The sequence below is a fragment of the Eutrigla gurnardus genome (assembly GCF_963514095.1).
Source record: "Eutrigla gurnardus genome assembly, chromosome: 9".
Classification (NCBI taxonomy): Eukaryota; Metazoa; Chordata; class Actinopteri; order Perciformes; family Triglidae; genus Eutrigla; species Eutrigla gurnardus.
The window spans coordinates 12,936,048-13,066,538 of record NC_139923.1 but is presented as its reverse complement, the minus strand read 5'-3'; the positions used below and the strand labels follow the sequence as shown (position 1 = coordinate 13,066,538).

General features: G+C 42.5%; 2 protein-coding genes across 9 annotated transcripts in view; both read right to left on the bottom strand.

Moving 5' to 3' along the window:
• Positions 1 to 46,348, bottom strand: part of cntn1a (contactin 1a) — a 55,048-nt gene extending 8,700 nt beyond the window's left edge. Inside the window, exons 1-15 of the mRNA XM_084017909.1 lie at positions 46,287 to 46,348; positions 17,555 to 17,683; positions 16,011 to 16,049; positions 9,329 to 9,455; positions 8,571 to 8,749; positions 8,111 to 8,206; positions 6,892 to 7,098; positions 4,999 to 5,098; positions 4,330 to 4,511; positions 3,921 to 4,045; positions 3,437 to 3,554; positions 2,973 to 3,120; positions 2,047 to 2,174; positions 972 to 1,144; positions 6 to 56 (exon numbers count right to left, since the gene is read on the bottom strand). Coding sequence (XP_083874035.1) covers positions 6 to 56; positions 972 to 1,144; positions 2,047 to 2,174; positions 2,973 to 3,120; positions 3,437 to 3,554; positions 3,921 to 4,045; positions 4,330 to 4,511; positions 4,999 to 5,098; positions 6,892 to 7,098; positions 8,111 to 8,206; positions 8,571 to 8,749; positions 9,329 to 9,455; positions 16,011 to 16,049; positions 17,555 to 17,683; positions 46,287 to 46,311 — 1,827 coding nt within the window. The 5' untranslated portion in view covers positions 46,312 to 46,348. The remainder of the gene's footprint in view (positions 1 to 5; positions 57 to 971; positions 1,145 to 2,046; positions 2,175 to 2,972; positions 3,121 to 3,436; positions 3,555 to 3,920; positions 4,046 to 4,329; positions 4,512 to 4,998; positions 5,099 to 6,891; positions 7,099 to 8,110; positions 8,207 to 8,570; positions 8,750 to 9,328; positions 9,456 to 16,010; positions 16,050 to 17,554; positions 17,684 to 46,286) is intronic.
• A 12,501-nt stretch (positions 46,349 to 58,849) lies between these two features.
• Positions 58,850 to 128,997, bottom strand: LOC311019113 (neuronal cell adhesion molecule-like). Of its 8 annotated transcripts, XM_084018328.1 has the most exons (32): positions 128,853 to 128,997; positions 98,786 to 98,865; positions 82,815 to 82,991; positions 80,998 to 81,103; positions 79,649 to 79,842; positions 79,176 to 79,298; positions 78,594 to 78,764; positions 77,994 to 78,050; positions 76,812 to 76,923; positions 76,525 to 76,709; positions 76,204 to 76,338; positions 75,695 to 75,838; positions 75,489 to 75,600; positions 75,243 to 75,409; positions 74,482 to 74,629; positions 74,227 to 74,351; positions 73,918 to 73,947; positions 73,098 to 73,199; positions 72,266 to 72,463; positions 71,928 to 71,998; positions 71,313 to 71,538; positions 71,059 to 71,174; positions 70,765 to 70,969; positions 69,862 to 69,984; positions 69,244 to 69,420; positions 68,214 to 68,249; positions 67,658 to 67,717; positions 67,280 to 67,399; positions 65,104 to 65,265; positions 64,355 to 64,486; positions 63,857 to 63,935; positions 58,851 to 61,045 (listed from the first exon to the last, which is right to left on the bottom strand). In XM_084018328.1, exons 3-32 carry the CDS (start codon positions 82,897 to 82,899, stop codon positions 60,799 to 60,801), a joined length of 3,948 nt encoding a protein of 1,315 aa, XP_083874454.1. In that variant the 5' UTR covers positions 82,900 to 82,991; positions 98,786 to 98,865; positions 128,853 to 128,997; the 3' UTR covers positions 58,851 to 60,798. The 8 variants fall into 8 exon arrangements, with proteins under 8 accessions (XP_083874460.1, XP_083874454.1, XP_083874458.1 ...); XM_084018332.1 differs by lacking the exon at positions 67,658 to 67,717 and having other exon boundaries at positions 58,852 to 61,045; XM_084018330.1 differs by lacking the exon at positions 68,214 to 68,249 and having other exon boundaries at positions 58,852 to 61,045.
• Between the last annotated feature and the right edge of the window lie 1,494 nt (positions 128,998 to 130,491).

Sequence of the window (130,491 nt, the reverse complement as noted above, 5' to 3'; positions counted from 1 at the left end):
CCGGCATGCTTCAGCTGGAGGTTCTTAATCAGTAGCTCGCCGTTTGAGCTCCCGTTCTGCACACAAACACAACACAACAGTTCATTTAGGGGTGCGCAAAATCGTCATGCATCACGAGGCAAAGCGTTCCCGCTGCGTTCGTGTCAGAGTATAATCATCATGCTAGGCATCTTCTCCACTCTGACTGAAAGTCATCTTGAACGTAGGAGCACAAGCTGAGGAGGGACAGTTTGGATTATTCATCACAAACTTAGTAGAATATGCATGGGGAAAAGGAGATCATATTTCACACACTAAAGTAATCCTGCCACACCAAAGGGACTGATATATCCGACTTGAGTGTCCAATTAAGTGAAATGGACATGGGCTTTAACGAAAGGGCTTCACCTCAGTTGCCACACAGTGGTTGCTCAAATTCACTCTCTCACTGTAGAAAGGTAAACGCTTCATAAAAAAATGTTTTAAAACAAATACATGACTTCATTGACTCGCAGACGAGCTCTGCTAATACCACACAAACAGTATTAACTGGAACTGAGCCCCGTTTTTTACGAGGGGAAAATCATCCTTGTGTACAAAAATGGGGGGTATCATAATTCTCAATCATAATAGTGTTTTCCTTGCGGGCAAAGTGGCAAATGAGAAATGCAAACCACTAGCTGACGGTTACAGCCGCACTACGAGAGAGAATAGGTCATGTCAACAATAATCAGTGTGAGTGGAAATTGCTATTAAACTGATATACAATGCACTATATCACTCAGGGAAGGAATGTGAATTTTAAAGCAGGCTGTACTTTTCCATCGCAGGTATTCCAATAAAAATACTACAGACTTGCTGAAATATGGTATGACGTGGATGAACTCCAGACTAGATCTGGGTTTTTGCAGTTTGGACTATGAAGCTAAACTTGTATTAGTTATGTAAATTTCTCTTTACAATACTTTACATTAACCAACATGTTGTCTCACCGGGATGTGTTCATAATGCTGACTGTCCTTGTGTAGGTCGATGACCAGGCCGTCCAGCGACCAGATGAAGGTGATGTCCAGGAAGGGGTCATGTGACGCGCCACACTGCATCCTGGTGTTCTCCCCCACTTTAACGTCAGCATTAGACGGGGCCAAGGTGATCTTTGTGGACTCTGGAGAGAAACACAGGAGGACGAGGGAATCAGGGATGATGAGAAAGCTACAGAATAGAATAGAATAGAATAGAATATCTTTATTTGTCATTGTAACAGGTACAATGAAATTAAGTGCACTCCTTGTTCAGGGCAAAAGTAGCAATAAATAAGTAAAAAGTCACTATGGACATAAAAAAAAAAAACTCACACATAAGATTCATAAGATATAAAACATAAAAGCTTTGCTTTGGTAGCACTGTTAGGTGAGATAATGGCTGTTGGGTAGGAACTGTTTTTTAGTCTGTTTGTCCTGTTTTTTTTGGATCTGTATCTCCTGCCTGATGGCAGCAGTTCAAACAGTTTGTGAACCTATTTTCCGTTATTGGAAATGTGATTTAAGAAACAGGTACGTGACATAATTGCAGTCACCTTGTGGACAGATCTATAGTAAAGTTTATGGTGTTAAAAAAGCTAGAATTATTCAATGCATGCAAATGTCCAGAAGAGGGCAGAAAAGAGCTGTACATCCAACAGCTGAGATTGAGCAGCTGAAGAAAAAAAAAAAAACCTCATATCAGTGTTATTATTCACGATTCAATCTTCAAACTATCTCAACATGTCCATAACTCAAGTCCTCTCCGTATTTCTCAATAAACAGTGCGTCTCATCACGTCTGATCTAAAGCAATCCCCTCTCGCCTGTGTCCTTGGGAAACGACTGAATATCCACCAGTAGTCTGTATGCTCTCACTCTGCTCAGGGGAGCGTAACTCAACAGTAGACATTTGGAGGTCGGAACTATTTAGTGGGATTTCGAGTGACGGGAATGATTGCCGGCGAAGGCTGACATCAGTCAAGGCAACACCAGCTGTCCTGGCAACGTAAAGAGAGTTATGAATTCAGCATTGTTCAGTAGCTTGCCTTTAACCAACAGGGAGCCCGTGCTGTTGGCCTTGCCCCGGTCATTCTCAGCGAAGCAGGTGTAGTTGCCTTCATCTGCGCGCGTTATGTTGAGGATTTCCAGGCTCCCATCCTCCCAGATGAACAACCTGAGGAGGAACCAGAAATAATTCTTCACACACTGACAGGAAAGACCTATGTGATGTAAAATATTCAGCATTATATGAAAGTCAAAAGGCCAGCGTAGGTTATTCCATAGTTATGTGGATGATGAAAATCCCCAAATGGGATTTATGGTGTTTCCAAGAAAGACAAGTACAGTATGTGAACTTGAAACTATTCAGCACTTTAAATCGTGCTCAAAGTGAAGCAACAAGGTTTGATTCATTTTTCTCTGCATATTTCATATTCATGCATGACAAATAGCATCGTGCCAGCTGCCCTGTCACTGCTCCACACCCTCTCACGCAGGCCGTCACCATAGAGATTATTATGAAGCATATGCTGCATAGTAATTTGGCCGCTGCTCCTCCTCTATGCGAGTCCCTACTGTGGTGCATGGGGGTGTGAAGGGTGGGGGGAAGGGTTGGGGGATCTTTGAGCTCACAGATTAGGCTTGTTTTGTCAGTGAGGAGCACAAGGCAGGGGTTTACACACCCAGTCTGTCCACGCTGATGAGCTTGAGAATGAGCTTACAGTCAGCCACTGACAGACAGCAGAGCAGTGCACAGCAATCACTGACAAACAACACTAAAGACTTTTCTGGCTAAAAGTACATTCGGGAGACTTAGAGCTTATTTAGATCTCCAAAATCAGCATACTGTATGTGTCCATCACCTTTAGAGTAGTGAGACATTACATTCTCAGGTACTTGTCCTTATGTGACCGATGTGAGAACCTACAGTACAAATGACAAAGATGTGCCACCTTATTAAGAGACTGCTCACCTGGTAGAGTTGGAAAGCAGCTCGGTGTCTTTGCTCCAGGAAAAGGTGGGCTTTGGAGCCGCTTTCGGTCGACATTCCATCACCACCCGGCGGTTTTTAGCTGCCAGGACTGGCTTCACTGGGTTGTGTTCAAATGTGGGAGCACAGGCTGAGGAGGGACAGTTTGGATTATTCATCACAATCTTAGTAGAATATAAAATGTCTGCAGGAATGCAGAAATGTAAGATCCATTGTACATTCATAAAAATGTGTCTAACATGTTGTGCGTGCTACTTTTGGATGACCAAACTCCATTTTGTTTTCAGCTTTGTAACCTTATTTTGATGATGAAAATATTTTTCTTTAAACCATCTGACAATGCACTCCATAAATCCTAATGAGCTCCAATTAGTCAGCTCGAAATGTGACCTTCAAATCTCTGACGCAGCCGTTTGTGCTGCGGCGGTTGCCAAAGCGTGACTCACCATACACACGCAGTTCTGCATTGGCATATATGACTCCGTGGTGATTCTCGGCAATGCACTGGTAAATGCCTGAATCGTCAAACATCAGGCTGCTGAACCTCATCTCTTTCCTGGGAGACTGTGGGGAATATAGAAACAATAAGAGTGGATATCAGCATTCTACATTTCATTATTTCCCTGCAGATTCTATTAGTGAGAAAATGATTTAAAATCAAACTGTTTGATTGTGGACATCTACAGAGGTACAGAGGACCATTCGTTCATTTGAAGGGCAGAGGATTTAATCATTGTGTAATATTGTATCCAGCTGGATATATACAACCTCCCCCACTCCGCTGTATTTAATTGTTACCCACTCCATCCCAACATGCATTTTCTTGTACAGGTCCTAAACTATGTCACAGAGCTGCTAAGGGGGCTCTGCCTACATTACAGCTATTCTAAATTAAGATGCGTGTGACAATGTTATGAGTTTGAATATTACCAGTACTCCATTTTTCAGCCAGCGGATGCGTGGTTCAGGTTTCCCACTGGCTATGCAGGACATAGTGTAATCCCTTCCGAGGTCTTTCTCTGTGCTGCTGATTTGCTCCACCCACTCAGGAAAAGCTGCAAATGAGCAAAATCAGTGCGACAGTGTTTGAGAAAAAGCTACGAAAACATCAAAAAGCTGCTAAATAATATATATATGAAGCAAAATCGTAGTTCTAAAGAAACAAAAACCTGGTAAAATGTACTCGACACTGATAAGAACAAAGGGCTGGTGAATTCACCACAGCAGCGTCCAGCTGATCATTAATACGGATGATAAAGACGATGTTGATGAATGTGTGTATTTCCTGTCATATCCCTTATATGTCATTTAGGAGAAGAAGGCTGACATGACATTTTACCTTCAACAGACAAACGTGCAGTGTGGTAGTCCTTTCCTCTGGAGTTCACCGCCTCACACTGATAGCTGCCTGCGTCTTCAAACTGCACGTTGTACAGGTTGAGGTGAGCCCCCTCCATCCGCACCTCGTGATTCGGAGGCAGCTCTCCGTCAACCTTCTTCCAGCGGATCTCAGGGACAGGGCTGGGGAGGGCAGAGAGGGAGAAAAATAACACACCGGGCAGGCTTCGACTTGTATCACTGGACTCAAGTCATCATCTTTCTGAAATATGCTTTATGAATTTTAGCTCAGAGAATAGGCGATGAATCTACGACAGTCTAAGATACAGTAAACAAGATTTTACTGTGCACCAACATGCTATTCTGAGAGATTAATGCATCATCCCTTTTATTTTAAATTTTGTATTTTAGTTGTCACTAGTCAATATGCACATACTACTGTATGTACTAATATGCTGCATCGTTTAAATTCACTTTTTTCATGCCACAATAATAACAAAGAGGGAAATTATCTTAAACTATACCTATATTAATTTAAACTCTCCACTGACATCCATTTGATGACTCTTGTAAAATAAGGCTCACTGGCTGATACTAGATTTTCACAAAAGCTTTCCGTACAAATAGTTTTCAAACATTTCAGAGGTAACCGACGATCCCTCACACTTACTTCCCCAGAGCGAAGCATTCCAAGGTGATATTCTGCCCCAGCAGAGCAGTGGTGTCTGGGAACTTGACTTTGACGTCTGCAGGGTATTTCCTGATGGGACCTAAGAGAAATAACAACAGATCAAAATCATGACTCAGCTAAACCACTCAGGGGTTTTTTCACTGCCTCTTCTGTCATCACGGGGGTGGGTCAAATTAATCAAAAGATCCTTTTTTGTAAATGTTTTTTTACTCAGATGTCCGAGTGAAGCACAAACACAGACAGGACCGAGGATGTTAAGGTTAGCAACACAACTACATTTGCATGGACATTGCTTACAACCTGTTCTTTTTGGGTTTTTTTTACATGGAAGAGACCAAGTGATTCAACTCTCTCTATTCAGTTGGATGAGTCTGTCATTCTAGAAGGAACCCCCAGATGTTGCAGGGTTGGGATCTAGCTGTGCCTTCAATTTCTCACTCTGTGATTTCTGTACTGATTTACCTCAGTGGGTGAGTTATTTCTTAGTACCTACTTATTTATAGGATTCAGCAATGTTTTCTTATTTTTTGCTACTCTCTTAGGTCAGGGACAATTTTACGAGTGGCTTTTCTTATTTCTTATTCTTATCTTCTTTTCACAGTGCACACAGTTTTTGACACATATTCATAATTTAATAAGATGAATATATGCGAGCTAAAGAAATACTAATGGTCCATTGATCCCAATTAACACTAAAAAATCCCATTGGATTATATGGTGTGCATTTAGCTTCTGAATGTCTTACTATTACCTGATAATAAACAATTGGCCACATGCCTCCAAATTAATATCAAGTGGCATTTATCATCCAGCACACCTGGGTAAGAGCAGATTTGTATGGTTTAGTACTGGAGTTGCCTTCTCTTATTTTTTCTATTCTTAATTCTAACAGAAATGTAAGAGACCGATATGCACTTCTCCCAAACACACCACACTAACAGAGTTAAATACAGGCCACACCATGCCCAGAAGGCACCTCATAATACAACACATATGCACGAGAGAGCCCAGACAACTCCTCTGCTCTGCTTTCATCCTGAGCTCTTTGATAGCACAGAACATTGTAGTGTTCTAAGTAACTACAGGTGAAGCATCCGCAAGCTAAATGATCATAAAAGTCAATATTAAACAGTGAAAAGACTTGAGTTGTAGGAAGGCCCCCAAGGAAATGTATTGAAACAGTCTAGTTTTGTGTCGGTACCTCTACATACATTACTAATAACTACTCTTGAGTTGAGTGCTTTAGTTTGTGATCTCTATCTCTGGGGCTGTTCACGTTCTAGTTATCTTCTTCATTACATGCTGGCTCTGTCATAATGCAAGCAAGTGTGTGTCACTTTGCCACTGAGACAATTTGTTCCCATAAATTGAATGTAAAGAGTCAACAACAGTGGCGTGTCCTTATCCCATCTAAAACAAGCGACGTTGTAATTAAACACGGTCCTTCAGAATGGACGCAAGAGAAAAACAATCAATGCAGTTCTTTCACTTCCTATATTCAAATATATTTTTGAAACTCCACTTTGTCTCTTGCTCTGTTCTCACACCTCTTTCTAATGATGAGAGGACAGCATGTATACTGTTCCTAGAGCCGCATGTAGTCAAACTCTGGTGTAATACACAATTGTAATGAGCTTTAGTTTATCTTATACATTAACATATGTATTGTATTTCATCCTGAAGTGAAAGGCATGAGTTGCACATCATGTCATCGTGGCCTAAATGTCATACTGTGATCAATCTGGTACAGGATCATTAAACCAACCCAGATCTTGTCTTGGGCTTTTATGTAGTTTATTTAGGATGACTGGCTGTAAAACTGGAGAAAGCAGTCAGAAATAAGCAAGGGGTGGTAGGAAGAGAGTTACTAACGTTCAGCCAGAGGTACGAGGGGGATGTAGTTGGAGAATACGCTCTTGGAAATGGAAGGGCTGGAGGCAATACAGGAGTAGTTGCCACTGTCGGAAGAGTCCACCTTGGAGATGTAGAGGTTGCCCGTTATCTGGGAGACAAAACGCCTCTTGTCCAGTGGGATGAATGTGGGGAATTCATTGAGGATCCATCGGAAGGAGAGCTCGGCTGCACAGAAAGAGAAAAAAACAAAACGACACCCGCCAATCAAAACCCTGGACACACAGCAAAGGCTCTGGAAAGAGCCGAGGATTTGGACGTGAAGCTGGCTCATTCTGAATAATCTGAATACATGCAAAATAAAAATAGCACCATTTTTCGGTGCCTAGGGGTATTTATTATTCAAGCGTCTATTGACCTTTCAGATGAAATCTTATAATTCCTTCAGCTGAGAGGCATAATAGCGGAATACTGTGAGCACATCGGCTTGCTGAGGTAATTCTGATGCTGTGGAGAGAGAGTTAACAATGCTTCCAGACTGCTGTGTTGGAACGATTTGCATAAGCATGAATATGGAAAGTATCTGTACAGCTTTTTGAGTCGATGGCTGTGGCTGAATAAAGGCAATGCTATGAAATATCTTAATAAAATGAGGCCACAGAGAGACAAGTAGCAGAAGGGAAAACAAACAATAACCCTCATAATGACGCATTAGCCTGAACTAGATATGAGACTGATGAAATAATCCGTGAAGGAGTGACGTAAACGCAGCATGGGGAGGACTGCAAACTGAAGGAGGTATAAAAACTCCTAATGAGACAGTGACAGAGTCAATGATGCCATTATTTTTTATGTCCCTTTGAGGACATTAAAGAGGGCAATCCAATCCCAAGCCGACAGGGATTGGTTCATCATGGATGAAATCCGCCATGTGGATAAAAAAAGCTCAGTTACAGTAAAGTATGTCTGCTACAGCACTCACTTTTATGTCAAACGTATAGGACTCTTCAGTCCACCTGGCTGCAGCACCAAGGAGGGAACCCACTCAATCGATGACAGAACATTACAAAACCACACAGAAAGGACCAGACATCAAACCAGGGAGCGGCGATAAGGCTGTGCCGCTGTTCCGTCCGCCCACTTCAATCAATCGGATGCTGCCGCTACATGATGATGGAGGTTCAATACGGTGCTGTAGGAACACTTGAGCAGAAGCACACTCAGCTGTCACATGCCGTACCTGGATAGTGTGGTGGGGGAGCGCAGAGCAGCACGGCCCCCTGTCCCTCTTTGACGTACACCGACTCCCTCTCCTCCGACGAGAAAAGGTCAAGGTCTGAGTGAGGCGGAGACAGAAATCTATATGATTGATTCACGAGATAATGTGTTGTGCATTCATATTTCAGCATCTCTTGTCGCTCATTTCTATAAACCCTGCACTAAAATTTTAAGGGTTGCATAAATTAAACAACTGCTTTTGAACTGATCTGTAGTGGGAAAAAAATTGAAAATACATTAGCCATGATTGCATCATGATGTTAAGACCATTCAGAATTTGCTATTTCCACACCACTTATGCATTTTCCCAGCTGTCCTTCCAATTTGGGTATGATTAAAGATGCGTGAAAGAACTGCTCAGTTCTCTGATATCTCTATGGTACTGTACTGTCTACATGGAGGTTCACATCCTAGCTACTTACATCCGAACTGGACTGAGGCCTCTCGGCTGACGACTGTGCCGTACATGTTGGTAGCCAAACAGTAGTACTGTCCAACATGTTTGGTTTTAATGGGGTTTCTGATGACCAAGTTGCCTCCTTCTAATCTGTAGTGGTTTTCTTGTGCGATCAAGTCAATTTCCATGTTATCCAGCATCCACCTGCAAGGAAAACAAATGACAATGACATTACAAAATGTCTACAAATACTGGCAGAAATTCTCCAAGATTCAATATCTGGGAGCTAACAGTATAACACATTTCTGTTTTGGAAGGCACAACGGACTGTACTGTAGATGAACCCTGTTAAAGACTTAAACACAGCTGTGGTCAAAGCTAATTCCTTCCCCTCTGACATCTAATTTTGGGCTCTCTGACAGTGGAACTGATCTGGATCATTTACATACATTTACATCTAAATTGAAATGGATCATGCGCAGATCTTGAAATGTTGTGTTGCAAAATGAGGTGGAGACACATGGCAGTGCTGTTTGTGCTGCTGCAGCAGCAGCAGCATTCTATCCATTAGTGTTTTACTCTCATGTGTCATATACTGCACACACACACAGTGAACCTTTGAGATGCATAAAAGGTTAAGATCAACATCCGCGTGACCTTGCCATTTAGAGGCAGAATCGAAAAACAGCCTGAATTCTGCAAAAGAGATGACAAACGATGGGAGGCACACAGAATGCACAGCAGGTAGTAATGAGACCGGGGTTTATGGGGAACATATGTTACTTGTATGTGGCAGGTGGATTGGCCCGGGCATGGCAGCTCATGGTGATTTTTGCCTCGGGCGACTCCTCGGGGTAGATGGAATCCACCGGCTGCTGCTCAAACACTGGCCCGTAACCTGTGGCTTCGTCTGCCGAACAACAAACAAACAAGACGGGGATAAATGAGAAGCCGGGTCAGACTTACAAGCGGGAAATAAAAAGGTGTTAGAGTGTCTATCTGGCACTTCTGGTGCCGCTCCATGAGACGGCAGGGTTCAGATGTAAGACAAAAAAGAACAATCGACATATTGACGACACCGTGAGTTCGGCCCTGCCTTTTGATATTCCAGAATGTTTCGCGGTTCTCACGCCCCTCCGCTTAGTAGCTGGCTTCAGAGAAATCCTAGCTGGGGCTGCATCTAATCTTATCAATGATTTCTCTCAAACCACCCTCTTTCAAGCCTGATGAGGAGTAATAAGCCCCTGCTTTATTCCAAATCACAACATCACACTAATTATGACAGAGATGTGATCACTCAGGTGCCAAACCCCACATTCATCTGTTGCCAGCGAATATGATATTGTTGCAGGCTAATACAAATCCTGGAACTGGTAAACGGTATCTGGACTTGAGCATAATCCAAAACTCCTTTCATGCTGCGTGTGTCGTCCTCGGCTCTGCTGTGAAGCAGTTGCATAAGCAAATCCAGAGAGCCTTGATGAAAATGCCTTTCTTGGTTCAATTTGCCTTTTACACCGTCAACACGCACGTACAATTAGCCCCAATTACTCATTAGAAGAGACAGACATCATGAGCGGAGGCATGAATAACTCATAAACACAATGCCAGGCTATGAATAAGCAATGAGGCAAAATGTTTTTCCAAATGCTGATTATTCTCTCAGATCAAAAAGTGTATGTAGGTGACTGAGAGAATACAAATGTGAAGAGTGTGCGAATGTGTGCATGCGTATTGCGTGTTATTCCCCCGTGTCTCTGTGTTCTGAGAGAGCACAGCTGACACCTCGATGGGGAGAGGCTCGTCCTTTCAGGCGGCAATATCCTGCTTCTATTCGATCGTTCCAACCAGGTCTGCATCAGTGCTCAGGATTCACTACCAATGGAAATGTCATATTGAGTGACAGTGAGCAACCTTTAGAAACCAAACAAAAACGTCATTTTCACCGTTCACACTCCCACAAAGACAAGCAGATGCATTTGTATGGAATAATAAGAAAAAACACACACATAGCAGAAGTGCGAGTGCTGGAAGCGCAGTAATCTCCAATTCTGTGTGGCTAAACATCAGTGAACCAGATGCATATTCATTTGCCTTCTGCTGTTAGGGAGCAAAATACATAAAAAATCTCATAATCCTAACCAGTATGAAGACTGACTTGTAACCACACTGGCAAATTAGCTGTATTCTTCTCGCACCACCACAATTAAGACGTCAGGAGACAGGATCCACTCGCACACCCCAGCAGCCAACCGTGTGCGAGTGCTCGACATTGATGCAAATCCCAAGGACTCCTTCTGAACTCCGAGGAGAGAATTAAACATACTATTAATGGGGCATCTTGGAGCTGATGGAAGGCGAATTAAGTGGGAAACGATGTTCTGGGAATAAGGGAGAGAGAATAAAAGAGCAACAGAGGAAGTGAAAGAAGCAGGAAATATACTGCAGTAGTGACCCTATTCTACTGTTGCACTTAGGTTGCTCTGCATGAGTGTGTGATAAATGCTTTGGATGTAAATATGAAATATAAATGTGGGATGGGCTGGTGGAGGGGGAGCCACCGAGGCTCTGCTACAGTGCTGAAATAGCAGTTGGAGTGGAAGTTGGAAAGATGGACACTGGTGCCGTTCCCATCCTTTCCGTGTAATGTGGGCTGTGACAGATGGTGAAGGGAAGTGTTGGAGCAGGCCACATAAGGCCTACTGCCTGGAGACACACACACACAGGCCTCTTCTATTCCCTCCACCTCGTTTCACTCTCTCTGTCTATCCGTCTCTGACTCTCTCTGGCTTTCATGTGTCCCACTCCCCACTCCATCTCGCTAACTTATATCCTACTGTCACGCTCTGCTCCTCTTCCTTCACATTCCCTGGCTTGATTCCCTTTCGACAACGACTTCCGTTTTAAAAGTATCTTAGCTCCTTAGTCAGCTAGCTCCATGGCTCCAGGAGGGCAGTGTCAGACGGCCGGACTGAAATATTTAAACAATTATTGGATGGGTCGGCATGAAATGTTGGATAGACACTCACGGTCCCCCAGGCGATGGTTTATACCCTCTTCACCGATCCTCCGGTGCCAACATGCTGTTGCCGTGTTTGTTTTTGAGTGAAATGTCTCAGCAGCTACAGGATGGATTTCATTCAAATTTGCTACTGATCTCCATGATGGCCATAACATCAACCGTAATTAATTTGGTTCCACATTTGAGTGAAACAACTGTTGAATTAATTATCACAAAATCCATGCAGACATCCATGCCGTCGTCAAGGAGAACTGTATAAACTTTTTGTAAACATTCCATCAAGCACCATCACAGCAACACATTTTCATTTTGACCAACACTGGCTTCTGAACAAATATCTCAAAACTTCAGCCATAACATGTTACCATGAAAAAGGAAGAGTGAAATTGTCAACATCATTCCATGTCAGCATTGTCACTGTGAGCTCAAATCACCCCTTTGCAGCCATTAAAGAGCCACCAGCATGGCTGTAGAGTGAGTCTTGTTGCTCTCTAATCATCGCTCTTTCTCCCCCATTGTTCGTCTCTCAAACCCTCCCACCCTCAGTTGCAGAGTGTATTCCCATTCTAATCTTGGTATGTTTAAAGCTACATCCCAAATGTTATCTCTGTTTATTCTTTATTTGGGAACATGCACACGCACACACCCACAACGACAGAGCTTACTCTCAGGGAGGGCCACATCTGTACAAAGAGGGAAATAATGATAAACACAAACACACAAACTAGGCCGGGATGTGTCTCCAGGGCTCGCTGGAAGTGATCTTCCCCCGGACAGATGTGATGATAAAACACAGACACCTATTCAACGTCGAGCATGCGAGCTTAGACTCTCATTTGAATTTGAGATATCGTAAAGCCTGTTATTTTAGGAGCTGCTATCTTCCCGGGGATCAGTTTCTAATCAATTATTCATTGGGATTTCAGGTATAATTTTAGGTGCATGACAATGAGTTATTGCCCTGAAATGGTAAAATACACAACATAAAACAACCGCAATCTGTTCTATTTGTTAAACTTGTTTTCTTGTTTAATGTGTTTTGTCAAATTGTCCAGCTGTTTCATGGGTTGCACCGCACGTTTATCAAAATAAATGTTTTGGATGTGTTTTTGTTTTGCATTTAAATAGTCAAATAACTACGGCAAATCCCAGAAGAACTTAATCCTCTGGTGATTGTAACTTTACTCACAGCTGTGTGTTTCAGCTACATCTGCAGCGTGGTTTGTTTGGCTGGCCTAGAATGTCCATGTGGGACAGATAACATATTGTTTCCTGGAGGCGCCAAAGCAGTGTAGCAATAATTACCCACGAACCCTTGAGCAACATAATGATGCATGGTGGCAGACCAAATTGTTCCTTGGGTAGAAATGTACTTTTTTCATTTTATATTTTGAAAAATGGTTCTGCCTCAATGTCACACAGCACTATTTTTTTTGTCTGAATGAAATATTCTCTGAAATGACGGCTGCAACAGAGCAGAGCTATTCAAAAAGGACACGTGACAGGTGATTTTCAATCCAGATGTTGTCACAGGCCATAAAACATCTGCTTAATCTGAAACTTAGTCTGCTATAATAAAACCATGATTGAGGTCATAAAAAGTGCATCATCGGGATCACCGTGTTAAAATAGTCACAAAATTGCATTCACTTCTCAGATGTTTGGCATCATTCATATTTTTAACAGAGCTGCAGCTAATGATTATCTTATGAATGAAATTTTTTGGCTATAAAAATTCAAAATGTTCTGAAAAACGCTGGTAAAAATGTCCCACAGCCCAAGGTGCCATCTTCAAATGCCTTGTTTTGTCTGACCAAAAACAAAAACTGAACATTTACAGGGGAGGCGCTCAAGCCAAAACACCCGCTTTCTCAAAGCTCATGCCTACGGATTGAAATGGAAGCGTGTATTCGGGACATATCTTGGCGAAATACAAGTGTAAAGTACTCGCCATATGGCTGGACAGCTGAGAAGTGATTCAAAAGTCTATTGACATTTTGATACTCTTTAATGTGGTGTAAACTACAAACTTTTAACAGCCATCTGCAGGGGCAGATTGTTGCTTTAACAGCAGAATGATAGGCGTTAACATCACTATGGACTGAATTATGAGCAGTTTTACTTGAAAGAACAAAACGGGATTCGGCAGCTTCGCCCAGCTTGAAGGCCACCGACGCAATGTTCTGACCTTCGAGGAGTGTGGGATTGAATCTGCCTCCTATGGCTACGCCTTCATTTTTGTCCAAGTTTGACAAAGTATTCAAAATGTTAAAGCCTAAGCTGCATTTTCTCAAATGTATTAGTGTTGTCACATTAAAAACTGCAGTCTAGTGTATTTCTGATGTGTGGAGCATCAAAAGCATTCACCAGATTCCTAGCTGCATCATGCTGTGTTATTTCTGCAGACAAGCGAGGATAATGTCAAAATGTCAAGGAAGTGACAGAGAGGCAAACGAGACTGTAAAACTCATCTACGGGCAAGGCATCATGGGGAAGAACAGAGTGTAGATAGATGAAAAGAGGAAGTACCACCGGGAAAAAATGATTCCTCTTCTCACTGAATCTATCGTCATGCCAACGTGCATGCAACATCACGTGTTTCCAAACAACGAATCAGTAAGTCTTTACCCCTTGCTGACAGTCAGCCTCCACTTTATTTTTCTCCCAGTGAACACACATGGTACAAATCTGACAGTACAGACAATTACAAGCTGCTCTTAATTTCTATTTGTCATTAAAGATCTACAGCATTTTAATAAATGGAAAGAGTGCTACAGCTATCTGTTGGAATTTGTAGAGGTTGCATCTTTGAAAATCACACTTGTGCATGGAAATTTTAATATTAATTTTGCCAACACCCTTGACTTAAACAAATGCCAACATTCTGGGAAATGCATGAATTTACTATCTGGCAGGGTGTTAGATGAAAAGATCGATGAAGACTATTTCTGGACTACTTCTTGGCCAGGCACAGAGATATCCTGGAGTCTCTGCTGGTTGCCAGGCAACCTCACAGTGACTGTGCCCCACCAAGAAAAAGTCTGGCACATATCCCACTGTAAAGCCTTGTTGTTTGTACTCGTTGGTTTTTGTAAAGATTAAACAAAATCGACATAATGTGAATTAGAGCACACGAGGTGATGGTTTTGTTACCTTTGGACAGAGACCAGTTCTATCCCTGTTTCCAGTCTTTACACAAAGCTGCTGTAGCTTCTGGCATACATGAGATGTTAAACAGTAGACATGAAAGTGGTATCTATCTTCTCAACTAACTCTTGGCAAATATGCATAGTTTCCAAAATGTTCTTTTACGCAGTTGTCTTCTATGTTTGTCCCTTATATTTATAGATCATCTGCGACAAGAGAAGGAGATGGAATCACGGCACCGCATATCATCATTTTTCTGTATCATCCATCGTACCAATATAAACCTCCAATGATGCATGGCAGCTCTAATGACCATCCGAGAGTCATCTGCGCGTTACAGTGCTATGTCTTGGACTCTAACCATCGCCATTAGGGCTAATGTGCATCTGCAAGTAGAAGAAATCCAGAAATAGCTACAGTTGAAGGAAACATGACCTCCAGATAGATTTCCTACATTGGTCCCGCCCTATTGTGAAGCATGAGAAAGGGATCCATCTGTCACTGCCTGTCCCTTAACGCATCCAGACAGGCAGATAATATTGTAGTTTTATCACCTCGGGGGGCTGCAGTGGGCAGAAGAATCGCAACTGAAGCCTATTGGGACCTGACATACTTGTTTCTTTGGTTTTCAGTCAATGCGTAAAACCACCGTACAAAAGCTTGAATGGTGCGTTTAATTAAGGAGGAGGTGTACATTTTTTTTCAGGGGAAATTGTGCAACTTGAAAGCCGACACTTTTTTCTGAATGATCAATGCAGATTGTTTCTTTACTAAGAATAAAACTGAATTGAAAACGCCATGCCAGTGACAGCTTTTGTGTGAGTTATTTGACAGTATAATGCAAGGGCAATCAAAAGGCCTGGTGCAGCGGTGCAGCCGTGATTATGAATGATTGACACGATATGAATAACACGTACTGAATCACAGCCTGCTTCCTTATGCAAACTCCAGGGCCACAGCCTAATCAAACCCACCAATATACATGTACATCTTGTTTGTCTCTCTAAATATCTATTCAAATAGAAACAAGTGCCATTTTTTTCACATTTCAGGTATTTGCTCTGTAAGGTCTCGGACTAAATGAGCAGAAGAATCCTTACTTTGAAAGTACACACAGATGTTCATAAACACACAACCCAGTGACCTCTCTAATTATGAAATATTCTCTCTAAGCTCATGGTCTGCCTTGATCTTGAAACATTATCACCAGTGGTTTAACATATTATGAATGTTATTTTATGAATTATTGAAAACTCCATAGTAATCATTATTATTTGGTGTTATAATCATTCTTACCTTCATAGAAGTCAGGTACCCCCTCATGCATTGATGCATCTGTAACAGTAAAAGAAGAAAAAAAATTATTGAACCATGACGCTGCAAATATAGTGATCGTGTCAATTCGTATTTTAAAGACCTCCTGTGTTGCTAAACCTTGGGTGTATGTAGCTCCTTTCTCACAGACTAAAACAAAAAAGGATCAAAACACATTTGTTGTGATCCAACAGAGAGGGGCAGGTTGTAGAATCCCTTTTTGTTACTGAGAATGTGATGAATGGCTGAAACCCTGCTTTGCACTGAGACACCCTCTGGCTGAGGGCCATCTCTTTTAAATCCACTACATATACTCTTCACAATAAAAGAGGAAACTCAAAACGTTTGATACCAACCTGATAATTAAACAACTTGCTGTTTCCTTCTGTTACATCCTAATACTGTATGAGTGTTATTATGGGCCAGCTGAAGATATATATGTACACGCTATTTCAGTCCTATAGTGTGTGCTTGACTTCTATTCGGCTGCCATAGCGTTAATGTCACATTACCCATCAAACTTTTTTCTTGTTGGGGCTAAACAAAAATGCCAAACCAATGTTCTCGACCCCGGATTACGACCCAAGACTGCTGGTGGGCTGCTGTCTGTTTAGATAGAGCAGCCATTCAGTTCAACCCTGTGTGGGTGAACTCTATGAACTGAGTGCATGTGTGCCATGTAACCATGTATGTGGTGCTTCTGAGCATCTACCTGCCCCTTCCGTTTGCTGTAGATGTATGGCAGTTTGTTTTCAACAGATCATTCTAAGGTTTAGCATCAGTACTGCCAAAAACCTATGATGAACTCAGCTACAATTATCTTACCACGTATGAAAAAGATGAAATAGATAAATCTCCTCAAAGTCTGTTTGATAAAGCTGTTTTCAGGGAACTGGGACAACTCCCGGTCCAAGCACCCCCATTTTTTGGTTCATGTGAAATCAAATCTGAAACAAGTGAGAATAGCCCAAGGTGTGGGAACACAGAGGAGGTTGTACTTTTTTATTTAGACAGGTCATTTTCAGGCTTGCTGTTTTCTGACCGCTTTGCTTTGTTTCCAACACAGTTGACTGCACAGGAGGGGGAAAAAGGAATGAAAACCTGCAAACTCTAAGCCCTCCGAGGCACACGACTACCCAGCGTATCAGATATACATAAACTTTGTAGCTTTTTTCGTACAGTTGGCCTTAGCATGTGTATCATATTGTACGTGTATCTCATTTAATTTGTTTGCGTCGTGTGCTTCTATCGGCTGCCTGTCTCATGTGAATTTCATGCTTTGTAATTGGAGCCACAAATCAAGTGTAAATGTATTTATCGTTAACTGTAAATCTGAGCTAATAAATTGACTGACTCACGGGGTCATAAAAAACATTCAATAGCTATATATAAAGTAATGTGCCACATTAAAAAGAATAAAAATAATGATTTGTTGCTTTCATCCAACAGCAGTGATGCAGTATCTCAAAATACACATTCTGCCAATTAATGTAGCCATTCCCCTTTCATCTGAATGTGCTACTGACCTGCAGTGGAGAGAGAGAGGACCAGGAGATGGAGGAGCAGGGTGAGGTGCAGCATGATGTTGAACTGAGGACCACCTGGTGGGGTTATAAGCTTAGATGATGGAACATCAGCAGGATGGCCTGGTTTTCCTTCAGGAGATGAAAGAAAACAGGAAGAAAAAGAGACCGTCAGAGCATAGACAACTCTTGGTTGGTCATATCAATTTATAGAAAACCTCAATTAACTGTGTGTGCCTTTTTGAAACTCTCAATAAAGGCCCAATACAAAGGAGCATACAGATACTAACTAGAAAGCAGAATTTGCTTTTCTTACAACAAAAACAAATCAGGAATCCACATGAATAAACCAGAAATACATTCTCACTAGCAAAACCACAGACCTGCAGTCACAAAATGTGTGTGTGTGTGTGTGTGTGTGTGTGAGTGTCTGTCTGTCTGCAAGTTGGAAAATTGTATCAGAATCAACCTGCGTCATCGCACATCACAAGCTTCAGCAGCCAATCGCAGGCTTCGTGTGGATCACACGTTGCTGCATCTTTACCATGTCTCTGCTTCCTGTCAGCCTCCAAGGCAAAGCGCTCCCTGATATGGCGACACCTGATGATTGACATTTCGACAGTTGCCATAGAGAAAACCTCCAGCACTGGTTGAAGCACCTCGCTGCCTACTCATTGCCCCCCAAGACGTTAACACCACACCAGGAGCCACCAGTGGAGCACCAGCTCTCAGCCTCGCGCCCAGTAACACGCTATGAAAAGCAACAGCTGTCTGAGTCAGGGGCGCTGACAGAGACGACAGGAAGAGCGTGGTTGAGAAATGCTTTTTAATGAATGCATTGCCTTCACATAATTTAAATTCCAAATCAAATCAGATTGAAGATGTTTCATGTGTTTATAATAATCGTTTTTTATTAAATATAGCACCGGCACGCCATCACAAAGGCAAAGATGCTCAGACAGAAGATAACCATCCGTCCATTGCAGCTTATATACTTGGACATGAGACACCAACACAGAGAGGAAAAATCAGAAAAGGAAAAAACAGTTAACTTGCAGTAAATATGAGTGAATGCACTTCCAATCTAACCACATGAATCATTTTAACTGACCCAATTCAACAAAAGAAATAATTACAGCCATAGAAAGAAGGGCAATAACGTTGGAAAATCTCATTTGCACCATGATTTTTTGTGTCTTTCAGAGCTTGGCAGCAAGATGCACACTGTCAAAACGCACAGCCAAATCTAACACCTTCATTCATCTACTGGTATTGCAGTTCAGCGCATCAGTTCAATATTGTCCATTCATTCTCAGGTCTTGCTGGACCGGAGTGTGTTGATTAGAGTGTAATTGAACATGAGGCAGACACTATCGATTCTTTGTGCACGGCCCGAGGTGTCAGCTGCCGGAGACTCTGAGGTGTGACGGCAGATTGAGATCTCAGCGCTCGCCAGACAAATGGAGTCTTATTACAGTAAAATGGATTATGATGGAAGAGAGGCCGTGTAATGTGCTGGCGTTGCAGGAAACAAACAAAACGGCGCTCACACTGCACAGAAATGGATTGAACCAAACGGACAGACACACTGCACACACGCACAAGAAGTTGGACATAATGTCCGAGCTGTACAGCTGCAGGAAAGCAATACAGAGGGGAATTAATCTTCACGCTGGCCTGTATCCTAGCAACACCATTCAAAAGGAGCAGTTTTTAGTGTGCTGCAGGGGGCCGTTTGTGTGAATGAAACTATGCAAACACTGCTGTTCTCTGCTCATCTAGAACAGATAGTCGTCTCTTGAAGTTAGACAAAGTCCTGAAAGAAGAAAAGTTAATTAAAGCTCACTCACTGACGCTTTCACTGAACTTTACTCACCAGCTCTATTGCTATTGTAAGTATCGTTTCTGTAAGTCATAAATCATAAATGACCTTAATAGATGCACTTAGGAGATTAGGGGAGACGACAAGGAGCCACATAATGGCGTCGCAGTACATAGTGAAAGAACCAATCTCATCTATTCCATTAAGAACTGTCACTGAATTGATATACTATAAAAAAAGAAATGTAAAAAACACCAGACCAGCACCGCACAGTCCTAATAATCACCCTTCATGGGGCCTCCTAGCTCTCCTATCTTACCTTAGCAGTCTGAATGCACGTGATCAGAGCGCTCCAGCCATCACAGTAAATCACAAGGCCCAGACGTGACAGCCCTCAAACAAGGCCATTTCTTCTCCCTCATAAATCACACCCTGGACGCTGCCAGAGCTATTACTGCTTGTGGTTTGATTTTGGTGGGTTTTCTTCTGAAGGTTCCCCCCTCCCTTTCCCAGCTTTGCTCACTGAATTTCAATCTCTTTCCCTCTCCTTTTACTCCCCTTAGAATTCTCAGCCTCATTGCTCTGAAATCAGAAATCATATTACACCGAGCTGCTGGGGGCAGATTCTTGCTGCTGCGCTCCAATGGCCGATTGTCATTGTGCTTTTTATCTTGACCCCTTAATCCCCTAAGGGCACCGGAGGGTTAAAAGTTAGAAGTTAAAGTGAGTGAAACCCCTCCTTTTCCTCGCTTGGTCTGGCGTCTGCTGCATAATCGAGTGGGGAACTTTACGGAAACGTCTTCCTTTATCAGCTGGGGCAGATCCAGCGATGTGGGGGAGGAGAGGCGAGAGAAAAGAGGATCGGGTGGAGGAGAGGATGAGCGAGCGGTCAGAGTGGGAGACTTCATAAACAAGACGTTGCTCTAACAACCCCACCCCGTCTCCAGACATACACAATCAACACAACCAACATCATCACCATCAGTCGTTAACCACAGATTTGCAGTAATCCTGCAAGGGGAAGCCAAGATGGGGTTAACGCTGGATTGGTTTTAATCAGTTGGAGAAGAGAAGATGAGCACTGCTTAGACATGGTGTCAGCAAGTCCACAAGGAACCATAGAAAGCCCTTCTGCTTAACGTCATGGTAAACTCACCATCTTTACAATTTTTCAATATTTCATAGGTTAATCAGGAAAATAACAGGAATATTATTCAATGATGAGAAGGTTCTTTTAAGAGTAAGCAGTGGGACTGGGCAATATATTAATATTCATTATTATCAATTGGTGTCTTCTGAGTCTATGTAGAGTTTAAGACACTAACGTTATCTAACTCTCGACAACTGTTCATCTGAGCTACTTCAGTGGGTGCATTGCCGGGAACACAGGGGAGTGCCATGTTGAATTTGGGGCAATTTGGACACATGACACATTCAATATTAATACACTTTGAATAAACAAGCACACAGCTCTCTGTGCAGCAGCAAGGGGGCAGGGCTTCAGGTGTCTGTGAGTGTAGCACTTCACCTACAGTCGCTGCTGGATATATACAAACATTCCTACATTCATACTGGATAAAACGTTACAACCAGTTGGTCAAGAGTGAAAAAGAGATATTTCACCAGGATTTGTGACCATGAGTATGAGAGGCAACTAATCATGGAAATGTCATGGGAGGTGTATTGCTAAGGACCCAAGGATGTGCAGTGTGTCGAGTGTGAAGTCGTTTCTATGAGTGATTCTCGAGAAAACTGCAAACAGCATACCAAACAGCAATACCAATTAATGTTTTTTATCATATCACCTCGCCCCCCACGCAGCATTTTACTGCTTATACTGAGGCACAAGATGTGGATTCCAATATTAATAAGTTTAGATCATGTGTCATCGCCACATGCTACTGGGGAAGCAGGTAAGACAGAGAGAGGATCCAGATGAAAGGAAGATGAAACTGTGAGATATTGGGTCTGACATCATCCGCGAGAGGCAGCAGTGACTTTGTCTGGTTCCAGGAGCATTACTGTTCAACCACTGGCTTTATTTATGCTGAGTCTGCTGAGAACAGCTGCTGTGTTTCTGATAGACATTCATGAAATTATACACAAACACACCTCACAGCTGCCCAGTAAAACCACTTCTACTGGCAGTCCACCGCGGCAGCTGGGGAAGTTTGATAATTTAATTTCTCATCAAGAATTCACACATCAAGTCCATTTGCAAGCAGCTTGCCAGCCACAAGAACGGCTCTTTCTTTTAGGACGCCAAAGTCTATGTATTTTTAGTAGCAAATACCTGCCATAATGTCACACTATACTCTACTTTCCCTACATATGTCTTTGTAACATATCCTGCTTGCTGGAAAAAAAGCCAAAATGCTAACTTTAGAAAGGTAGTTTGACATGCTGCTCTCTCAAATGGAAAGCAAGAAATAGAAGAAATCGTATCCCATCTGAGGAGATCAAACACCTGATACCAATACATACTGTGTTTGAGCACAAATCCCAGAATGAAACACAAGCTGTGATCCCTTCTTTTCATGCTAAAACAGTGTTACTTTACAACTAAACAGCGATACGTTTATGCTCACTTATAAATTATTCATGGGAGAAATCATTGATTTTGATTCCAAAATGTGCCACAGACGGCCATTGTGTCTCTTAAACCGTTCCTTCTATACTGTATCTGTGTGCAAAATAAGACCGGACTGTGCTACAGACAAATAGCTTTATATCTCCCAGAAGATCAACAGAATGATTCAATCAAATAAAGGATAAAGACATCAGCTATCCAAGCCTATTACACAGCGGCTACAGCAGTAAGCCCAAGACACATACTTACTGAAAAAAAGGCTCTCTACGCTGTGTGCTGCACAGGCCCCCTGTTGCTAAGTGGCAACTGATTCAGCACTTAGTTGAATTTTTATTTTTTATTATTTTTCACAATGTGACCTCTTGATTTTTCCTGCAGTCTCAATTCACTATGCATCTTTTTTTCATGATTTTTCAGGCAGTAAATGGCAGAGCCATTTTTTACAAGCTGAAATCCAGTTAATCTTCTCTTGAATGAGATACTGTTATATGGATAATTTGGTATTATTCACTGATAAAGGATAAGAACACATTAAATATATATACATATATACACACTTTCATGTAATAGAAGACCCCTGCAACAATAATTATTGTAGCAACACTTTTTGGTGAGGTGTGAATTTCATTTCCCGGCTGTTATTTATTGCTTGTTGTGTTATTTTTGTCCGTCCCCTGCAAAAACACCAAAACACCTCCTGTCTCATTCTGAGACATGCTGTCTGAAGTACAGTATTCTTCACAATGTAATCCAGCTGAAGATGACCTAGTCATGGCTTTTTCACCAGTTCTGTCTCTTTCCCTCCTCCCTCATTCTCTCTTCTTCTCCCTCCGCCTGTCAACCAACAGACCCAGTCTTGATAATAATAATAATAATAACAATAATAATAATAATAATAATATAATAATTTAAGCTAGGTATGTCAAATAATGGCACGCATTTTTATCAAACAGGACATAGAGAAAGAGAGGTCACTGCAAGAGCTGCATGATTATGACCACAATGTGAAACTTTCTTTAACTTTTTTACTCCATGTTGTTATGCTATAACCCTGCTACACTCCTTATTCCATGTTGTGCTACATCCTGCTAATTAAGAAAAACAATTTAAAAGATTTAAAATAACGTTTTTTCTTCAGTCAGCAGATGGGCAAAACAATGAACATACACTGTGACTTTTCTTTAATATTTCTTGAATTCATTACTCATAGCAAATATCTCCTGATAGTGTGACATCAAATTTCAGACTGGACGAAGTATAAACTGAAATGTTAAATATGTTAAGATGATTAAAATGTTAGGGCAGAGCAATAACTATGAATAAGAGGTGTTACCACTATTGTTATGTTTGTTATGAGGTAATTAATTGTAACGCAGAAATGCACTGACCTTTCAGGGCAAAGGTCATAGAATAGTGTGATACATTTTATGGTATAAAACTCAAGAGAAATCCCCCAGATTTAAAATATGATATGTGCTTTCACGTATGGAAAGTAGGCTATGTCAGATCGTGTTTGATAAACTGTGTCATTAAGGCAAAGGTCAGAAGAGATGTACACTCTATAAAGAAAGAGTGCTCAGCTTAATTACTTCATGCCACATCTGTCTAATAAAGATACTGGGTTCTATAGGAGAGCAGTGACATGCTTTCACTGATGGCTGTACACTCTGCTGAAACTAACCGTAATTATTAAGTGTGCTGCTTACACTCGATGGCAAGGGCACGAGGAAGAACAGTTCATATATTGCAATTGGTGAGTCCTGGAGTATACTGACAATACAATCAATACCTTCAGATCGCACAAAGGAAAGGTCTCAGAGAGAAAGAATGAATGCAGTGCATTCATTCTGCATTGGGTATAGCTACAATAAACAGCAAACAATAGAAAGATTAATCTAAGTCGGTCCTTCCCCACGACATTTCCCATTCATCCCCTGATTGGATTACAGGGAGTGAATCCAACATTAGGCTACAGATTAACTTGACGAACTGAATGTTTAATTGCATGGTCAAGAAGAGCAGGAGGTTAGCAATTAGTGGGAAAACCCACCACACAAAGCTAGAAGAGACACATGGTAAATCAACCAGGGCATTTAGAGCATGTGGTGAGACTGCTTACCTTGCTGTGGAGGGCTATCATACCAGTGGCTATGTGACAAGATGAGCTACTTAGCAGCCCGTGTCCCCATCCCCTCCAACATCCCTACCCTGCCAAGTGTCCTACATACTCCCCTCCATTGTCTGCCTCTGAAATGAGCGAGGCTGCTGGATGGAAGCGCTCTCTCCAAGGTGCAAGGAGGAGGGAGGGACGATGGGAAGAGAAAAGGCTAATTCCCAGAGCAGGACAGGGAGCCATGCAAATGGGACACCACTGAGTGCCTCCCTGCAATCAGAGCGCTCCACAGAGGGGTCTTCTCTTGTCACTCAGGCCAGGCTGGGGTTTAATCTTTTAAGCCACCCCCCCTAAACATGCACACACAGTTTCCCCAAGTAACACCCTTATTTCACCTGCACCCCAACTTTTACTTCCCCCTCCATCACTCTTGTCATAAGTGTGGCAGCGGGCCAGATGTGTAATCAGCACTTTAATAATTACCGTTTACTATCGCAGAGAAAGCTGTACAGGATGCCCATTTCTGAAAAGAGCTGAAAAAGCCAAGAAAATGCATGCTTTGCGAAAAAAAAAAGACCAACACAGTGACAATAAGGCTTTTTGCAGCAATGGGGATTGCTAACTTGAAAGTCGATATCATTTCCCAGTCCGAAGCACATTCTGTTAATTACCTCAGTCGTTATTATTTCTCTTCTTCTATTCCATTTATCTTACTCAAGAAAGCCAACAACAATTGAGTTCTTTATTGAAGTGCATTCATCTCCTCTCAAATAGTTTTGGTACTATTTATTTTTTATTAATGAAGGGGCTTATTGAATAATGTCAAAGCTCCAATTTTTGAAAAGGTACAAAACAACAGATTAAAAAAAAAGTAAGCAGTGAAGAGCCATTAAGTAAGACACTGAACCCCAGCTACTCAAGGGCTAACAGCACAATGATGATATATTATTCAGCTGCTCCCAGTTGTTGGCCTGGCAGCCACCATTATACAAACTCTCACATAGTGCCTTTGGGTTGCATTTACTCAGGAAATGCAAAGCAAGTGTTGCTGGAATTTAGTAGAGGGGGTACTAGAGAAGATTTAGGAGATTTGGAGCCTTGTATGACCCACACAACACATTTGCAATAAGCTAGGTCTGTATTAGCACAAGCAGCAGCAGCATTCATTTTTTATTTTTTTTATTTGACAACATGATAAACTGCGTGATCAGTCTAAAAAATGCTTTTCTGCTAAGACAACAGCACTGCATTGATTTGAAGAATTGGATCCCATGGTGTTTAATCAGGTCCAAACTCCCTATTATCATCTATCTTACTAGGTCATTTATGTCCAGCCGATGCTCTAAACGAAGAAAATCCACCTTAATTGTTCTTGATTCACAGCCTTAAATTATGTATTGGGTGGATTGGGAATGACCTAGACGGGACTCAAGACTAAAAATGCACTAAAAAGAAGATTCTCTAATAACATCTTAGGCTGTGAGTCACATACATTTTGTGGGTCATTCAACTTACATAAGTGATTACAGAAAATAAAAGGGATTACGGAGAGCAAGTGGTGAGAGCAGCGTGTTCCAGTGCTGAAAGCAGATAAAAGTCATGGCATTTGTACTAAAAATGTTCCCAATGAAATCTGAAATCTACAAATGTCTGCACTTAACCTTCAAGTCTCCAACCCTAATGTATCAGGTCTAGAGAGCTGCACTAGCTTGAGACCAGGTTCAACCTAATGGCTTCCATTTAGATCAGCCAGATAGGACACTTAAACGTCAGGAGAAATGTGCAAAGATGCAAGAAATATATACTTTCTTCCTAATAGCAAACCACTCCACTCTATACATAAACCATGAGCTCCACAGCTAAACAAAACTAATGCAAATCTGTCAAAGCATGTGGAGCAGTGGCGGAGCATAAGGCTCGTGTCTGGCTGCTCCTTTGCTTTGGCTGCTTTCTTCCGATGTGATTTACACAAGAATCCTGACTCAGCATAATCCCACCACTGACGGGAATAAAAGAGGATCATTTCCTCCCTTCTGTTTTTGTTACACAGCTGCACTCATAGTGTGATGAATAGTGTTTGTGATGTTTCGCAATACTACTCTGACCACAACAAACAGAAAAAGCATTTTACTGGTTATTGTTGCCGTTTGTTTCAGTTAGATACCGTTGTTAAGTTAAAGTTAAAGTTAAAGCTTGTTTTTAACTGGGATGTGCTGCATTTTATATGTACATATTCTCTTTTGTTTTGTGCCAAAAGTACAGGAAGGAACATAACACAAAGGAGACAGAATGCAGTCACAAGGAATATACTGAATCTTTTACCAGTATATAATCAAAAACATGCGTTAATATACAATATATACATTAAAATAATTCCATATCCCTCTCCACCTTATGTCCAATACCAATACAGCATGGCTGCAGTAAAAACAATTATAAACCAGTAATCAAAACTTTCTTTTGACAACAGCACATTGTGTAAAAGTGCATAGAAAGCACAAATAGGAAAATTGCAATATCGCACTTGATGTGCATGAGGAGTTTTCCTTTGCCAAATTGGCTTTCTGTTCAATATTCTAAACTGGCTGTAACTTAAGGTCATAAGCAGAGAAATTAAAAGTCATCCACCATTCAGAAATCATGTCAGCAAATTATGATCAGTAGCTGCGAAGCTGACTTTCAGCAGTGAAATCACTAAATTGTAGCCACATTTTTCAGATGCAGTTTAATCTGCTGTAGATCTGGTGGTAACATGAACAAGATTAAACACAATTTAACACTGATGGAAGGCACGTAAGCCTCATTTGTGGTAAGTCTCTTAGCCGTCAGATATCTGTCATGCTCTGGTTTCAGCTCCTATGATCACATTTGATGTGGTGTTGCCCGTCAGCAGGAGTATAAACTAGGAGACGGGATGCATGAAAGGACAGAAACATATTCAATGACACTCTTCATGGTTCTTATGAAGAATTTTCTACACTAAACAGACAATTATATCTTCTATACGATCCCTTCCTAGAGGATCTTGATACTAATGCATCGATCAATCGGCTGCTGATCAAAACATGACGGTTTGACCAGTGAGCAGCTAATCATTTTCATATTTTCCTTTTTTTTTCCAGTCACATTCACACTTGTGTGCCGTCGCTGCATGACAGGCAGTAACATCACAGCCACACAGACACAAACACAACACGTTGTCGGTGTGGAAATTCTTCTGCGTGAGTGAAGAAGACATAAAGCTCGCTATTTGGCTAAATCCAAAATAAGCCGCGGAGAAACAACTAATTTAAGCAGACACTTACAGAGAAGGACAAATACTTGGTTACTGTGCTCAGGTAGAATTATAGCTATCTGTACTTTACTTTAGTATTAATTTCTCCTTGTACTGTACATTTTAAATCAGGCTTGTTAATTTGGTTTTAATGCATTTGAGGGGAATTATCGATTAGTTATTTTCTCATTAATATGACAGGAGATTCAGTGAGCCTTGCAAAAAATGACTTTAAAATCTTCTTCTTTTTAAAAAAAAAAAAAAACATTTTTGACAATGTCAATGCAACAATGCAGTTACAATGAAGAGCATATCCAACTGGAGTCTGGGTTCAGACGATGGAGCCTCTGTGTTATCGTTGTTTATTTTTAAAATTCCTGATTAATTAAATACAACAACAGTGTATCTCATTAATATTTCAATTGTATTCTATCACAGTTAATATAATACAAAGATTATAGGCATTATTTTTCAGACTCAGTTTTCTTTTTGTACTTAACTACTTGAGTTAAAACGTAATTGTGCTTATGACATGGATTGATTTAATCATTGGAGTAATATGCAGTTGGGATAATGGGAAATGTATTTTTGCATCAGTATGGGGCAAGGGAAATAATTGGTTTACAGTTCATTTATGATGATTTATAGTCTAAACAACAGTCTGCCACGTTAGTTAAAGCCAGTTTCTCATTACTCATGGCTGTCAAAGTAAACAACAAACGGCATATTGACAACATTAAACAGTGCATGGCGTAACGTTATACATACACCACCACCATGCAGGTTACCATTAACGGGGATGAAGATACCAATTCAACTATTTTAAGTTTCTAACAGAAACACATTCTACATGACGGTAACCCAAGAACATCTTGCAGGAGTGCTTTGGGATACTTTCACTTTGGAAGTATCCATGTACGTCAGTTATACTACTGTGATAAGTCATCACCAATGTGTCGTTTACAGAGCCCCACATCGCTGGTTCTCTGTCTAAAATACTTCCACGCTTTAGAGAAGTGTTTTTAGTTGCAGCTTGTTCTCCGGGCGAATGAATGCTTAGTGTCATATTTAAAGCATTGGCAGTAATAAAAGTAGGGTTTTGTACAGTTTTTCCTAGGAGGATATTAAGATGCTTTTCTAGTTTTGTTATACAACATTAAAACAGATACATGTAGATTTGTAGGTGTCTGAGTAAGTAGCAATGTGTGTCTCACCAACTTTGTCCTGCTCAACGTAGTGAACTGTGACCTCATATACTATAGGTTAAAAACAGGTCAGTGAATCAGGGCGTAATCACGTGCCACACATGAATGAATTAACTAGCATAATGGCTTTAATGCTGCCGTTAATGGTTGATTGATAACAGGACAGACACGACTACAGTCTCTCAAAGGCTTGAGTTTAAGCCAAAGTAAATTGCCCCTGATTGCCCAGATCCGATCCTTTCTTTGTCTAAGCCTTTTATTGCTGCTCAATGACTCGGTCGAAGAGGATAGAAACTACAGAAGCTGGCAAACTTGTGACTTAGCAGAAGCGCCCCATTTGGACCTAACCTGCCCAAAAGAGCTTTTGTGTGCACGTTAATATGAGTAGTGCTGAGAGGTTTGAGTGAATGAAGCTACCTTGAAAGGCGTCCAACTCTCACGGCAAGTGCTTTTTTTTGTATGTCAGCGGGTGAATGAAGTAGGCAGTGCAGCACAATTGGATTACTTTGATTACATGATAGTGGAGAGAAAATCAAAACATCTTCCAATGCCCCTGAGAATTTGAGTTTTAAATTGGATGTTTTTTTTCAATAACACTTAATAGTCATGACCTGGCTGGTTAAAGTGTTAACAATGAAAAGAAATTCAGCTAATCATCAGTAGTTTGTGTTTGATCAGATTTGATTGACAGAGAGCAAGATGAGCAAACTTTCTCAAAACAGTCATCACATTTGAATTCAAATCTTAAATTCTTATTGGTGCATAGTAGTAAGTCACATCATGTGTTTTACAGCTGAGCCCCAGCCACGTCCAACCAGTGAGAACACCACAGACTGTCCAGACAATTACATACTCTAAGAAAAAAAGTAAGAACATTAATAAGAAAATAGGTTTCTAAGGGCCTTGAATGGGCACACACAATTCCACCCAAGGTAATTTCACCGTGCGTTATCATTTATTGTATGTATTATTATTCATTATTATTCAATATTCAGCTTGCTCATTTGAGTACGTACGTCCAACCATTACCATAACATACTCATCATAACACATTTTTTTTCAAGCAGGGTTTGTTCTCACAACATTCTCTCAAAGCACTGCGAGAGAGCCTGAATGCTGAGGCTAACAGGGAACGTGTCATTCTGCTGTTGAATGTAGAAGCCCAATGACGTCAAATTATGCATTGAAAACCATTACCGAAAGGTCATAGAGACTCACATCATATGGCGTTACCACATGAAGTAGCTTCAGAGCTGGAAACACACTCACCACAAGCGACATTTCCAACACTGTGCAAATACTTAAGGCCCTCAAACGCAACACACATGGATGAACAATGCACATGTAGGGCACAAAACTATCACAGCATACATGATGATGAAGCCACACTACTGTTTACCCTAAGAAGCTCCACTGTGCATTTAGGACAAATACCTTCAGAGTTGAAGTAGCTGAGATGTTTTCAATCTGACTCGGAAATGCAAAATGTAGGCCTATTAATACATAAATAAAAAAAAACAACTCACAATATGTTGAAATATAACTATTTCACAAGTTTGAAGCATAGTGTGATGCTTTCCTTATATCAAACTACAAACTAACCACACACACGTAGGCCACACATGAAATACTTCAATGGGTTCATCCTTTTGGCACGCAGCAGTGTGGCGGTAGTGTGGAGGTAGGGGGTTTCATTCTGTGGGGCGGATAACGAGCTATTCCCTCTGCAGAGGACAAAATCAGAGCCAGCACAGTTGAGCTGTGTTGGAGAATAACACACACACACACACACACACACACACACACACACACACACACACACACACACACACACACACACACAGTAGTATACACACGTACACACAGTTTACAATAACCCAAGAGAAGCTAGCAAACTTCTTTGCCCAGCTCTTGCTCTTACACACACACACACACACACACACACACACACACACACACACACACACACACACACATCAACAAACAGTGAGCCCACTCCACCACCCACCTCTGTTCCCAAGCACACAGCCCTGAGGTGCAAGCAGACGCACCCCCAAAACGCCTGTAGCTGCGGCCCCCTTCGCGTTGAGTTGGCAGCAGTGGAGCCAGCTGTATCTCTCCACTACAGTACGCCTCAGGAGGAAACAGCTAGTCTGCTAGTGCTGGTTAGCAACCGCTGTCATGGCATCCTGCCCCCTTCTATGGCAGGCACCCAGTGACACAGGACCCCCCTCCATCACACACACAAATGCACACTCACATATGCATTTAGCTGTCAAATCATAGGCTCCCCAGCTGTGACATCACATCGCAGTGGAGGGGGAGGAGAGAGAGCATCAGTGTGCTGAAAAACAGAGAGAACAGAGGGGTTGCATATGTGTGTTTTACGACCGGGCCATAGTAGGGGGGAAAATGTCAACTAAGAAGAAGAAGTAGTAGTTGCAGGCGTGAGAACAAACTGTGGGAGGGAGGAAGAAAGAAAATTACATTGTTTCTCTGTTCCCTCAGCTGGAAATAAACATTACAAAAGCACTGGATGAACAGCAGGAGCCAGTCACGGTGAGGCAACAACAACAAAAACAGCTGCAAGGCTCCCTGCCCTGCTGCAATCTTCACCTTCATCCCCTCTTCCTCCTCCCTTCATTCATGGGCGGCTGTGGTTCAGTGGTAGAGCGAGTCATCCCAGTGGTTTGATTCCTGGCTCCTCCAGTCCACATGGCCAAGATACTGAACCCCAATTTACCCCCAAAAGGATCTGCTATCGGCGTGTCAATGTGCGTTTGATTAGATTTGATCCTGCTTGCATGGCAGCCTCCATCACTGTATGAATGTGTGTGTGTGAATGTAGAATGTAGATCCATTCACTCTTCTTGATAAACTCTTTCTCCCATCTTTACTTCCCCTCCTTAATGTACTTCCACCCTTGTGTCGCTCTCTTCAGACCCCGTCTTCCACTCTTTCACCTCTTCTTATTTTGCACTCCTCCTCTCATCCATAATGGATAGTTTGGAGATATCCGCTTCCTGTAGTGGGCCCTACACCCCTGTAGCCAGTCAGGCTGTATTGATTCCTACACCAGAGGAATCATCAAGGCAAAGATAATAGGGTTTAGAGCAGGGGTACTCAAATACAAAGCCTCAAGGGCCACAAAGATTTTGTTCAATGACTCAAAGGTCCATTTATTGAGGTCGGTCAGGCCACATGTGATATACTGTATTTAGTGCATTTCTTTTTGTTGTTCTTAATTTTGAGGATATGTTTCTTCAAAATTTGTATGCTTTGTCTCATAATGCCGTTTCAAATTGGAAATCTTCATCACAGATAGTCTCCTGGCATATTAAGCACATGGGTCTTGTGCTGGTTGGAGGAAGAATGAATGCAAACTTTTCAGTCCATTCTTCTTTAAATTGGCGATTTTCACTGTCCACCTTTCTTCAGGCAGAGAACTTGGAACACGCCATTTTCATGTAATCTTTTATCCCGTGCGCAATCTATGCAGGCCTACTCTGGCAAAGTGGCAATATGCGAACGGCTTCAAAAACGAAAGTGAAACTTAAAAATGCTCGCAGCGCGACCCAATAACAGGCTGTCTGTTGGCATGGAGACAAGTCCCGATACACGTGTTGACCCAACCAAAACACATACTGAAGAAATAATAGTTCCGGGGCCACAAATAGGTGGCCGGCAGGCCGGATGCGGCCCGGGGGCCGCCTATTGAGTACCGCTGGTTTAGAGTCACACAGAATATTCTGCATCCTCCCTCCATTTGGGGAATCGGTCCATCTTCTGCTGTCCTGCCCAATGTAACATGCATACAAATCCAATTAACAAATGGATTCATTGGTTAAGAATTAGAAGAGTCTCTAATCAATGTGTGTGCTGGTTTTCATCCGTGTCATGCTTATCCAGAAGGCAGTGGTCTGCATTAAATACATTAAACAAAACAGCTAGAAATAGTAAAACAGAAATGCTGTCTGTTCCTGGCGGTCCGTGTGTGTGTGTGCCACAGTCTGACCCATGTCGTGTCACTGCATTAGGGCTCATTAGACCCGATATCTGCCCTATGCCCTGGCTAGCCTGTCCCTCCTTTGACCCAGGCGACAGATATAGGTCAATTTTGGCATTCAAGTGACTGACGTGTCTCACACACAATGCTGCTCTTTTTAGGACTCTCTAACAATCACTTATGCCCTGCAGCATTAGCATATAACAATGTGCAGCACAAATGGGGATAAACCAGACATCTCTTGTTCACATAAAGCAGCACCTTCTTAGGAGCGAGGAGCCTTTAGAGGAAGGGTCAGTGAGTTGTTCTCAGTGCTTCAAGAGGCGTTGCATCTTGGGGAACATGGGAGGGCGTCATTAAATGGGGCAATTTTCATGCCCGCTGAACAAAACACATACAATGTAAAGTGGGCAGCTAGATGCAAAGAGACAGGAGGAAATATGTCAAAACAACAACTTCTCAAGCCGGTATGACGATCCTGCATGTGACATAAATACAATGAAAAAATTACATTATTGGAAAGAAATAACATATCTTTAATATTGTATGTCTCTCTAGTAGTTAGACTGTATGAGTAGAGGTCAGCTATTGATGCAATATTTACATCAAAATAGCAATAAACCACTGCTCAAAATGTAAGGAACCCTTACATCACACATCAGATCTTAATGAACAAATGATTCAAGCTGAAAATCTTTACTGATGTACATTGTGTAATTCGTTGAGAATAAAATAACGGTTAGTGGAAGCCAAAATCATCAACCCATTGAGGGCTGAATTCAAAATCACACCAAAAATCTAAGTGAAATTTCATCAAGGCAACCCTGTGTGCCTGTATGAACTCCCAATGTCTGGACTGTTCCTGATGACTCAGAGGAGGGTGTCCTGGGGGATCTCCTCCCAGACCTGAATATGCCTCCCCAGACCATCACCGACTAAACCGGTCATGCTGGATGATGTTACAGGCAGCATAACGTTCACCACAGCGTCTCCAGACTCTTTCACGCCTGTCATATGTGCTCAGTGTGAACCTGCTCTCATCTGTGAAGAGAACGGTGCACCAATGGTGCCCCTGCCAATCCTGGTGTTCTCTGGCGAATGCCAATGGAGCTGCAGGGTGCTGGGCTGTGAGACCAGGTCCCACAAAAGGACGTGGGATCCTCATGCCACCCTCATTGACTCTGTTTCTGACGGTTTGGTCAGAAACATGCACACCAGTAGCCTGCTGGAGGTCATTTAGGGCTCCGGCAGTGCTCCTCCTGTTCCTCCTCCAGAAAAGGAACAGATACCGGTCCTTCTACGGCTCTGTCCAGCTCTCCTGGTCTAACGGCTGGTCTCCTGGTATCTCCTCCATGCTCTTGAGAGACACAGCAAACCTTCTTGATGTGCCATCCTGGAGGAGCTGGACTGTGTAACCTGTGCAACCTGATTGGGCTGCAGGTAGCGCCTCATGCTACAAGCAGTGACAAGAACACTAGCAGAGAATCAGTCAGGAAGGAGAAGGAGAGAGCAACTGCCCTTGGCCACCACATGCAAAACCATTCCCTCTGTAATAGAATAGAAAATCCACTATAATGCAATTTCACTCTATTAATCATGTAGACTTGTTTTCCAAACAGTTATACAATTTCCTGGCACTTAAGGGCATCATGCCCAGACATGGAACATTCAACTATTACAGTTATATAAAATACATTCAGTAAGCATTCAATGTACTATATTAACTGTCAAGGTTCAAGTATGTCAAAAAGTCAACCTCAATATTACAAAAACCAAATCCCAGGCCACACTGAATGTTGTAACACAATATTGATTCATTGCTCAGCTCTACTTCTTTACTTGTCTTCCATGTGACAAATGCACCACTTGTGTAAGGATTCACATTGAGCCAAACTGGGCCTGTGTGAAACAGATCAGTGGAGCCAATACTTGTGACAGTAAGAGTGACATTTCTGCAGCATTAGCCTGTGTTGTTACATCTGTGTTCACAGCTTTATGAATTATTCACGAGAAAGAGCAGCCCATACAGTAGCATCTCTAATGATACCCCTGACTTTCATTCACACACACGCACGCGCACACAGACACACACACACACACACGCACACACACACACACACACACACACACACACACACACACACACACACACACACACACACACACACACACACACACACACACACACACACACAAAGCCCACACACAAAAACAGAGACCCCAAGAAACCAGCTCATAGTGGCCAAATGAGCATTACGATAGCCTTCTGGCAGTCTAAGCCCAGAGATATGAGCTTTTTTCCTCTGGAGTGGAAAAATAGGTCTGACACTTAATTAGCAAACAAGGTCACAGCACAGAGCCCAGATACGTTTGTGTATCCAACTGTCCTGGAGATTTGACACTCTTTCCCATGCACTCTCTCTCTCTCTGCAAATCACTCAAATACAAACATGCTTAACATAAACAAAATACGATCTCTCTCCCACCAACAATAGTGTGGAATCAAACACAGGCTGCGTGTTAATTATCGCCGTACATCAAAGCCTAATCGTAGAACACAGTGTCCCTGGCAGCCAAGTGTCCACTTCCACCTTTTCCTCTTCACAAGCAAAATCTCACCTCTGGGCTATTCTGTCTTCATCATTCAAGTCTGCTCGGAAGACTGTTTAAACAAACTGCAGGTGAGAAGATTTCAGCAGAGGCGTCTTGAAGTGGCGACTATTAGCAGACACAGAGCTGGCTGTAATCTTCTCTTCCCTCCGCAGTGGTTCCGTACACAGTCAAACCAAACAATCCACTCCAGCACACATTGCTTAATTTCTGCATATCCCTTCAGCTTTGCCAGAGAATTCCAGCAACTCCAGGGTGAGTGTGTGGGTGGGTGGGTGTGTTTCAGTAAGTGGTATGTGTACACTCCACTGTAAGTGCAAGTCAGTTAAAGAGTCCAGCGTTTCCTAGCCTCAACACTTGAGCAGACCTTTTCACCACAAGCAATACTTGTTTTAAAATGTACATTCCACGCATGTGAGGATATGATGACCACTGAGACGCAATGAAAGTCAGTGACGTCACAGGCCAAACAAGGTGCTTTTCACTGCAAGAGATACAGCAACGTCTTTGGGGACGTGGGCGAGACACCAGCCTATCATTTGCATTTATAAATCAATTCGCTCATGTGTTAGAATACACAGAGCAATGCCACATAAATGGAATCCATCAGGAGGTAAATCAATGTTTGTCAGGAAGTTGATCAATGGCACTGTATTGATTTGTTCATATGGCAGTGGTACCTCAGTATCATGGCATTCTACAATTAGGAAGATTACAGCTCCTGTCCTGCACTACTGTTAGGGTTTAGGTTGTTATCCTGTATTGTTCTAATTGAAAACAAAATTGATCAAAATCATATACTTTAACTTTAAAATAATATCTTGAAGCAGCTGAGCACTGTAATTAGGAGTGAGAGATGAATCTGTTGGGTACTTTTCAGCTGTGGATTGGTGCCCTCGGGAGTATACAGTGTAAGACAGTGTATGTGGCAAAGACTCTAATTAAGCTAGAGTGTCCAAATATAACAATAAAGACAGATGCAAACATTTCCAAGATTCACAGCATGATTTTATCTATTTAGCGGGTGGTCTAGCAGTCTGTCTCTGAGCTCGCCTGTTTCACTACAGGCAGATTCCCCTCACTCTCTGGGAATAAAATCAATTAATATTGACATCTATTTTGGTTCAGCAAATGTCTGCTGTCACTCAGCCTGGTGAAGGCCGGCTAGTGAGCCGCTGACAGACATTTATGGAAGACTGAGTGTGGATTGGATGACAACTTATGTGCCCAGAAACAGAACCACAAATATAATGTGTATATATATATATATAAAACCACAATAACACAAAATGATGCTGCTATTACTGCTACTAATGCAAACTACTAATGACAGGCCATGATGCCAGCAAGAGGTCGACACTAAACAAGGAACAGGCATGATGAGCTGGGGATTGCATTGGGTGTTGGCAATCTATCAGGATGATCTAACTATGGAGAAGATTGCCCAATATTGGCCAAACGCCCGCATTTGGTCAGTGGAGGGTGAATTTGATCAACCTACCAGCCACAGTGGCCGGTAAACAAGGAGAGCAATTTAACAAATGATTGAATTGTTCCATGAAAAAGTCAACTCAATTGACCCTTCTCTAAGCCCATCCCCTTGTTGCTTCTCAGCTACCATGGAGCCACATATTTAGTATTAATGGAGTGCAGCTGTGCAAATATGATCTAATTTGGGAGAATATTAAACTGCGATTTCAGAGACAGACAGAATTGCCCAAAAAAAATGCATTTGAAGAAGATATCGAGGATGTCGTACTGATTCAGGCAGTAAAACACGTTAAAAGATAAAGACAGACGCCAAAGTCTACAGATCACAGTGTAAAAGTGAACCACCACATCATCTGAAGATCAAGACAATGAAATTAGGTAACAACACTGTTCCATTAAATGTATTCATTCAGTATACCTTCAGTAGCTTGTTTAGCATAGAAGAGCTACTGTACATGAATGAGATGCTAATATGCTCTGCTAATGTTATCTTCACAGGCTTTCACATAGAAATGTAACGTATCTCCTTCCACATCTCCACTATTACACAATGTTTAACTATGACTAGCTTCAAACCCCCAAAAACTAAAGAAATTAGACATTTGTATGAGTCTATAGAGCAGCTTCGTACAGTTGTCGGGTTGTGTGCGTGGGTGTGTTTGCGTGTTTGTGTGTGTGTTAGAATAAGAGCGTATTTGTTACTGCACCACTCAGGCTCGCGCAGGCACACCTCCCGTATCGCCCACCCACGCAAGTGGGAAAGAGGGAGGAGAAGAAGGCATGAGTGGGAGACGAGGAGGAGACGAGGCGTGGACTGGGATTAATGCAGCCGATTCAGATCTTCACCAATCAAATGAGCTCCTCTCCTCACCTTTAATGCGTTAGGGGAGGTTCAGTGCAAGTTCCGTCACTTGACAACCCGATGACAGAAGCAGCGCCGCCGCTCCCACCACGCGCATCACGCGCTGTGCGTGCGTATAGTGATAATAATTATAATGCCGATATTATATCACTATAGAAATTGTAAGCACATTTTAGGCATGTGTATCACAAAACAGGGTCAGGGTGCACAGCAGTAGACCTAATGGTGGAGAACCCGGTGATTGCACGAGCCGGCCGGGCCATTCATCATCATCATCACCGTCTTCATCATCTGCATTCCACAGCTGCACTGGATTCCCCGTCCAACACCAGAACAGCGGGACACGGGGACCTCGCGTGCCGCTCAGACCAGCTGCAGCCCCAACTCCGATTCCAGCTCGCAGCAAAGTTGCGCGTCTCTCCACGGACAACAGGCTGCCGAGGCGCGAGACCTCAGACCAGGCACGAGCTGCTGTATTTTTTTTTAAAGATTTTTTTAGACGCTTTTTATTAGCAGTGGATAGATATGAAAAACAGGAGAGAGTGAGGGAGATGTTTTGGTCCGAGAGGCTGAGTTTCCATTACGCGTGCAATCCGCCTTTGATCTGACGTCAGATGTGACGGGACAATCTACACTCAACAAAAATATAAACGCAACACTTTTGTTTTTGCTCCCATTTTTCATGAGATGGACTTAAAGATCTAAAATTCATTCCAGATACACAATATTACCATTTCTCTCAAACATTGTTCACAAATCTGTCTTAATGTGTGATAGTGAGCACTTCTGCTTTGCTGAGATAATCCATCCCACCTCACAGGTGTGCCACATCAAGATGCTGATCTGACATCATGATTAGTGCACAGGTGTGCCTTAGACTGTCCACAATAAAAGGCCACCCTGAAATGTGCATTTTTTTGCTTTATTGGGGGTCTGGGGACTCAGAACCAGTCAGTATCTGGTGTGACCACCATTTGCCTCATGCAGTGCAACACATCTTCTTCGCATAGAGTTTATCAGATTGTCAATTGTGGCCTGTGGAATGTTGGTCCACTCCTCTTCAATGGCTGTGCGAAGTTTCTGGATATTAGTGGGAACTGGTACACGCTGTCGTATACGCCGGTCAAGCACATCCCAAACATGCTCAATGGGTGACATGTCCGGTGAGTATGCTGGCCATGCAAGAACTGGGACATTTTCAGCTTCCAAGAATTGTGTACAGATCCTTGCAACATGGGGCCGTGCATTATCTTGCTGAAACATGAGGTGATGTTCATGGATGTATGGCACAACAATGGGCCTCAGGATCTCATCACGGTATCTCTGTGCATTCAAAATGCCATCAATAAAATGCACCTGTGTTCTTCGTCCATAACAGATGCCTGCCCATACCATAACCCCACCACCACCATGGGCCACTCGATCCACAACATTGACATCAGCAAAGCGCTCACCCACACGACGCCACACACGCTGTCTGCCATCTGCCCTGAACAATGTAAACCGAGATTCATCCGTGAAGAGAACACCTCTCCAACGTGCCAGATGCCATCGAATGTGAGCATTTGCCCACTCAAGTCTGTTACGGCGACGAGCTGGAGTCAGGTCAAGACCCCGATGAGGACGACGAGCATGCAGTTGAGCTTCCCTGAGACGGTTTCTGACAGTTTGTGCAGAAATTGTTTGGTTATGCAAACCAATTGTTTCAGCAGCTGTCTGAGTGGCTGGTCGCAGACGATCTTGGAGGTGAACCTGCTGGATGTGGAGGTCCTGGGCTGGTGTGGTTACACGTGGTCTGCGGTTGTGAGGCCGGTTGGATGTACTGCCATATTCTCTGAAACGCCTTTGGAGGCGGCTTATGGTGGAGAAATGAACATTCAATGCACGAGCAACAGATCTGTATGACATTCCTGCTGTCAGCATGCCAATTGCACGCTCCCTCAATGCTTGTGGCATCTGTGGCATTTTGCTGTGAGACAAAACTGCACATTTCAGAGTGGCCTTTTATTGTGGGCAGTATAAGGTAAACCTGTGCACTAATCATGATGTCAGATCAGCATCTTGATGTGGCACACCTGTGAGGTGGGATGGATTATCTCAGCAAAGCAGAAGTGCTCACTATCACACATTTAGACAGATTTGTGAACAATGTTTGAGAGAAATGGTAATATTGTGTATCTGGAATGAATTTTAGATCTTTAAGTCCATCTCATGAAAAATGGGAGCAAAAACAAAAGTGTTGCGTTTATATTTTTGTTGAGTGTATATAGATATAAATTCACGTGTTGATTCAATTAGTTGCATTAAATAGTGTTTGTTGTGATTATTTATTGCATTTAAATGTGCCTGGAACTGTGGAAACCTGCCTGTGAGGTCTTGGTGACGTGTACGCACTGCGCGCCAGTCAGCCAACTGCTACTCCGCCAGCTGTAATTCGCCTTACGCCTAGAGTAGACTAGGTTGGACCTGGCGGGCTTTCGGCGAAGTCTCGGTGAGGCTTTTTGCCACGGAACTTCCGCTACGCCAAGCTGAATCTGTGACGCCTCCCCCTGCTGCGCCGCCACACCCATCTTGGCGCAGGCAATCCACCAAACTGCCAAACTGACCGTGCGCAAGGCTGCGCGGGTCGAAACTAGGGCCCAATGTGTTTAAACGTTGCAAGATTTACCAGCCGATGTGGCATTGTACTTCCCCCGGGCAAAAAGGTTTCTTATTGTTGATCACTGTGTGTCTCACCAGGCTGAGAGGGACCTTGACATCTGCTACTCATCAGCTCTAAAGCAGAAGAAAAAACTCTGGACATTATTTTACCCTTGGCCTTTTACTTACTTCACTATTATGATAAAGACATGTGTGCCAATATGCAATCTAGCAGAGTTTTTATTGTTTGTACTGTTGTTCACGCTATTTCCTGAAGTCTCAAATTGCTACTATAAAGCAAGTCCCCATATTTTGACCGCTCAGATTATAAATAGTATATACACATTGTATAACCCAGGTTTCCTTCCCTATCACCAGTGTGTTGCTGTATGTTTGTAGAGGAACAAACAGACATTTTCCTTAGAAGAATCATTCCCTGTAGATAAACCTGTAGCCGAAGCCTCGCTCACATTCTTCTGTCAAAGCTCACAACTACATCCACACTGTAGACTGGAATCATGGGAGAAGGGAAGACAGGGCCAGCGAGATTGATGCGTGCACTGGACGTGCTGAAGCATTGGGAGTGATCATTTAATTGGGTGAAGCCAAAGTGGTTGTTAACATCCAGTGCCTCTGTTGCTTTGATGCAACAGCAGCCCTATTGCCAAGGGCAACAGGGCCCAATTTGCAACTGTAAGTGAGGTCTGCAGATATTTGTGTACTTCTGCAGTTTCAGATTTCTCTCCAAGGCAGACGTGGATGGATGACAGATTATTCTAGGAAATGAGAGGGAGATACAAACATGCCTGTCTATAATATATATGGAGAAGAGATTAGCAGAAACATATCTCAATGAATCCCAAATGATATACCATAATTCCAAGTTGGGGAGGGGAATTTAAACACCCTATATTAACTATCTGATGAATCAGAAATTAACTAGTGATTGAGGAAACATAATTCAGACTGAATAAGGCTCCTCATCGCATTCATAATATTTAAAGATTAAAGAGAATAAAGATTTTCTAAGAAAAGAAAGATTTGAGATTTCTCTTCTGCAGAGGCACTTTAGGCCTGAGCAGTTTAAACAAGAGGCTCAGACACCTCCTCCAGAGTTGAAAGGACAAAAGACAAAGCCTGCTCTGTGAATCCATTGACTGCCATACTGTATTCGTCTGTGCCAGTGCTCTTAAGCACTAGCATGCATATTCATGCTTACACATCAGAAAGTCTTCCTCCATTACTTGTGCCACTACAAGCTCCACAGTTTCAATAATATTCCCCTGTTATCTAGCCTTCAAGTAACTCCTTCCTTGGAATGCTGGATACACTATTTAAATAAGTCAGCATGAGCTCTAATACAAATCAGCAGAAACCGAGTATGACAGCTGCCCAAGGTAACATTTGCTGATTAATGACAGCATATGATCACACCACGTCCAAATGACACTGTTGGTTGTTGTATTTGTATTAATTAAAGATATTCTGTTCCTTTGTGCATGCAGGGATATTTGCAAAGAAGGTAAACACTCGATTCATAAAAGCCCCTCCACCATCACTTACATCATGGTTCGGAACACCGCGTCCCTGTCAACAGACCTAGTCACCCCTGTTTACTGCTGAGCACATGGCCACAGTCAGACTGCCTGTTGGAAAGCAGTGTGTGTGTCGACTGACAATGAGCACAGCCCGGGCAAAGACCTGAGTCATCTGGTGCCTCTTAGCCAAGTCACGCCATGTGATCATGGCTCATAAGGCAGAACAGGTGCCCACTCAAAAAAAAAAAAAAACAGAGGAGAACATAAGGAGATGTATTGAAAAGGAGTGCTTAGATCGTGACGCCAGACCATGATGAACCATGATTAGGCTAATGTGCTGTCTCTTCAAACACTGAAACTTTCAAACACAAAATAGGAACATCCTGACATTACTTGGCTGCGTCAGTGTAAGGAGGTGCAGATGTGTGGGAGCTTTCTGGCATTCAGATCACAAGATTATTGCTTCACATGAGGAAATCATCTCCGTTGTTATGAAGCTGTTTGCATACAGTCCCAACTGCTGCTGAAGACAGCTCAGATAACAACCCACGCAGCTGCAGGGTTTACAGCGTTTCCAATCAAGCTTATGTTCCCCTCCAGATGCAGCAAGAATCTTTAACTGGGTTAAGAGACTTTTCATATATTATGCTTCAAACAGATGCATATGCTTGACTGCCCAAAGAGTCCTCAACGGGTCCTTTCACCTACAGTGTGTTGGGTTTTATTCATGCCAGTGCTTAAGTAAGACTGCAGCACTGAGCATTGGTTTTCATTTGGTTTTTTATTCATGCCTTTTGCTTCCTAATTTAACAGCATTTACTCTGCTTTAAGACTATAATATTTTATTCAGTAAAGCTCATATGAAATGGACTTTGTGAATAATGACAAAAAGAACTTTGTTAAATTAATTATTGCAAATGTTCAATCATTTGAGTTTCGAGGAAGATCAATGCCGTTTTCATGTCCGGCCATTATGTATGAAGTTAAAGCCATAAGGCGGTTAAAGAGCAGAAGCGGGGGAAATCAGCCAGTCTGGCTTTGTCCAAAAGGAAATCTGGCTTCCCTGTTGGTTGCCTGAGAAATTCAGGGGGCCAACCCGACTCTCTCCTAAGAAACAGGCTAGTCCATAAAACCACATCAATCAGTTTGACGTCAATCTTGCACTTTGTCTTTGTATTAGATATACCATGGACTAAATAAGAAGTCATCGTGACCTCACCTATTGGTTTGTGTACTACGGTTTGGAAACCTCGAGTTCGGCATTTAGGCTGTCGCCATCTTGGATTTTGGCTTGGATGTTTTGCAATCAGTGAATGGAGATGACCATATTTGGACTGCAGAGGAGCGACGGGTGGATCTGAGGAAAACAAGCAATGAGGGAAGCGAGACGATGGAAGTTGATTCCAGCTTCATATTTAACAATATTTTCCTCAAAATGTCAAACTATTCCTATAATAAAAAAGTGTATTAACATTTTTATACTTAAAATTTCTCATTATTTTCTTCTTTCATGATAAATGGAAAATGTGATTCATGAATTATTTAGCTTGATGCCTAATGTATACAGTTAGTAGAGGGAATACATTTTCTTTTATTTTCTCATGTCATTGTACTGGTGTCAATTTATAATCTGGTTGGTCATGGGTCAATGAATAACATTAAGTACTCCAGCAGAGTAGAGTCCATCCCCCTTCAGTCATATACCAGAGCAGTGTTTTGCTTTGTCTTGTTGTCCTCTGTTGCAGGGGAATTAAGAAAAGTACAACCCCGCCTCTTTCCATCCACTGAGCATGTGTGTGTACTCGTGAGTATGTGTATGTGTGCTCGCTTGGCTGTGACTCTGTGCCCTTCGCTCCGTCTGTCCTCCACACACTATGGCTCTGTGTATGCAGCATGAGTGGAGCTGTGTGTTGCAGATAAGAGCCAGAGCACTGCAAAGGCGTGTGTCTATGTTTGTGTGTGTGTGTGTCTGTGTGTGTGTGTGTGTGTGTGCACACGCGTGTGTGTGTGTAAAGAGCACAAAAAAGAATTCAGTGCTCTTTCTCCCCCGTCAGATTCACCTCTGGATGCCCTTTCCTCCACTCACTGTCATTACACCTTCCTCATGAATAATCCAACCAGTGACACTGGGCGCATCATTACTGACACGTTTCACCACGAGGGTCACACGTACACTATGGTGGCTGCCCACCACCACGTGCAGCTGAACTCTGAACACATACCATATTAATATGCATGCATGGCTAATTTTTCCCTGTGGAATAATGTGAGAGATGTTTTCAGTCGGGCAGGGAGCTGATGTTGTGATTGTTGGCACCTCCTTCAGTCTAGATGGCCATTAATGAAACTAAAAAGGGAGGATCTTCATTATCTGCCTGTTTAGTGTTCGTATAAATTCCTCTACAGAAAGTCTGAAATGTGTAACGATAGGAGAAAAAGATAATGTAATGAGGATGCTTCCCTTTGTCTCTCTCTCTTTCTTCCATTCTCGCCCCTCGACCTCTCTCTCCTGGCATCAGGATTACTTGCTCATGCAGGAATCTGACTCATGATGATTAAAACAGAGATGGATCACATGTGATATTTTTCATGGGGTGATATTAGCTGCTTCTTCTCTGGGGTAATTTGCGGTTGCTAAGTAAAATTGTGAGTATAATTTCAGCAACATGAATTAGCAAATTGCCACGAGAGCTTCTGCAGCTGCAAACCAAGCCGTGGAGAAGAATCTGCAGCATTATTAATGCACAAATCTCATGCATAAGTCAGCCAGATTCCCCCAGAATGCTGGGTTCAGATCCGAATAATGATTTGCCAACCGCCAAAGAACAACTTTTGTTCAGGGACGTTTTAGGGTAGTTTGTCGGAAGCTATTAGTGCTGGGTTATTGTCTCACTAGCACTTACAGAAAACATGACGCAGTTGGTTATATCATCTTGTGAGTTTGTGAGCCAGATGTGACAGTGTTGTCCTGACGTGGCAGTTGGCAGGGCCAGGCTTTATACAAAGAGTGTGCTGCTTGGACTGAAGGGGCCTATATAGGCATTCTTTGACCTCTTTTATCCACGCTCATTAGCTATGCGACAAGAGAGTTGATTTGAGACCCTTTGAGAGGACCCAGAGAGAACAGGTTTGTTAGTGCGAAACGGAAAAACCAACCTGTTTGTCGCCGTGCTCGCCTACAGCGAATGCTAATGTCACCCACATCAATGGGCTCTTCATGTAGAGATGCAGCTTTGGGCCCAGGAGCTCGGAGGCTGACCACTGAAACACAAATGTGCCGGCAGCACAGAGACAGAGACAGAGCCAGGAGAAGACAGCGGCGGCCCGCAGCCCAGAGCTTGCACCAGCCACAGCTTTTATTTCTGGTTACACTGATCTGAGGAATGAAGGGAGAGCTCCAAATGTTTTGTTCTTCTCCGTTTCTCATTATACCCCAACTCCCCCTTTCTTCTCTCTCCATTCCTTTTCTCTCGCTGCCTATTACATAGCCAAAGAGCTGAACGGGAGAAACAACAGGCATTTTAAATAAGTGGTAAATCAATACAGACAGGCTGTAGCCAGGCTCCGGTCAAAACAAGCTGCATTAATATACAATCACCTTGCACAACACAACCTTGTAACTTTTAACCCATCCCAGTGGAGATCTCTGTGTCCTGGATATGAAAGCGTCCATTGAATGATTTTTTTTAAAAGCACTGCATCTAGCTTTATTTAAAAAAAAGATATCACCAAATGGGAATATCATGGGACATTTATGGATGAAACTGTGTAGCAAAGAAAATGGAAATCGAAGAAAATGTGATAACATGAGCATTAAATGAGTATGGGTGGTCTCAGCAGAAGCACAGGTAAACAAACAGGGATACTGAATAATGGGCATAGCAATAGCACTTGCTGAGGCCCCTAGTGCTATGCTTCCCATCTCTGCCAAGGGTAATGGGATTTCTTGGGTTTAAATGCACTTCGCTCGCTCTCCGGAGCCAGTAGGAAGCTAAACTATTGATCCACAAACAATTTAGCTGTCCAGCTGTCCAGAGAGAGGGAAAACAGGACGCCCCTAAATGTATAATGAGGCTTCCCAAGAGCTCAGTATTCGCTTCACGTGCCAGGAGGCCTCGCCTTTGGACTCTTTCCGATTAGCCTTCTATCCATTCATACGCTTCTCACACATACCGTCCCTCCCAGACAAGACTAGCCAGCTAAAGATAGTATTCTTCCCACCGAAGACGTGTCTGAATAGTCTAAGAATCCTCTTTGACCCCACAGTCTTTCATTATTTTCAACACACTGCTGGTGGGGAGTTCATGACTCCGGTTTAGTGTGCCATCACAGTAACAGGGCTGAGCTGTCAATGATATACAGCGTGCATCATCACTATAAAGCGACGTGCGCTGGGGTGGCATGAAAAACAACATGCAGCATACATGAAAGGTGATGGAAGACGAGGAGCGTGGTTGTGTTCGACACAGCATGTAGATGAAGTTGTGTTCTTGTCTTCAACACATGCTCCCAGTACCATAGCAACAGGCCTTGCTCAAAGGCCCCGGGAGTGGCTTGGCCCCAATGAGGAAGACGCTTTCGTACCTAACTGAACAGTTCCCTGCACCATCAGGCTTGTTCTTCATCCCCGGTGCTATAAAATAACAACGCATGTTGTTGCAACTACAGTGAGCTTTCATGAACCCATGATGAACACAGATTAAAAAGGATTAAATCCAAAACAATGCAGCACATTACTGGAGTATGAATGATGAAGGATACAGGGGTAATCTAATCCTAAAAATGATGCTAAATACAAGCTTTGATGTGAAGATTATAGAATAAATTACTGTCAGGTGGGATACAGTTGTAAAGGTGAGGTTTTGCCAGCATCAAAGGTGATTATTTCCATTCAAACCTTTTAATCCTCTAAAACATCTCCTCTAAACGTAAAAAAAAAAACTAGCCTCTCATTTTGCAGCTTCGTCACAGGTCGTCACAAACCATCTCTGTCATCTATTATGTTCTGGAATTATCTGGATAATATGTTTCACAAGAAAACAAGGAGGAAGGAACAAAAGTCTCAAAACAGATGAGGAGTTTGCGTGTCAACAACTGCAGAACCAACAATCTGGCTGAAATCCCAGGGTATGAATAATACTGGACCAAAATAGCATTTAGTATTTGCGCAACTTGTTCAAACAATGTATTTGTCTGCATCTACGGGGCAAAAACAGATGGCTCAAGACTCCACTGCGTATGTAGCACTGTATTTGTGCTCAGTGAAACGTGAAATAAATACACAAGAGGAAATCTGACACTTTCAGGGGGAGTTTAATTAAGACCCATTCATACTAAGATGCTTAAAACTGACTGCTTCATTTGGGAAAACTGTCCTCTGAACTTGTTACCTTACAATCTGATGTCAGTTTTACTTTGAATCATCATTAAGTAAAAATCTCTTTAACGCGAGTTGACAACTAGCACAATGCAATTAACTACTTAATGAGCAAATAACTCTTGATATCACTGCCGTAATGTATGAAGCCAGATAAGGATCGCCCTGCTAATAAGCAAGCAAACAGTTACTGTGCTGATATTGTAATGAACAAAGTCAAATATTATCTGAGCATTTTCAAAAGCTGATCATGCTGTTAACAGAAATGAGGAGATGGAGGGCACATATTGTAATCTCTTTTTAATTGAGTCCATAAATCCCAAACGATTTCCTTTGATGGTAAAGTCTAAAAATAGATGGAAATAAAGAGTGACAAATCAGAGAAAAGGAACTTGGACGTATTGTCAAATGAAACCCAGTTAAGATTTGAATTGTTCTCAAATGTAGCCAAAATGACGTCTTAACTTTCCAATTTAAGATTAACATTTCAAATCCTAACACACAGAGATGGCCAGTAAACCAATAAATCAATCATTCAGTTCATCTGTGACCTCTTCAATGGATCAATTTCTATCTAAATTGGGCTTCTTCAGGAGTGGAGTCATTCAGTTGCCCCAACAGACCACTGACAAATCTCGGAACGTCAAACTAGTACCCACTTCAAGATTACACTCTGATGACATTGATCAATGTCATCCTATTTCCTATATGAGTGACAGGGGGAGATACAAGGCAATTTCTCACAACCACCAGCTTCCCTGGTCAACATTATCTTAATAGGAATGCGGTGATCTGATTTCGAATGAGACATCACTTTGGCAGCAGACAAACTGTAGGAGTCAAGAGGTTATGAGGAAGCTCAGCACTTTATCAACAAACAAAATCACACTGATAAAGAGAAGAGGAACAGATATGGTGTTCCATGATAAAAGACACTTTACGTTATCTCTAAGCCATTTCCTCGATAACTTTTTTTTATCTCGTCTTTCTCCAGGAGCTTTAAAACTATAAATAGACAATAAGTCAGCAGTGGAAATCAAATCGATCTATTTTTATCTTCAGTATTGTGCTGTCTCTGTGTAAACAGCAAGAGGGCATTTAAGCAAGCTGTATTTAATCCTGAGCTTAGATATGGCAGAAACAAAGCATGGACTGCAGAATACCTCAACGAGCCACATACATTGCCTTTGTGCGCGCACACTAGGGGTGGGGGAAGAAAATCGATTCTTAGATGCATCGCGATGCGGACGTGGACGATTCTGAATTGATTCACAAATTTCAAAAAACGATTATTTTTATTCCGTATTATTTAAGGAACGCAAAAGGCGGAACTCGGAAATGCAGCGCCCAGACAGTCTGTGGCGTTGCACATAACAGAGAAACGGCTGAGAGAGAAATCCGACCGGCACCCACTGCATTTACATGGATAATGTTTCATCATTCATGGCCGAAATAAACACTATTACTGCGTTGTACATGTTGTGGAAGTCCCAGAAACACAGGGGAAACTAAACGGCGTCCTGTCTGAGTTTATACCCGGAGGGGGACGGTGAATCTCATAGGGCTGTATACAGCAGTGGTCGCTATCAGAAAACGATTGTGATTTAATTACAATTTACAGATAAAGAGTATGCCGAAGTAACGACGATGAGTAAAAAGTCTGAAGTCATGGTTTGTTAAGTCCTTTCTTTAAGATGATATGCAAAGAACTTTAAAAATGCTTGTTTTGGCGTTCGGCTTGCTCATAGGCTAACACAGTAGCGGCTACGTAAACACTGAACATAACGTCTCGGCGTAAATACGGCAGCGACCTTGTTGTTTGTTCCACTGACAGTCTCTTGTTTTACTCATAGTTTGTTCCGTCTGTGAAACGTAACGTACTATCCCACGGTGCCAGGAGACCACAGGTGGCTACGCTGTGATGTGTTGAAATGCAAGCTGCATTGATTATTGCATTGAAAGCTTTTTATTTATAAGCAGCTACAGTATACTGTTTTTCTCTCAGAGATATGCTCATTGCCTGTAACAGGATGACTTTGTGTTCATAGAAAGTAATATCTGCTTGTGACAAAGAAAAGCCTTTTCTTTAATAAAATATTAGAGAAGGTAATTAACCTGTTGATTTTCTTTAATGATTATCACAAAAGAAAGTGACTAGCAAACTCAGATTACATTTTTTTTTTTTTTTTTTCAAATCATGCATGGAAATGTACACAAAAAAATTGTTGTATCGAGATGCATCAATAATTGGTTTATAATCAAATTATTGAATTGAATAGTAATCGAATTGAATCGTGAGGTGCCAAGAGATTCCCACCCCTAGCGCACACACTAAAAATGTAATCCAGTGTGGCTAAATAATCATCGATTTGGTGTCTACCTTTAAAAGTAACTGGCCTCAAGAAGTGCCAGGAGAAACTATTTCAAAGATCCAGTCTATCACACCAGACAAGAAAAGCAGCCTACTTCCGAGAAGCTAGAACCATGTTTGGCATAAAACATGCCAATTACTTTTCTGTCAATTTAATGATGGACAATACACTTCAGCTTTAACCGGTATGGCTTTCTTTTCTGCATAGCAAAACATGCATTCCCATTTTACAAGATAATAATATAACTATTAAATATCTAATAGCTTTATCACGTGCATGCGAGAGCCGGGGGAATCAATTGTCGGTCTAGTGCAAACTGTATTCAGATGGGGACTGAGGGCCTTTCTCCTCCTCAGGCATGAACAGAAGAGAGGTTGTCTCCAGGCAAACATAGAAGACGTCATGTCTCTGCCTCACTGCCGTACCATTAGTGGATCTCGCTATTGATCGCCGGTGCGTAAATTGCTGAGCAATCTAAAGGAAGTATCAAGACGCGGGCGTCACATGTTTTGTCAGCAGGACAGAGAGAAGCACTTACGTATGCAGTGAAGACAGTTGCAGCAATAAGAGCTTGTGTTTGTGTGTGCGTGTCTGCATAGGCTGTGTCATCTTGCTATATCCTCTCCTAGTGCATTCAATTAAACAGTGAAACGGGTCTGCAGGATGCATTCTCTCCAGCATGACAACACTGTATTTGGTGCAGAACAGAACAAACAGCCTCGTTGTTGGCAAATGCCAACGCTGCCAATCAGTCTCTTCAATCACACACAAGATCTATTCCTCCTTTAACTAATGCTTTGACTCATTGCCCAATAATTTGTCGCCCAGGGTTCAGAAGGACATCTGGAAACAAATCTAATCTAGTTCCAACGACTTCTAGAAATGACTTAATCTTACATGGCAAACATCCCAGGTTCTGCTTTGAGCACCAAAATAATGCGGCTTGTATAAAGACATTAATTGAATTGGACATTCATTGTCTTGTGGGTATAAAAACAACATGTATCATGCATTTGACACAAAGATTCATACACCAGTAAAAGCAATCCCTCTCATATTTTTTTAACTCATGTTCAAACAGTTACATGCCGACTGAGGTGAAGTGGCGATGGGGGTTGAAGACAGCTCTATATTCTGCCTCAGGTGAGGCCAGCCTGTCTACCTCAATACACGACAGATGTGTGTGATTGAAGCTTCAAACTGAGGGAGAAGTAAGTGTACGGCTATGTCGAGTCATTTGACTGTGACACTAATGGAGGCTGAGGCTGTAGCCTTGAAATGCATCACAGAACAACCACATCCTGCAGGGTACTGTGTTATGTAAAAAAGTTACCCCGTCACGCAGACTCCTCAAGCCAGAGCAGCCTTAAAGCCAATATGCTGGCAGGGAACAGCTCATTGCAAAATTCAAAAAGCTATATTCAGACATATTTTGTCGTGGAGGAAGGAGGATAAAAATGTAAGAAGATGCCTTGCATGTTGTAGGTTAGCCTCCTTCTGAGCAGAGTAAATTCATTCACCTAGCATGAAGGCGAGGTACTGTCCTCAGGGTGCACACAGGACAGCACAGGATGCATTAGCAGCAGTCAAGCTTACAAGATTATAAAGTGCTCCACCTGACAGGTGGCCGCAGCATCCATCTGACAATGTGTGCCACATTTATGGCTCTGATTCAGTCAGGACAAACACCCAGTGAAGAATTTCACACATGGCGATGAATGGCAAATAAAGCTGAAATGTTGCTCAAAATAAATGTAGTACAGCAGAGTTGCAGAGCAGAAGGAGATCAGACATCCATCGATTGATCGTCTGGAAATGTACACGTTTTTATACTGGATGAACAAAAAAAAACTGTTTTGAAACAAAAAACCCTATAGTAAGATCTTCTAGGAACAAACTAGCATTGAACTTCTTCATAAACTAATACGTTAATATGAGACCAATAATCCCTAATATTAGGTGCTGGTTCACCCAGATCTGACACAGCACAAAAGCAAACCATCTCTTGCTGTGGTGAGCACACAAAGAGATCTGTGATATGTCATAATTCCCCTTCTACTTTGGTGAAATTGATAACGTCAATAATCATCGGCTTTGCTAGCTCATTAGACCGCAATGGAGAGTTGCGGTGGCTTTAATCATACTGTGCTGTCTACTGCAGGGAGCTGTGCAAAACCAAGAGATTATTCAACAGCATCAGGACAACCATTACTGTGCATCACATCTACATCAACCCATTGTGGGCTCATTTCGCAAACTTCCAGTGTTGCAGACAGACTTCAGTGTTTATTCACGGTGACCAGAGCAACCATGTAATTGAGATGAGATCACAGGTTCAAAAACTATTTCTGATCAATGACCCCCAACCCTCCAAAACACATAGATACCAAACAGCTTAGCCTATACTAATATTATGTATACATAAAATATAACTCTGATGTTACCATCATCCTTTTTACAATGACATCAATGAGTGAACTAACATTAAAAAAAAAAGGATCATTTCATAATTTTTGCTACATGAAGTAAAAGCCACTTGACTATCTCTGTGGGACTTAGTTTAGCAACATGTAGCATGAACAGTTCCTCTCCACTGAAGCCTATAGTCTGGTGAGCCAGGACGCGCCCATGTCACCTTCTCCAGCACCTTACATGCTGACAGAACAACCCTGCGACGGGCCGTTGCTAAGCACCACGGCTCAATCTGACGGTAAAGAGGACGGTTCCATGCAAATCGGTCGCGGCACTAACACCGGGACGTGCGTTTTAGTTAGCCCCCCCCAGGTGAAAGTGTTTCCAGTCGTCGGGTGTTTCCTAATCGTTTGGCTGCGAGGCAGGCGGCAGTTTGAATCATCGGTATGTGCGCCGCTGTCATGGCCTCTGGCGAGGTCTGCAGCATTTAAGACCTCAGGCTTTTTGCCTTTTAGCAAAAGTGCTGCGCGTTTAAATATATCCTTACACCTGCTCCGTGCGTCGACTATTTGTTTTTTGGAGGGGGAGAGGGAAGTACATGCCAGGATGCGCTGCAGATCATGTAACAGCATCATCCCCCGCCACGCCACGATATGTCAGATACCGCACACTCTCTCTGTCTCTATCTGTCTCGCTGCATCTGTCAATACAAAACCAAAAATAAAAAAATGCTAAATGCTGTTTATTCGTACCGACAGCATCCAATTCTGCATTGCGGAGAGCTGCACGAGCTCCGTCCCATCCGCGCATCCCACTCAGTCTGTTGTAAACAACGCTGATTTCCCCCAGCATGTCAAAATGCACAACCCGGCTACTCTGATCATAATAATTGCAAGCAATCCGTGTTTTCCCTGGATGTGGCCGACGCTCGTGTCCTTACCTCCCGTGCTGCTCCGTTCGTCCGTCCTTCACGATGCTCTCACCTGCTCAGCAGCACCGCATCGCCGGGCGCTCGAGAGCAGGGAAATAAAGTGGCGGAGCAGCGGTCCCGTCCCCCTGGATCGGATGAAGGCTTATGACTGTCAACTTAGGGGGGCGCTAGACCTGCTTCTTCCACGCAGTACTGTTCCTCCAGAGCTCCATCAAGGCTCGACCAGCAGATGAGGATCACTTGAGGATAGAAACTCTTATATATATTACAAAAATAAATAAATAAAAATGAATATCTCTCAGTCTACACACGACAAGAAATCAAATGGTAAAACTTACCTCGGTACGTTTCCTATATTCAGCCTTTATGGTTAGCGTCAATTTAGTAAATACTAGTTTGCTAGGTAGCTAGCGTAAATGTTAGCTCGATCTTTGTATTGTTTTTCATCGTGTTTTTTGATGCGGGTGTGTCCGAGAGACGGTTCTTTGAACCGAGTTAATTCACCGAGTCGGCACCTTGTCAAATAGTTTTCCTTTCTCCGTCCGTCCCAGCGGAAATCCATACACCGGCGCTATTACCAAGGATATGGCTTTGGCAGGAAGCCCAGAACCGCCGAGAAGCACTGTCGAACGAGTGGCGTCGCGACCCCATAAGGCATTGCGAGTTTGGCGCGGTCAATGAGCCAGCGAATATGACTTTGCAACTCTGTAAGTCATAAATCAACTTTATTTGTAGCCTATAGCACATTTAAAAACAACAGCAGCAGAAAGCAATCAAACAAAAAACAACCACTCAAACAATCTAACGTTATTCATCAGCAGTGGATGCTAGCAAACAGTTGTCCACCTAGGAATAGACACCAGCATTCATTCGTCTCCACCGACTCCCAACAAAACATCTGGGTCTTTTGATAGAGGTTTCACTGTGTCCACTTTCCACTTGCTAACTCTAGCGTTGTCTTTGTTTGTTGTTGGGCAGGGAGCATTATAGTGAGTTTATCTTTTATAAATGGCCCCTAATGGCAGAGAAGAGCTGCTGGAAATCCATCGTACATTAAATGTGCAGTCATAGTAATGAAAGTTAATAGAGGCTTAAAAAAGCCCTTAGAGTTTTGTTGAGTATTATAACCAAAAATATTAATAATGCATTATGGATGATACAGAATATATCTTCACTAAAGGCATAGCAAACTTACCAAGTTTTGCTGACTCTTGTGACTGCCTGTCATTCCTCACCTGCCCATCAGTTGTCCTCAGTGTGTTTCCTACCCCAGTCCATCACCTGAACAAAAAAAGTTTTGCGTATCAACCTCTGCCTCAGTGTAGGCCTACACTTAACTCACCATTCCTGTCTCTGACAGGAACTACTTTCAAAGAAAAGGAGCTATGTGAATTATCCAGAGAAATGCTTGCTTTGAGAACCCACAAACTGAATTCCATTCCACTGTTTCCTAGCTGCAGCAAGAGCTCCAGCTATAGAAAAGATAAATCTATTTGCATGACTAGACACCACGAGGGGTAGATGAGAAATGAGCTAGACTGCTTGCACGTTAACCGTCTGCCTGTTTTTCATCGTGCAGATATCAAAAGGGCACTTCTACTAATTACAAAGCCTTGCCCGTGTGTCAGTAACATGAGACCATCTCAATCCCTGGGGATTAGATTTAAATCTTGGATGTAAACACCACACAACAAATAATAATCTGCTGCGGCGTCGGCCCATTAATAATGCAGGACTCTTTGAGAAAGAGCAGGGTAGAATTAATTGTGGGACTTAGCTCACTCGGATGAATTTGGGGGAAACATATCAAAGAATATCTTTTAATGCGATCAGAATCTAACTTTACATGAAGGTTATAGCTCGATCTCAAGATGAGTGTTGCTGCTTTGTTCTCATAGCCTGTTTTTATTATTCATATTTTCCTTAAAAAAAAAAGTATTGTTTCCTTTGAGATTGAAACTGCTGTTGATACAAAAGAAAAACACATTATCTGAAGCCCAGGGGGATGTATTAGAAAAATGCCACTCCACAGAATATAGCCAAGCCAGAGGGATTCAGTAACATTGGGCAAATGCATGACATCCAAATGGAGCAGCATGATACATGGCCCAAAAGGACATAATATTGTGCGCGGGTTATCCAAAATCTAGGTGTATTCAAGCCTCAGACAAACCCTTCTCTCCTTCTTACAACATGGCAGTGCAAATAGAGACAGCTCCTGGTGAACAACACTGTTACAAGGCTGGTCTCTGGGGTGGATAAGAGGAACAGCAAACACCCTGCTGTCTGGAGCAAAGAATAGATGGCTGTCTAGAATAGATCTATCTGCATGGCAGAGGAGGAGGAGGAGGAAGAGGAGGGAGGGGTGAGGGTAAATATGATTTAGCCCCAATGATCTCCACAGGGGTCTCATGCAGAGGTAACCCCCCACCCACTCAGTCCAAATACACATGGGACATGGAAGGGGGAGCATGGGGAATCAGGGCGGGGGGAAAGAGATATAATCCTGGTGCTTTTTTTTTTTATCATGATGGTGTTGGTGGGGTGATGGAGAGTATCCGATCAATAAGGCAAAGCACTCTCACGTAATATAGCATCCATCCAACAGGATTGCAATGATATCTGCCACCATATCAGCTCGCTGCCCCCCCCTCAGGGAACACAGCCTCCTTGAGTTGATAGAAACATTGGTGAAGAAATGACACCATGACACTGGAACGGGTGATTTCCCTCCTACAACTGGGGTTTGCAATTTCAGGCAAACCAAACCTACCATTCAGGCTCCAGACAGCTTGGTTTTGACAGATGTCAATGATGTGTCTGTGTGTGTGTGTGTGTGTGTGTGTGTGTGTGTGTTTGTGTGTGTGTGTGTGTGTGTGTGTGTGTGTGTGTGTGTGTGCGTGTTGGCAAACCGTTTGTCAGCCATATGGAAATGTCACAGAGTAATCATAAACAATTATCCTCCCCAGCTCTCAGAGCATCAGAAAGGGCATAATCTACATAAAGACACAAAGGCTCTGCCACTCACATCTAAGAAACGTCCTAGAGCTCAGCGCACGCACTTGAAAAACATCAGAAACTAAATGCCGGTGTTTTTCTAATACCTGCCCTTCGCTGTCCTTTATTCTACTTGATGTCTTTTTGGGGGGGAAGCTTGTAGATGTTGTGAAGATTGTGTCCCTCTCTTGAGCATCTGGGATGCAAATGATGTGCTTTAAAGCTCCCAGGATGTTTGGAAACAGAACGCTGCTACCAGACCATGTAATGGTCTTATTCCCCATTGAAAGCAGACTGGAGGTAGACATAAAACCAGCCATACATCATTTCAAAGCAGGCTTTCCAGCCAGCAGTAAATCAAGGAGCCGGACACAGAGGAGGTGGGAAGGGATAATGGATGCTGTGGCAGACGCACCGCCGACACAGATTGAATCCACTGAGGATTGGATGAGGAATAAGAGGATGGAGGGATGGCTCGTGTGGAGAGGCAAGAAGGGGGGTGGGTGGAGTTCAGCAGGGTAATGGGGCAGCTGCTTGTTTGGTCGCAATGATCACAAATTGACAGGAAAATAATGTGATTTTGTTGCCATTAAAATAAATAGCTCAGCCTCTTTCAGGAAGCCTTTAAAATTGAGGACCAGGGATGTAAACAGAGAGCCAAACAAATCCCTAGACTCTCAGCTAAAATGTAAGGTATTCACTATATTGTGGTTTTAATACAATTAAGATTGTTTTCATTGTTATCCTATTTTTATTTTCTAAATTGTCAATAAAAAATAAAAAAATTTGCCTCACATGACATTTCCTATTCAGTGTTTAAAAGCCTGTTGCTTTCAGCCATTGGTGTAATTGCTGCGTATCACTAGAGGGCAGTAAAGTCAAGAAGGAAAATCTGTCAAACAAACAAATTGACGAATCATCGTCCAGTAGCTGAAGGTCATCCAGTCTTTGAGATTATTGCTGCTGAGAGTCATTTGTTTTGGTTGAAATATTATGGATATTCTCCCAACCAGCTGCAGTTCACTCTGATGCATTCATGCTTCATTAAAGCATCTTTTGGCTTCACTTTGGAGAAGAAAAAAGAAGAAAATGACATCATCAACTCCAGTTCATTAACATGTGGAGCAGCAATCCTCTTTCAAACACGATCCTGCGATTTATATCCCCAAACAACGTTACCTGGGAAAATGAATTAGTCTGAATGAACAGCAGGCAAAAAGTCCTTGCCAGAGGGAGAGAACATATATCCAAGACGCTATTCCAGACTTCCTGACACCATTGCTGTGTGATAATGTACCAGATGGCGAGCTGGTCTCTCGCTATTACCCTGACGATATGACTGGAATAGAAGTGGACGTGTCACAAGTGAGCGCCGCAAAGATGGAGCCCAACTGTCGTGTCCCATGAGCTCTTTCTATAGCTCTTTCTTCACACTAAGGAGGCAGGCATACATATTTACACCCTCTGCTCAATGTACAGCACGGTGTTACAGTCCAATGTATATTTGAGGATGAAGTGTGTCGCATACATGGTTGTGTGTGCATTTGTACATCAGTCTTACTCGTGGATTGGTGCTTTTGAGGAGTGAACTCCATGTGGATCTAAATACACTATATTGCCAAAAGTATTCGCTCACCTGCCTTGACTCACAAGTACCATCCCATTCTTAATCCATAGGGTTTAATATGACGTCGGTCCAACCTTTGCAGCTATAACAGCTTCAACTCTTCTGGGAAGGCTTTCCACGAGGTTTAGGAGTGTGTTTATGGGAATTTGTGAGGTCACGCACTGATGTTGGACGGGGAGGCCTGGCTCTCAGTCTCCACTCTAATTCATCCCAAAGGTGTTCTATCGGGTTGAGGTCAGGACTCTGTGCAGACCAGTGAAGTTCATCCACACCAAACTCTCTCATCCATGTCTTTATGGACCTTGTTTTGTGCACTGGTGTACAGTCATGTTGGAACAGGAAGGGGCCATCCCCAAACTGCGGGAGCATGGAATTGTCCAACATCTCTTGGTATGCTGAAGCATTCAGAGTTCCTTTCACTGGAACTAAGGGGCCAAGCCCAGCTCCTGAAAAACAACCCCACACCATAATCCCCCTCCACCAAACTTTACACGTGGCACAATGCAGTCAGACAAGTACCGTTCCCCTGGCAACCGCCAAACCCAGACCTGTCCATCAGATTGCCAGATGGAGAAGTGTGATTCGTCACTTCAGAGAACGCGTCTCCACTGCTCTAGAGTCCGTCATTTTACGTGGTCTACCACTTCTTGGCTGAGATGCTGTCATTCCCAATCACTTCCACTTTGTTATAATCCCACTGACAGTTGACTGCTGGAATCCACTGAGCTCCTGAGAGCGACCCATTCTTTCACAAATGTTAGTAGAAACAGTCTGCATGCTCGGTGCTTATACACCTGTGGCCATGGAAGTGATTGGAACACCTGATTTCAATTGTTTGGATGGATGAGTGAATACTTTTTGCAATATAGTGTATATACCAGGCATGTTCAGCAGGAGATGGTATTGGTCAAATCTGAACACACCCACACAAAGGTGGAAAGCACTTTAGAGAGTAAAGTATTGAGCCTATTACAAAGTAAAATATTGAGGGAATCTGCTTGAGAGTTTGTGCAACTACATGTTTATTCCACTACAATTCAGAGGGATATATATATATAAAAATGTTCATATAGTTACTATGTACTTTCCAGATTAAGATTCTACAAAAAACATAATACACAGCCTCCTTGTCACCTTTTAGAAGTTGTAGTGTCAGATTTTCTAAATTTCTGTGAATGGTTTGAGCCCCATAGAAGTAAAAAACACTATTACTTCACAAAAAGAAGCATATCACAAATTTGTTTTCTGCATTAATCATGTGGAGGGAACCTGACCCACCCTGAACCTGAATCCACATACAGTGCATTATATGTATTATATGGGGTAGTTTTTGTTATAGTGCATAATTTATGATGACATTATGTAGCACTAAGCATGCATGGACTGTATGACGGGGCTTTCGTGACTCATTGAATCCAACGTGATTCCGAGCATCACTCATCTCTTTGAGAGGGTAATGACATTCTGAGTAACAAGTCTGAAAATTGGAATTAAAGCAGATCATTTTTTTATTCATTCATTTTATTTCCAGTAGCTTGAATTTCATACTTGCACTAAAAGGAGAAACTTAAATAGAGACAAAGAAAATATCTGTTAGTACAAATCTGTTTCTTAAATACAAAACCATTACTGCAATACTGTGAGAAAAGAGCATAATTTTGGCAGTATACTGGGATTGAGCAGAACCAACACAAATCAGGATAATATCATTCTGTGCATCAATTAATATTGTCGCTATATCCTACATATACCAGTCATATAAGTCGCTGACAAGCAAATCAGAAAACGATCAATATTAAAAATGCATATGCAATTTTCCGTCCAGTTAGTTACAATGCAATGTACACTGTGCACAGCAAGAAAAAATGAATATATATATTTTTTCTACAATTAATCTATATTTAATAGAGCTCTATCAACAAGTTAAACCATATCATGCACAATTGTTGCCTCTTAGGCTGCCTTATAAGCTGCTTGTCCCTGTACAATTAATTAAGATATTTACAAATTCAATTCTACACATCTTAAAAAAAAAAAAAACTTGATGCAAGTTAAGAGAAAAGAAATCTTGATCCCATCCAAAGGCCCTCAAGTGTAGTTAGTACAAGTGAACGATTTTTGCCAAAAAGGAATTGAATTGAATAATGTACTGTATTCCCACACACACACACCTACACACTCAGATATCTACATTCATACACTGCAGAAATACAATCAGGTTCTGTACATAATGACTCCAGACTTAATGATGTTTTAGTCTGATCCAATGTGGGTGTGCTTAGCTTCTTAGAGGAATTAAAGTCATCCCTGTGCCTCAAGGCATTGGGAAAAATATATATAACAAGAGTATATGAATTATTCCTCCCTCCAGAGTCTTCTCCTCACGCTCATCTTATCCATCCTTGGATGTGACTTCTGCAGACCTACGGCTGTCTCTGTTCCAGTCACTGACGTCTGGGAAGAGACTTCAGAATTCAATCATTGTCTTGAAGAAAAGGCACTACCTGCTGAAGGAGCACTGCGGGGGCTGAGGCGTGCCGTCACGTCCTTCCCACCGGCCTTCAGATCAAGCTCAACAAGAAGAGGGTCACATGCAGGGCAAAGGTCACAAGGTCATATGACAGGCCATGCAGCATGTCAGCTTCCTCCTCCGTAGGTGCAGTTGGATCATTCAATAGAGAGGTGACAGTATCAATGCAGCAATCTCAAGCATGCTGTGTGCACTGCTCCCAATATTCAGCTTACAGATAGTTCACCTCATACTGTATGTGTATATATATATACACACATACACATATACACACACACACACACACACTGTACATGATCTACCATGTGCACTGATGGAATTACATGAAGGGATTCCGTAATTACATAAAGATTCCTGTACAAGCTTCCGTGTTGGAAAAAAAAAAAAAAAAAATACATGGAGTAATAGTAGTTACCTGTAGACACGGATTACTATTTGAACATAGTAGATAACAAAATAAACCAATAACAAAAACAAATATAGTTCAGACGAGCACTGCATAGTCCATAAGAGATGTCCTGGTAAGAATGCAACATTTGTTAATATCAAAGTGTTAATTTAAATGTGGATTTAGGTCATATCAGGTGTTGCATGCATGCACTGTTACAATTGAATGTCTGTTTGAGCTACTTCATTCCTAAATGCTGCGTAAGGTAAAGTATAATGAGCCACAGGCCTCCGAGCCTCTCCATGAAGACCTCCGAGTGGAGAACCTAAATGTCTGTGATGAGTTGTGCATATGTCACGTGTCTGGATGGAGATGTGATCATAAAGCCTTGCGTATCGGGACATCCCTGTAAGAAGGATGGGGATTGAGCAGTTGGTGCAGCCCCCTCGCAGTGGTCTGCGGCTACACAAATGAGTTCAAGGAGTTCATGGCATTAATAGGGGACGGGGCCTCCGAGCTCTCGTGGCCCCCAGCAGTCTCCCTGCTGGCGCTCTTTCCACTATACTGGCCGATAAACGAGCCATCCTCGTTGAACTGTCCGTCTCCTCCTTCCCCGTAGTCAACTAAACTGTCGTCACTGTCGTCTCTCTTAACTGTCCCATTAGACGGCGTGCGGCTTCCTTTTAACGGTTTATGGTCCTCATTGTCACTGAAGGAGAAAATAACATGCAGGTGTTACAAGTGAGATGATGTGACAGGACAGATGCAACAAGGAGATTAGTGTTTTTTTTTTTTTTAGATGGAGCAATGAACAACCACGTTTACCACAACCTACTGTATGTTTGGTAGGTAATGGTAAACGTTTGATTTTAAGATTGAAAACACAATGGCTTGTTTCTTTAATTTATTTAAAAAAAAACTCAGCTCACTAATTTAATTTAGCCTGCTCCATGTCTAAAAAACAGTTGCAATGAATGATTGGTTGGTTTCCATCAAACAACAGGGGAATAAAGCTCAAGCAACCATACACTGTTCAAATTCCCCCTGAAACCAAATATGAAGTGGTAAATGTATTGTTTGACAAAAGCACCCGCCCCCTCCTCCCCCAAGACAGATGTTGTGATGGAGAAAAAAAAACAGAACTCCAAAGCAATGATGTGAATAGCACTTGAAAAGCAAAGGTTTCAGCCAAACATCCCCGAAGCAAGCATGATAATCATCACAAATTGGCAAAATGCATGACAAATCTGCAAAGAAAGTTTTCTTTGGATATCAGATACATTCCACATACATGAGTCGAACATCAATGAGATAAGATCACAAAGCCATCATGATGCTCAAATGTTTTTTTTAAACTTAGAATAGAAGGCAAGGTCATGTTCAGGGGTTAAACTATCACAGTGAAGCCATTATTGACTGAAAAGAAGTACATGATGAAGGCTTTATGACCAAATATTAAACTTGATGATAGCCGTGAAAGAACCTGGGGTGCTTATACAGCGAGCATTTTTCTCCACAGTGACTCGACTATCCACTGACCCTCCTCACATGCTAGAGTTACAGAAGGATGACCTTCAACCCCCCCGACACACCACCATCACCCTTACCTTTCCTGAGAACTACACCCCTGCGATCAGATGAGGAGATCCAGCTGAGATCCCACACAACACAACAGTCACTCCTTGGGAGGATTACACTATGCACTTTAACAGGCACATACTGTATGCCACACATAGTCTAAGGTTACAGTACGCTCTCCTGCAGTCAAACAAGAACAGCTCAGTCGAGTGAAGTTATGCCTTTATTGACATACTGTAAGGTTCCAGCTGAGCTTAATGAAACAGCATGGATAGAAAGTATACTCTCTCACAAAGGCACTATAATATTTGTACACTTTGCCTTGTGATTTATTGTCTATTGTTCTTTGAGTTGATGGCCGTTGAGTTTCCCCTGCAGTGTAAATTGGTCTCTCTGCATGAGTTTTAAAGGATAAGACTGATATTGTACATTTTTCTTGTTGTCAACAAATCCCTTGAAAAAACAAAAAACATTGATACATCAATTGTATTAAGCCTCACACAAACTATTCCTTTGTGTCATAGTGCTGCATTATTATGCCACACACATCCACATTGTTGCACTGGGAGCCAAAATATATCAGTATTTTATTCATTCTGCCGCTGAAAATAGTGCCCAATAAAGACTGTATTTACACCTGTAGTAAGTTTTGTCAAAAACAAATATTGGAAATAGTTTGGCCTTTAACATATTTAAATAAATATTTGCGATATAAGAAAAAAAAAGAAAAGAAAAACAAGATTTAAGTCTACAGTAGGAATATTGGCTTGAAGCAGAGCCACAAATACACTGGAAAAGTTGGAAAGTATTGTGAGACAGACTCATTGTTTGGTCTATTTAAAGAATGAATTTGTGGACAAAAATAAAAATGGAGAATATCACCAGTTATCCTTTAATAATTATTTATATTAAAGAGCTACTGGCCTGATATAATCAGCATTAACCAGCTCTTGTACACTCAGTAATGCTTGCTTCCCTCAGACATGCTGATAATTTCATATAAGATCTATATGCATCTATATATTGTATATCTATATATAAACAATAATTCTATTCAACACATTATTGCCTAGTGCTAATTTTCATATATCAGATCTTCACACCATGCATGTCACATATTATACATTTAGTCAATATGTATTCATCACAGCATAAAATTCATAGAACAGATTTATGTTTACATAATACAAAAAGGAATATAAAATATAAAAGCAAGACTTTTTTATAAATCGACTTATAAAAAGCAATTCAAAAATGCGAGCTATACAGAAATAAAGTGCTTCATTTTTCTTCATTCTGCGTGCGATTGGAGAAGCAGCCTAGAATGAGGATGCTAACAAGCACAGGATGACTGCTGTAAGTTAGAAGGAATGATCATTTCAGCCACTTTCAATCCTATCAGGGTTGTGTATGTAAGTAGCAATACACTAGGCAAAGTGTTAACACTATATATACTGTACACAGGATGTATATGAGTAGCTTATTAGTTGGAATGGAATTCAATGTTTAAGGTCAGTTTAGGATCTGTTGCTCTGATCTCCTGTCAGCCTTAATTAAAGATAAACATCCAAACACCTAAATCCCTTGAACCTGAAGAATCCTGCTTCTCAAATGACACCACAATGTCATATCAAGCACACACACACAATAGAGTCCGACACAAGTAGCGTCCAGGATGTCCCAGGACCCAGAAAAGAAAAAGACAACAATTTGTGCTTTGTGGTGGTAGAAGTTCAGATGAGGGGCACTTCTTCTTCTTGGATTGTTATTGGTGATCCTGGGTCAGTTATTGGTCAGCTGTAAAGGTTGAGAAGAGGGAGGGAGTGCAGAGCTCCAGCCCAGCCAGAGAGGGCAGATCTGGGCAGAGAGCAGGGACGGGGCAGGGGGTTGATGGGTAAAATGGGGCTCTGGGGGCTCCAGAGACTGGAGCACTTTCTCTCACCTGTATTCCCCAAAAGTACAGTCATCGTCTTTCATGGGCTGGAACTCTGGATCTGTGTGTGCGTCCTCCTTCTCTTTGACTAGTGAGAGAAAAGGTAGCAAATTAAGCATTTATGTGTTGTTTTCATGTGACAAGTCAGTATATTGTTTTAGAAAAAAAAAAACATGTTTAAACATGATGCGTATATTGAGTGACATTGTGACATGAGAAATAATGTCAAATAAATAGGATGGGAAATGTATATTTTATAGTGTGAAAATGAATATGGTATATATATATGATCATATATTGATTGGGGATCAATAATTATGATTTTCAAGAAGAATCTTTATAAAAAAAGAAAGCATCGTGGCTGCTACACACTGACATAGAGAGGTGTAAGACACAACTGGATATTCCAAAACCATGACATCTAATCTTAAAATCCCATTAAACAGTGTTGAATGGTGGCAAACAAAGCATTTAAGTGTGGGTTCATATATGAGTGTGTCTACTCACCAGGGTACTTCCCACCCTTATTCCTCTGGATGAAGCAGATAATGAGGAGGATCAGAATGAGCAGAGCGATGGCACACATGAGGCCAATGAACCATCCCTGAGTGGCGATGTCCACCTGTCTGCTCGCCACAGCTGGCCAGAGGAGGAGAGGGGGATTAACATTTACAGCTGGATTATTTTCCCCCAGTGGGAAGAGAAAACATTCATCCAGAATCATGTGCTTAAACAAACATGTCACAAGTAAGTTCTCCTAGTATCTACTTGTTAGAGATTTGAGCTCACGGGTGGATCGTCATTGCTTTTTGTTACAGAAAACTACAGTTGTCATGTTAGCCGAGTTAAAAATCTCCTAATGGTGACACATCATCGAAACCACATTAGTACAACATGTCTCTCACAAGGACACACACAGTCACAGAAACACACACATTACACACCAACTGTACGTACGCAGGTTTACTGTGGGTGATAGTAGGTTAAATATTATACCGCTACACAGAACTTCTATATGAGAATGACCAACTTCAATTAGGCTGAAATTAAACCACACAGTCATGCACGCTGCTACACACTGTCTCTCTATTGCTACAGTCCATGCCTGGCAGAACGACCACGACATATCTGTTAAAAACCCATGCTTTCCTGGATGATAATTACACAACGGCACAAACTACTACACATTCTACACACGACACAGTACAAGGCCAGGCCGGAGCGTGGGGGAGGCGACTGCCGAGGAACTGCCTCACCTGGGACCGAGACCACTAGCTCCTTAGAGCGGTGGAGCGGCTGGTCGTGGTGACCCTTTGCCACCAAACGCACCTTATAGGAGAGGCCCCCCTTTAAGCCCTTCAGCTTAAAATTCTGAGTGCCGTTCGCAAGCTCTTTCTGCCACTCCTCTTCGACTTCACCTGCAGCAGGGACGTCCGTGAAGAGAGGTACGTTTGAGAGAGCAAACACAACTTCAAAGGGCATGATGACATCATGGGATCTAATCACTTGCGGGGATGAATCTAATGACATGAGATTACACTGCAAGCTAATTCTGTCTATATTAGATTCAAATTGTTAATATCCATGAAATGATGGCGGTCTAAATAAAACAATCTAGTCTATGAATTACATTTACATTTACATTTAGGTCATTTAGCAGACGCTTTTGTCCAAAGCGACTTACAATAAGTACATTTGTCAAAAGAAGGAAACAAAGAAACCACGACGTATCATTGCCGGAATTAAGTAAAAACACGCTGTAATTTAGGGAAAACATGTCACCAACATGTGCAGCATGTTGCCCAAAAAGAAAACACGACCACATATGGAAAAAAATACAAGGATCACCTAGGATACAAGAAAAATGAGTGACAAAACAACAGTGATCCAGTTGGGATCAACAGGGATGATAAAAAGTGACGAACACAGCTGGAGACTTGTTTTGGAACTCATTTTTGTTATATTCCGTGTGACTTGCAGTGTTTTAGTATGTGATTGTGTTCCCTGTATTCAGGGCAATGTCAGTCTGCGGCTGCACGTGGGTTCTTTTCTTCATTTTGTGTTTCCTTAAAGCAACACTAAAGAGTTTTTAGTGCCTTACAATAATGTTTCCAAAATAGTTTCAGTGGTTCATCACCTCAAAACTGGGTGAACAGCACTTCAGCAGCCGCTCTGCGGCCCTCTATCGGCTGTAACCGCACTATGTAACTTTGCCTCATCGGGTAGTGGTTTTGTAGTTCTAATGAGACTACAAATTTGACCTGCTTTACAGCAAGCATTACAAGAGCCGGTAGGTGGAGGCTCTGCGTAGAGATCAGTGGGAGAACACCCGGCAGGTGCGTGGAAGATACCTTGCAGCTAGGTCGTTTTTAAATTGGCGTCATGGCAGAGCCTGCAAAGCAAAGGAGGAGTATAACGTCCGATGAGGCGATGAAAAGAAAACGGGAGCGTGACAAAGAAAGCTCATACGAGAGTGAATATCATACCGGCTCACTCTCGTTGGCGAGAGCTGCAGGAGGCTACAAAATGCAAGACGGATGGTGACTTGGCTTTGTTGCTGTTGGACTTGTAAATAATACCGGTTATCTTTTTTTTTTCCAACAATGTGCATCTGTGTACAATACATTGTCGATTATTTTATTGGCTCATGTTAGCTAAGGCAATAGCTATTGTGCTAATATATATGTAACTATCGCTATGGCTCATGTTAGCTAATCTTAGCTAAGGCGTTAGCTACTCTACCTTGTCACTGGACATCGTTCAAATCGTTCATCGTTCCATAGCAGGTTCTGCATACAAACAAATAACGAGCATGCGACGGAAGGCTGCGGTAGGCTAAATTATTTACGACGGCAGTAATGGACAATTCCGCTTCCAACCTGTAGGGGGACCGAAGAGGAAAACTTCTTAAGTGTTGCTTTAAGTTGCAGTGTGTCATGCTCTGGGGGCCACACACTCAATTACACATGTGGTGACGAGCTGATTATGAAATGTGTTTGATCACAAGATTGTGTTTTTGATGACATTTTCTAAATGACCGGGAATCTATGAGTATGATATTCCCTTACTGGATCCAGTAGGTGTGAGAGAGCCATACTACAAGAGGGGCTTTTCATCCTCACTGCAGGTGGATAAAAACAATGGAGAGCACTCAAAATTGGTTGGGGTAACAAGAATGTCTGTCTGTCTCCCCAGAATCCAATGAGATTGCTACATTAGCTGCACATAACTCTCGTCAATAACAGGGCTGGGTAATTAGAAGTCCAATCACAGACGGCCTCGTTTGTCACATCTGGGTCCAGGTTGGCAGGAGCCAGCATCAAAGTGACTGCCAATATTTCTATTCACCTGCACAAGCCAATAATGAAGTAGGAGTCTCTTGCCACCCATGTGTGGAACTGACAGAAATAAGGGATATGTTGCTTTGCTTACTGTTGTCCACTCTGTATTCTACATAAACGTTTTTCTCCGGGCCCCAGTACTCCCAACTGATCAGGGTCCCGTCCTCTTCAATCGAGGAGGTAACGTTCCTAAAAGGACTCGCGGGCTGTGCTGAACCCACAAGAGAAAAGACAACCATCAAGACGGCCCATTGGTCAAGGGACAATCCAATAACTGTCAATTAAATGCTTTGATTTTATAAATATAGTCCCATTAAATACTCTTAGCATCACCTAAACCAGACCCTCACAGCTTACAAAACAGCAATTTCAAAATGGGGACGCTATACCAGCAAACACAAGAATACACAAAACCGATCACGTAACAAATCAGACATGTAGTGCACTAAGATCACAGCGGTATCTGTACCCTTGTGGGGCGGACGTTGCGGAGGAGGCCGTGCAATGGGATGAGGGGTTTGCGTGTTTCCTGTAAACAACATGGAGAGGGGTGAAGACCGCACCGCACACCGGACACACACAGACGCAAACACTTTCCACAGGCAGAGACACCACAGATGCTGATACACAACAATGCACACAGTTCATTGGCAAGCCAAGCAAAAACGCTCGCCATGCGGCGGGGGAAGGCGCCACCGGCAGCCACCGTGGGAAGAAAGTGGGGAAGGGGTTCAAGTCGCCAAAAGGCGCGGTAAGAGAAATAACAGCCCGAGGCTCATTTAGTTAGATATCACAAGACATTCTGAAAGGCACACGTCACGTAGCATCTTTATCTATGTGGCTTTGAACTCTCCACAGCTTTGAACTCAGCGGAGCACTTGGTGGGCTGCAGAACTCGATAGCGACGAGGAAGGGGGGGGGGGGGGGGGGCATTTGGTCAATGATGAGGCGTGCATGCTCGCGGCGTGTTCTGAAGCTATGGCTGTATCTGTAAAAACATGCATGAGTCTAGATATGAGCAGTACCTGTGGCCACATCTACGCCATGCTGTGATATTAGAGCTTGTAGAGAGAAACAGGACACAGAGAAACAACATGACAGCGGTCACTATGGGATGCCCCCCCCCACCCCACCTGTGTCACCCAATGTCTGAGACGATGTGACGATGTTTACCACAGCATGGGTCACCTTGTGTAACAATGCAACTGGATCACATCGTGTTCCACAAGACAGGTATGACGAGCTCATGTACATCATGCTACTGTATGTCAAATATTAAAGGTAATGTGTGCATCATACTGCAAATTGTACATGGTAGAATTATGAGAATTTCAGATCCACAAAACACATGACAAAGTTCTGACTTCACTGCCTGTAGATCACAATTATTTTCATCATCGATTAATGTTGACCATTTTCTCAGTTAATTGATTAATTGTTAATCAGTAAAAAGGCAGAAAATATGAATGATCATTTTCCACAGTTCACAGTGATTTCAAATTGCTTGTTTTGTCCAACCAGCAGTCTAAAACTGCCAAATATTTAATTTACAATAATATTTAACTGATAGAAATCACGATACAATTTGCTGTCAACCAATCGATAAATAATAATAATAATAATAAATATCGTTTCGGCACTACTTTACCGAAGTCACACCAAAACAGAATATGATGCAGACTGGCTGCCTTGCCTTCATCAGGATGGCGTTTGAGCCTGATTCTGATCTCCTTATACAGTCCAACAATATACTGGAGGTCACTTATACATCAAAAACTACAGATTACAAAGCAACATTGCTCATTATCTTTGTTTTTTAAAAACACATGCCTTCTGATGAAGGAAAGACATTCAAAGGCATTTGGCGACTGACGTATGGTATTCTGAAGAGTTGTGTGATGTGTTCTCATTTTGCACCGACTTCAGACTTTGCACATATTTTTTTGGATCCTCTTACCTGACTTCTCAAAACAATCATTCATTTACATCAGCTTTCCAGTCGAAGAAATGAATACTAGGTTATTTACTTGTAGTAGTCTGCATTTGCTGACTTACCTTCATCCATGACGGTGACGGCTTCCTGAGATGTGACCTGGCCTGCTCCCGTTAATGTTTTCGCATTCAAATAAAACTTGTAGCGTGTGCTGTACTTGAGGTTGAGCAAAGTGACTTTGGTCTCATTGGCGGGCAGGGCCAGCTCCTCCACTGGGCCCAGCTCGTTGGAGTTATTGACTACAGGGGTTGGGGATGGGGGACAAAAATAACGGGATGGGGATGGAAGTTGGGAAGTAGTGAGAAAAGTTGAATAGAGGGATTGTTGGGGGGGGGGGGGGGGGGGGGTTGTAGATGGTGATGGAGTGTCAATGATGAGAAAGGTGGAAATGAAATGTTTGGGGCACAGAGGTGTAGGGTTCAGGAATAGAAGGTGGGAGTGACAAAAGTCGATTTGTTAATTTATGGTGTAATTGAGGCAAATTAACTTGTTTGAAATGATCTTAGTACTACTCTAAACCTTTAATTTTGTATTCCTCTAATAATCTCTGAGCAGGAAGTACATGTAGGACACTACAAAACATGCAAAAGAAGGATATACAAGACTACTATCTACAGTAAGGAAACTGACATCCACTGAATAAAGAGTTCAGCTGTTGTCTTAATGAAAAACAGCCTCACCTGGCTGATATTTGAGGGTGTAGCCAGTGATGCGTCCGTTATGGTCATCAGGGTGACTCCATTCAAGGGTCAGAGAGTCCAGGTTGAGGTTGGTGACTTGCAGGGAAGTAGGAGGCCCCGGCACTGTGGAAAACACACATCAGAAACAATATTTTAAAAGAAATTTAAAGGCCACCTCCACTCCAAAATGTGTTGTGCTTATTCAGAATGTATTCGTAGGTTTGACCTTCGCTGTGCCAGTGCGGAGTTTGGCACTACAGGATTATTTTAAAACATTCATCTGCTGAAGAAATAATGTTTTCTTCGCTCAATTTAAATTTAATAGCACGTGCAAGCATGACTTTTTTTTCATAACTCGTTTGGAAGCCAGTCATGGTTCAATAAGCAACTTATACAAGTGTGGTGGGGAGTGTTCATACACTGAGAATGGACTTTTCAGGGAAATAGAAGACATTTTGTGCACCATACTTTAACAAGAAAATGATTATCATATTCATTGATTTGTAGGGTTTTTATTTTTCATTGAGAGAGAATGCAAACATGTGCATTTAGTGTAACAATTAAAAACTAGGTCGCTAAATGTTGCAGATTGACTGAGAGATGTCATAATATCATTGGTTGAAATTCGTTGGTACTAACTTACGTAAGCACACATCATATTTTCTTTTAAAGGAAGAAAAGGATTATTACATTTTCACATAATAAATATGAAGGAACAGATTTTTTGTAATTTAGTTTGCATATATTTCTAAATATATATGACTGGGTATGTGATCTAAAAGGAGTTCAAAAGGCTTTTTTTTTTTATTTAATCTCGACCTTTAAGTGTTAACACAGACAATCCAAATTAACTCTTCATCTCAGTGGGAAAGAAGTAAACGAGTAGAGTATTTCTTGTCCTACCTCCTTCAGGTGTGTCAAACTGCTGGGTGGGGCTGGGGGGACCATCTCCCTTGCCGTTAAAAGCCCTGACGTTGAATGAGTAGAGACTGAAGGGGTGTAGGCCTGGCAGCATGCCGTGGGTGTGGCTCTCACTGAAGGTCAGGATCTTCTTCTCTACATGATGGGGGTTGTGCTTGTGGTGACTGGGCTCTCTCCAGAAGTACACCTGCAAGACACACAGTTAGCATACAGGAAGTGCTGCATGTGTGTGCTATGGTAGCTGGGATCGGTGGGATGTGGTCTTTTGTACCGTACCCTGTATCCTTTGAGTTTTCCTCGTATTAGGTTAGAGGGCACGTGATCCCAGTGTACTTCTACCAGAGTGCTGTTCTGCAACACGGCGTGCACATTTTGTGGAGCTGCTGCTGGCACTGTTTATTGGACAAGGAACACAACAACAGCTCAATACAGAAACATCCTGAGTAAATATTATAGGTTACACAGCTGAATCGCCCGGGACTCTTGTACATAGTGCATTTATAAGGGTCAATAAAGTCGATCCGACTCACAGTCCTCTCCCGAGTGGCCGTGGGCGACCGCAGGCTCCGGTCCGACTCCGTGGTCGTTCACTGCCTGAACTTTCAGCTCGTATGGAACATACGTGGGCGTTCCAGACACGACGAACACAGAGTTGTTAGCCACAGTCACTGTGGTCCAATCACTTCCCATCGCCTTCTGCCTCCACATCACTCTATAGTGAAGCCCTGGACCGTTAGACTGGAAGCCTGACAGCGGCTGCAGAGGAGAACGTTTTCAATTATTTTTTATATACTTTACTTTTTTAGAAGAAGACTGAATGTGCACCATGATGTATAGGGTCGCCCATAAAGTTGGAATTATTTGCAAATGTTATGCATGAATTTCACCTGGTTAATTGGAACACATAATGTAATCATTGCACCTTGTCAAACGTGATTACTGATGCATTTAAAAAGGAATAAACAGAGGATTTTGTCTGAAAACAACATATTACAACTTTATGGGCAACAGTGTATATGTTTTGGGAAATGATAATAAAGATTTTTCAGTACCAAAGAAAGCTCATAAGGCCAGACAATAACAACATCCTGGAGTACAGAAAATGCTTCAGGATTAGAACAGATAGCTTTATACAACTTTATTACCGTCCAAGAGATGACAAGATTATCACGTTCTGTTCCAGATCCCTTTACATCTGCTGGGTTCTCATCTGGAGCTAAAAGAAGAAAATAAATATAAAGATATTATGAAACGGTACCGCAGGGGAAACCTGACGACCTTCACGAGGCTCAGATCAACATAGTGATTTGCTTTCGACAGAAGCTAATGAAAATGCTATCTTACTTTAGCTCACTCATAAAAGGGTTGAATTTTCTTTTTCAGATTTTCTGATTATGTACTATTCAAACATGACAGAACAAATTTACAGAATGAGACTACTTAAGGTAGAGAGTCCACAATCAAAGGGCTGAGGAGTCGGTACCTGCAGGTTGTGTCTTGAACATTCTGGAGGGGAAGCTGGGCCGACTGAAATCCACAGCGTTGATGGCCAAAACTCGGAAGGTGTAGTGGATATAGGGCGATAGTTTGAGGTGAGCTGTTGTCCTGGTTCCAGGGACCATGGTGAGATTACGCCAGTGTCCTTTGCGGTGCAGTGCGTCTTCATACTGGATCAGAAAGTCTGTAAAGTTTTACAAAAGTACTTTATGCACTGCTGGATAGAAGAGTTTGCATAACTGGAATTCATGCCTGTAAATATTTCAGGATATTGTAAGTAAAAAAGTAAAAATGTTAAATTATGTGCAAATCTGGTGCTTTGAGGCTTCCAGGAAAAACATGTGGCTTTAGCCATTAGAATGCTTTGAGGCATTTTATTGGATGTTTTTTTATTTGTTTATGCTGTTAAAACCTCGGCTGTCATCAGATAACCTACAAAATCTTTATAGCTTCCCATCAGGACTATAGGGGTGGCTTTGTTTATTACTCGTTGAGTATAATGGAGCCTCAGCATCATTCATTTTATGTTCATACTGTATATCCAGCTCAATGCCAAGAACATAATTCATCAAAGATGACCCCCTTATGGGTCAAGCTCCAAAAAAAGTCTTTAATTAGACCCTCCCCGTCTCCTACATGTCCACTTCTTTCAAACGGCACACAACAAGTTTTTAATGCAGGCTTTCCATTAGAGGGTGATAAAACTGTTTTTATTCATACGTGAAATAGGTGTCTGCTTCACTTAGCTTCATAACAGAAACAGCTTGGATAAGGTGCATGCACGCATAAATCCCATCTCACACACACTTAAGACATACTCTGAATAGGGCTGTTATGGTCATCCCCAGGGGTCCAAGTGAGCTGAACACTCCTTTTTTCCTGGTCTGTCAGCTCCAGGTCAGTTGGGGCGTCGGGTCGCGCTGGAGGAGATACAGCAGAGGCAGGAACATCAACACACATTTGCAGTTAATGAATATGGAGGGTTCATGCCACGAGAAGATGAAGCACAAACAAAAAGGGGATTTCTGCAGACATAAATGTGTTTCTGTGAAACTGGAATATTAACAAATGCTAAGCATGTTGGTTTAACCAAGCAACACTTTTCAGCTACTCCTCTATTTCTGCACATGTTCTATTTGACAATGTTGTGTGACCTATGATAAACATGCATCATGCATATGAAATGACTGCTGCTCAAAGGGCATCATCCATAATCACTCTGCATGAAATAGAGTCTCAAGCTCACCAGGGAGCTTAAATTGAGGCTCACGTTTTGGAATCGTGATGATAAAGTGGAACGCATGCTTGGAATAAATGAATGATGAGGAAATGGTGCATTTGAAAAGATCCCAACTGGTGCAATGAGGAGATGTCTGCTTTACAAATTACCGTTGCATTCAAGTGTGAGTTGAAATTGCTTCCCCTTTGCCCAAATGTTTAGTGTGTAATGTATTCAGACGTTTAAAAAAAACAACACTTTAAGACAAAAAAGAAAATGCTGGTCAATCAAAATGAAAAGGAAAAAAATGCTGTGATTGTCAAAAATAAATATTTGGGGACATGCTTCACTGAACAAAAACATCCAACCAACAACACAAGCCCATGTCAGCAGAGCACCTCTGGGTGCTGCAGGTTTACCGTAGACAACCGCTGGCGATGGCGTGGCCTCTGCCAGGTAGGAGGGCAAGAGTGAAATAGGAAGTTTGGTGGTCAGTCAGTCGTACGAAAACAAAGAAGATTATCTGGTTCGCGAAGAAGACAACGGTCAAATATTCATGCTGGTGACACGACAGCTGACTAAAGCCACCCTGACCCTCTGAAGCTCTCAGGCAAATAACCTTGAAGGGCTGAAAGGCAATCTGTTGGGTCAGTTATTGCTTTTCTGGGAAACGTGAAGTTCCACTTTTAACAATTTGTGAGTTTGTTTTTCGGAGCCGCTGGACGTACCTACGACAGTGAGCTCAGCGCTGGCCGAGTCGTGGTCCAGCGTGGTGTTCATGATGCAGGTGTACACCCCTGCATCGTTCTCCGTCACGTCTGTGATGGTGAGGCTGTCAGAGTCGACGATTAATCTGTGAACATTGAGTGCATTCACACAGACAGTTTAGCGCTGCATCTGATTGGATCAAATCAGATACTGGCTAGTTCCATTCTAACAGCAAACATCGGTCTGTGAAGTGAGACGTCTGAGACGGCTCTGACCTCTCGTCGTCGGGCAGCTCTCCGTCGTCTTTGAGCCAGGTCATGGTGGGGATGAGCGAGGGGTCGTGTTTCACCTTACACTCAAACACCACCAACCTGCCCCTCTGGACCACTTTGTACTCCGGCTGCTTCAGGATCCGGGTGGGCTCTGAGGGGAGAGGGAGCGTAGGTTCAGTTTGAATTTACTAAAAATCAAAACAATCAAAACAATCGGCGTGAACAAACATAAACCATATGTTTGCAATGGAGCAGTTAATCATTTTGGTGCTAAAACGTTTAAGATACTGCCTGTTGCAGACAACACCAAATTATAAAACATTTTTTCATATTTTGTATTCTATTTAAAATGATTAACAGGAGAAAAACATTTATTTGTGAAGCAGTAATGAGAAATAACTTTTTATATGACTATATATTAATTTATATTTATACTATTTAATCTTCTTGCAATGTCTTTCTGTTGATTGTTATTTACATGATGGGTCCTTTAAAAAGCGAGGTTACTGCTGTCATATCTGCACTGATATAGGCTTCATGTCTAAATGCACCCATTGATGATAAACTCAAATTGACTCCATTCTTTTTCTGTTTTTAGTCTGGTTCTACTAGAGACTCTAGTTTTTGGGAAACATGGACACCATATTCAAAAATGTTGCATGTTATTGCAAATATCACACTGCAAAGACACTGTTAGTTATGAGCTTGGTGTATGCACCCCCTGGCTGAAAATATTTGGATGTTCAGTCCAGAAACACACTCACCTTTGACTTCCAGATAGACGTGATTCTCGTAGATACCGAGGGTGTTTCTGGCCACGCAAGTGTATTTGCCACTATTGCGTGCTTGGGCTACGTGAATCTCTAAAGTCCCGTTGTCATGCAGGATGTAAGGGTCCCCGTCCAAGGTGCTGGACCGACTATCATTGAACCTGAGACAGAGAGGAAGCCGCTGTGAGCTTTTAGAGAAAACATTAAACACTTCCCTCTGTGCAAAGTTCATTAACTCACCATGTTATTTTAGGGATGGGTGATCCGAAGGAGGCGCAGTCCATCAGGGCCTGGTGATTTTTGATGACCTGGTAGACTTTGTTGGCTGCCGTCAGCACTCTGGGCGGTTCCGCTGCAGCAATTATTGCCACGTTATTACACCACGGAAATCAATGTTAATGGGAAACAGCATTCTAAAACAAATGGATCTTGTATAATGAACTTACAGAGCACGTTGACGAATGCGTTGGACAGGAGGTAGCCATAGTCATTGGAGACATTACACTGGTAGACAGCACTGGATCCAGTCTGCACAGCAGTGAAGATGATGGTGTCGTCCTCCACCTTTCTGCTGAGATCCAGAGGAGAATCTGCTCATGATAACAGAGGTTACGGATGTAAATAACATGTTTACTCATTTATATCATCATTTTGGTCATTTTAGATATTTTACAGCTCTTATATGCGAGACTCAATTACAACCTCATAAATTGTTGCATTTATAGAAAATACTGAATTATTCCTTTGAGGAAACGCTGATGCAACTGAGAAGTTTTGCTTATTTTGTGGAATAGAATTTTTTTTTTTTTTTAAGAAAAACATCTTTATATTACTCACTGTTACTCAAACTATCAAGGGAAGAAAAAGCTGAACAGTGCCAATGTATTTAGAAATGTGTAGTTTGAAAACAAAATCCATAAAGACAGCTTCAGTCAAAGGAACAGGTTGCACTCACTGTCTATGGGGATGCCATTCATGGCCCAGGTGACGGAGGGCTTGGGCGTGCCGCTTGCCCTGCAGGTCAGCACGCTGGTCTCTCCTGGAGCTAGGACAAGGTTCCTGGGGGGGCCATTGATCCAGTATGGAGCAGCTGTAAATAGAACAGAGCGCAGCAGAAGGCTGGAGAATTAATGGCTCATCACACTGCCCTGTTGGCATCTGTGCATACATCAAGTATGAGATAGAGGGAGAATGAAGAGAGAGAGAAAGAGATGGATTGACTGTGTCGCCACATGGTGAACAAACGGCCTGACTGTGCGCTCCATCACAGACGCACCTTTGACCGTGACGCGGATGGTGAGGTGCGCCGAGCCCTGGCGATTCCTGGCCATGCAGCGGTAATCTCCGGCGTCCGATTCTGACACGTTCACGATGCGGAGGGTCTTCTGGTAGTGCAGGAAAGATGTGCGCTTGCTCGGGAGATCGCCGCTCACTTTGTTCCAGGAGATTTCAGGGGTGGGCCTGGATTCAAAGAGAGAGAGAGAGACAAAAAGTGATGATGACACTTGAGCAGGTGGGCACTTGGGGCTTTCAGGGGCTGAAGTAATGGATTCTTTCACTTACAGTCCTTCGGCAATACACTCCATCTCCAGCACCTGTCCTCTCAACACCAGCTTGGAGCTTGAGGGGCCAGATGGGATGAGGAAGGTTGGCTTCCTCTCATCTGCAGGGTCTTCTATAGTCACACACACATGCAAATTCACAAAGAAAACTGTTACCATCTCTTCTGCTTACATCCATAACAGAGTGAAGATCCGGACGTGAATCAGGCCCTTCACATTCACAGTCCTTTCTACTCTGTGGTATAACGAAACCTCTCTACCACGACGGGTCTGCAATGCACAGGCACTGAGCCAGTTCATTACGCACCGCATTCTCATATTTTATGGTGAGGTGTAAATTTTATTGTCATGTCGTGTGTTATTGCACTGCTTTCTGTGGGTGTTTATAGCCAATTATAATCCCACTCGGGAGTTATAATAACGTCTAAAATTAATCTAATATAGAATGAGCATTAGAGACAGGAAGATCTGCTTCCTGCCACTGAATTGGTGAAGAAGTAAACATTGAAAATGAAAATGAAAAACATTTCATTTCAATTTTCAATTTGATGAGAAACTGCTTTCATGTTTGGGGTGAGAAAATCTGTGCTAATGTTTGGACAAAGAGCCAAAACAGAAGATGTTTTGAGCAATGATGAATAAAGTGAGATGAAAATTATTGGTGAAGGACACCATTAACAACTAAATTCACTCTAAAAACAAATCATATTTTTTATTATTTCTATTTAAATAACCTTTATTCTTTTAATTAATATATATATATATATATATATATATATATATATATATATATATATATATTTTTTTTTCCTTCTTCAAAGCTCAGGTCTACACAGATGTTGTTACATGTCCAAGTTACACAATCAACTCAGTCTACATGGGATCAGCATGCAGTGCTAGTTTAAGTGAAGAGTTAACAAAAGGGTTTTGATTGGATTGAGCAGGAGTGACAGAGAGAGACAGAGAATTACCTTCTGGGATTCAGGGGTTAGTGGGTAACAGTTTAGAGATCTATGTTGAGGGGTAAACACTAGGGGGTGCCAGAACTCACCCTTACATAAATCAGTGAGATCACGCAAGGCTTTTGGGTTGTCAGAGAGAAGGGTTAGTGATAGTGGGTAAAAGCTAGATTGGAGTTCTAGGTTGGGAGGTGGTATGAACACTAGGGGATGCCAAAACTCACCACTAAATAAATCAGTTTCATTGTAAAAAGCAGCCATTGTGTCATTGATTGCATCCACTGTAAAAACAACAGAAACAAAATCAAACACGCCACAAGTTGAAATCATCAGGCACATGGAGAGAAAAAAAGAAAGAAAGCAAACAACGTAATATGTGAGTGAGTTCAGAATTAAAATAAAACTTTGAAATGACTCGACAGACCGGCATGAGGAATGATAGCCATAAGACTCTTGTGGGGACGCGAAATGTCAACTGCAAAACGCTACGCTGAATGAGAGCAGTCTTTGTTGTCGGCGGTGAGCGTTCATACAGAGCGTCTCACAGAAGTAATAAAATGAACGCCTGCCTGGCAGATAGTGCTGGGAGCCATGAGAGCTCCAACAATATGTCTTTTCAGTGGGATGACGACCACTGGCGTCTCTTAGGATGGGATCAGAGATAGGAAATGCTGTTTCCCTCCTACACAGTCACGCTAGCACACTATAGGGATTTAACTGCCTCTACACACAAACTCACACTCATCTCAGTGTCCGCTCGCTACGCCAACATTTGACTTCATTTCTTGGTTGCCCCTCCTCCCCCCACGCACAGCCAGACTTACGGTTGAGGACCTTGACGGTGATGGGTTGTTTCTGCTGGATGGTTTGTGTGTACGGGAAGCGGGCGTAGCAGATGTAGTCGTTCCTGGAATCCTCCCGGAGTACATTAGAGAAGTAAAGGTCTCCGTTCAGGGACTGGGACACCCTGCTGCTCTGAGGCAGCCTCTGGAAATCTGAAATGTACAGCAAATGTAGGATTTTGAAGCGGACAGCAATTTCAATACAAAACTGATGAAGGATTATAAGTATGATGAAGAAGATTAACCAATTAAGATACTTTGTGTAACTTAATTGAATATACAGGACCAAGGATAAGACTATAATTTACTGCTTTTATGTCCCAATATTAAGAAGACATTTCCCAGAATTCTCTGCCACAAACAAGGAGAGGGTCACATTTTTTCCCCCACATTAATCATATGTGAAGAGGAGAGGAGACATAATTTTGCCACAAGGACACAAATCCGAGATTTACAGACCGACCAGGGTTAATGGAAAAACCCTAGAAGCAAGTCAGCAACAGTGTGTTTTAATATGTTTATGTGAGCAAGTAAAACATTGTCTTCCATGACTGAAGCGCTCACTATTGTCCATCCAGAATATGATGGGAGGAGGCAGGCCTGCAGGGGGTCGGCACGGCAGCACCAACGACACGCCCTCCTGAACGATGATTGGCTTGATTTTCTCCTTGGACCACAAGGGGGACCCTGCATGGGAGAAGAAACACACAAACACCAGTGGGTGAGGCGTCTCGTACCCTGACATTAAATATGGATTGCTTGTGGACTGTCGCTGATGTGATGGAGGTGACGAGGCAGGATGAGAGGGATGATGCCCAACTGAATAACAACACACAGAAGGAGAAATACAAAAGGGAAAATCGCTCTAGTGTTACATCCTGGAAAACATGCTGCTTTATACATGCAACCTTTACCTTCCAGGAGTGCTCTTAAGATGGAAAATGCAACTTAATTGTTTAAAAGAAAAAAAGAAAAGAATGATGTGAGAACAAAGTGACGTTAAGAAAAGAATAAGGAAATGATTGCACTGCACTTACTGGACTGCTGTACGACTATGTTGTTGGAAACAGCAGTTCCATGTTTGTTCCTCGCCGTGCACTGGTACACGCACTCGTAATTTTCTGCCTTCGCTCTGCTGATGTCCACCACCAGGGTCCCAGAGTGGGGCTTCATGGTCACATTGGGGTCCTGGTCGATGTCAAAGTGGGTCCCATTTCTGGTCCAGGAGAAACTGAGAAGGAGGGAATAACACTGATCAAATATCCAGTGATAACAAATGAATGTTAATCTGGTGAAGTGTGCAGACACCACTCTGCATTGTAATGCAGGCTTAAAAAGGGTCCTGAGGAAAGATTAGACAAATATTTACTGGTTAGGATTAAGAAATAGATTAACATGTTTGTGTTTGCGCTCTTGTTCTATCCTTGTGAGGACCATTGTTTTTGTTATAGACCTCGAGAATGAGACAACATTCCAGTCTAAAAAGACCTGTTTAACATTATAACCAAAAAAGAGGCCCTGAAAACGTATTTTATCAATTAGCTTTTTACAATGACTAATGGTGTTCTACATTAACACACAAGTTTGGGTTATTTTGTTATTTTGTTCTTTATCTGTATCTTTTTCCCTCAAAGGTCTTCTCACTGGTTTGAAGTGGGTGAATTCAGTCGGAGACTTAATGCCACGTAGTTCTGTGTATTAATCAGAGCTAAGCAACACAAATCTGAGCAAACCACATACAAACAGTCCTGGTGCAGATGATTAGCTGCATTTTAGACTGTAAACTCTAAAAAGGAATTTTAAAATTTAATTTCATGTTAAAGTTTTCATGATGCATATTCAAGATTCCAGGCTTTTAAACAGCATTTCAAAAGATTCAAACTTTTGTGACCTCGCTTGGCTTCCCTTCTTCAAAAGAGTGTTTGAGGGTAGACTAAGACTTGGATTCGGTGTTGTGTTAGAATGAAGTGAAGGTTAAATGGTGGAATAAAGTGAAGGTTAAATGGTGGAATAAACTGAAGTGGTCCGCATCAAGGTTCAGGGCTAAGAAATGGATTTTGTCAATGAGGGTCTCATATATAGAAGTACAGTGCGTATGCATGCAGGATTGGTGCCAACAAATTAATTAGGAGTTACACTGAGATAGATAATGGTAAAGAGGATGGCATCATTTGGAGCAAAAGATTCAGTTGCATTCACGACAAACAGCATTTGGCAAGGGTAGCATGTGCACAAATAAAAACTTTTTTTAAATGTATTATAGCTTTTATAAAGCATAATTTTAGTAATTTAAAGTTTTAACAAATTTGACAGGTGTTGGTTCAACCCACACCTGGAATATCTTTCTTTGTAACAGCCTCATGAATCACACTTCATAGATTCCTACCTGGGGTGAGGCTTCCCTTTTGCCTCGCAGTGGATAATAATGTTCTCCCGTGGGTCGATGACGTAATCCTTTTGGGATTGGTGAGTAATGGTCGGTGGCTGCGGCACTAGACGATAAGGGAAGAGGGTTATATTTAATCGGAACTTTACTGCATAACTAAGCTTTTTTCTCTTACTGTATTGACCACACAAGCAGTCATAACCAATCACATGCAGACTTACCGCGCCCAATCAAACCAGGCGGCTGTTTGCTGACAGACACAAAAAGCCCTCACAACAGCAAAAGGGCCATGCAGCAAGCTCAGGTGCATTTCCCTTTATTGTAATGATCTGATGCTTAATGTATTCCTGTCAGTGCTGGGGAAATAACTAATGGATTATGACGAACCGAACTATACAACAACTCATGCTCTTTGCGATAATGATCGATGGAAAATGCTCAATCACTGCAGAAACACGGAAAACAAAAACAGCAAAGAATAAAAAAAGAAATGCATGCAATCCACTCCAAATCACACCGAGTATCTTATAAAATAAATCAGACAAAATATAATACATATAATAATAAAGATCAAATATTATTTTATCTATAATTTAATGCACAAAAAAAAAAACTGCAAGCACAACCTTCACACTAGTTTGAGACTTACATCCTTCCAGAACTTGAGTGTTTCCCCCAAGAAACAGCAAACAAGAAAGAAACACCGTGACAGTAAAGAGAACCAGACATTAGTGGTGGAAAAATATCTTTTTGCGTTATTTTGCGGCTTATTCCAGCTTCAAACATGGTTCAACCAAGCCAGTTCCCAGTGGTCAACAGTGCCAACCAAGCAACATGTAGAAGGCTTCTACAGTACAGCACCACTGTGACATCAGGCTGTGGGAGTCAGTCTGGCAAAAGGACGAACAACACTGGCTCTAACCGTGTTCCCTCCAAAAATAAAACATCAAGTATGAAGAAAAAAAAGTTGTGACCCAACTTCTAGGTATGTAGATCATATATCCTGTAAGAACTGCAACAATTGTCCAACTCTTATCAAATTTAATTTTTGTCAATGAATGAATCAATCATCATAAAATATATCTGCAGCTGATAAACAAATGAGTTAGTTTGAGTCAATTTTCAAGCAAGAATACCAAAATGATGACAGTGTGAGAATCTCAGTCTTTTATTTGTCATTATAGCTAACTGATTTTCTTTGTATTCAGTTTGTATTCAGTTGTTATATGTTGTTGATTTTTTCTTTGGCTCTGAGAATGCATGATGCAGTGAAGTGTGATGATGTCAAACAGTATAAAATGAGATGAACCCTAAACAACAAATCTGATTGTTTTCTCTATTTTTTGAGAAATAAATAGTATATAAATAATAAAAATAAGAATAAAAAGGGAAATAATCATATAAAGTCAAAAGAGTTGAATGACACAATAGATGCCACCTTCCAGTTTGTATGGTAAATAAATATATAAATATGATACTGAAGGCAGCTAGTTAGCTTAGCATAATGTATGGAAACAGATGGAAGAAGCTAGCCTGTCAGAAGATTGAGAAATTAGAAAGGATGCAGTAGACTGAACCCAGAGTTACAGAACATATTTAAATAGCTGGTTTGGTCACAATAACAGTCCAAATCTCAAACATATTCAGTGTGTTGTCATTATGTGATAAAGAATAGCAGCAAATTGACAAGATGCAACCAGTAAATGGCACTTTTGCTTGATAATTGACTATTTGCCAATAATTTGATCTGACATGAGTCCGTTTACACAGTTTTGGGACCTCATGTTTTGGGTGGTGTGTGGGATGTGTTGCCTTACGGTCTAGTGGAACCTCCAGCGCCATGGCGAGGTGTGCCAGGATCAGCACCAGTAGGGCTGTGTCCATCCTCCTCCTCTCCATCATCGGTGTGTGACACGAAGGTCTGGCCCGTAAAACAGTGGTCGCCCCGTCTCTCTGCTCAGTCACACTGTCTGAAGACACGCGCACATTCACAACTGCAAGGAGAGAGAGCAAAGAAAGAAAGAGAGAGCGTCAGAGATAAGAGCATGGAGGCAGAAACAGAGATTACTCGGTTGAATAGCACATTCAGTTGGTGTTTCTATCAATCATAACACTGAGGTTGTTCTGCTTTGGGTTCATCAGCTGGTAGAGAGAGAGAGAGAAAGAGAGAAAGAGAGAAAGAGAGAGAGAGAGAGAGAGAGAGAGAGAGAGCACTCTGGCCATGGATCAATGTTAGTTGCCATGCAGTGTAGTTTGCTGGAAGCTATCTTTTTGATCTCTGGCTCTCCAACACGGGCCAACGTGCCCCACATGGGCTCACTTGCTCAGCTAATCACCGTCGTGGCCACCGATGCCATCGGCCTTCTCTGCCATATCGATCATATCAGCCGGCAGATGACATGGACCAGACATGGGGACTTCACTTTCCCTTTCACTTTCAGCTTAACCAGTCTGATTGACTGACTGACTGACTGACTGACTGACTGACTGACTGACTGAGCCGACAGCAAACTGATCCGCAATGAGGTCAGATTTCAGACAGTGATGGTTCTTTCATGGGATTGGCATAGTGGGAAACATCATGTGTGACTGGGCAGATCTTAGATCTCTGACATCGAAGTTGACACCGTTCACCGATGGCAGATGGTATGTGGACAGTTTAACAGGGTGTTCAGGTTCAAGCAAGGCGACTTGTTTACAAGTTCGTACAAACTGGTGAAAGGCTAATTGGTTATTGATTAACTGTAAATACAGTGAGTGTGGACAGCAGTGTGAATGGACTGGAACGGAAATGTACGTATTGTATTGAACATACCAGGTTGGAAAGCTTTCTCTCCTCACCAGAGAGGTCAGAGTTGCCACATCACAGCTTCATCCAACCACAAGCAATTATTTTTGTGAGACGAAGCTAAAAGGTATTTGACAGCAAAGCACAAACGGTGAAATAATCACTGCCAGGGTCATCAAAACCAGTGTGACCCTAATTTAAGAGAATAACAACTACTGAGTCAAAATGACTTTGCTCATTTTAATTCATATTCATCGGCATAATTCAAAACCTGCAAAATGGCAGAGAAATGAGCAGTATTATTCTTTGTCTTATGTGAGCGCAGCTAGCAAAAGATGAGTAAAACTGATTGAAACAGAGCTGAGGAGGAGTCGTTTTCTGTCTTTTAACAGCTGCAGCCTGACCTGCTTTTTTATCGCTCTCTTGCCTGTCTCACCCAAGGCATCTGCTGGCACAGTATTAAAATGTCACAGTTTAATTTAGACGTCAGGCAGACTAATTTGCTGCGTTATCACAAAAGCACACTATCAAATTTAGGATAGGAATGCCAGTTACTGTATGAGAGAACCAAATCGGGCCCATTAAATGTGATGCTGCATGCATAGGGGGGGGGGGGATCCGGGCTGTAGATGAGGTGGTAGAAGCCCTGTCTGGGACCAGAGGCTAGGCAGTCAGACCCTGGACTGGTCCTCCTTGGAGAGTTGATGTATTTGTTAGTGCTGCCCTACAGTCATGATTCAGTACTGGCCCCGGAGCCGGTGTCTGGTGCCGTGGGAAGAGACCAAGGCTAACGCCTGCTGCCCCCAGCTTCCACCACCCCTCTCTGGGGAAGGCATAATATGCCTATAGCAGCCAATCACACTGCTGTGTACACCAGTGAAGCTCTGGCTTTGGGATTTGACATAAAAAGATCCAGAGCGGTGAGGCAATTTCATCAAGCTCATCGGCTGAGCAGAAAACCTGCAACACACTTTTCCCCATCAATGTTTTATTTTCAACTTCCAATGTGTTAGGAATGTATAATAAGGTGGCATTTACACAAAATCAATTCATGTTTCATTAATTTCCTCAACAAAACATTAAATACAGCCTGAACATTGCACAGTCACAAGTGAAAAAAGAAGAAGGGCAGCATGCGACAGCAAGAGAATAAATGTGTTAATTATACATGTTATGGTAAATCCGTAAATGTCTGGTGATTCTGATCTGGAAGGGAGCCAAGCCTTCATCCAGGATTCATTTCCTAATTTAATGAGGTGCAGCAGCTCAGCTCTACCCGGTCAGCATGTGTGTGTCTCTGCGCGTACTGTATATGTGTGCGTCTATATTCATCTGTGTGTACGTGTGCTATAATTATCCCTGCGAGCTGCAGTGATATGGGACCAACCCCTAAAATCCCTCTCACAGTAGGATGACAGTGGAAACTCAAGTGGGGCTCTTAAGACGTGAAAACAACCGCCAGGGCCCGAAACTCCAGACTTTCTGCCTGAACGTTGAGCATATAAATGATTAAAATCAGCCCGACTTCACCCTGTTGGAATTAAGCAGTGGAGTATTCATGTTCCTAATTCCAAAACCTACACTTTAAGTAGCATGAGGCAGACGCTTGCATAATGTGTGTGTTCTGAGCTTAAGCTCTGCATCTTAAGGAAGAAACTTCGCTTCAAAGCCCACTTCTCATTTGAATGTACAATTCTTTGAGGAGACAGGAAATCAGAAAATATCCATCACGATTGTTGAACCTTCCTATGCATCTTGTGCTGACTGAACTGGAAAAGCCAAAGTCAATCACGCTCACTTCGGCGCAGACTGCTGAGGCCAAGATAAAACAACACAGCACTGTTTGGAGTGCTGTGCCAAAAGCTGTCAGACTGCTGATAAAATCGAACAGGAAATGGTTTTGTGGAAAGAAACATGACAGGTTGGTACGGACACCCTCCAGCGGGGAATTTGAGCTATTTTGTCAAACTAGATGAGGCCAAGAGGATGATAAACAGAGCTACTGTCTCACTTAAAAAACTCAATACAATAGTAACAAAAGGTACTACCTCGTGATGACTGTCAGAGTACTTAAAGTGCACATAAATGACCAAACCATTGTGTTGATAAGTTTTAACTCCTTTAATCTGCATTAGCTAATTTGGTGGCCAAATCACTCTCCTTTAAGGTGTTTTTCTGAGGCTGTTTAGCTGCTAAATGCTCCACTATGTTAACCAGCTAGTTGCTCACTGGGTCTGCATGCTGTCTGCTGGTGTCATTGGTAGTCATTGGTTACCTGGATTGGTTGGAAAAGCAAACTGGAACACAACAGCATGGTTTGCAAAATGGGAGGCTGTGATGAAGTGCTGTCCTTGACCGAAGAAATTCTTAAGCACTCGACTAATCCATCTATAAAACTGACTTTCTTCACAAATAATCACACAAAGCTGTACTCTAAATCTGTGTTTACCAGATAATTAATCTTAGGTTTCTTGGAAAGAAGTATTTCAGTATGAAAAAGCATAAAAAAACAACTTATTGACTAAAGAAGTCTTTAGTCAACTAAATACAACCAAATAGTCTACTAAACGACTTCGAGGGGGCAGCCCTGCTGTGATGTAAGGTACGTTTGATTTGGATTAATGAACTAAAGCATGCAAAACCACCATTGAGGACCTTAAAATGCCACTACACAACCAATCTCATGGCATTTCTTCAGTAAAATCCAATGTCATCAAAATGAAAAGGCTCAAATGTTAATTACTGTCTCCAAGTAAAGACCGCATTCACTCAGGACTTGGTTGTTCGTTTTGCCCATGGAGAAAAACACTCAGCGCTTGTGTAAAAGCTGCATTGAGCTGTCTGGTCACTCATTCAGCCAGCCTCTTCAATTACCCCATTGTCATTTTCCCATGGCCAGCAACTTCACCATCCCAAAACTAATTGGTTTTGTGCACATGTCAGAGACGTAGCACATTACACACACACACACACACACACACACACTCACACACACAAGCAAAGACATATTCATGCTGGCTGCAGAACGTGAGGGTCAGGATGTGTCTGAGCACACAGATGGAGTTGACGGGGCACGAGCACGGTGTAAATGAATGGCAGTCAGCAGGGGAAAAAAGCCCAATTGAGTTACAGCAACAGCTAATACTACTCCATATGCTTTATGCTATGCTCTATGCTAATAGATATTGCCATTGTCTCTGCCAAACGATAGTGATGTAATACTGCAACACTGGCACGGTCGCGTCTGTTGCATCAGTACTGTGTACAGTTTTAACATCTATGATGAAAGAAGAAGCTGTTCTCTCATGCCAGGCACGCTAATTAACTCCTATAATCAGCGCTATTGATGGCTCATGAAACCGGGGGTTTGTGAGCCTTGGTATGGCCTTAATGGAGCAGCAGGGATCCCCTTAAAGATGGCTGAATGTGGGGGTATAATGATGAGAATGGCTCCTCACCAAGGTGGTGATGAGAAAACGGATACGGTTGGGAGAGTTTATTTTTCTGAGGGTTGCAGCTCAGGATGTCACTGAATGGTATTCACGCCCAGGGCTGCGTGCCCATTTATCTGTGCCATTAAACATCAGTGGGGGAATGGAAGGTCACTTGAAAGGCCTTGATGTAGAAGATAGTGAGACAGTCCTCCGTTTCAACCAAACTTTGGAAAGTCACAATCACATTGGATCACAACGCACAAAGGATTCGCAGTAGTGAGCAGGCATTAGCGCAGATATGATTTATAGCCATGATGTATGAGGTTGAACACTCAGCGGCTGTGAATACCTCCCGCAGGCCGCGTATCTGCAGTGACAGGATCACAATGCAAATTCCGCAGGCCGGCTTGAGCGCGCGTTCCCCATAATCTACTCATTAGCTTTTATAATTGGGGGACCGTATGCAAATAATTGGTGTGGTTAACATATGAATTGTGGTCCTGTCGTTCAGGGAGACCCCACAGCTGAAAAACACGCCGTGGTCCTTTCATCTGCACTGTACAATGCCAGACAATGATGGGAGGATCTGCTCCACGGTAAATATGACCCATCTCCTTTCTCTCTTTCTGGATGAATGCAAGCTAAAATTAGTTTTGATACGTGGATCAAATCCACGTTATTTGTACATTTCCTAATAATAAACCTTCACCTATGATGTGTCTGTCAATTTTAACGATCATAAACAATGGTTTGGGTTTGGCTGGAAGTTTTGCAAACCGGTGTGGAGCATTTAGCAGGCAGGAAGGATGTAATAAAAAAGTAATTTGTATCATGGGGGTTTTTTGAAGCTTGATCCATACTAAAAAGTTAAAGTCAGCGTTTATTTCAGCTTTTGCTGCATGCATTTTGATCATTCTGAGTAAACTTGAAGGAAGTGCATTATGCAATCTCTGGAGCAGCCCTTTAAAGATATGATTCTCTGTTTCCAATACGTCTCCTCCCAGCTATCAATCTACCACAACTCTTAATGCTAATGGGAATCTGCTACTAATGCAACGTGTCCGGCAATTTGTTTGGTCCTCCTCCTTTCACAGAGCACCGCGCATTGACATTCACTAAGCTTCCTGCATGTACACGCCAAAAACACTCCCTGTCCCCTCTGCCCAAATGCTAATCACTGCCGGCGCCGGCACTTCTGAGAGGGAGCTCCTCTTTAGCATGCAGATGGAAGCCGCACCGCTAGATGTGTGAAGGAGGAAATCCCTGCCTGTTCAACCTGAATGGAACCGAAGGGTGTTTTGCTTTCATCTTATCACTGCAGACCAGCTAAATATGACATATACCCGGTGCAGTCACATCCTCGTATTATCCCAGCACTCCCTCTGAGGGCCTTCCAGTGACTGGATGGGTGCATGAGGCCCTGTTAGTCTCCACAGGATAATTGCTGCTGGCAAATTGGAGGTCTTTCAATCTCGTCACCTCCTGACAATGTAGCAAAAGCTATAAATTATGAGAGAAGCGATGGCAGCAAGGTGGCAAAAGTTAAGTCTCCAAAGTGGGTCTGTGCGCCTGTCTGACACCTGACTCTTATAGTAGCTCATTACTGGAGAATTAAGTGAGTGGAGACACTTTTAAAAAGCATTCATTAAAATAAGATCAGGAGGGGTAGCAGCACAAGGCTCAGTGACCAGCTGTGGATATGAACCTGACCTTTATTTGATAGCTGATCCCCTCACAGTAATTACTCAGGAAAAGAAGATGATTCAAATTGCCGAGCAGTCCCGTTCATGTAGTTTGCGTTGTGAGTTCCTACTCGCTCCTATCCATTTGTATCCTCCTTGTTGGAGTACGGGTCAATGTGGGACGTCAGACATTCAAGATGGAGCCTGAGGACGCTTGGCCTGCCACATGAGTGTGTTATGGGTGAGGCCATTCATATGCTGAGCAGAGGTTCATTATCATGAGCAAATGCAGGAGAGTGGGAGGAATGCCTGCCGACTGGCTTCCTGAATAGCTAAAAGGACTCTCAAAATCCTCGGCATGCAACGCCACAAAACACACTTTGGATACACACACATCACAGCTTTGACAAAAGCAATCAGCATAAAACCAACACGCTGTGGGAACACAAGCAAATCCTGTAAAACGGCAAACAGAAACACCGATGCACACGTGGAATGAGAGGCAAATTGTTGCAATAGTTATACAATATTATCCATAGGACTCATAGCTCAGCAAGTGCAGGAAATATATTTTAAAGATAAATATAGTGACACTCCATACAGCTTTCAGCAGAGCAAATGCACTCAAAATTGCACTCCGAAAGGGCACTCTGTATCCATGGCAATCACCCTCCTGTTCTCAGATCTCCATGCTGACAAAAAGATGTCAAGCCCTCTCATCAAACACAGACATATAGGGAAGGAGTAAAAGGCACAAAGGCACCCAGGGCTATTTGTCATCTCATAAGTAACCTGGGAGAGAAACTGTACGCTTGGCATCTGCTCTGCCCCAAACAAACGTCTCAAACCTCCCCTGAGCTCAACAAAAGAGGTATGATTAGAATCTCAGTTTGCCACCATGTCCACACCGGATGGCTTACTACACATGTGAAGGGTCTCTCACGATGGGGCCAATATGTGAAGTTTACTCAAAGCTTAGATTCGCAACAAGTGTGTGAGACGGGCAATGGGGGGGGGGGGGGCGTTCAACTCAGACACACAATCTGGCAGCCGTGATGTTTTGCAGCAAATGAACTCCGGTGGGCAATGTCAGCCGGGGTAACACAGAGAAACAGTGTCCATGTATGATTGCTCGGAGTCAACAGTTAATGCAACCAGGCTTTTCTGGAAAAACACTACTGTATAATAAACACTGTTCTGGTGGAATTTGAATTGTGCTGATAGGCAGGCAGGCAGCAAGTCATTTAGAGCTATCTACGCTTTGTATGGCACCATTCTAGCGAAATCTGCCGACAACATCAGATAACAAAGCATGAGCACTGACTAGGGGCCTGGAACAATCCCTTACCACTGTGTGTTACTAAAACGTGTAATTTACCAATGAGAAAGTAGCAGGTGGACGGAAGCAGTGAGGTCAAGTCTTATTGAGGCCGTGTCTCTACTCATAATCAGACTAAACGGCATGCTGGAATTCATTCACAGTGTGAAGGGGACTCAAAGAAATATATATTTGAATCATGCAGTACCTGCAAGAATGTGTAGACATCTAAAATATGCCACGCTAGCAGCACTGTGAGACTATGCTTTGAGCTAAACGCCAGCATGCTAACATGCTCAAAATGACAATGCTAGCATGTTTAGCAGGTATAATACTAAATTCATAAATGTCAGCGGATCAGCAACAACTTTAGGATTCATCATTTAGGCTTCATGGATTTTTATAACATTTTATAGCAATCCATCTATCGTTGTCCAAAAATGGCCAAAAATAAAAACCTATTGGTGGCAAGTCAGCGGGATTAATCCTCTGGGGAGCATGAATGCCTGTGCAAAATATCGTGGCAGTCCATTAAATAGCTATTTAATTCCTGACCAATGTGGTGGAACGACGACATTCTCATAGAGACATGTTGCTAGCATGGCTAAAACAAAAGTAAGATAGCCTAGCAGCAGTCTAGAGAAATCCTCCCACAACATCAGATAACAAAGCTGGAAGATTGACAGTGTGTTGGGACAATTGGTTACCAGAACATGTAATTTGCCAGTGATAAAGTGGTGAGAAAATCCCTGGCAGGTGGACAGAGGGAGCGAGGTCTAGTGTTATTGAATGCCACCTCTACATTCACAGAGCGCCACAATAGGCCTCTCCTGCCACTCCCCACCTCCTCGAGCCCCTTCCACTCCAACCCACCTGTGTCTGTGAAAGGTCGGCGCAGAGGAGGGTCCTCACCCCCACCCTAAACCTACAGCTCCCACTCTACAATCAGCCCCAACACTGGAGCCCAGTGCCAGGGAACTCAATCAAAGGGGGGCTTCAGAGGGCTGCAGACCTCTCAAAACCCTCCATTGTCTCCGGAAGATTTCCCCACACCGAAGCCAGTCTATATGTAACAGTGTGAGAGGAGTTGCTCATTACTGCCCGGCCCCGGTTCCACTTTGTCTCTTTTGTGCAGCTGACAGAAGAATCCAGTTGCCTCGCCGGGCCAATATAAGAGAGTGCAGTTACGAAATAAAAAAAAAAGAGAAGATGAAAAAAAGAAAGGTTTAATTTGCAGGGCTGGATGATGACAACACATATGTTGTATGTGTTAAACCAGCCGACATGAAGGAGACACATAACCCTGTCACCTGTTGTGTGACTTCTTTATTAGAATCCATTTAAAATGTTCCATTTATCCCACGACTTAGTGAGTATTGACTGATAGACACACCACACCACAATGTGTGTGAATGTCAGAGCAATCCATTATCACATAAAGGAAGCACTATGTAGTTGCCCCCCCTCAGCCCCTCCTCGGCTCCATTCAGATACGGCAGGTGAATACAAATTATTTCCTCTTCGCTGCTCTCTAAAAGGACTCACCATCCAATTTCAGACATAGAGGACACAAACAATAGTCCCTTTAAAATGTGAGAAAATCAAGAGATTTGTTTTTAATGAAAGACACAATCGGGAGTTGATTCTTCCAAAATGCTACACATCTGAAAATCTTGTTGTCAAGACTTATTAAAGACTAAAGATCTCTGTGTGACGTTTTCACTCAATAAAAGTATTTTGAAATAGTAGCAACGTATGATTAATGTCCTGTATTGATTAATCTGTTGAACCATTGGTTGTTTTGATTAGATGCGTCATCACATTACTGAGACATATTAGTGCAACAGGTCAAGCAGAGAAATCATTTGGTGCAGCAGAGGATACTGTTTGACCAATCGGGAGATAATAATATAATAAAATATAATCGCATTATAATGCATTATATCAATGACTATAAAGCATCGTAAAAATATTATGATGTATAATGTATTAAAACTAAACTATGATCCCTGACCTGCAGTTATAAAGTATTATAATACTTGAGCTTGTAAGTCATCCTCCTGCTCTGCATCATTAATTAATTTGATTTTTATATATTTCTATTTATTAATAACCTTACGCCATCCCAAGTGTGAGTCTCACCTTTGGTGAGATTTCCTCTGTGAAATCTTTGACAGTTTTGTCTGCATTGACAACAAACGGGGATTAATGTTGTGTAACTAGAGATCCCATGACAACGTCTGCCGGGAGCTATTTATGTTGACTTTATACTTAACCATTTCAGTCATTATCTATGATCTCAATCTATTTATTTTATTAATGATAACCTTTTTCTACTAGTTTGTCCACTGAATTATGATCCAGTTGAATGAATTGGAAGCTCTGTTAAGACGTACATTAGCATCATACGTAAAGAAGTCAGTACACTAGTCCTCTAACATGAAGAGAACGCAAGTATAACTATTCATTTACAATCTATTTTATGCATCCAAACTCGGCATTAAACTAAAAAATGTTTTAGTTATTAAAATAGGCGTACAGGCCACTGGTTTTGGTTAAATATAAGACTTACGTCCATCGCTTGTGTAGCCGCACTATTCATGCAGAAGCAGTGAAACTCGACACACGGCATTTCTCCAACCTGTTAGTGTATGAAAACTGAATCACAGAGAATATAATCCACACGAGACACCGAAATAACACATGCAGAAATGCTGCTAATGTGAAAATAGAGTGTGTGCCAGCTGCACTGATCCAAACACTCCGTTTCAGCCAAGTCTGAATGAGCTTTGATTACACTGGCTTGAGCTATGGACACTCTTTTTCACGAGTCAGGTTTTCATATGCTAAACTCAACAAACAACTCAGGGGAGGTGAACAATTCATCAAAGACATCCCTGAGGAAACTCTTCTGGCTGCATTTGAATCGCAGACAATTTTCATTTCACATCTTCTCCATCCAAAGACTTCAGATGGAATTTGATCTAATTAAGTTCTGAGACAAACGTGTGATGGGCTTTTTTTTTAACCATTTTATCCAAAATGAAATAACAGAGAGAGATAACATCTCCTTTAAGTGAATGGAAGAACGTTATTGCTAGCAAGTAATTGGATGACCCCATTTTATTTGAAGCACTGTATTTTTTTTTCAAAATTAACGAGAATTTTGAAGATTAAAGAAAACGACGGAGAACCCCTGCTGGTGACTGATGGCGTTTCACCAAGGCTTAGTGTGAACATGTTTCTATCTGTCTCATGGGTTTGGATGACTTTGTATTAATGATAATAATGAATGCCTTCGTTTTCTAATAAAGAAAGTTATTTTATGTGCTACAAAGACGTGACGTGAAATCTCACCAGCAACCAAAACTGGTGGAAAAAAGCGTAAACGTTACAGCTTAGAGAGTTTCCCTATTTCATCCATCATATGGAGTGTTAGAGTGTATTTCGAGTGGGTTTGGTGTTTGGCCCAGAGGATGTCCCAGCTCAGACAAACAGTGCTCCATCCTTACAGATCGTCTGGCCCCATCAGAAATAATGGCCCCGGCTCCATCACCCCTCATTTGTCAAATGGTGATTCCAAAGGAAACATTTCTCCCGTTTAACACTAACAATCCCCGCAGCTTCCGCTAACAGCCTCTGTCCTGTGTCTGTGTTTGACGGGATGAAGCTGGTCACTAATAAAGGAGAAGTACCGGCTGAGTGTTGGATAATGGCTGGGTGAGGTTTTAGTGCAGGTTTTTCTGACTGTTTATCGCTCCGTGCTTATATATAGAAACAGGTCAGCACGTGGATGTCATGCAGTACAGCTGGACTCGCCTCCGGGAAAGGAGACCAGGAGGGTTTCAGTGGGTTTGTCAAACATGACAGAATAATGAATTACTGCCATAAACAAATAATGGTACAGTACCTCTGCTGGAACCACCTCACCGTCCGCTGTCTACACATGACCAATAAATAAATGCATTTCATGGTCAGCATAAATAAAAGCAAGCATACACTGCAATCATTTATGAGCTGAGCGGAATACCATTTAAAAATGATTGATGCTGATTGCCATTTGGGTATTAGGTTTACAAAAAATGGAATTTATATTTTAGTTAATTTACCTAAAGAAGTTGACGTAATCAGTGTTAAAAAATGGGTTTTAACCAAGCAGCAACCTGCCAAAAATGGAGCCAAAGTCTTACAAGCTGCAGTTCCTCAAATGGCCACTTGAGGTTGGCTACCAAGCAATGAACATGGACTTCCATGTTAAAATGCCCAACTTTAAAGCAGAATTAAACAAAACAACTGTACTTTTTATAAAACTTACCCATTTTGATGAACTTAAGGTTAAAGTTATGCATAATTAAGTGGCAGCTTTGAGGGACAGGTGGGTGCTACACCAGCTGTCTGCTCTGCTGCATCATCTGAGCCCACCTCATCTCCTCTAACGATCCACCTCTAAACCCACTTTGAGAGGAAGGCCGTATTCTCCCTGCCAAGATGGCGACGGCTGGAGGCTTTGAGTTTCACAATGGCTCACGTCTATATTTCATTCAGTCTATTATAACACAACGCAGCCATCCCAAAACTGTGTTGTAAATACTGTATACGTTTGGTTTGAATAAGGAATTATGAACAAGATCACAAATGTGAACAGACATGAGGCTTATATGGACAACAATAGCAACAGGAAGATGTCAGTCAAGCTCAGTCTGTACAAACACCCACACTAATTAGGCTTAATCAGGCTAAGTGGAAACAGCTGTGGAATAATTTATTTACATTTTGTTTGCTCAAATGACAAAGCAACTTATATTCTATAACGCAAGTCAAAAAGATTCAGATTAAAGATGTTATAATATAAAGGTATGAATCATGTTAAATGTCATTTTAAAAGAATATTTCAAGATTCCAGTCTGGAAATAAAATCTAGGGCTGCACAATTAATCAAAACTTTATATGATTATGAATCTATATAATAGTATAATAATAATATTTGTTAAATACAAAATGAGTGTCAAATTTTCAATTAAATATTGTGATCCTGCAGAGAGTTATTTTTTCTAAATTGTCCAGCCCTAATAAAATGTACTAACATAAAAACATGAACAAACATATATGTGGCTTGATGTCAGAAGCAGAAATCCTGAGATAAAAGTATGGATGTAAAGGGAGAGATTCCTCATTAGGACTGAAATGCAGGTGAACGAGGGTCACATCTAAATTCATCAGGCGTTCGTATTCCACCACAACACCCGGAGAGCACGCTGTTTAAATTGATAGTAGATAGACTTGGCCTTGGACTAGGACCCACGCCTAACAGCCACATAAATCATTTGCTTTCTCAGAGGCCCAAACAGATAGATCCCACCAGCTTATGATGGTGTGAGGACAATCTTCTCTGTCCCGAAGCCAAATCCATACTCGGAATCCGTCCACAGTGTGAAGGATTCAGAGAGAGAAAAAAAAGATGAAACAAAAAGACCTTTAATCATGGTATCTGAAAAAATATGTACTGCAAAACATTTGGAAACTTGCGAGCATAGCATAAAGACTGGGAGCAGGTGCAATAGCTAAACTGTCTGTCAAGAAATCCTTTCAGCATACAACTCCCTGATAAGCAGCGACTTTGGAGAAAGCTGGGCTAGCAGTGCAGCTTTGTATTCTGGTGTCGGTGGAAATCTTTTTTGGCACAAAAATACGTTGATTTACATAACGTACGTCAGCACATGGCAAGGTTGGAATCTAACAATTCTGACTGGGGGTACAACCTTAGAATAAAGAAGAGTATAGATGCATTCAGCAGTGTGAACAAGGAAAATATCTGAGGCTGGAGCAGATAATTGCGCAGAGAGGGCAGTGTGGAGATAGAACAAGGCCTGGAGGAAGGTTGTCCAGGTGGGAGAAGGTGAAAGAAATAAAGATGGAGATGAATAGCTGGTTATAGAATGTTGTCTCTCCGGGCTGTCTGCCGAACGGCTTGTGAGTCAGCTGTGCATGAAGCCGACTTTGTCTTCAAGCCTGGAAGATGGAGAAGGAGAAGAGGAGCCCCTCAGGAGGGGCTCGCCAACCTCGTTCACATCCCTAAGCCTCTTTCTCTCCCTCGCTGTCTTTGTATCCATCTATTCATCTATTTGTTTATTCATGTCCTTCTTTCTGACACTGAAGCTATGTCTCCCTGCACACACACACACACACACACACACACACACACACACAGCCCGTTTCTCAGGCAGGAACTCCTACGCATAACACGAGCTGACAGGAGTGTTGACACAGAACCGTCACCGCCTGTGAAAGTGGCACCTAAGAAATAGAAATGGCGTTTGCTGGGAGCATCCCTCCGTGCGTGTTTAAATCCCTTTTCCTCACCTGTAGCTCATCTGATCTCAGAGCTGCTGCTGTAATATTGTTTTCTAACCTTCATTTGGCAACTTGGTTATTCAAAACTAACTAGTTTGTTCTAAAGTCAAAGGATTAAACACATTTTTAAACTCTGGGGTTAAAGTGCCGGGTCAGCAACAGTAACTGCTAGACTATATACTGGATTTCTTTTTTTATTCTGGATTTATAATATCTCAGCATATTTCAGATTTCTTACAAATCCTTTGCAGGAAATGACGGGCTGGATTCTACAACCAAGAGACATCAGAAGAGGGTCGACATCTTTCCTGGTGCTCCTCTGGCAAGCCTGTACTGCAACCATCTGCACCTTTTGATTATTTCAGGGGCTTTTTGCCTTCAGTTTGGCAAATGAAACGCATGATGGGCTGGCCTGAGGTCAGGTGGACAATCAAAAGTTTAGCCATAAAACTCCTCGGTTGCCTTCTCTGTCAGTTGAAGATTGCCGTCCTGCAGTGCTCTGCCAGAATTGCGGCTTTAATAAGGGCTAGGTCCTCTTACGTTCATCCATTACCTCAAATGTGAGAGTCAGCACTTCACGTTTTCATGGTGGACTCGGATGGAAAATGCACCAATTCACAAATACTTTCTGACTGAACTGTACATGAAAAGACTGCGTTATGTTATCAGTCATGTACAGTAAACAATATCATAGCTATATTTAAAGAGTCCATGCTCTGATTGGCTGTTCCCTGATCTTTTCCCCCACCTCCCCCCACTTGGCATTAAAACACACAAACACAAATAATAATACCACACTCCCTGATGGCCACGTGAGAGAAACCGGTGAAAGACAGCACTATGGACGTAAATAGAAACCTCTGTGGCCTTCCACTGAAGGGCCAGGGGACCTGAATGCTGCTGCTCACAATGGACATTTCACGCCTCACTGTGTTTTCAAACCCGCAAATTCGGTCCGCAGCTCCTAAGTGTGGCCCTCTATGACTCGGCCATTGAAAAATGTGGACTCAGCCTCTCTGGCCTGCAGCATACATTCACAACAACAACCGCCTGCCACAGCGGGATGACGAGGGGGAAGCGGAGAGAATGAGAGAGTCAGGGACACACCGACTGACAGATAGGCAGAGGCAAAGCGAAAGATGAGATAGGCACATAAATGGATAAATGGCAGCGAGCTCAACCCGCGTTGCCAAACACAAAACAAACTGTAGCAAGCAGCAAGCGGAGGTCCCTCAACTCTCCGCCCGGCTGTGCAGCGGCCGCCCCTCCTGGCTCGGCGTGCCGTGAGGTGGGATCCTTCTTTCACACTCGGCTGGGCGGTGGACACACATCACACCGTGTCACCTCCACTCACAGAGCATTAGATCAACTCCCCGCTGAATCTCAGACACACTTTCTGCACTGGCGAATGAGGGGATGTGCCAAAGGTTACTGAGGGTCATTTAAAAAAAAAAAACAACCCTATGTGAACCGGGAGTCAATTCGCTGGGCTCTAATGCACACGGAGGCCTTCTGCTTAAGAGGGCCACTTTAGCTCTTTATTACGCAACGGCCATTAACACAACTTTTTTCCAATTCTGCGTGCCTCCATTACGGCACATTATGTGTCAATAAGAGAGCAGCACCGGCGTGTAATATAGGCTCTAAGTGCTATTTTGTGATTTCTAAGTATTGACGCCCACGGTCACAGTAGCGGGCGAGGATGAGAGGGTGTGTTACCGTGACAACCATATGCATCAAACAAAGAGTTGGACACTTGAAACAGTGTTATTTTTTTTTATTCCCTGCCAAGTGTAGCTGCCAAAATGGAGGCCAACACAAAAAGACACGTTGCCAGTGGACAAATGCCAGTCCAACGAGCGCTGACCTTTGCCTTACAGCGAGCGCAAAAGAGCAGGCATCGCAACGGAGACAGTCGCAGTGGTTTAGGGACTTAGGAGGTCTACGGAGAGTGTTAATATTAATACATTCACACTCTGGCAGCAGCCTAGATGAAGATATTTGGACTGGAGACACTTGCCAGGCATGGCAAACAGACTGACATTTGTGTGTGTTCACATCCTACGGGAGGGGAAATGCCTTTGAGGAGAACAAGACCGTTTGATTCCGAGAGGCAGGAAGTTCACACTGTTTTGGAAAATGATGATGCTGGTGAAGATATATGTGATGAGAAATGAATGGATTCAAAAATCCAACAGAAAAGTTTCCAGCTTACCAGAAAACACTCAAGTCCCCTCTCTCCTCCTCCTCGCTGGCTAGTTGTCTGCTGCTGCTTCTTCTGTGGTTTTCTTCAATCTATTTCAACAAAAACGGGAGAGAATAAAAAAACGTTAGAACTCATTTAGATTTCTCTGCTCTCCCTTTATGGGAAAAAATGAGGCTTCAAACCGACCAGAAAGGAAAATACAATCTTTCTTAATAAGGTTTCTGGGGAAAAGTTTGGCAAGACAACGATATGCATATTTCCCGACATGCAGTATATCAATTTGACTTCACAAAAGAAATCTCTCCTTCTCATAAATGCTTTATTCAATTTTATTGAAAGCATAATCATCCTGGAGTGCGTTGACTCATTAGAAATGTACTTAAATCATTTCCAACTGTGGTTTTGATGGTGCAAAGAAAGCAAACATCCAAGGTATGCAGACCAAAGCACGAGCTCGGATCTTTCCAGTGTCTCAGCCTGTTGCTGAGAAGTGAGGGAGACACATCTCCTCCCTTTGTCTCTCCTCTTGTCTCGTCTCATCTCCCTGAACTCCTTCTTCCCTATACCTCTCCTTCCCTCTCCTCCCTCCGGTTAGCTATCGTCGTCCTCACTCCTGTCCTCTTCTCTCTCGCCTCATTTCCTCTCTGCTGTCTTCATTTCCCCGTTCTCTCCTCACCCCTCCTGTGTTATCTCCTGCTTTTTAACTTGCCATAACCAATCCCCTTTTTCTTCTCTCACATCTCCATTCACCCTGCTTTTATCTCAAGAGTTCCTCACGTTCCCATGGAGTCGCGTAACAAGAAGACGTGAGAACCCAATCCTCTCCTTTAAGTCTTAAGATCAAGACCCCCCCCCCCCTCCCCCCCATGCAGAAAGTAATATTACATTATATACAGATATACTTCAGTATTTTCAAAAACAAAGATTTTTGATTAACAGATGTTTCACATGACTACGCTTTGCTCTGAATGTATAAATGTCAATCGTCAGAAAAGGTCCTTTTCCTTCTCCTTTCCTATTATGTCTTAACAGGAGGTCACAGGCCAGAAAAGGCTCAGCTGTCCTCTCTTAACCGATCCTGTCCCTTTCCCTCTCCTCCTCTCGAATAATCCCCTTACATTAGAACTACTTTCCACCTTCCTATTATGTCCTTTCCTGCTTTATTTCATGCCTGATCCCCTCCTCTTCTCAAACACTGTCACAGTGAACGCAGACACCCCTATCGGAATCGATGGGCAAAATGATTGAAGAAGCCGATCCAATTTACTCCTGGCCAAGGCTTATCGACTTCAGTCTGCTGCTCCAATAAGAGTGTGGAAGACGCCATCATTTCCACTCGCTTAAATACGAACACTTCTCTCTGCACCGCTACCCAGATACAATTGTGAACTACAGATTAACATTAACTCCGTTTCAAACAAATAACAGATGTTTTCTCTCGAGATTCCCATTTTCTCTCCCCAGACAAGATTGGATTCTGCAGCATCCGCACACTGTATAGTTATAAAAAACATTTGAGGTGTTTCTTTCTTGCTATTCTCCTATATCTTGCATTATTCACTCCAACCTTTTGTACGATCCAAGGATTCAGAAAGCCTTAGCACCGTAGTCGATAACATACTACTTCTTACGGAATATTACAACAGAAAATCTGGACTTCCCACAGCCTTGAATTTGAAAGACAGCTGACCCAGATTCATAAACCACCAACACACATGCTATTCACTCGCAGCATCACATTCTATTATTGCTGACATCTGCGCTGACACCATACCTGAGCACTGAACTGCAGCTCAGCCAGCATCTTGTTCAGCTCTTGACCAGGATCATTTCTGCCTTGCCATGAATAGATGACAGCGAAACATCTGATTACATCTGAGGCCGATGAATGAAACACAACAACAACAACAAAATGACCTTTCCACATCCTGTCGGAATGAGCTGAAGGGCTGATCCCATCGAGCCAGCCGTCCCGCAACGCTACCTTTGCTCTTGGACACCGCAGAGTCGAGCGGAGCTCAGTCCATCCCGGCTGCCATGGTGATAAGAAAAGGGCCGGAGACTGAAAATAGCCTGAGATCGGATGCTGACAGTGGGCAACGAGCAGGACTACAAAACACCTCACCGCAAGACACACCCGGTGCCCTAAATACCTCAGGGAGGGCTCTCGTGTTGACAAACAAAACAGACAGCTGAATATTTCCTGGCTATAGATAGCACAACAACAACATTTTGCAAGGTGAGCGAGCAAGAAAATAGAGGAAATGTGTGTTTTAATCATCCTGAAAATCAAAGCTAGTCTTATAAATACTTTATACTAACTTTGGATCAAATGATTGTGTCTAATGTGAAAGGTGTCGCTCATGGTGATGGACCCACAGAGAGAATAATCACCTGACTCTGCAGTTCCTCTCAACTCCATTGGGGTTTTTTTTTAGTACCTATCAACCCACTGTTTTGGTTTTATAGGCCACTTTACTATTTAGGTTCAGCAGTTTCCAGTAGCAGAAGGCTGTTTTCAGCAAAACAAAAGTCAGATAAATCCACAGCACACTAGCTGCCCACCAACCGACGGCACAGAGACAAAGATATCGACAAACATAGGGAAACATTCAGCATGTAAACAGATATTTATCTAGAGATTTAGTGAATATCAAAAGAGTGAACGGATTTAGATTATTTGCCCAAAACACGAACCCAAATGAATGCTTACATTACTCAATATCATTAAAATGTAACATTATAAATTAAAATCTAACTTGCCCTGTCGTGGCCCAAAGAGGTGAATAAACTAATGAGCAGGAACTCAAAACCTGTCGATTCAAATGTAGTTTATTATAAAAGACTCAACAAAATGTAGGGGGTGGGGCTCCACCACTTGACATTTGCCTTATTGTGCGATGTCCCTCTCTTAGACACATACGCCAGAAAGTGAGATGTCCGAACGTTGAGATAATGCCAGGTAGTGAGGACGACACACATTTCTCTAATGAGTGTGTTGGTTTTCTCCTGCAGGGTGTGTTGATATGTGTGTGTGTGTGTGTGTCCTCAGACAAGGGAAGGGGGCTCAGCAGCACCAGCGTAGCGGCCTGTGGGTTTAATTTTAGCCTCTCGCCTAATGAGAGGCAGTGTGTGGCTGCAGACGATACCGCTCTCCCGATGAAGCATCATTACTGCCAAAGAGGGGAGAAATAATTAGAGCCGGAACGCACTCTTCCCCTGTGATGAATGTACATCGCGGGACGCGGCTCGCAGAGACAGAGATGTACTCTCATGCCGTTAAACTGAAGCCAAGATGAGATTCAGCAGAATAAACAGCAGAATTGAGATGATGTGTTGGTATGTAAGTGAGGGAAGAGTGCAAAAGGACAAAGGTTAACACCCCAGTCGATTGTCAGAGGAAACAAGCTCTCATGGAGGTCTCACTGCATAGAAAAGTGTTCTCTGCCAATATGTTACATGCTACAGTTTGTTGTTTTATAAACATTTTGGAAATTATCTAGCGCTTAAACTGATGATTATGTTTCTTATAAAACATTGTTTGGCGTCGGGAGGGGATTCTGAAAATGTCCTTAGCCCCCAGCTGAGTGTCTTGTTTTTGTAAAACCAACATACTATAACAAACGATACTCAATGTACAATCAAATAAGACAAAAGGAAAATCTTAACAACAGAGAAGCTTAAAATATGTAATGTTTGGTACATTCATTCCGATCACAAGTTCTGAAAGCTCAGGCTAACATCGATAAATGTATTGTTTTGTACCACCAGCAGTCCAAACCCCACAAACGTTTCATTTACATAAAGCAAAGAAGAGAAACACATCCTCACTGCTTGTACTGTAAATATTTAGTATTTTCCCTGAATAAATACAAATTGATTACTTGATTTGGGAAAATTGCTGATGATTGGATTGAATAATTGTTTCAGCATCATCCCAAAGGTTTCATTAGTTCGAGGAGTGAAACATTTTCAACAGTTTATCCATTTGACTTGAACTAAACACCTTTAGATCATCAACAGCATCACACACTGCACTTTCTTCATAAGTTGCCCATGAATAAAAGAGAGAATACGTCACCTTTATCTCTGTATGTGTCAATAGGAAAAAATCCCCTCAGTGTGTGCATCCGCGGTGTGAGAACATAGTTCATTTGTCATAATCCCAGTGGCTGTGTATTCCTCGATGTGTCTGCTTTGACTGAGTGACAGTGAAGAGAGATGAGCTGATCCCCTCACAGAAGCCCCCCCCGACACACCCACAAACCCTCCTCCCCTCCTCCCACGTCCCTCCCCTGACCCTCCCTCCCCTCTCACAGTCAGATTAAACCAACTTTTGTCTCTCTACAATGGAGGTTAAACATTTCCCGGTATCACGTGAACAGCTACCAGAATCCACAAAGTTACAGGGTGGGGTTTTTAAAGCACATTTGTGCAGGCGCATTAAATATTCAACAAGTTATTTGTTTTGCATCAAGCACGGCTGTCAGCAGGATGAGAAGACGGCAGAGCGCAACATCCTGCTGTGGGATGAATTTGGCAGAGCATCAAAGCAATATTGACACAAAAATTGCATGTTAAATCAAATGGCTGCATAGTGTACACCGGGATAACTGTCAGCTGCACTGATTGTGCTCGAGTCAATGCAGCTTCCTGGATGTTCAATGGAGGGTGGAGGTGGAGTAAAACCAGCAAAGCTACGGGAATAAAAGGGAAAAGCCTCAAGGCAGATCCTAAAGACTTCCTTTCCCATACAGTGGGGAGCCAGAGAGAAAGTGCTCACCTACACTCAACAGATGTCCCCATGCAATCTAATCTAGTTGACTCGGTGAGAGGAAGCTTATTTATTGCCGACTCCTCACCGGTATTATTGCGGCCTGTTTTAAAAGAATGGAAGTGAAAAGGGTCTTTTGACGTCCGTTAGCTATGGTTGCAGAGGGCAACAATGGGGGGAGCTATCCCTTTGAAAGAGTCACTATTCTCTGGGCCCGGCCCAAAATAATGCTCCTCTCATTACAAAAGCACAGAAAATGTAACATTATCTGCCTCAAAGCACATTGTCCATCAAACTGAACAGTGATTCCGACGCCAGTATCTAAAACACATCTTTTAACACTGTTTTCCCCTCAGTTTGCAGTGGTGGAAAATAACTACAGTACTCATGTACTGTATTCACACTTTACTGACAAACTTACACTGGTACTTTACTACATTTCAGGGGTAAATAAAGTACTTTTCTTAATTCCACTAAAAGTATTTGACAGACATACTTTTCAGATTAATATTTTGCATACAAAATACTTGATAAAATACAATAAATGATTAAATATTAAAGCAGTGGTCCCGACATGGTTTGGGACAGTGTCACTCTGAACTTGGCTCCATTTAAATAACTGTTATCCAACATATAAAAACGTCAAACACTGGAGCCTAAGATCAACTGTGTTTAAAGCAGTTAAAACTAGCTCCAATGATAAAATGCTGTTTATTCCTCGATGCAGTGTAATCAGATCAGTCACAGAGGACGTTGCTGAACCAGTACTAGTACATTCTGCTGGCTTAGTTTTACGTAAGAAGGATTTTGAAGGGAGAACTGTCTCTTGCAATGGAGTATTTTGCTTTTTACATAAAGGTTTCTGCTGTTTCATGTGTGATTCCCCATTTTGCATGCGCTGTGTAACGGTACACATTTCTGCCAGTGCTTTGACACGTTCCACTGTTGTACAGGTAAACACTGATAACACTGCGCTAGTGAAGGCAGGACAAGGAAGGCTGCAAGCAAGTCAACGTGGATTTTGCTGTTTTCTGAGGAAGGAAAGACATTTAATACTGGATGTAAAACATAACTTTTTACAAGAAAACCCCACAGGGTGCCTTTTATTATACGATCTGAGAGCTTCTTCATCCACTGCTACAGTTGTTTCTGGTGTAGCGTTCCTTGCAGGCTTGGGAATAGCCACTCAATAATCCTACAAAGGCATATGAATTCTGTCTGCGCCAGTGGGACATGCTCAATGGCTTCTCAGCGTGGTCATTGTTGCATGTGAGTATATGATTTCCACCCACTTACCATGATGAGCTTCATTGGTGGTCAGGAGACCTAAAACCTCTGCCGTAGAATTCCACCTTAATTCACTAATGAACGGCTTCCGTTGTTTTCCGTCGACGCATATCTCATCGCGTTATGCTTTCGCAGCGTCTAACATCACCCGTGTGAGAAGCCATTTATTAAAAACAATGTACCATAAATAAAAGCATTCATAGCGGCAGACATGTTTGGGAGAGATGATGGATAGCGGCGAGGTGTATGCGTTTATGGCATGAAATGAGTGAAAGGGCCATATTTCATCGAGTGAGAGCCGTGATTGACCAAGTCTAATGGGCATTATTTCTGCACGCTGACTCTGTTGAGCAGAAACACTGGGCGAACCCTGCCGGCCCATTGCTCCTTCAGCCCCACACTGAGATAGGGCCGGCGCCCTCCCTGCTCTTTGTCACGACACCAATAGAAGAACAATATTTCAATGGCAACTGCATATTTCAATGGCAACTTTTAAGAGAACAAAGTTCATGCTGCGGTCTAGACCAAACCCTCCTAACTAGAGCTGAACACTGTGTGTGTGTGTGTGTGTGTGTGTGTGTGTGTGTGTGTGTGTGTGTGTAAGTGTGTGTGTGTGCACATTTGTCAGTGGGTGTTCGTGGCGAGGAATCCTTTCGAATGTCCTATTCAGAAATGTGAATAGGAGTGCAATATGATTGGCTCAGGGAGAAAATGGGTTCAGAAGGCTATCGAGGGCGGTAGGCTCTTGTGAAATACTTCAGACAAGTATAGATGATTTACTCCTTTTAAACTTTCTCCTAATGCATTCCTGTTCCTACAAGGAATTTTCAACGCTTGTTTGTTTGGAGTACTTTGGTCACATCGAATCAGTAATTGTTTAAATGTGATTCTCTATGAAGTAATGAGCCGTGACAATAACCCTGATAACACAGAGAAGCACCGTCCTCTAGGCAATCGCTTCATTTCGTCCCGGTCCACGTCTATATCCATTTTCGCCTCGTTAACTCTGGCTGAACTCATTACAACACAATAACGCTGAGGACTCTGGTGTCCGAGGTATCGCATGGCAAGACTATCACGATGACCCGAGGTGTCCGGTTAACGATCAAAAGGAGCTAGGTGAAGGAATTTCATATTAAGGATTTTTTTGTTGTTGCATCGAGCTGCACTGATGACAATGGTATCCGATCCGACTATGAAGGAAACAAAGCGGCCGAGGACTTAAGGGAATTTACATGAATTACAGCAAGAGGCCCACAGGGACGGCCGCGACCTCTCCTCTGCTTTTTGAAACTAAACAAGACCCCAATCCCGCCCATCAACACACACACACACACACACACACACACACACACACACACACACACACACACACAAAGACACTGGTAAAGAATGGTGTGACTGGTTACCATGGAGCCATGAGGCTCACTGACAGGGCTGAGTGTTAACATGCTCACAGACAACGGAGAGGGTGATGGAAAGAAAAAGAAAAGGACACAGGGAGAGGCAGAGAGAGAGAGAGAGAGAGAGAGAGAGAGAGAGAGAGAGAGAGAGAGAGAGAGAGAGAGAGAGCAGTAAAAAAACAACAAAGAAAGAATAGGAGAGATTTACCACACACAGGCAGCAGACCGTCCCCGAGGTTAAGGACCTGCAGTGTCGTGTATCGTATTTCTTTTTTAACTCAAAGACCCTTACTGAAGACAATTTGAAATTCACAATAGTCCACTGGTCGCCCTTTCTTTCCCCTCATTGTTTACAGCACCAGTTTGTGTGATGTACATTATTGAGGGGTCATTTAGTTTTATTTTAATTTGTGTCTTTTGTTATTTTGTCCATCATTTCTATCATTTATTACTTGATGAGCATCAAATGCAGCAACATTGCAAAGAAGTCCAACAAGGCACGAAACAAGAGCGATCAGATGATCATGTGTGTTTGACCAAACATTTGATCGTTTAGTCAACCGTATTTGTGAAAGAAAACTTTGGCTACTGAGAGAACAATCTTAAAATACGCTTTCACTCCCAACTCATCAAATACTAATGTTTGGGTAGTGGCCCTCGGCGTCTGATACCGACGCCCCCAGGCCTTTTTAGCATATGAGACGTAACAGGCTTCCAGCTAACGCAATGTAAACCCATCCATGTCATTGTCCGATGGTCACAGCTGATGTAGTATGAAGAGGGAGACAGCCTGTTCAGACAGCGGGTTGGGGTGGACGGGTCAAACAAACAAGACTTTCACCCAGGAGAATGTTAACTAACGTAAGGCACGTAACAAACACTTATCTTATGTAAACGGCCTCACCGAGCACTTTTGCAGCCTAAACCAAAGTTTCTTTTCAAGACGCTGTATGCATGTTAAACCTGTACATTTCCTGTGAAAACAGAAGATTATTTTGAAAAGGCTCCAAACACATAACGAGTGGAAACTGACAGGCCTTCCCTGATCCACCTCAAACTGTCTTTAACGAGTGGGGAGTGAGAATGTCTAGGATTGCTGTGCCATCACTTTGGATGAATAACCTGCTGAATGCAGTGAATCTAGAATGCAGCAAGACTGTAATACTCAGTAATGACCGTTAGAGGAATACAATAGTTTCTTACAACTGTGGTTTTATTTTTAGCTTGAGCCATTAGCCTCAGACTAGATTACCATTTTCTTTTACTTTAATCATTTAGCTTGACATTGTGTTCATGGGAGCCCAGATGGCTCCACTGATGTCATTTTCAGTTCATAAAAAAGCTGAAGCAATGTTGCTGTATTCTTCATTTTACTTCGGTAAGTACAATCCGTTGATGGTTAAAAAAATAAAACCTTATTTATGTTTTAATAATAATAGTTTTTCTTTCCACTCGGTGGACACCATACATTGACTTTGTATACGAAAAGCTAAAAAGCAAATACACTTGCTGTCTATTGTTTATATCCAACTGTACTATTCCTGGAGGCCTCTTTACGTTTGTTTGTATTGTCTGCTGCCTTCTTGTTTGTCATGTTGCAGTTTCCCTGTGCAGTGAAGAATTAACACGGCTATTTCCAGTGTGCTCATTTGGAGCTTTTACCATGAAGTGATTTAGATTGTTGCCTTGTTTACAGCATGTTGTGTTCCCAGATTACAACAATTGACACGTTGATGAGTACAATATTATCATGAGGGCTAAAAAACTGGAAAATAATAAAGACGAGCTGTAATGAAAGAGAATTGTGCTTTAAGGATAGACCACCATTATGCGTTGTAGCCAACTCAAACAGCGATAACTCCTCCTTTGGTTATTGTTAGCTCACCATTTTCAAGCCAATGACTTTGAGTGACTTGCCAACAATTGCCATAGAGTTTATGGCCATATGGCAACCATTCATGTTGTAACGGAGCAGGAGAGGAAGCACTACAGCCTGGTTTGCTTGCCTCCACCAGCAGAGACCACCAGCTGAGGACGTGTCGGTAGGTGGAAGAGATCCAGAGATTGTGTGCAGCAAAGAGGGAGAAAGCCCCCTTCTCTATATGCTCCATACTGTCACCAATAAGAAGATAATCCACGGGCCAGTGAGCAACCGCGGCCTTCAATAAACACACACACACACAGACGTGCACACTCTCTCAGTATGTACATGTGTGCTCCTCCCTGCATCCATATGTGTCCACAGAAGGTGCAGGCATGTGTGCACCCTCCCCTCGCTTCCCCACCAGGACCAATTTCCATCCGCCGTCTGTGTAAGGGTCTGCGATCGATGCAGCACAGGGCACGTCATCCAGGCTGTTCATTACCGTTGGTAACACTGCAGCCATGAGCACAAACAACCTGCGCCGCTGACACGTAACACGGCAGCCATGGCTGGGTGAAAGGATCAGTTAAATCAGTTTCATTTAACGCCCAAGCATTAACCCATTACTGCAAAGAAAAAAGAAGCAGCATTTGAGATTGCTGCCCGGCTGTCATTGCTGATGTACTTTTCATTATTCATCATTTGTTTCATTAGCCAACCACAACAACAGCCGAGAGAGCCCGGTGTCATCTTTGAAGTGCATGTTTGAGGCAGCAGGAGGGGAATGAGATTCCTCTTCTTCCCCTCCTTCTCCCTCTTCTTCATCCTCACCCACGCTGTTTATCACTCTCACACCACCTGTCTCCTCAGCATAGAGTGACCATATTTTCAAACCCCACAAACCGGGACCCTTAAGTGTATGTTCATGCACGTACACATGGGTGCGCTTATGCATGCACCAGAGGCTTTTGCTAAATGTCTTATTATGATCTTTATATCGGAATTTCCACTGAAAATGTACTCGCGTGTGCAGAATGCAGCATCAGTGGTGAATTCAGACGCACGCATGCATTGTTTGCTTTTATATTGGATTAGGTAATAATGAGTGGCACACAACGTGATAAACATCTATGTAAAGGCTAAAGTATATTATTATTATTATTTTAATTGTGGTGAAAACCGGGACAATGTGGTCATAAATGTTGAAATCCAGGTCATTTTAGTGTTTTACAGGTATTTGTTGGCACCCAGCTTGAAACCAGGACAGACCCCGGACACACTGGGAGGGTGCACTTGAGCCTGGGCCGACCGAGGGCAGGGAGGCGGGGTTGAAGGGAAATGTAGTCCCCTTGCTTTATGGATGTGGAAGTCTTCCAGAAGATGTGGGTATTTTTATCTGAATTACTAGGAAATCAAAATCTCTTTCTACATCAATGGGGCGTACACGTTGGCTCTGTGCGGACGTCGCGTACCTCCAATCCGCTGTTCGTTTGTTGTGGCCTTTGTCCGGACGCGTCTGTGCGGTCGATACGCTACAAGTGGTAAGCTACTGATATGCTACATGTCTGGACTGCGTCTTCCAATTAGACTCAATAAAGTCGGATAAACACAACTACTAAACGTCCGTGTTGTCCGCAGCTGTCGATGTAAGCGTCCACTTAGCAGCATAAGTAGGGCTATACAAGCAGCTCAGTAAGCACTAAAGCATGGCTATTAGCATAACTAAATGCTAACGTCGCAAGATAGATGAAAAGTTCATTCATCCTGAGGAGAACACAAATGTGCAGGGTTGTTTTTGACACTCAAAGCTTCTATTGGTTTTCTCATGACACGTTTTAAAATATCACCATAAAAAGGGGGAAAATATGATTTTGTTATTAGTTATATAAATATAATTTAGATTTTCCTGAACATGGACCTGACCTATTTAACAATATATGCAGAGACATTTTGTTTTCTTCCTGTAAAACAAAATATTATGCGTACTGATATCAGCTAGTACCAACCAATTCAACCATAAATAGTATGACATCTATCTGCAACTTTTAGCAGCACAGAGCTTTTCAACAATCAAGTTTCACCCATAAATATGTCCTGATTTGGAAATGCTATATCAGCTTGACTTTAAAACCGCAAATGTCAACCTCATGGTGGGGTTACATGAAATGTAAAGGGTTCACCTAATTGATAGCAATCATTCCGTGGGAACGACGCAGTCTGGACTTAAGTGGTAATCCAGGGACAACAGTCTGGACACTGGAGCGCTGAACAGGTACAAAAGAAAAACAAATGAGACTACCTTTTGATAACATCAGCATACCAACCTGCAGTGTACTGAATGAGCAGATGCAGGTTTGCTTTCTACAGGCTTCACCTTAAGATGGAACTACTGAGATAAAACAGATGGCAAAGCAAAAGGGAGGGGAAACACCTTGAAGCACCTGCATCACAGCACATGCTTCGCCTTTTTCAGAGACAAAATGATTTGCTTTTTAGTCAGTCCAAAAACTGACAAGCTGATCTTTCACCTCCTACTACCGCTCTGATGTAAAATCCATATTGCTCAATGAGTCAACGGCAACCAGAGAAGAGGCAAAGGCTGAATAAAAATACAGTTGACAGATATTCTTATAAAAATAAATAACTTTGGTCGATGCGAAACGAGGCACAGACAGCTGGCGGGCTGGGAGTGTCGGTGACGTGGCGTTATGTTGAGGTGTGCCGGGACAGCGGTGAAGGGTTTAATCAGCCTGTCTACTGCAGTCTGATGTGCACACACACACACACACACACGCATTATGTTGCTGCAGGTGCTGAGATAAAAATGCATAGGAGCAGAAGTGAAACATTTAAAGGTTGAGTATGGGATTCTATTCAGAAACACTGTCTGTTACTTAAACTCCTCTTATAATATATTATATTAAATGCTCTGACAAAAACTTTTTTTTTTTTAAATGTCATCTGTGGCCGTGGCAGGACTGTAAAAACCCCGTCCAATCAAAACAGTTGGGCTGGAGAAAATGATTGGACGGCCTGCCTGTCTGTCGATGCTTACTTCCTGCACTCTGCCGATCTCGAGCGCTCGTTTGCCGCTCTAGGGGAGAGGCTTTCAACAGAGGTCTGAACGAAGGGGGCGGGACTTTTTCGGTTCCTGATCAGCAAAGTCAAAGTCTGTGGTTTTTCCAAATGACCTACTCTGACTTTAAGCGGATGGAAACATGAACAATGGTTATGGGGGAAATTAGAAATACAGGCCTGTCTCTAATATGTTTCCAACAAGGGTATACAGTCCTTAGCCAAGTGTAATGGAAATCATTCCTGCTTGGCCTTCTGTTGTTTGCACTGTTTCTATCTGGGCCAATGGAGGAAGACCACACAATTCTCCATCCCTCCCTCACCCTCTGCCTCTTTTCTCCTGCGGCCTTCTCGTTCCCTCTCCCTTCACCTCCCTTTTCCCGGACTCCTTGGTGCAGGTGACAGCACAGGGACAATGGGATGATATCACTGGTCGGCTCAGCTTGTCTGCATGCTGCACAATAACAGACTGCTGCAGCTCGAGTGTGGAAGTATGTCGGAGAGAGAAAGGAGCACAAAGATCGGGAGAGACGCGTTGTCAGATGGAGGGGGAGAAAAGGAACGGTGCTGCACAACTGAGGCTGAAGGGAGGAAAAGGGAGGGAGGAGGAGTGATATTCTGTCGCATCAGTGTACGTGTGTTTGTGTGTGTGTGTGGGTGTACACTGGTGGTCATGTGCGTATGCAAACTACACTGAGCCCAAGGCCTGTGTGCCTATAGCTGTATGTGTGGGCAGGACTGCAGACTGTGCTGCCTTTTAATTACAGCACTGCTCCTTCCTCTTCTCTGACAATGTTTCTCACACACACACACACACACACACACACACACACACACACACACACACACACACACACACACACAGCACACACACACAGCACACACACACACACACACACACAGCACACAGCACACAGCACACAGCGCACCTGCCATGAGGCAGATTGGATTTACACTGCATCAATAATTCACCCTCACATATATCCCCAAACACACAAACACAAACACACACACACACACAGACACACACACACACACACCCAAGACACGTTGTTTTGGGGTAACCAATTGCATTTAGAGGAGGCAGTCATCACAAACACACAGTGATACTGAGAGAAGCAGGGGATAACTGTGGTTAGAGGCTAACACACGTGCTCTGACTGATTCTGCATCATTACAGCACAAATTACCACAGATATTAAGCCAATCATGAGCTGTGTAAACACAGAGAGCGAGGGGACTTTCCTATCCTATTCTTAGAAATACCTGAATAAAAACACCATCCTTCTCCAGATCCGTCACTAGACTTGATATGAGACAGGCTAAAAAGCCACAGTGCTAGAGAGAGGCTTTAATCTCCTCCACCGTGTTGTGCATTAGGAAGAATTCTGTCCTGTGTTCGCTTTGAGTATTAGAAATACTAACAACTATTTTAATTATCTTTCTTTCAATTTTCCGAAATATGTCATATCACAGTGCCAAGGCTGTGACACCCAAAGATATTCAATTTACTTTAGTACAAAACCGAGAAAAGCAGTCTGACCTTTGAGGAGCTGAAACCAGCAAATATTTGGCATTGGTGCTCCATGAATGATTAACTGATCATCATGAACATATTACATGAAATCAAGTAGTACTTAAGACATTTGAATGCATGTTTTTCTTTTTGATTTGTATACGGGAAAATATCTTGTTATATCTTTCATGGTTGTCCTGTATTCCCACTCTTTGGCCTGGATGGGCCAAATATCTGGCATGACACGGAAATTTAACTAGCTCATGAGACTATAAGGGATAGTATTTTAACTGTCTGACATTTCACGGGGAGGATCAATCAGAGTGATACGATCTCAAAATTCTATAGCCATAAACATCCTGTTGGAGCTCAGATGGCTCCTGGATTCAGGAGCACAACTTAATGGATTCTAATGCTCTCTTTTAAATGTGTTCAACTAACTATTTACAGAGGAAAAGCTCATCTATTGATCAAACGATCCATTAGCACTTTGAACCAGGTCTGCATTGGAAACACTTTAGGTAGATTCCTTTAAATGTTTTCAGAAAATGGTTCCTGCACTACAGGCATTGGATAATGCACTCATTGGGGATGCATAGGTTCCATTAGGCCAGGGACTATGTGATGTGATGAGGAAGGCAAACATAAACAAGAATTACCGACCTTGGGTACAATCTAAATATTTCTTTTTTAAATAATGCACTGCATTGGTGCTTAAGAGGGGAAGTTTCAACATTTTCTTGAGTCTACTAATTTATTCACTTGGATGTCGAGCACAGGAGGGGGCAGGAATTTTTAAGAGTGTGTAACAATTGGGCTTTTCTTTCCCTAAATCTCCATAATTATTGAGGTTAATTCAGCGCAGAGCTTGTGCACAGCATTGTCTTTGAATATGGCTGCCACTGCTTAAATGAATAAATTAGTAACAAAATGAAGCTGACAGACAAGCTCTGGCTGAATGCACAATGTCAGAGGAACAGGCTCCAAAGACAAGAAGAAGCTGCAAGAAAATAGCGTCACTTGATTTGCTTGAGACAACAGCCTTGTCATCTACAGGCTTCTGGGCCTGGGAGGTTTCACAGTGATGTGATTTTGCCGATGTGTGCTGCATGCTCAGTTATTCCTAACCATGACAGATATCTCGCAGCTTCCAGTGTATGTGTGCTCGTCTCTGTGGTCCTGTGCAATCCCTCTGCTTCATTCTTGATAAGCAAAACTAACATTGCTGCAGTTGTGACAAGACACCTTGTACTCTTCAGGGAAATGATACGGTGAAATGGGACAGATGTTCGCTGTTGAAATAACTCAGATGGTAGCATAGACAGCTGTGTAATAAGAAGAGTGATGGAATTGGGGGGGGTTTGGAGGGGAGGGTGAATAGATTCAACATTTTCTAATTCAAAAATTGGCTGCCGGGTATTCATCGTGAGCTGAATGTATTGACAGAATGCTTAAAACCGTTTTTTTCCCCACTTATTTATCCACACCAGATGTCTTTTATGGACAGATTGGGGAGAAAAAATAGCAATTGGTATGCAAGAAACTGCTGTCAAAGATGCTGTGTAGCATATAGAAATGAATTGGATGTATCGCAACAGCACTTGACACAAACGTCCCTCTTAGTGCTCTAAATAATTACTGAAAAACTGTATAAAAGGCAAATACATCACAAATAAAAAAACATAAGGAAAGGTTAAGCTACCACCAAAGTAATTACATACAATCCCACAATGTTTGTACCAGATTTTATGGCAATTTATCCATTAGTTGTTGAGATATTTGACTCAAAACCTGAACCTCATGATGAGCAGGATCACCAAAGTCAGAGGCCTTCATCTCTGGAAACCACAAATGTATGTACAAGCCCTGAAATATTTCAGTCTGGAACAGCCAACAAACTAACTTCTTTCACTACTTTGGATGCTTTTACTTTGTAAAAACAAAAGTGCTATACATGTATTTACTGACAAAAACGGATGCAAAGCTCTGCTGAAACTACTCCTAAATTGAAGTAGCAGCACTATTTTCTCAGTGAGTTCAGCACACACATAAGCCGTACTACCAACCCACCTCACAGGAAAAAAATCTAATTACACAATTGGTTTATACACCCAGAGTAACTTCCTTATTTCCCACAGTGACATCCTTCTTCTGAAGTGGGACTACACTTGGGTTGATGTACTTAAACATGTCCCCGCCTGGGCTTTTATGTGTGCACTGCTGCTCTTATTTCTCCAGGCTCTTGACATGATAGATGTGTGTCCTTGACATGACTGATGGCCAGTCGAGGACTGGAGACCTCGAAGAGCTCTTGTCAGGGAGGATAAGCCCTCTGAGTGGTACTGGGGGGCCAAGGAGTCTGTAGCTTCAAGAAGAGGTCTGAGTGCTGTCTGTCTCCAGCAGGCCCTGGACTCAGGTCTGGGGTGGGGAACAGTCTGGCTGTGAAGAGTGACCAACCAGTAGTGTCTGGCCAGCTACCACTGGCCTTTCAAGGTCCCTCTCTGTTTGAGTGCTCAATTAGTGACTAAGAGCCTTGCTGAGAGACTACCAGTAAGTTGCTGGTGTAATACCATTTTAGTTGGGTTTTTATATATAAGGAGTGTGTGTGTGGGGGTGGGGGGGGGGGGGGGGGTACATCATACAACGAGACCTGAGGGCAGACAACTCTGAACAAGGGGGATCTCTTCAATCCACTGCCAACAAACAGCAAGGAAGAGACTGAACAGACAGGTATTAGTAACACAAAGGAGGCTAGAACTTCATTTGTTGACTTTCAGTGAAAGGGGTTTTCCAGAAGACACCTGCAGCTGTATCAAGCTGCAGGCCAAACTTCTCAGGGATGACAAATATTTTTACATCACTTAATCATTTTTGTTAGTGGACAAACTCTTAACCTGCAAGTTTCTTGCCTATTTGTCTGTTGTGGGAGTAACTGCTGACAAGCTCATTCGATGTCACAGTAATCTCTGTTTTCGATTAACTATAAAAAAAAAAGTCCCAGCCTTGGAAGAATAGCCTAGATCAGCACTTTATACTACATTTCCTCCCTCTATGCAGTGATCACAATACCATTTAGAGCCGCCTGCTCCTTTTCCTTCCAGTCTGTACTCATTATAGAGTGGCAAGTCAAAAAGCCCCACACAGTGGTAGGCATCCTGATCCCGGTGTGCCTTTCTCATGGTAAACAGTTTCAGATGGGCCCGGCATTGTGCTGCTATAATACAGCATCTGCTTTATGGCATGGAAAAAATGCATTGTCACCGAGCGGCAGTGAAAGAGCCATTGAGGGTCAGCCATGGTTTCTCCCCAATGCTGAGGCTGTGACCGTGACATAGAGCGGTGGGTGGTGGTGGTCAAACGACCCGCATGCTACTCTGACACTGACGCTGTGAAGACGACCGACAAGAAAATGGAACACAGGTGCACAAGAGTCAAGTGGCGGAGGAACTTTATAGTCCGGCCAAGTTTGAGGACAGAAGCCTGTGCTGCACAAACTACTCAATATATACTGCATAACTTCAGTGGTGCTCAATAGTCTCCGATGAGGTTTTGTACCTGGTCCCAATGCAGCAGCATAGCGGGTCAGAATGCTGCAGTGAGCACTGGAGCTCGGCCAGATGGGAATGAGACACTATGCAGGCAGAGACCGAAGATGCCTCTTATCCCATAACTCTCCATTAAACATTTAGAGCCGCAGTCGACACAGCTGAGAGCTGCTACTGTGTGAAAACATCTCAGTGTCACAGAAGTGTTCATTTATGCCACATACTATCAGAAATCATGCAGCACAGTGGTATCTCCTGTGGGATGTTATGCTGCATTTGTTTTGGTTTTTTCCTTTAAAAAAGTTCTGAGAAGGAGACATGGTGAAGGAAGCAGAGGATAAACTGCATGGTATAATGACAGAAGCTATTTAAATTAGCACATGGGGATTAATAAGATGTTATCTTGTGTTATAATTAATCCTTGCACTTCCATATCGGTGGTCAGAATGGCTAGACTAAACCTAGTGACACTTATAATTATCTGATCGGTTCAGAGATGCCATGAGAACCACGGCAAACATGGAATAAAGCCTTGACTAGATAACACGCCAGAATGCCGTTGACTGTTGTCTGGTGTATGTGTTCTCTGTAGTCACTGAGCTCAGTAACAACACTGTACAATCAGTTCAAGAGTTTCTTTATTATTTTTTTATCTTCTCACAAGCAGAGCACGTCGCCTCAGTTCCAGGAGTTTCATTTTCCTTGTTAAGAATATAATTCATATAATGAAAGGCAACCTTCAGTATTTGGATCATATAACTCATGGAAAACGAGCTGTGTTAGATTAAGTAGGCTGTTATTTCATTTCATTATATTATAAGCAACATTTAATAAATATAAAGTATCGAATTAGACTTGGACCTGGATTAGGGTCAAAACATGTGCACTTCCCTAATTTAAAGTGATTTATTTAATTAGTTGCTTACTTGCTTGCTTGCAGGGACAGAGCACTTCATTGTCTCTGTCAGTTTACATTTACAGTGATCAATATCACTGCAAACATGTGAGGGTTAGCCAAAACGCTAATTTGCAACGGTTATCCCTTGGCCAAATGTTAAATCAGCCATTAAAATAACAATAAAGCAAGTGGCATAAAAAAATCCTAGAAAGCAGAAATAAAACATAAAGCAGCTAAACGGAGCGTAGAAAGCTCCTGAATAAAGAGTTAGGCAAGCAAAATAAGTAGGACAAGAAATGTATATAAAACAAAAACATTTTTAGCTGAAAATCAACTTATAATGACATAACATCACAGAGGACAAGAGACACAATCTGCCAAACAGACAAAGCTGCCACTAGGTTATGGTGGTACATATGGTTGCTATTAAAGCAAGCTGTAAGATGCAAATGAATGTGAAGCATCTTTATTTGTTTAGCTCACTGAATCAATCTCAAATGAACCTTTCAGGTTCATACATCGCATGTTGTATGTCCAAACCACACCAACACATTTCTAGTCTAATTTTAGAAGCCCATTCTGTCAAGTATCCATGGTAAAATGGAAAACTAACACTCAAGCACAGTTTTCCTGCCCTATTACCATATCAAGCACATGCTTCAGATTCTGCTAATTTTAGCATTACAAAACACAGATATGTTGACGTTGCTCCAGTTTGAATTCACGGAGGCCCAGAGGTGAATGAAGGAGTTTAGGCATGCAATTGTCCAATGTTATGTAAAAGAGCCACTTTCTTACCATTTGACCATGTCCGATGTGAAAGAAGAAGTGCCATGTCAATCAAACTGAAGTCCGATGACGAGCGGTCCTGGGTGGTTTCTCAGTGGCCGACTACTCCATTATGCTCCAATTCCACACAATATGAGTCACAGGGATAAAAAGGGAAGGTTGCACAAGAATATTCCGAGAAGAATGGACCGCCGTCATAGCAGTGCTTTAGATCAGTAGTTCCTTTTATGCAAACCTCCTCTTTTCATTCTTTAAATCAGCCATTTGGAAGGAATTAATTCAACAAGGCTGTTGAGGACTTGGCCGCGCCACTGCTACCAATGCTCTGCTTGCACTCGAAATTCATATCCAAATCCCATTGTGGTTGAGTCACAACTTAGACAAACAGCTAGTGAAAGAAATTGTGGGACATTTGTTCTGAGGATAAAAATTGTATTCAGCTCTCACTCTGGCACACACGAACAATCGAATCCCGTGAGAAGGCAAGAAGAGATCAAAAGTCATTTTCATTTCACTTTTGTGGTGTTATTGTCCAAGTAAAGCCATCGATATGGTGAACAGAAGAAGACATATAGTAAACCAGAACCCTAATTCACATGGGTTCAGGTCAGTGATACCTCGGAGACTTGGGAAAGGACACATGCGGAGAAAACATATCCTCAGGCCTCCAGCAGGTGCATTGTTTCTGGGATCAAAGGAAAAGAGCCATATTTCAGACTTGGCTGCATCCTGGTGAGAGGGAGAGCAAGTCCTGGTCACGGACTCTTCCCGGTCTCTCTCACCCCATCCTGACCCCCTCACCCTCTTCACATCTTCCTCCCTTCAGCCGTGCTTCCTTTAGGCAAGCACCTGATCAAAAGCCTTCTCCTGTTGTGAGCAGTTCTCCCCACAAACAGACTCTTTTCACGGACTGTGAAAAAGTAATGACCCTAGTAAACACGTACTTTCACTCAATGGACACTAAAACGAGAGAGAGAGTGAAAAGCAAACCCTAAAATGTCGGACGTACATCCAACCCACATCCTAAAGGTGGGACAAAAGGAAAGAGACTTTGCAGGGTTTTATTTTAACTCAAAGGATTTGAGCAGTGGGACGGACAAAATGCTCTTTTTAAACATGTTTTCTATTTTCCACCCAGACAGACACTTCTAATTTGACTTCAAAGCATGGGGGGTTGTGAGCTATGTGGATGAAACTGCATGAAATCAGTTTTCCTGCCATTATCTCCCCAAAATCACGCTGATGTTACTGTAGCTGCACTATTTCCTGCTGCGGTGTTGAACATCAGCACAGACTTCACTTTCTCAAACTGTGATGTTTGATTTGAACTTTATTTATCTGATGTGTTTCATTTGTTCCTGGATGTTAGGACTGACATATTACTGAGGCTGTGGTGAAGACAGGTTTGCAAGGATTTCATCATCAACCCCCACAACCCCTCCAGTCAGCCCTAGCTTCAGATTATGGGAGTCTAGTTATCACCCTCTCCCAGGGTTTGGTTTCGGGTGCAGGGCCAGGGTAATCCTGGGGAGTTTGACTTGGGATGCCTACAGCTTAATTAGATTTTTTTTTCTGTTGAGACCCGTGGAGAATCCAATCAGTCCGACCTCCGTGTAGTTCCCCTTATTCTAGTTTGATGAGGCACTATATCATTGAAAAGTGCCTCCATTTAAAGGCAATATTGGAAACAGTGAAACTATCAATTCATAAAACATGCATGGGTTTAATGAATGCTACCAGTTTGCTACCAGGCTTTACCCCCATATAAATGTAAACATGTAAGATCTCAGGATAATAATAATTGCGGTATTTAATTGTATGTAATATGAAATATGGACTATATTTTGGGGGTATCAACATGTGAAATCAGATCAGTTTTTTGTCTACAACTCCCTAATGTGTGAATGAGACTGAGATTTAATATCCCTTTAACAAACTGGAGAAAGGGAAGAAAAAAGATGGAAGGAAAATGGGGTTTTAAATCTTGCATTTTCTTTTTGCCCAGTGGCCACTCACAGTAGTGTAGTGAAAAATCAGCAGCCCAAAAAGCATTTTCTCCATAGACCACTGTTGTAAAAGAGACATCTGTAAAACTGTTAACAGAACGCCTCAAACTGCAAACAGGGTCAATTATGTCTCTTTCTTATAAAGATTTTCCCTGTTTTGAATAGGACAGAGTGATAAACAGGAATGGGAGAGAGAGGAGGGACAACATGCAGCCTTTGTACCCAGGGTCCCTGCTAACAACCCCAATTATCTTTTCTATAGTGAATTTTCGATCCATTGAGGTTTTGTATTTGCAAAATATTCCTTCAGCCAATAAAAGAGATTTAACAATCTGTGACGCATCACAATGTAGTCGATGGGCTGAGTGAGAACTCAATACTTGGTCCAGCAAGAGAAACACTCCTGTGCATATTCAGTGGGCTGCAGCCGAAGGTTACCCACACGGCCAGGTGTAGCTGCTGTGTAGCTCACTGAGCCAACTGACAAAGCTTGATAAAATAGGTCATATGAAATAGTCGTCACATCTGTCCTGACACTCGATCAAAATAATAATAAAACTGGGAAGGATTTAAATCGCATGTCATGGAAAAGAACCTAATATAACTCAAATTAAAATGACAATATCGTCAACATAAAAGGTATTTATTTGTTTTAATCACTAAAAGATTAGGATTTAAGTTTAATATATAGTAGGCTCCCCTAAAACTGCAGTTGGAAGACATTGTACATCTTTTGACACAACTTTCATGTCAGTGTAGCAAAAAAATATTTACTACAGTTTTATAGCTATGAAACACAAATAAGTAAAAAAGACTTTACACACTAATACTTAATGATGGATTAACGAGTAGCTGTGTTGCTAATTTAAATAATATTCTCTGACAATGATAGTAGAAGGAAGAGGCCAGAAAGGAAAGGAAATATGAACAGAGAGAAGTGGTAGTGGTAGACAGTGGTAGAGATCAGTGCAATCTGCTCTCAGGGCAGCGACTGCTCCTTTATTTAAATCACATGGCTACAAGCTGAGATTATAAAACAGGTTTTAATCATTCCATAAGCACTGGGCATATCTGGATCTCAACGGCTGCCTTTGGAAAATAATATTATCATTCAATGTAGGGGAACTGGGATTTTTTTTACAGAGATAGCCGTTTTGTCAATTATGTAAAAGCCTCAGATGTGCACTTAAGTTTAGCTCAGATAGCTGACAAAATACATATAACCCAAGAGCAAGTACAGCAGCACACTGCAGCCCCCAAGCACATTAACAATTTAATCTATTATTCCACATCCAATCACATTTCATGAAAGCGGCGCTGAACATCTAAAGACTGCCCCTTGACTCTTAGCTGAGCCTTCTACATACCCCGACATGTCAACTACAATCAAGATACTGACTACAGAACCACGAGCTATATGAATTCCACCTCAGTGACACATCACAAATGACCAGTGAGTGAAAGTGTCCTATTTTCTTCTCACAGGATCTGTGGAGGCGTGTTCTCTGTCACAGAGTAACCCCTTTGAGTAATATGTCCACCATGGCTCCGCTCATACAGGGATGTGGTCATTGTGACTTGAGACCCAAGAGGCCCAAAACCAGCCAACCTTGAAGACCCGAGCATTAGGTCTACTTCATGCCAGAGTCTTTTCAACCTCTGCCAGAACAATCCCAACTAAAACCAATATAAGGAATGCCATTCATCATCAAGATCCAAATAAACAACGGTGTAAGTGTGTGATAAAATAGACAGGAAATGGAGCACATGGAAAAGATGATATCTGCTTGTGAAAAATTATTAAGATTTTCAGTGTGCTTTGACTTAACACCATGGGACTTTGGCTATAAACCACGGCACACTGACAAAGGCTCATTGATATTTCCACATAGACAGGGAGACAAACACAGAGCTGAAAACGCACAGCGTTGGCCCAGACAGCTCTCAGCCACACTAGACGTTTGATTGGGTTATCAAGCCAACCTCAGAGGAGATCCTGATAAATGAAGTTGCCATTTGTCCATCCTCCCCTCCTCACAGTCGGGCCCAGCTAGCCCACAGCAAGGAATGATGTTCGTGAGAATCACATTCTTGCAGTTCCTTCACAGGGCCAGCACTGAGAAACCAGCAAAGGACTGACCGCAAGGAGATTGTACTGATTGCTATTCCATTGCCAGCAATTGATCCTAAATTGCTTTGGCACGGGGCTGGAGCACAGTCAACGTCGTGGTGAATGTCCTTGGGTTTTTGTTAATGAAATAAAATGTACAGGCAATTTAAAAATAATCTCCCAAATGTAACAGGACTCAACAACACTGATCTATCTATTTGTGTTGACAGGAAGACGAAGGCAAATTCAACATGCACATACAGTACACAGTAAATGCATATGGATAGGGCTATTTTTTTACTGATTTATTCAGATCTATAGACCTAAACTTTCTACTGCTTCGATTTCATCAATTTATCAGCTGATTCTTTTACCGATGTGTTTAATCTGTGAAAATCTGTGTTTAGAAATTATAAAAACAAATGGTTTTTGTCGGACCAAACTAAATTTACATTTTTAGAAAACAGAGAAAAGCAAATCCTCATTTTTGAGAAGGTGGAAATTGAACAAATGATTATAATTTTGACCTGAAGAATGACTGTGCCTATGTTCGTCGATCAACAGAACAGATCAATTTACAGATTTCAGAACTAAAGGAAAATTAATCAAAATAAATGCAATGTTATTGTGGCTCCCAAATGTTTCCAGTGACACCCATCAGCATGGTGAAGCCTGGAAAAGGAGAATACTGCCTGGCTGATGCTCATTGTTGTAACAATGGTAGCCAATGGCCCGCTTTTGATCTGTGGAAGGCTCAGCTGATTGGTGTAAAGGAGGGGAAAGGGGATCTGGTTAGACAGCAACACATTTTATGATTCTAATGGTTTTCTGACCCCAATCTTCCCTAATCAGTTTGAAGCCCGGACAAAGATTATCCGAGTATAGATTATGTTTTTTACAACACACGTGGCACCAGGACAATAAAAATAATCAACAACAAAGCAACCCGAGCCATTGTATCCTGTATTTTTGATATCTCAAAGGACATGTACATTTATCTTCTCCTGAATGGAGGAATCGCAGATCTACACTTGGATTTGTTTACCATCCCATTCCTTTGTCTCCTCCGGGAGAATTTTTTTTTTCCCAGGATTCCTGTGGCTATGTTTGAGGGGTTTAAGAGATGAAAAAGAGGGAAAGAAAAGCCCATTGGTCTCAGCGCCACAGAAACAGCATCCAGAGCCAAGCTGTCATCCCACTTGGATTAAGAGTCCTTCAGTGGTGGCTGCTGAGCTGCAAACATGGTGTCTTACCCTCAGCCGAGGTGTGGGAGGGGGTACAGGGTGGAGCAGAGGGTTGGGCATTAGAAGGCCTGGCCTAAATAAGACCTCGAGGTCAGCGAGCCTCCTGAACCATGGAAAAGCCACTTTGTGCTTCCATGTCAACTTTATTCATGAGCTGACAGCTAAGTGTCCCCTTCTTTCCTGTTGATTCAATCATGGTTGCATCATGTGCTGGGGTGACAACCACTTATTATCACATTTAGTTTCTAACTTTAAGTTTATTATGTTCAACAACAGGCCGGTGAGAGTGTGGAGGCATGTGGTGGGTTTCCTGGCAGGGCCCACTCTTTAAATCTCCAATGTTATACGCAGGGAAAGAGCTGTGGCCATGTATTTGCTCAGCCATTAGACAACACAAGTGGGCTGCATCGCTGTGCCAACAGAGAGTGGGATGTGCAGCCGAGTTACACTTAAGCTCTATGCAAATAGGAGGAAGGTGGAGGCTTGAGAACAGACTAAAAAGCATTCAAGTGCTTCCTGAATTCTCTGTCACCCTGCCGGTGGAGCAATGCCCACCTCCTTTTGTTGTCGGGGCGGCAAAGGGAAGCAGTGGTCCCTGTTATGTGGTGCCACACGGCCACCTAAACTAGTTCTCCAGCATCTGCTGCCCATCCAAAGTTGGCCAGAGCAACAGGCCCGAAGCCGGCAGCAAGGACCACATCCCCCGTCCTCTTCAGCAGCAACAACTATGTGTTCAAACAGAAGCTCCAACACCCGAGTTTCTATTGTGGCTCTCCTCCGGCATAACCCTGCATCACCCCCCTATCCTGCAAGAAAGAGGCGAGGACAGCCAGCCCGCCAGTACAGACAGAGAAAACAGACCCCCTTTGTTCCCCCTGCCCCTTCTCAGCGTCTAGCGAGGTACATGATCCACCCCTCCTCCCTCCTGCAACCCGAAGGCTTCAAAAAAACACTCCCACTTTCCCTTTCCCTCTCTCAACTTGTGTTAGTGGGTGGCAAGACAGCAGATCATCTTGTAAGCATCACAGACATATGCACTGAGCTCACATCTCTCAAGTCTCATCTTCATTTGTTCATATCAAGTCCCGTAAGTCATGGTTGACTGGGAGGCAGATCTAGCGGTACATGCAGCTAGTTAACCTGTCAGACACTCAACTGGGGGTAGAAAGGGAATATAAAACCCCCAATAGTGCGTTCCATTACCCCAACCTCCCACTTCAAAAGGTGCCTCTATTGCTGTCACTCCCCGGCAGTTGGTTGGACATAAAAAAGCATCCCTAAATGCTTTGTTCTCACAAAAGGGGTGTGATAACCTAACACAGGCGATAATAGCGTTCCCCAGGCAACCCTGAGTGATTGGACTTGATGATTGTCATGGTGTAAAGCTCCAGTGTAATGAGTCCATCACAGTGGGTCGTCCAGGGACATTCGCACTGACCGCTACTCTTCCACCATCTGTCACCATTACCTGCTGCCCAAAAAATACAAGCTAATGTAATGTAGCAGCTCTTAAATCCATGCATAAAAGTATCCATGATTAACAAAGCTGGAGATTACGGCTGCAACTAAAAACATTTTTCATTATTGATGATTCTGCTGATCGTGTGCTAGATTTCCCAGAGTCCAAGTTGACATATTCATGTTTCTTGATTCTCCAATAACAAGAGATATTACGTTTACTATCATAGAAGAGTAAAAAAAAAAATCCCATGTGAAATCATTTGAGAAGCTAGAACCATAGAATGTTTTGCCATAGCGAAACCTATCTCCACAATGCTGTATTAAATTAGCATTCTGGTATCGGGGGGAAATACTTTGACTTGTTGCTGTATTGCTTTAAAGAAATCACAATCGTCAAACACGGCCATGGCAGGCTGATACCCACAGTCTACATCCTGTGTGTCAGACTACGAACGATATAATGTTCCTTAAGCTACCAAAACGTTTCAACTTATGGCTGCAATGATTTTCATTCAGTTTAATTGTCGATTTTTTTGTTTCTAAAATCATGAAAAACGCTTATCACAAGTTTCCAGAATCCAAGTTCATGTCACGGCAGGATGGACATTTTACAATAATACAAAACGGGAAAAGCAGACTAGAGGATTTTTTTTTAATAAATTAATTCAACGATTATTTTATAGCAGGCTGTTGTTGATCAGTTTTCTGTTTTGATTTACTCACGATTCATTGAAGAAATAAGTATAAATCATTGAAGCTTTTGCCGTTGCGGGAGAGGAAACAGAAGTATCTCCAAATCTTTTTATCTCATTTCTCAGAAAACCAGTCTCACTATGAGCAACACATACATAATCCAATATCCATGTTCCTTATTCCTCTGCCACCATCCACTCCTGATAATATAATACAGGTCTGTTCTGTAAACATCAACAGTTGCAGCTGTGTGGAGTGGATTCGCAGCAACGTGTCAATCCCCATTAGAGACTGCTGCCTAACTGAGTGTGAAACTCTAATTGCACCCACCAGCTTGCAAGCATGCAGGCCCACCGCGAGGACAAAGTATGTGTGTGTATGTGGAATGATCATGTATGTCCTTCTTTGCATGTATTCATCCGCCACTGCATACATTTGTCCAAATTACAACCAAGGCAAGTGATCAAGCAGCCGTGGAGCGGCGGGGGGACAGCGTTCCCTCTGTGGTCCTCTAATGAGGCGCTCCTCGGCCCCAAAATGAGACGAGCATGCTTGTGACAAGGAGGTCCAAGCGGTCAGCGTGCTGCGCTGCTGTGTGTGACTGGCGCATTGGGAAGAAACACCCACACCGCGGTGACACTAATGGATAGGCATGGGCCTCCATCAGTCCCCGGAGACGCAGCCTCATCACAGCGCTTCTATTCACGACGGCTGCTGGATCGTCTCTGCTCAGGGCGAGTACACGTGTCTCCGGGACACCGTCAATCATGCAGTCAATCAGCTGGAGTGACCTACGATTATTCAACTGGGTCTGTGCCACTCTGGATGAAAAATCAATCATCGCAGCACTATAGGAGAACTACGGTTTTCTCCAAATCAGGCATACGTTTTGTAGTTCTAGTAATAATAAGAACACTGTTAACTGATGAGATCTATGAACATGACAACGGCGCTAAAGACAGTCCATAACCATAACAGTAAGCTGTAAACAAAACAAGTGCAATGAAGGATTATTACCAATATCTCAGCTGCACTTTAAGTTTTCTGTGAAAGGGGTTCAAATAATCGAGCTATTCTGTTGATTTGTTTACAAACTGTCTGATTGTCTGATCCACGGCTGAAACCAATGATAGAATTTCCATCATCTAACAATCTGTTGACAATTTTCTCAATTAAACCATTCATTTTTTCGTCTATGAAATGTCAGAAATGCCTGTTTCAATTTTCCACAGCTCAATCTGATGTCTTCAAATTGCTTCATTTATGTGACCTTCAGTCCGAAACCTAAATATGCTCAGTTTAATAATCATTCTGAAAAATAAAATGAGAGTTGGAGAGCTAGAGTTGGCATTTTTGCTTGCTAAATCACTTATTGTGTCTTTGAAAACCATAGATTATAGAGTAATCGTTTTAAATAACCAACTGTCTACTCATTTTTTATTTTTTTCCTACTCCCACTTCAGCTGCACTTCTTTGGGATCATTTTGACGTTTGATACATCGATTCTACGACATAAATGAAGTGTGCCCTTGGCAAATTGAATCACCAAGTGAAAATCTCTCAGGTTCAGATCAGTTCCTCGGAGAAATTATGTCATCGCCATCAATGCCACAAGTGACACAGAACAAGTCATTCTATCTGAGACACTTTGTCTCGCCCTGCGGTTGGCGGAGTTCATAATGCCGCAGACGGTCACTCTTACAGAAGGAGCGTTGATCGCTTCTCGCGGAATAGTCTGCGTGTTTCTGCAGCCCACAGACTGAAATTGGTGGCATTTTCCCTCCAAACACCCAAGCTTTTCCCATAGCCCCCGCAGCAGAGCGCCCGCCACTGGTATTAGGTCAGCAGTGTGACTGACTGGTGCTCTCACAATAACTCCGGCCAACGTGTGTCATGATAATCCCTTAGTTATGCAAATCTCCCCGCCCCGGTGCCGCTTGTGCTCAGGGTGAAAGTAAAGATGGCTGCACAATGTAGGTCACTATCTTGTCCTGATTCCTCCACATTGGTTAAATGAGCCTTAAATGTCCTGTCGGGAGAACTAAAGTAGCTGTGGAGTCGTGGCTCTCTGAGCTCAAGCAACATCCTATCTTACGGTGGTGAAGATATGACATGAATAGCCATCAAAAAGCGCACACACACACACACACACACACACACACACAAACGCTAAGTCGGGGCTATGCGTATGTAAAGTGGGATCACACATTTTGCCGCCTGTTTGTGAATTAATGCAAAGGAGACATAAGGCAGGGATAGGGGGGATATTGTTATCTTCTTAGACAGATTAGCAATAGTCTGCCTGCAGTGAATAAACATTACTGGAAAGTGTGTCAGACCTTTTCAGAACGGAGTAAGAACAAGCGCTTCACACAATAAAGCGGGGGTCATTAAGCATTGTATTAATACGACTATCTGTGCAGGCAGTGAAAGTGTGCAGCTGAGGAGTGTGTGTGTGTGTGTGCGTGTGTGTGTGTGTGTGTGTGTGTGTGTGTGTGTGTGTGTGTGTGTGTGAGTGAGAGTGAGAGTGTCTGGGGATGAGCGGAGGAAGAGGAGTAGGGGGGGGGGGGGGGTGTTGTTGCATGATGGTGAGTTCCCCCTTGACTGAAGCTTTGACCGAGGGGAGACAGGGGGGAGGGAGGAGGAGTAGAAGGGGGAGTAAGCTGAGGATTTGGGTGGGAATGTGGTGTTTTTTTTTTTTTCAATAAAGCAATTGTTTGCCTTGTGTAATATAAATGGCATGGGATCATGTAACTGGTGAATCTCGGGGGGCTATCGTAATCAGATTGAGTCTGCAGAAGGGACTAAAACAAACTGACTGGTCAGTCAAAACAAGACAGGGTTGTGATATGAATATGAAGGGAATTAAACATGTGGGGGGGGGGGGGGGGGGGGGGGGATATCAGCTTATAGGACATGAGGGGATTTTGTGTGAGAGGACATCTATTTCATCAACACAGGACAAAAACAACTGTCAAATCTATCTATCTATCTATCTATCCATCTATCCATCTATCCATCTATCTATGGTGAAGCAAAGGACAGACCGTATCAAAGGTTCAGATTGGAAGACAAGTGACAATGACTTCTAACAGCATGTTGTGTCAAGCCTCGATTTGACAGCAGCGCCATGCACACCTGCACCTGCTCTCGCTGATGACGACCACGCGCTCACACGTAAATGTGCCTTCCGACGTATATTTCAGAGGTTCGTCTTTGACAAACAACCCCCGTGTCTTTGCGCTGGCGGGGGGGGGGGGGGGGGGGGGGGGGGGGGGAGGCTAGCTGTAAAGAGGACAGAGCTCCCACCGGCAGCCCCTACCGCATCCAAGTCCTTTCCCCACAAACTCCTGACAGTGAATTCTCGGCTACAAGACACGTGTTTATTGTGAATGGTATAATTCGGCTTACCTCATGTCCTCCCTCGGCGGAGTGAAAACACGAAGCCCGTCAGTCCCCCCTGCGACACAGCGACGCCGTCCGCGGTGTTTATTTACGTGGAGTCCCGTTCAGCGCCGAGCCTCTTTGCACTTGTCTCCTCTGCCTCATTCACTGGTACTCTCCTCTCATCTCCCACCAGTTCCCCCCCACACACACACACACATGCAGAGGCGGGGGCGCGCAGCAACACTCCGGGGCGTGCGCACGCCCATTGCGCGCGCTGCAGCGCCGCTGCCGATGTATGGTAGCCTCGAGCCACTGAACCATTCCAGCAAATGTTATCCAAATAGTGGCGTTAATAGTACTGTAACCCCTTACAGGCTTGGAACCACAGATGGACAACAGCTGGACGACTTTTAGGATGAGAAAAGCTAAAAGTTGCCTCTTAATGCTCGGCAATAACATGTTCTCTTATTTAACAGCGGGGAGCTGCCTTTTTCATTTAGCTGCAGTGTTATTAGTGTTAAATTTAAGCAATGGGGGGAAAAAACGCTACAAGCAGGAATAATGTTCAACGCTGAAATAATTCCCAGCCTTAAAGTCTTAATAATCCTGTACATGTTTATTAATCAGGCCTGCAGAATGAGAAATGAAAACACAACTCAAATAAATAATCAAATCCAAAGCCATTAGTCCACTATGAGGACTTTCACCTTTTAGACAGTGAACTCTATTCCAGCTGCTCTGGACCTTAATTGCTTGGAGCCATTTGCATGTCCTGATACACTCCAACACTTCGCCCTGGGAGCAGCACGGATTGCACTAATAATCATACTGCCAGTCGGATCAACCAATCCTCTGGATGAGCTCACGTGACTTTAAAAGCAACATTTCCTCTTAGTTCAATCTGCAGCCAGCCAGCAGCCATGCTCTCTTCTTCCAGTGCATGTTACACACATGCGTTATCTCGGGCTTAGCAATGGTAGCCATCTGCAGCCAAAGAAACAAACATTGAGAGCAAGTGATGTGGTTATTACTGTGATAAGCCCGGTTTGGCAAGGAGACAAGGTTTGAGTTGCCATCCAGAGGCTGGTTGACTGAGATTAGCCGAAATTAGGTTGTTGCGCGGATTTGAAGCAAGATGAAAATGGGTTTATAGATATATAATCATTTGGACGTAAGCCAAAGTACAGTTCATCATGAGAGGGCTCAGTAAATTACCTTTTTAAAGAGTAAAAAAAAAAAATCCATGATCCCCCCCACCCCAACACATATTCTTAATCTCACAGTAGACTCAATGTTACAATGTGACTTAAAAAAAGAAAGAGAAGGACATACAAGGTCATGATGTATTCCCTCATCATCAACTCAAAGGGACCAGGCGATTCTTTCCCACATCTGCCGATACTGCCACACTAGGAAGTATTGTAATTGTCCTCTCCTCTCATTTCAGACCGCCTCCAGATATGTCTGCATAGCTCCTGAATCTCATTAAAAATATCCTCTTAATTTCCCTCATGCATATTATCCATAAAGTACTCCGAGGGATTTTCACAAGTTCAAGGATACAGCACCATGGAGACAAAGCACTCGTAACGCCACAAAATTGCAAACTGAATCTTGTCGGGTCTTTGTGAAAAACATTCAAAATTACACCAGAGAAGACGTC

What these genes read in the sequence shown, in the direction of transcription:
- LOC311019113 (XM_084018328.1), bottom strand. Translation starts at nt 82,899, where the DNA reads ATGATGGAGAGGAGGAGGATGGACACAGCCCTACTGGTGCTGATCCTG. An exon ending in CGCTGAGCTCACTGTCGTAG is followed by an intron (nt 73,948 to 74,226) that starts GTACGTCCAGCG and finishes CCTACCTGGCAG; the next exon opens with AGGCCACGCCATCGCCAGCG. An exon ending in AGAATACAGAGTGGACAACA is followed by an intron (nt 65,266 to 67,279) that starts GTAAGCAAAGCA and finishes TCCCTGCTGCAG; the next exon opens with GTGAAGTCGAAGAGGAGTGG.